General features: G+C 47.2%; 4 protein-coding genes across 5 annotated transcripts in view; 1 reads left to right on the forward strand and 3 right to left on the reverse strand.

Moving 5' to 3' along the window:
* The window catches only part of TFF1 (trefoil factor 1), a 4,469-nt gene extending 3,841 nt beyond the window's left edge, over positions 1-628 (reverse strand). Inside the window, exon 1 of the mRNA XM_013966484.2 lies at positions 469-628. Within this exon, the coding sequence (XP_013821938.1) occupies positions 469-544 (76 nt within the window). The 5' untranslated portion in view covers positions 545-628. The remainder of the gene's footprint in view (positions 1-468) is intronic.
* On the reverse strand, positions 29,762-51,836 carry TMPRSS3 (transmembrane protease, serine 3). Its single transcript, XM_018051696.1, has 13 exons — positions 51,793-51,836; positions 51,197-51,341; positions 45,839-45,949; positions 44,890-45,006; positions 44,386-44,509; positions 41,526-41,651; positions 40,134-40,177; positions 39,394-39,559; positions 38,528-38,697; positions 36,298-36,393; positions 35,083-35,225; positions 34,290-34,442; positions 29,762-31,211 (listed from the first exon to the last, which is right to left on the reverse strand). The coding sequence occupies exons 2-13, from the start codon at positions 51,288-51,290 to the stop codon at positions 31,194-31,196; spliced, it is 1,362 nt and encodes a 453-aa protein (XP_017907185.1). The 5' UTR covers positions 51,291-51,341; positions 51,793-51,836; the 3' UTR covers positions 29,762-31,193.
* Positions 65,178-105,067, forward strand: UBASH3A (ubiquitin associated and SH3 domain containing A). Its single transcript, XM_018051698.1, has 14 exons — positions 65,178-65,307; positions 67,478-67,531; positions 71,954-72,140; positions 74,600-74,798; positions 79,246-79,415; positions 80,884-81,092; positions 90,578-90,704; positions 94,386-94,485; positions 96,029-96,151; positions 97,174-97,266; positions 99,523-99,667; positions 100,281-100,387; positions 102,818-102,927; positions 104,376-105,067. Exons 1-14 carry the CDS (start codon positions 65,195-65,197, stop codon positions 104,511-104,513), a joined length of 1,875 nt encoding a protein of 624 aa, XP_017907187.1. The 5' UTR covers positions 65,178-65,194; the 3' UTR covers positions 104,514-105,067.
* Positions 128,544-142,983, reverse strand: RSPH1 (radial spoke head 1 homolog). Of its 2 annotated transcripts, XM_005675639.3 has the most exons (9): positions 142,718-142,983; positions 140,441-140,554; positions 140,233-140,338; positions 138,896-138,986; positions 138,281-138,416; positions 133,240-133,311; positions 130,640-130,799; positions 129,537-129,677; positions 128,544-128,751 (listed from the first exon to the last, which is right to left on the reverse strand). In XM_005675639.3, exons 1-9 carry the CDS (start codon positions 142,769-142,771, stop codon positions 128,699-128,701), a joined length of 927 nt encoding a protein of 308 aa, XP_005675696.1. In that variant the 5' UTR covers positions 142,772-142,983; the 3' UTR covers positions 128,544-128,698. The 2 variants fall into 2 exon arrangements, with proteins under 2 accessions (XP_005675696.1, XP_005675697.1); XM_005675640.3 differs by lacking the exon at positions 140,441-140,554.

Genomic DNA, 143,801 nt, shown 5'->3' on the forward strand with positions numbered 1-143,801 from the left:
CTGGGGTCGATCCCTGGGTTGGGAAGATCCTCTGGAGAAGGGAATGGCAATCCACTCCAGTATTCCTGCCTGGAGAATCCCACTGACAGAGGAGCCTGGCAGACTACAGTTCATGGTCTCACAAAGAGTCGGACTGAGTGACTAACACTACTACTGCTACAGGAGATAGTGGAGGACAGAGGAGCCCAGCGTGCTGCCGTCCATGGGGTCGCAAGAAGTTGGATGTGACTTAGTGACTGAACAACTAAATGCAGCCATCATTGCTTTCTTACCCCAGTTCCCAATGCTTCCATGGACCCCTCTGCCCTCCCACTGTCCTCTATGCCATCCAAAATCTCTCCAGGGCCTAGAACAGCTCCTGGCACAAAACAGCACTTGGCTCAAAAGTACATTATGAAGCCCTGACTGCTCCCAGAGGTGGGCCTCTGCCCAGCATGCACATTGCAGAGCAGGAAGGGGCTGTCTTACCAGTCTCGACCTGCGCCAGGCTGCTGACAGCCAGTGCGAAGACCAGCACCAACACGCAGATCACCTTGGGCTCCATAGCAGCCGTGACCTTCCTGCTCTGTCCAGAGGGGCCCGCGATCCAGGATGAGAGTGGGTCCTGGCCCTCGATCTTATACCGCAGGCTCTGTTTGCTTTCTACAGAGGGCCAGATAACGTTTGCCTAAGGAGGACCCCGAAACCTTTTATTCCAAGTAATCTCCGCTGATTAAAAGGTGTTTTCCAAATGCGGCCAAGCCAAACTGACAGGTTTGCTGATAGAGAATAATGCATTATCGTGCGGTCATCGTGGCTGAAGGATTGGAGGTTCAGAAAGTTCCTCTCTTATCCTGTGGGAGTCTCCCTGGTCATGACCTCGTCCAGCACCTGAGCTGTTCAGAGACCCTCCTGCTAAGCAAACAACATACTCACTGGAGGGTGATTCAGAGAGAGACGCCCACACCACGCCGGGCACAGGGTTAGCAGTGGCCATGGGCTTCCCCCATCATGGTCCTACTAAGTCAACAGCACACTTACTTGAGGGTGATGCACAGGGAGAGACGCACATACCATGCCAGACACAGGGTCAGCAATGGCCCTGGGCTTCCCCCACAGTGGTGCAGGGAAGGGCAGGGGACAGGTGAGCCCCCCCACCCGGCCTGGTGTGGTCCTTTTCAAGTGAGCGTGCAGCTGTTTTCAACGATTTTCAAGATTCATGTCTCATGGAACAGCTGAGCCTGGACAAGAAGAGCAGAAAATACTAGCAGCTGGACTTCAAACTTCTTTTCCCCATTTGTTTGTCTTGTCAGACTTTCCCCTGGGAAACTGGTGCATGCGCAAAGCACCCATAGGCTCTTTGACCTGGCCGTGTCCTGAGGGGCCCCTTTCCTGCTGGCATCCACATTGAAAACTCACATATGGTCAACCTCCTATTTACACTGTGGCATTGTAGGAGCATTTGTACTTATTTATCTTAATTAATTAAGGATAAATTACCTTATTTTTCTTCAAAATTATTTAAGATGATTTATCTTAAAAATCAGGCTTCTCTGGTGGCTCATTGGTAAAGAGTATGCCTGCCAGTGCAAGAGATGCAAATTCAATCCCTTCCTGGGTTTGGAAGATCCGCTGGAGGAAGAAATGGCAAACCATTCCAGTATTCTTGCCTGGGAAATCCCATGGACACAAGAGCCTGGCAGGCTACCGTCTGTTGCAAAAGTTGGACAAGACTTAGAGACTAAGCAGCAACAAATCTTAAGAACTAATTAGCCTAGAAGAAATAAAAAAGAGTCAATATATAATGAATAATGCAATAAATGAGATCAGAAACATTCTGGAGGCAACAAATAGTAGAATAGCGGAGGCAGAAGATAGGATTAGTGAAATAGAAGATAGAATGGTAGAAATAAATGAATCAGAGAGGAAACAAGAAAAATGAATTAAAAGAAATGAGAACAATCTCAGAGACCTCCAGGACAATATGAAACACTCCAACATTCGAATTATAGGAGTCCCAGAAGAAGAAGACAAAAAGAAAGACCATGAGAAAATCCTTGAGGAGATAATAGTTGAAAACTTCCCTAAAATGGGGAAGGAAATAATCACCCAAGTCCAAGAAACACGGAGAGTTCCAAATGGAATAAACCCAAGGAGAAACACCCCAAGACACATATTAATCAAATTAACAAAGGTCAAACACAAAGAACAAATATTAAAAGCAGCAAGGGAAAAAAAACAAATAACACACAAGGGGAATCCCATAAGGATAACAGCTGATCTTTCAATAGAAACTCTTCAGGCCAGGAGGGAATGGCAAGACATACTTAAAGTGATGAAAGAAAATAACCTACAGCCCAGATTACTGTACCCAGCAAGGATCTCATTCAAATATGAAGGAGAAATCAAAAGCTTTACAGACAAGCAAAAGCTGAGAGAATTCAGCACCATCAAACCAGCTCTCCAACAAATGCTAAAGGATATTCTCTAGATAGGAAACACAAAAAGGGTGTATAAACCCAAACCCAAAACAATAAAGTAAATGGTAACGGGATCATACTTATCAATAATTACCTTAAACGTAAATGGGTTGAATGCCCCAACCTAAAGGCAAAGACTGGCCGAATGGATACAAAAACAAGACCCCTCTATATGCTGCTTACAAGAGACCCGCCTCAAAACAAGGGGCACATACAGACTGAAAGTGAAGGGCTGGAAAAAGATATTCTACACAAATAGAGACCAAAAGAAAGCAGGAGTGGCAATACTCATATCCGATAAAATAGACTTTAAAACAAAGGCTGTGAAAAGCAACAAAGAAGGCCACTACATAATGATCAAAGGATCAATCCAAGAAGAAGATATAACAATTATAAATATATATGCACCCAACATAGGAGCACCGCAATATGTAAGACAAATGTTAACAAGTATGAAAGGGGAAATTAACAATAACACAATAATAGCAGGAGACTTTAACACCCCACTCACACCTATGGACAGATCAACTAAACAGAAAATTAACAAAGAAATGCAAACTTTAAATGATACAATACACCAGTTAGACCTAATTGATATCTATAGGACATTTCACCCCAAAACAATGAATTTCAACTTTTTCTCAAGTGCTCACGGAACCTTATTCAGGATAGATCACATCCTGGGCCATAAATCTAAACTTGATAAATTTTAAAAAATCGAAATCATTCCAAGCATCTTTTCTGACCATAATGCATTAAGATTAGATCTCAATTACAGGAGAAAAACTATTAAAAATTCCAACATATGGAGGCTGAATAGCACGCTTCTGAATAACCAACAAATCACAGAAAAAATCAAAAAAGAAATCAAAATATGCATAGAAACTAATGAAAATGAAAACACAACAACCCAAAACCTGTGGGACACTATAAAAGCAGTGCTAAGAGGAAAGTTCAAAGCAATACAGGCATACCTCAAGAAACAAGAAAAAAGTGAAATAAATAACCTAACTCTACACCTAAAGCAACTAGAAAAGGAAGAAATGGAGAACCCCAGAGTTAGCAGAAGGAAAGAAATCTTAAAAAGTTAGGGCAGAAATAAATGCAAAAGAAACAAAAGAGACCATAGCAAAAATCAACAAAGCCAAAAGCTGGTTCTTTGAAAGGATAAATAAAATTGACAAACCATTAGCCAGACTCATCAAGAAACAAAGAGAGAAAAATCAAATCAATAAAATTAAAAATGAAAATGGAGAGATCACAACAGACAACACAGAAATACAAAGGATCATAAGAGACTACTATCAGCAATTATATGCCAATAAAACAGACAACGTGGAAGAAATGGACAAATTCTTAGAAAAGTACAACTTTCCAAAACTGAACCAGGAAGAAATAGAAAATCTTAACAGACCCATCACAAGCACGGAAATTGAAACTGTAATCAGAAATCTTCCAGCAAACAAAAGCTTAGGTCCAGACGGCTTCACAGCTGAATTCCACCAAAAATTTTGAGAAGAGCTAACACCTATCCTACTCAAACTCTTCCAGAAAATTGCAGAGGAAGGTAAAATTCCAAACTCATTCTATGAGGCCGCCATCACCCTATTACCAAAACCTGACAAAGATGCTACAAAAAAAGAAAACTACAGGCCAATATCACTGATGAACATAGATGCAAAAATCCTCAACAAAATTCTAGCAATCAGAATCCAACAACACATTAAAAAGATCATACACCATGACCAAGTGGGCTTCATCCCAGGGATGCAAGGATTCTTCAATATCTGCAAATCAATCAATGTAATTCACCACATTAACAAATTGAAAAATAAAAACCATATGATTATCTCAATAGATGCAGAGAAGGCCTTTGACAAACTTCAACATCCATTTATGATAAAAACTCTTCATAAAGCAGGAATAGAAGAAACATACCTCAACATAATAAAAGTTATATATGACAAACCCACAGCAAACATTATCCTCAATGGTGAAAAATTGAAAGCATTTCCCCTAAAGTCAGGAACAAGACAAGGGTGCCCACTTTCACCGCTACTATTCAACATAGTTCTGGAAGTTTTGGCCACAGCAATCAGAGCAGAAAAATAAATAAAAGGAATCCAAATTGGAAAACAAGAAGTAAAACTCTCACTGTTTGCAGATGACATGATCCTCTACATAGAAAACCCTAAAGACTCCACCAGAAAATTACTAGAGCTAATCAATGAATATAGTAAAGTTGCAGGATATAAAATCAACACACAGAAATCCCTTGCATTCTTATATGCTAGTAATGAGAAAGTAGAAAAAGAAATTAAGGAAACAATTCCATTCATCATTGCAACGAAAAGAATCAAATACTTAGGAATATATCTACCTAAAGAAACTAAAGACCTATATATAGAAAACTATAAAACACTGATGAAAGAAATCAAAGAGGACACTAATAGATGGAGAGATATACCATGTTCATGGATCAGAAGAATCAATATAGTGAAAATGAGTATACTACCCAAAGCAGTGTACAAATTCAATGCAACCCCTATCAAGCTACCAGCGATATTTTTCACAGAACTAGAACAAATAATTTCAAGATTTGTATGGAAATACGAAAAACCTCGAATAGCCAAAGCATTCTTGAGAAAGAAGAATGGAACTGGAGGAATCAACTTGCCTGACTTCAGGCTCTACTACAAAGCAAACAGTATGGTATTGGCACAAAGACAGAAATATAGATCAATGGAACAAAATAGAAAGCCCAGAGATAAATCCACGCACATATGGACACCTTATCTTTGAAAAAGGAGGCAAGAATATACAATGGAGTAAAGACAATCTCTTTAACAAGTGGTGCTGGGAAAACTGGTCAACCACTTGTAAAAGAATGAAACTAGATCACTTTCTAACACCACACACAAAAATAAACTCAAAATGAATTACAGATCTAAATGTAAGACCAGAAACTATAAAACTCCTAGAGGAGAACATAGGCAAAACACTCTCCGACATAAATCACAGCAGGATCCTCTATGATCCACCCCCTAGAATTCTGGAAATACAAGCAAAAATACACAAATGGGATCTAATTAAAAGTAAAAGCTTCTGCACAACAAAGGAAAATATAAGCAAGGTGAAAAGACAGCCTTCTGAATGGGAGAAAATAATAGCAAATGAAGCAACTGACAAACAACTAATCTCAAAAATATACAAGCAACTTATGCAGCTCAATTCCAGAAAAATAAATGACCCAATCAAAAAATGGGCCAAAGAACTAAATAGACATTTTCCAAAGAAGACATACGGATGGCTAACAAACACATGAAAAGATGCTCAGCATCACTCATTATTAGAGAAATGCAAATCAAAACCACAATGAGGTACCACTTCACACCAGTCAGAATGGCTGCGATCCAAAAGTCTGCAAGCAATAAATGCTGGAGAGGGTGTGGAGAAAAGGGAACCCTCCTACACTGTTGGTGGGAATGCAAACTAGTACAGCCACTATGGAGAACAGTGTGGAGATTCCTTTAAAAATTGCAAATAGAACTGCCTTATGACCCAGCAATCCCACTGCTGGGCATACACACCAAGAAAACCAGAACTGAAAGAGACACGTGTACCCCAATGCTCATCGCAGCACTGTTTATAATAGCCAGGACATGGAAACAACCTAGATGTCCATCAGCAGATGAATGGATAAGAAATCTGTGGTACATATGGAGTATTACTCAGCCTTTAAAAAGAATACATTTGAATCAGTTCTAATGAGACAGATTAAACTGGAGCCGATTATACAGAGTAAAGTAAGCCAGAAAGAAAAACATCCATACAGTATACTAACACATATATATGGAATTTAGAAAGATGGCAGTGATGACCCTGTATGCGAGACAGCAAAAGAGACACAGATGTGTAGAGCAGACTTTTGGACTCTGAGAGAGAGGGAGAGGGTGGGATGATTTGGGAGGATGGCATTGAAACATGTATACTATCATGTAAGAAACGAATCGCCAGTCTATGTCCAATGCAGGATACAGGATGCTTGGGGCTGGTGCACAGGGATGACCCAGAGAGATGTTATAAGGAGGGAGGTGGGAGGGGGGATCATGTTTGGGAACGCATGTACACCCGTGGTGGATTCATGTCAATGTATGGCAAAACCAATACAGTACTGTAAAGTAAAATAAAGTAAAAATAAAAATTAAAAAAGAAAAAAAAGAATGATGAGCCATGTAGGAAAAAAAAACTAATTAATACATTTTTTTTGCTTTGTTCTTTCCTTTACAGTGGAGTCCTTTTCACAGCGAGGTTTGTGTATAAGAGCTGATGTGACACTGATGACATATCAGGCTCTCCCTTAAGTGGGAGACCCACATCTGGGAGGGGCTCCTTTGCTCGGGTCCTCCAGGTGTGGCCTCTTCGACTCTACACTCAAGGGGCCTCCTCTAGCCCCCGTGTCCCAGGTCCCTCCCCTGTGCTGGCCTTTCCTGCCCTGCAGCTCTCACTACCTTCTAAGGGACACAGGGATTTGCTTGTACCCTGGGCTTGTTATTTATCGATCCTCTCCCAGCCCTCCAGCAGAGCAGAAGGTCCGTGACATGCAGGGCTTCACCTACTTTGTGTGCTCAGGTGGACAAGCACCTGGGGTGCCTTATTCAATAAATATCTGTTTAGAATGAATGAATGAATATCGGAGAAATGTTTTCTCTTCATTGAAAGCGTAGGCTCTGGGGAAAAAGTCAGGCCTTGGAGAGAGACTGATTTTTCTTGGGTGACCTGGTAAGTTTGCCCTGGTGGTCCCTCTTGGAGAGGAGTAGAGTCAGAACCGGGGCAGCCACGTTCTGAGTAAGGCTCACCCCCAGCCCACCCCCCTGGCTCCGGCTGCCAATCCCAAGACAGGGTGTCCAGGAGAGGCTCAATGTGCAGGATACACGGCTGTGTGTTACTCACTCCTTGTGCATGTATGACTTTGACCTCCCATGTAGGTGGTATGGCTGGCAGAGCCCCTGTCACTCTCAGGCCATCTCAGACTTGCAGCAATGACTCCAAGACTCCTAGAAGACGAGGCTAAATAAGATCGCAGAATTATAGGAAAATTTATGGTTCTATTTTTCTTTTTTAATGACCATGAGTTGAAAAAGACAAGGCACTGAATTGAGTGTTGGTCTGCTAAGGGGTCGTGTCATCTTGTGTAAGTCCTCTGGGTTTCACTTTTCTTACTGGAAAATAAAGTGGATGGACCCCAAGGGAGCTGGAGCCTGATCTAACCTGCCATCCTCTCGTGCTAGGGTTCTGGGGTGGAGGATGCCCCTGATTTTGCATACCTAGCAGATCTTCCTGCTTTGGAGATAAAGTTCTCCATCTCTAGGCCCCCTCCGCCACTCCCACTGCCTGTGGTGTGACTTGGCCTGACTTGTCCCATCTCCTCACCCCCACACTGGTTCTGCTCAAGGGTCAGTGTCTGAGTTGGGAGAGCTGGGTGTCCTCTGTCTGCCCATCCCATCAGCTCTCTGAGCCCCTGGGGGGTGGCGCTGCATTGGCTGTGTCCTGCCCTCATGCCCTCTGGCTTCTGGCCACTGTGGTGGAGCCAGCAGGACATGGGTCCTTGGGAGGAAGTCAGCAGAGTCACCCTGGATGGGCCGTGATCCCAGGTCTACCTCCAGCCCCAGTGGGCAGTGTTCTCCACACAGTGGTCTTCTCCAGCCCCCCAAAACTGATCCCTCTCCTCACTCCTCTGGCAGAGAGGTTCACAAGCCCTAAAGAGTGGTCAGCACTGTCCATCTAACTTTCCTTTAATTTCTTGGATTGGGAGTGACAGGCTGGCTGATTGACACAGAAATTGCTACCAACAGTGACCCTCTTTCTTAACAGATCCTGAAAATGAGACCCAAGTTTGGCTCCCCAGGCAGGTCTCCAGGCACAGGTCACAAACCCATCAAAGGTGGTGCGGAGTGAAGGTAAGGCAGGGTACCTGAGGAGGTGAGGCAGGGGATGTGAACAGGGGGGCATCTGATTTCCCTGGTAACAGTCAAGTGATAAAGATGGGGTCAGTTGGCTTCTTCCAAGAGCTACACAACATTCAAGAAGGAAAGAAGAAATGAAGGGCTGAGAGTGTCCTCCTGGGAAGGGACAGTGGAAAGGCTTTCCTGGCTAAGCCCCCAGAGTGGCAGGGCAGTGAGGGTGGGGCTCAGGTCCAGCCCGGATACTGGGTTTACAGCACCAATTAGATGTCCATCATTTCCTGCTTCCTTACACCAAAGCCTTGACACTGGAGAGCAAAGAGTTAAACTCTAAACATGAGATTGGGATGCTTGGGCAGAAAGATGAGAATGATGATTTGGGATACTGAGCAAACGCCCTGACCCTTTCCCCCAGCAGAGATGTTCCCTCTACCCCCATCTGAGACTGAGCATCTTTCCTCTCCATAAACACTTCCACTGACCATTGCCCAACCACAGACCCCACCCCCGACCCCGCCACAGCTCACACAGGATGCAGCCGCAGGATGAGATCATCTCTACATCTCTGCATCACTTCCAGGCGCGTGAGGCTGTGATGCCTCATAGCCCAGACAGAGGTACAGCCTGTGTCCAGGAGAGTTGCAGTGGGGCATCAGCAGGACTCTGGAAGGACAGGGTGTGGGGTGGTGGACCATAGAGGATGAGGTGCCATGCTCAGCGGACTGGCATCATAACACTCCCCAAAATTTGGGAGAGATGTGCTGACCAAGCACACGACAGGCTGTGACCGTCCTCAGTTCAGTTCAGTCGCTCAGTCGTGTCCAGCTCTTTGCAATCCCACGGACTGTAGCATGGCATGCTTCCCTGTCTATCACCAGCTCCTGGACTTCGCTCAAACTCATGTCACTCATGTCCATAGAGTTGGTGATGTCATCCAACCATCTCAACCTCTGTTGTCCCCTTCTCCTCCTGCCTTCAATCTTTCCCAGAATCAGGGTCTTTTCCAATGAGTCAGTTCTTCACATCAGGTGGTCAAAGTATTGGAGTTTCAGCTTCAATATCAGTCCTTCCAATGAATATTCAGGACTGATTTCCTTTTAGGATTGACTGGTTGGGTCTTCCTGCAGTCCAAGGAACTCTCAAAAGTCTTCTCCAGCACCACAATTGGAAAGCATCAATTCTTCAGTGCTCAGCTTCCTTTATAATCCAACTCTCACATCCATATATGACCACTGGAAAAGCCATAGCTTTCACTAGACAGACCTTTGTCGGCAAAGTAATGTCTCTCCTTTTTAATATGCTGTCTAGGTTGGACATAGCTTTTCTTCCAAGGAGCAAGTGTCTTTTAATTTCATGGCTGAAGTCACCATCTGCAGCAATTTTGGAGCCCAAGAAAATAAGGTTTCTCACTGTTTCCCCATCTATTTGCCATGAAATGATGGGACTGGATTCCATGATCTTCATTTTTTGAGGGTTGAGTTTTAAGCCAACTTTTTCACTTTCATCAAGAGGATCTTTAGTTCCTCTTCACTTTCTGCCATAAGGGTGGTGTCATCTGCATATCTGAGGTTATTGCTATTTCTCCCAGCAATCTTGATTCCAGCTTGTGTTTCATCCAGCCCAGCATTTCTCATGATGTGCTCTGCATATTAGTTAAACAAGCAGGGTGACAATATACAGCCTTGATGTACTCCTTTCCCAATTTGAAACCAGTCAGTGACCATCCTGTTAGTGGGTAACCAAGTCCTGGGCTGAAAGTGGCCAGGAATCCATGCTGCAGAAATACTGGAGTCCCACTCCCCACCCCTCAAACAGGGCAACCTTGCTACTCAACGTGGTCTTGGGCTAGCAGAATCCCACGCTGGGATCTCAGCAGACATGCTCCCGCCCAAGCTTCCTGAGGTCAAATCTGCATTCTAGAAAGTTCCAGGCACTGCACAGGCACATTAGCTGTGGGAAGATCAGAGATGAAGCAGGTACAGGGGTCCCAGGCTCAGGGAGGTTTCACTATTGGATGGACCTATGGTGTGAACCCTTCTCAACCACCCTGGGGTCCAACAACCCTCAGGGAGGTTTCACTATTGGATGGACCTATGGTGTGAACCCTTCTCAACCACCCTGGGGTCCAACAACCCTCAACTCCACCCTCAACTATCCTCCCCAGGCTCCTGCTGATGCAGTACTGCAATCTTTGGGGTACACCTGTCGCTCAGGTGTTCATAATTGCCCTGAGGGGACACCAGCATCCTTCACAAGACCCATGGCTCCTTAGGGCTTTGTAGTCCAGAGTTGAGGTGGAATCCAGAGTCTCTCAACAAGAATAAAGGCCAGTTCCCCTTGAGGAAGAGCCTCACAGTAAGGCCACAGATGCAAGTGCTGAGCCTTCCCCAGAGTGATCTGAGCCATCCACTAGGCTCATTTGCTAGAGATAAATTATGTCCCCTCAAAAGATGCTGCAATCCTAACCCTTAGTACCCGTAAATGTGACAGTATTTGGAATTGACTTGCAGATAATCAAGTTGGGATGAATTCATTAGACAAAGTATTAAAAAGCAGAGGCATCACTTTGCCAACATAGGTCTGTATAGTCAAAGCTATGGTTTTTCCATTAGTCATGCACAGATATGAGAGTTGGAGCATAAAGAAGGCCAAGTGAGAAGAACTGATGCTTTTGAATTATGGTACTGGAGAAGACTCTTGAGAGTTCCTTGAACAGTAAGGAGATAAAATGAGTCAGTCCTAAAGGAAATTAACCCTGAATATTCATTGGAAGGACTGATACTGAAGCTGAAGCTCTAGTACTTTGGCCATCTGATGGGAAGAGCTGATTCATTCAAAAGACCCTGATGCTGCAAAAGATTGAGGGCAGGAAGAGAAGGGGATGACAGAGGATGAGATGGTTGGATGGCATCACTGACTCAATGGACATGAGTCTGAGCAAACTCAGGGAGATAGTGAAGGACGAGGAAGCCTGACATGCTGCAGTCCACGGGGTTGCAAGGAGTCGAACATGAGAGTGACTGAACAGCAACATAATCCATTATGACTGTGTTCTTATAAAAAGAGAACATTTAGACACAGATATACGCAGAGGGAAGGGGATGTAAAACATAGACAGTTAATACCATTTATGGCCAAGGAAATGCCTGAGGTTGACAGAAGCTGGGGGAGAACCAGGAACAACAGTCACCCTCAAAAAAGGAGCTGACCTCAGTGACAGCTTCATCTCAGACTTCTAGCCTCTAGAATGAGAGACAATAAGCTTCTGTTTTAAATTCAGTTTGTGGTACTTTATTACAGCAGTCTCAGCAACTAATACAACCAGGGTGACTATGTATTGGAGAAGGAAAAATAAGACTTTCTGAAGGTCATTAAATATTGGGTTTGAACTCACACCAATCCTCAGAGCCCAAACATCACGTGGTTCACCAAAGATGGAGCCAGTGGATTTCAGGTGCTGGTTGAGGTCTTGGCCCAAGTCTGTCTCACTGTGGGTCCAGCAATGTGACACAGGCATCCTCGGGGATCTCCGCAGGCCCAGAATTGATACATTTAGTAGGCACCTTGCCTTTCCGATTTTTGGAGAGGGTTATTATAGCAGAAGTCTCTCTCACCAAGACAGGGAATCAAAACCACTATCACAGTCCAGGAAAGAATTATAGAAATCAATGCCATTATCAAGCAACTGAAAAATTCAGGAGTGGTCACTGCACATGCCCTCTGAGTCCTGTGTTCAGCCAGTGCTCAAGCCAGGTGAGTTATGGAGAAGGACTATATAGCACACACTCCTTGTAAAGGGCCAGCCAGTGGATATTTGAGGCTTGAAAGTGAAAGTTGCTCAGTTGTGTCTAACTTTTAGCAACCCCATGGATTACACAGTCCATGGAATTCTCCAGGCCAGAATACTGGAGCTGGTGGCCTTTTCCTTCTCCAGGGGATCTTCCCAACCCAGGTCTCTTGCATTGTAGCCGGATTCTTTCCCAGCTGAGCCACAAGGGAAGCTCTGTTTGAGGCTTAGTGGGCCACATTTGGTCTCTGTCACATGTTCTTTTTTAAATTAATTTTTATTAGGGTATAGTTGCTCATATGCTCTTTGTTTTCATTACCCTTTAAACATGTAGAAACCATTCTCAGTTTGCAAGTTGTATAAAAACAGGCCACAGGCAGAGTTTGGCCCACAGAGTGATGTTTATCACGTGCCCTTTGTATAGAGTATCATACATTTAACTAAGTGTGACAATTTGCTATTGAGGTTCTGGACATGATATTGTTCCTGGAACAAATGCCCTGGTATTTGACATGCAGCTACTGACCTAGAAAATGTTTGATTTTCCCCCATTTCTTAGAAAAGATAATCAGAAGTACATTGCCTTTGCATGGTGGGAGCAGCAATATACTTCTGCTGTGTGAGCTTCGGTTATGCCAGGTCCCCTACTCTCTGATATAACTAACACATTCAGAGGAAACTTGAACATTATGCTAAACATCCTGCTGGCTCATTACATTGAAGATTACATTGATGACATGATGCTACGTTGATTGGATTTGGAAAATGGGAAGTTAGAGGCCTTGTTAAAACACACTTGCAGCAGAGATAGGAACTGGAAAGGTTCAGGGACTGTAAGCGAGGTGTTTAGGAGGTCTGGGGCAATTCTCTTAAAAGAAAAAGATAAATTTCTGCACTGTGTACCACTCATTCCCTCAAAATACTCATGGGGTTTTGAGGTAATATACATGACATTGGACATACTGTTCTGGCTTATTTTCCAGCTCACCAATAATTTTTCAGTTCTCAGTGGAGTTCAGAGTCATAGAGAGTTCTGTAGCAGTTGGTCCAGGCTGTAATTCAAGATGCCTTGCCACTGGGCCCAGAAGTTTCAATGGCTTGTGAAATATTCATGGCAGGCACAGATACTATATAACACCTTTGGGAAGTCCTACTAAGAGAAATGGGCTTCCCTGGTGGCTCAGTGGTAAAGAATTCACTTACAATGCAGGAGACACAGGAGACTTGGGTTCAGTCCTTGCATGAGGAAGATTCCCTTGGAGAAGAGCATCACAACCCACTCCAATACTCTTGCCTGGAGAATCCCATGTATAGAGGTCTGGTGCGCTACAGTCCATGGGGGTCACAAAGAGATGGACACAATGGAAGTAACTGAGCACACACGCACGCACCAGGGAAATAACCACATCCAGCTGGAGTGACAGCAGGTGAAAACAGGACATGAAATGGGAAGGAAGTTAAGACAACCCACTTTGACATCCTGACCAGCAACCAAAGCAGGTACTGTAGCAGCTATGTTTAATGAAAATGACAGAAAATGATAGTAAATATTCAACACATTTCTGGAAAGTTTAGGGGTTTCTAAGCCTTATAACCATCCCCATGGAAAAGAAATGCAAAAAAGCAAAATGGCTGTCTGGGGAGGCCTTACAAATAGCTGTGAAAAGAAGAGAAGCGAAAAGCAAAGGAGAAAAGGAAAGGTATAAGCATCTGAATGCAGAGTTCCAAAGAATAGCAAGAAGAGATAATAAAACCTTCCTCAGCAATCAGTGCAAAGAAATAGAGGAAAACAACAGAATGGGAAAGACTAGAGATCTCTTCAAGAAAATTAGAGACACCAAGGGAATGTTTCATGCAAAGATGGGCTCAATAAAGGACAGAAATGGTATGGACCTAACAGAAGCAGAAGATATTAAGAAGAGGTGGCAAGAATACACAGAAGAACTGTACAAAAGAGTTTCACGACCAAGATAATCATGATGGTATGATCACTCACCTAGAGCCAGACATCCTGGAATGGGAAGTCAAGTGGGCCTTAGAAAGCATCACTAAGAACAAAGGTAGTGGAGGTGATGGAATTCCAGTTGAGCTATTTCAAATCTTGAAAGATGATGCTGTGAAAGTGCTGCACTCAATGCGCCAGCAAATTTGGAAAACTCAGCAGTGGCCACAGGACTGGAAAAGGTCAATTTTCATTCCAATCCCAAAGAAAGGCAATGCTAAAGAATTATCAAACTACTGCACAATTGCACTCATCTCACATGTTAGTAAAGTAATACTCAAAAGTCTCCAAGCCAGACTTCAGCAATACGTGAACCATGAACTTCCAGGTGTTCAAGTTGGTTTTAGAAAAGGCAGAGGAACCAGAGATCAAATTGCCAACATCCACTGGATCATGGAAAAAGCAAGAGAGTTCCAGAAAAACATCTATTTCTGCTTTATTGACTATGCCAAAGCCTTTGACTGTGTGGATCACAATCAACTGTGGAAAACTCTGAAAGAGATGGGAATACCAGACCACCTGACCTGCCTCTTGAGAAATCTGTATGCAGGTCAGGAAGCAACAGTTAGAACTGGACATGGAACAACAGACTGGTTCCAAATAGGAAAAGGAGTGCGTTAAGGCTGTATATCGTCACCCTGCTTATTTAACTTGTATGCAGAGTACATCATGAGAAACGCTGGACTGGAAGAAGCATAAGCTAGAATCAAGATTGCTGGGAGAAATATCAATCACCTCAGATATGCAGATGACACCACTCTTATGGCAGAAAGTGAAGAGGAACTAAAAAGCCTCTTGATGAAAGTGAAAGTGGAGAGTGAAAAAGTTGGCTTAAAGCTCAACATTCAGAAAACAAAGATCATGACATCTGGTCCCATCACTTCATCGGAAATAGATGGGGAAACAGTGTCAGACTTTATTTTGGGGGGCTCTAAAATCACTGCAGATGGTGATTGCAGCCATGAAATTAAAAGATGCTTACTCCTTGGAAGAAATGTTATGGCCAACCTAGATAGCATATTCAAAAGCAGAGACATTACTTTGCCGACTAAGCTCCGTCTAGTCAAGGCTATGGTTTTTCCTGTGGTCGTGTATGGATGTGAGAGTTGGACTGTGAAGAAGGCTGAGCCCTGAAGAATTGATGCTTTTGAACTGTGGTGTTGGAGAAGACTCTTGAGAGTCCCTTGGACTGCAAGGAGATCCAACCAGTCCATTCTAAAGGAGATCAGCCCTGGGTGTTCTTTGGAAAGAATGATGCTAAAGCTGAAACTCTAATACTTTGGCCACCTCATGTGAAGAGTTGACTCATTGGAAAAGACTCTGATGCTGGGAGGGATTGGGGGCAGGAGGAGAAGGGGATGACAGAGGATGAGATGGCTGGATGACATCACTGACTCGATGGATGCGAGTCTGAGTGAACTCCAGGAGTTGGTGATGGACAGGGAGGCCTGGCGTGCTGTGATTCATGGGGTCGCAAAGAGTCGGACATGACTGAGCAACTGAACTGAACTGATCTGAAGCCTTATAACAATAAGATAAATAATCTAAATGTATATAAAAACATAGGTAGAGACCAATTTGACTATGTAAGATGTCTTGAACTTTGAGTATAAAACATTTTTAAATGTAAAATGTTTATAGTATATATGATAGACAAAGGTTTAGAAACTTATGAGGCTTAAAGCTCTTACACAGAACGATGTTTAAATCCTGGAATCTTCCCACAGTCAAAGAACCAGAGAATATTAACACAAAATTCTTAGAAGACAATAATGAAATGCCCCCTAATTACAGGAAAAGTGAGAAAGTTATTAACAATCACGGAAATAATTCGAAGCAACAATAACAATATTCAAACCAATCAAACAGTCAGATTTTGTTTTTTTAACCAGAAAATTCAATGCTGGTGAATGACATTCTGGTGGAATGAATACTTATATCCATAATAAGTGGAAATACAGCATCACCTCTGTGGAAATCAACATGGTGCTTTGTACTGAGACTTTGAGAAAGCATACACTCTCTGACTCAATAAATCTACTCTGGGGATGCCCTGAAGAAAGAATTCTAAGCACAGAAAAATCGATTTTTCCCCCAAGAAAAATCATTTTGCATGAAGATGTTCATCAAAGAAAAGCTTAGTAATAATTAAAAATTATAAATAACCCAAATTACCACAATAGAGAAATCACTAACGTGTTGGTTACAGCTGCAAGATAAAATATCATGCAACCATTACTATGGGGTGTGCTCAGTCATGTCCGACTCTTTGTGACCCCAAGGACTGCAGCACACCAGGCTCCTGTTTCCTCTACTATCTCCTGGAGTTTGCTTAAATTCATGTCCATTGAGTCGGTGATGCCATCCAACTGTCTCATCCTCTGTCGCTCCCTTCTCCTTTTGCCCTCAATCTTTCCTAGCAGCGGGGTCTTTTCTGATGAGTCAGCTGTTCACAACAGGTGGCCAAAGTATCGGAACCTCATCTTCAGCATCAGTCCTTCTAATGAATATTCAGGGTTGATTTCCTGAATTTGGAAATTAGTAATCATGGAATTAGTAATCATACACAGAATTTTCATCTTGCAGTGTTAAATGAGAAAAAATGAGATCACAAAGCTTTACAAGAGCTCAGTAGAAAAAAAGAGAAAAAGGAAGCTGTGCCAGTAGGCGTCCCTGTGAAAGGATGAGTTCCATTGCTCTCCTTGGATTCTGCCTTCCTGGTCATTGAACTGTTTCTGCAATGAGTATAATTAACTTTTATGATTGAAAAATACTATATTTAAAAAACAAAGTGTAATGATTTTGCCCTCCCCAAAAAGAGAAAAAGAGGGGAGTTTCCATGCCTCCCCAACTCACCAGTGAGTCAGTGAGTGAGTCTAAGTGCAGGTATTTGACATTGGGGACACTACCCACAGTCCATGCCCCACTGACCTGCTGGCCCCCACCTTCCCTAAAGTTAAACACAACTCTGGGGTTGGTGCGAACTGCCTGTAATCTCTTAGATTTCAGTAATCCCGCTGTACAAAGCTGCCCATGCCTGCTGCCGGAGTCCTAGACCCACCTGGCAAACTCCAGAAGCCTCTACACAATTCCCCTCCCCTCTCTGCCCCCTCACCCCCTGGGTCTCCCCCCACAGCCTCTGAGCCCAGGAGTAGCCCTCACCACCCTTCCTGTTCAGGAAGGTGGTCTCAAGACACAGCAATCTCTTTCAATGACCAAGGCTCCAAAAACCAACGACGTCCTAACCATGGCCTCTAAGTCAGGGAGCCCAGTACCTAATTCCTCACCCACAAGCCACCCTTCCCAGCCTCCCTGACTCTGCCAAGCAGCAGTTAAACCTTCCACACTCGTCTCGGCACCAGCCAGGTCTGTGCCTCCCAGGGAGTACTTCCGGATTCATCTGCCGCTTCCTCCCCTTGGTTCCAGGGAGCCTAGGGTGAGTGCAGGCCCAGTACATACACCCCCTGATCTGCACCTTAGTCCCCGCAGTGAGCACTGGGCCAGCCCCTCTGAGTGATGCTTATTCTGTTCTTTTTCCTGCCAGCAGGCTCTGGCTGGAGTCTCGCCTCCGTGGGCCTCGGTTTTGCTCCTCTCCTGACCAAGAGCGCTGACTGGTCCAGCCCAGTGACTCCAGCTCCTGTGGTCCACCCTGTTCCCTCCTGCATCCCATTCCCCAGACTCCCAGATGGAGCCCTTTGATATGATCCTTTGGTTGATTTCAATCCCTGTCTACCCCAGACAAAGATGTGTGGTTGTTATTTCAGGCATGAGGACTTGCCATTTGGCTGGAACTGGTGAAGAACTGTCTTCACTTCAGCAAACCTAGCAGCATATTAAAAAGTAGAGATGTTACTTTGCCAAAAAAGGTCCATATAGTCAAAGCTTTGGTTTTTCCAGTAGTTGTGTATGGGTGTGAGAGTTGGACCATAAAGAAGGCTGAGCGCCAAAGAATTGATGCTTTTGAACTGTGATGTTGGAGAAGTCTCTTGAGAGTCTCTTGGACTGCAAGAAGATCAAACCAGTCAATCCTAAAGGAAATCAACTCTGAATATTCTTTGAAAGGACTGATGCTGAAGCTGAAGCTCCAATACTTTGGCCACCTGATGCAAAGTGTCAACTGATTGGAAAAGACCCTGGTGCTTGGGAAAGACTGAAGGCAGGAGCAGAAGGGGATGACAGAAGATAAGATGTTTGGATGGCATCACTGATTCAGTGGACATGAGTTTGAGCAAGCTCTGGGAGATGGTGAAGACAGGGAAGCCTGATGTGCTGCAGTCCATGCAAAGAGTCGCACATGACTGAGTAACCGAACAACAGCGAAGAAAAGCACAGAACTACATGTAAACTGCCCTTAAGTAGAGCTGCCCAAGGATGGCAGTTACTGCCCCTGAAGCTGCTTCTGCGACACTATTTCACAAGCCCAAGATTATCCTGTGGTTTAGTGATCAGTCACAATTGATCAGTGTGGAGAGATTCATTTACTAGACCAAGGTTCTAGATTTGATCATCTCTAAAGTGGCTCAGGTGGTAAAGAACGCACCTATCAATGCAGGATACATAGAAGGCGCAGGTTCAATCCCTGGGTTGGGAAGATTCTCCTGGAGGAGGAAATGGCAACCCATTCCAGTATTCTTGCCGGGGAAATCCCATGGACGAAGGAGCCTGGTGGGCTACAGTCCATGAGTTCACAAAGAGTCAGACACAACCAGAAGATAACACACATGGGAGAACACAGGTCTAAATAATTCACAGGTTAAAAAATAAGTTTCAAAAGAAATTTAAACGTACATAGAGCTGAGTGAAAGTGAACACAATATATCAAAATTCATGTGTGTGTGTTCAGTCGTTCAGTTGTGTCCAACTCTTTGTGACCCCATGGACTGTAGCCCATCAGGCTCCTGTTTTCATGGAATTTCCCAGGCAAGAATACTGGAGTGGATTGTCCTTTCCTTCTCCAGGAGATCTTCCTGACCCAGAGTTTGAACCCGTGTCTCTTATGTCTCCTGCATTGACAGGCAGGTTCTTTACCACTAGCACCACCTGCTAAAGCAGAGCTGAGAGGGAAATTCATTGCATAGACTTATTAATATATAAGAAATGGGAAAAGTTTTTAAATCAAAAAATTAAGTTTCTTTTTTAACATATTAAAAACATTTTTTGACCATGCGGCTTGTAAGATTTTAGTTCCCCAACAAGCTATGCAACCCATGCCCCTTGCAGTGCCATGCAGAGTCCTAACCACTGACCTGCCAGGGAATTTCCAAAAAATTGTTTCTACCTCAACAAATTAGAAAAAAAAATTAGAGCCAAATATGTCCAAAGCAATGAGAAGGAAGAAAACAAGAAAGACAAGAGCAGAAATAGAAGAAATGGAAAAATAGGAAACAATAGAAAAAAACTAATGCGCTCAGAAGCTAGTTCTTCAGAAAAATAGGCAAAATTGACAAGTTTCATAGCTTCCCTGGTAGCTCAGGTGGTAAAGTGTCTGCCTACAATGCAGGAGACCCAGGTTCTATCCCTGGGTCAGAAAGATCTCCTGGAGAAGGAAATAGCAACCCACTCCAGTATTCATGCCTGCAAAGTCCCATGGACCAAGGAGCCGGGTGGGCTACAGTCCATGAGTTCACAGAGAGTCAAACACGACCAGGTGACTAACACACATGGGAGACCACATTTCTAAATGATTCACAGGTTAAAAAATAAGTCGCAAAGAGTCGGACATGACTGAGCGACTTCACTTCATAGCAAAGCTGACAAAAATTAAAAGCAAGAAGGCACAAGTAACATCAGAAATGAAACAAGGATATCACTACAGACCTTGCAGACATCTAAAGGATAATAAGGGAATTCTGTGAAAAATTTTACACTTATATATTTGACAACATGGAAGAAATGCATTAATTCGTCAAAAACCATGAACAACCAAAATTCAGTAAAGATGGACTAGACAATCTGAATAGCCCTATAAACATCAAAGAATTCTAATTTATAATATAAAACCTCTGAAAGAAGTTTCCACCCAGTTTTAAAAGAATAACAACAATCTTACATAATCTCTTTCAGAAAATAGAAAAAGGATAAATATTTCCCAGCTCATTTATGAGGCCAGTATTACCCTGATACCAAAACCAGTCAATGACAACACACACACAAAAGGAAACTAGGAACCAACGTCTCCTTTGAGTTTAGATGCAAAATTCCCCAACAAAATATTAGCAAACTTAATTCAGCAATATAAAAAAGAGCATTATATACTGTGGACAAATAGGGTTTATTCCAGGTATGCAGGGCTGGTTCAACATCAGGAAATAATCAGTGTCAAGGTAAAGAGGAAAAACCATGTAATCATAACAACGAACACAGAAAACAAATTGACAAAGTCTGACAGTCATTCATAACAAAACCTTTCAGCAAGTTCAAAATAGTAGGATATTACCTCAGCTTGGAAAATGGAATCTACACCTAGAGCTGAGGTCAACCTTGAAAAAGCCTGATGCTTTCCCCCTAAAACTGTAGCAAAGCAAAGCTATCTGCTCTCATCACTACTATTTAATATGTCCTAGATCTTCTAGCCTCTGAAATAAGGGAAGAAAAAGAAATAAAAAGAACACAGACGAGAAGGGAAGAAAAAAATCATTTGTAGATGGCATGGTTACATGTATGAAACCCCAAGGAAACTAAAAACAAACTCTTAGAAATAATAAGAAAGTTCAATGAAGTCATAGGATTCAGGATCAATATGCAAAGATCAAAGGTATTTCTACACCTCTCAGTTGTTCAATCACTAAACAGTGTCCAGCTCTTTAAAAACTCCATGGATGGCAGCATGCCAGGCTTCCCTGTCCTTCACCACCTCCTGGAGCTTGCTCAAACTCATGTCCATCGAGCCAGTGATGCCATCCAATCATCTCATCCTCTGTCATCCCCTTCTCCTCCTGCCCTCAATCTTCCCTGCCTTCAAAGTCTTTTCCAATGAGTCAGCTTTTTGCATCAGGTGGCCAAAGTATTGGAGCTTCAGTATCAGTCCTTCCAATGAATATTAAGGGTTGATTTCCTTTAGGATTGATTGGTTTGATCTCCAGTCCAAGATACTCTCAAGAGTCTTCTCCAGCACTGCTATTAGAAAGCATCAATTCTTCAGCTCTCAGCCTTCTTTATGGTCTAACTCTCAGTTAACATGCATAAACTAAAATTAATGTGATACTATTATAACCACTTAAAATAAAAGAACACTTAGGTATATGTTTAACAAAACACTTTACAGAACTGAATGCTAGAAATGACAACATTCTGATGAAAGAAATCAAAGAAAATCTAATAGATAGGTTGGAAGACTCACCATAGTCAAGATGTCAGTTCTCTCCAAATTAATCTATAGGTTTATGCAATTCCTATCAAAATCCCAGTAAGGCATTATAGGCATAGAGAAACTTACTTTAAAATTTATATGGAAAGGCACAAGCCCTTGAATAGCTAAAACAATCTTGAAAAAGAACACAGTGAGATGAATCATTCTACCTGATAATATGGCTTTCTATCTAGTGGCGGTAATTGAAACAGAGGGATAGATGAATAGAACAGGACAGGGGACCCAGAAATAGACCCACATAAATATGCCCAAATGATTTTTGACAAGGGAGTAAAAGCAATTCAGTGAAGGAAAGACAACCTTGTCAACAAATGGTGCTGGGCAAATGGACATCCACAGGGGGAAAAAAGTGAACTATGACTTAAATCCACATCTTATACAAAAATTTTACTCAAAATACAGCATAGAATCTATTGTAAAACATAAACATATAAATCTTTTGGAAGAAAATAAGTGAAAATCTTTGGGACCAAGAACTAGGCAAGAAGCTGATTAACTTCGTACCATGAACAAGACACATAAAAATGGTGATAAATGGACTGTGTAACCCATTCCCCAAATTTAAAACTTTTGCTCTCTGGATGTTTGTGAGAGGAGAATGAAAAGACAAGCTACAGACCGAGGGGAAATATTTGCAAGCTACACACCAAACAAAGGACTTGTATCTAGAAGGTATAAAGAACTCTCAGGACTCAGCAGTGGGGAAACAATCCAATTAGCAAATGGGCAAAACGGGAACAGACACTCCACCAAGAGGGTGCACAGATGGAAAACGACCACCCGAAAAGGTGTTGGACATCAGCCCTCTGGGAAACGCAAGTTAACTCCACGATGAAACACTGCCGCACACCTACCAGGACATCAATAAAACGCAGGCACAATAGCAAATGCTGTCGAGGCTTCAGAAAACCAGAACCCTTGTGTACTTCTGGGCTTGTCAAATGCTGGAGTCGCTCTGAGAAAGAGGGCAGCAGTTTTCTAAAAATCTAGTTATGTGACTGGAGGATCCCCCAGCAAGGGGAGGATCCCCCATCTATCTGAGAGAAATGGAAACTGTCTGCTTCCTCTATGGGACATTTGGAAATGACTGTATTTTGGAAACGAAGAACAGACTAGTGGTTGCCAGAGATTAGAGAATAGGTCTGGGGTCGGGGGTGGGGGTGGTAGATTCATGAGGGAATTATTAATAGGTGGGGTTTTTAAAAGGGCAGAGGGGGGATCCTCACAGCCTTGAAACTGTTCAGTGTCTGCACCGTGATGTTGGGTACACAGACCTACACAGGTTCGACAAGGTGAACAGAGCTGAGTACCCACAGCACGCACAGGCACACAGACGCACACCACATACACAGACACAGACACAGCCTGCAGACACACACCACCACACACACATACTCACTCCACATACACGCATGTGCACATAAAAACACATAAACAGACACACGACACATACAAACCAGAAATATACGCATGTACAAACACATACATGTACACACAGACACGCCGCACACACACACACAAACCACAAATACATACAAACATACACACATAAGCAGACACACCACCTGCACACACACATATGTTGTGGCAATTCGAGCATGGGTTGGAAAAGAACTTCTAGACACAGAGGGAGTGAGTTTATTAAGAGCAAAGAGCAGAGATAATGAGGGCGCTGCAAGCACACCAGGTCGACCGCCTGCTAGATCAGGCAGAGCCAACCCCTTTCGTGGATTAGCGGCCAATTTTTATTGGGGAAGGAAGTGACAACCCACTCCAGTGTTCTTGCCTGGAGAATCCCAGGGACGGGGGAGCCTGGTGGGCTGCTGTCTCTGGGGTCACACAGAGTCGGACACGACTGAAGTGACTTAGCAGCCAATTTTTATAGCCTCAAGACAAAGCAAATTCCTGCTAGAAGAGTAGGGTTTTATAGGGTGATTACCAGGGTGGACAGTTTTGCCTAATTTGAGGTCAGGAAGCTGGTTGTTAAGGATCGGGGGGTGTAGCCAGTGGTTACAATGGGGCTCAGCCAGTTCCAGGGATGACCTTGGTCATCTCTGTGGCGCTGGGATAGGATTCCATATTATACATACCACATATACACAGAGACACACAAAACACATGCCACATACAAACACACGCAGGAGTATAAGGAAGGCTGGACACATCCAAATATGGTCAATGCACTTGCTCACTGTCCACATCCTGCCTGAGATGGGGTCCTATAGGTTTGTAAAATGTCATCATGAGGGAAAATGGGGCCACATTCACAAGAGACCCCTCTCTGCCTTACTCCTCATGCCTGCACATGATGCTGGAATGATCTCAATAAAGATTTCAGTTAGAAAATATTAGCCTGATAAGAATAGTTTTGGGAGGGACTTCCCTGGAAGTCCAGTGATTAAGATTCTGCTTTCCAATGCAGGGAATGCTGGTTCCATCCCTGGTTGGAGAGCTAAGCTCCCACATGCCCTTTGGCCAAAAAATCAAAACCCCAAACAGAAGCAACATTGTAACAAATTTAATAAAGACTTAAAATGGTCCACATTTTAAAAAAGGGCTTCCCTGGTGGCTCAGCTGGTAAAGAATCTACCTGCACTGCGGGAGACCTGGGTTTGATCCCTGGGTTGGGAAGATCCCCTGGAGAAGGTAAAGGCCACCCACTCCAGTATTCTGGCCTGGAGAATTCCATGGACTGTATAGTCCATGGGGTCGCAGAGAGTCGGAAATGACTGAGCGACTTTCACCACATTAAAAAAAAAAAACAAACCCTTTAAAAAGAATGTTTCAGAAATCATGGTTCTGCGGCTTCATTAAACCAAACACAACTAAAATATCATTGTCACAGTTATTTTTGTCAGCAACGCTCTGTGTGGTTGGCCATGGGAAAGTAAACGGAAACACCAGCGCTCCACCCAGCCCCACACACGTGACTGCACTGGTAGATAAGGCCCCCCAGCACCCCCTACAAAGGCCCACGGGGGAACTCTTCCCTCAGCCTCAGGGAAGCTGGGGGCTGTGGGGGCTTCACGGCCGAAGGCCTGACTCAAGCCCTGGTTGAAGTGGGTGCAGACCCCCGAGTCCCCCCTGGGCCCTGCCATCTTCCAGCATCCCTTCTGGCTGGCTCTGACTGACAAGGGGCACCCCAGGGGTGGGGCGGGGAGCAGCTCTGGCCTGGCCGCCCTCTCACAAGCCAGGAGGAAGGTGAGATGTGGCGCCATGGCCATAGGCCCAGCAGGCTCCTCCCCGGGGTCTGGGAGAGAGTCTGGAATTTCCCAGTGATCAGGAGTGGAAGAGAGTGGCTGCACTCCCCAGAGCCCCACCTGGCGGCCAGGCCTGGGAAGTGCCCAGGTTTCCTTTCCAGGAGGCTCTCTGAGGGCGGGTGTGATAAACCAGCAGTCTGGACCCAGGACAGCACCCTGCTCTGTCCCTTCCCTTTCCTGGCCTTGTCCTCTGGGGCTGCGGGAAATGAGCACTAACTTCAGATACTGCGCTGGGAACCAGTGATGTTACACATTACATATAGTGTGCCAACCTGGGCCCCCCGCCCCCGGGTAATCCCCTGGGCTTGAGGAGAGAGCAAGGGGAATCGTGCAGAGGTGGGTCTGCAGCCACTTCAAGGGAGGGGGGGTCAGCAGAGGGCAAGGCACTTCAGGGGGAACACAGCAGACCCCAGCTCTTCCTGCAATCCTCCCCCACTGCTCTGACCCCAGCAAGGAAGCAAGGGCCAGTGGCCCTTCTAGTTTGCACCTAAGATGAAAAGGAAAGAAAGAGGGAAAACGGTAAAAAGATCCTGATAGAAAAAAGAAATCTGAAGTCCATTTCTTCAACTCTGAAAACGTGACATCAGAGCTCAGCGGATGGATTTTAAAGAGCACCAATATCGTTTCTTTTCATTCTTAGAGTAAATCCTCTATTTTGCCATTTCTTGCTGCTTGATAGTTTTTCTGTGAACTAGACTTGGAGTCATAACTTTTTACAGAATTATGATCATGCTATAGCACTCCATGATACAGCAGAGACATCTATGAGGATTGAGTCTTCACACAATGGGTGGTTACTGTGTACCTTTAAGGGGAGAGAAACGGATGGTTTTCTAAAGAGTCATAATTTTCAGTTATGAATGTAACGATTAGGTTGATTTTCACCTACTTTCACACGTATATGTCCTGGTTTATCACACAGGGGCATTCAGGCAGAGTCCGTAGAGGTGGCGTGTTTATTTCATGGTATCACTCAGTCCTCCGCTGGTGTCCTTGAGCAGCTTCTGGGTTCTGGGCTGGATGCTGAGATGTGCAGGTGAAGAAAACATAGCCTGAACTTCAGCCTAGATGAGAGGCAGGCTCAGAAACAAGTGAGTTTGTTGCTGTATAAATATGCTTCCATCTACGTGTGCGTGCATGCACACACACACACACACACACACACACACACACACACAGAGTGCTACAGGACCCCTGAAGAATGACCTCTCTCTACAGGTCAATGAGCTTTGGGGAAAATTCAGACCATTTAGGAACCCAGAAGAGGCACATGAACCAGAAGGCAGCGAGTCTCCAGAAGCTGCTCCCAGGCAGACAGACAGACAGCCCCATGGTTCTCGGTGTGGGGCTGGGCCAGGCACAGAGGACCTTGTATCCCACCTCACTGAGACACAGCAGGCCAGCCAGGCTTTCTTTCCCGCAATGAGGGAAAGATGAGTAAATTTGTATTTATTAATTGAGTAGAAGCCAATGTTGTTTAAGATCTCATAGCAGAAACTTGATCCTTCTTGGTCATCACCAGCACATCTGTTTGCTGGAGGCTGGGCCCTTGTAAAATGCATCTGCCAGTAAGCCAGAGCTTGGCTGCTACACACGTGCCCCAGTCCCACTGTCGTGCTTTGGAGACATTCTTGCTGAGGAGCCTTTGGACACAGACCAGTACAGCTGCATCTACACCTTGAGCTTCTTCCACCAGCAGTGGCTCCTGGACCGGGCAGCGGACCAGGATGACAGGGTGGAGAAAGCACAGCTAGGCCTTCCTGGAAGCTTCCTACACAATCCAGGTGGTCTCTCCAGGAGAGGAGCAGAGGAGATCAGCTCCAGCAGTTTCCTCGGCTCCTGGCAGAAGCCCTCCTATTTAGGAGAGGGAGGCAACTGACAGTTTTTGTGGCCGACTAGAGTATTCACGCTGTTGGCCACTTTTGTATACTGTTTGCAAGCTTTGCGTAGTATCATTTTTCTGCAGTTCTCAAGTGTGCTCTCATGCCACTGAGTTGTGTCCGACTCTTTGCAACCGCAGGGACTGTAGCCCGCCAGGCTCCTCTGTCCATGGGATTCTCCAGGGAAGAATACTGGAGTGGGTTGTCATTTCCTCCTCTAGGGGATCCTCCCGGCCCCGGGATGGAGCCTGTGTCTCTTACATCACCTGCATCAGCAGGTGGATTCTTTACCGCTAGAGCCGCCATGGCCATATTAAATACCAAGGTAATGAAAGAGAGGGAGAAAGAGAGACAGAGAGAGGAGCCATTTCTGGGGTACTGTCCTGGACATTTGGGGTCAGGTGGCTCCCTCATCCACTCAGGACCTGAATGTCCCACAGCTGCTTCTTCAGATCTGAGTCACCAGGGAAGACAGCCCACCCATCTATGAAGTGTTCCTCTGGCTGTGGTCGGGCTGCAGGTTAGAAGAGCCCAGCCTTCTCTCCTGGCTCCTGCTCTGGCTGGCTGTCAGGCACGAGGTGAGTGCTAAGCTCTTTCCATGGGAAAAAAGAACAAGATGGCAAACAGCTCCACCCATAAACCTCAAGCCAGCAAATATCTCCATTGGGACTAAACATTTCTAGGTAACAGAGAAGTTGGTTATGATTTTGAATCACTATTACATCTCAACTGAAGCTGAAACCCCAATACTTTGGTTACTTGATGTGAAGAACTGACTCATTGGAAAAACCCTGATGCTGGGAAAGATTGAAGGCAGGAAGAGAAGGGGGCGACAGTGGATGAGTTGGTTGGATGGCATTACCAACTCGACGGACACGAGTTTGGGCAAGCTCCAGGAGGTGGTGATGGACAGGGAAGCCTGGTGTGCTGCAGTCCATGGGGTCACGAAGAGTTGGACATGACGGAGCAACTGAATTGAGTTCAAGCTGGTGGTGCAAAGTCCCTCTGGACTTAGATGCCAAAGCATGCTTTACTTCCTGTAATGTACGCCAATGCCCCATGGATGGTCCTGGGAAAATATTGTCTGTTTCACAGCTTGCTTTCCTCACCTGCAGAGCGGGACTGTGAGTACCCCTGTGTCCTAAGGTTGGCGTAACCATGAAACAAGTCAGCACATGAAACAGACTTAGAATGGGGCCAGGACCCAGGACATGCCAAGGAACTGCCTGCCCTTAGTGTTACCCAAGACCTTTCGAAAGATGTAAGCCAGCAAATATTTCCCAACAAAATAGCAGAAAGAAACCACAATAGGCTTGAAGTACTTTTCTGGTGACCTCAAAGTCAGGTTTTCACAATCGAGATGGTCACATATGAAATCTTTCATCTTTTCACAACTTGGATCCTCAGTACTTGAGTTACCACTACTCTCTTTTATTTATTTATTTATTTTGGAGTACTACTTAATTTCTAACAGGGTGATTTTAATGACACTGAGCTTCCCAGGTGGCACTAGTGGAGGCACAGGATGAGAGAGTTGGGTAGTATCCCCAGCTCAATGGACATGAACCTGAACAAACTCCAGGAGACAGTGAAGGACAGGGAAGCCTGACATGCTGCAGTCTGTGGGGTCACAAAGAGCCGGATATGGCTTAGCAACGGAACAACAGCGACAAATTTTAGTGGAGATACATGGCTTTAGACCAAGAAATGCTCAAGTGCCATGATGCCATTATAGACTGAAATATGAAGAACTTGACGATTTCTCTTTCTTTTTTCTTATAGAACATTGTTTTTCATTGAAATATAGCAGATACAATATTAGTTTCAGGTGTACAACATAGTGATTCAGCATTTAAATATGTTATTAAGTTACTAAACAATCATTGCGGTAGGTCTAGTTACCATTTGTCCCCATATCAACCTGTTACTGTATTTTTGACTATATATATGTGCTGTGTATTACATCCCTGTTGCTTATTTATTTTATAACTGGTTTGTCCCCCTTAATCTCCTTCACCCATTTCACCCAGCCCTCAACCCCTTCCCCTCCGTCGACCACCCAAGTGTTCTCTGTATCTGATGGTCTTTTTCTGCTTCTTCATTTGCTTTGCTTTTTAGATTTCACATGTAGGTGAAATATTTCCTTGATTTTTTTGTATTTGTCTTTGTCTAATTTATTTCATTTAGTATGATATTCTCAAGATCCATCCACCTTGTCACAAATGGCAAGATTCTGGGGTTTTTTTTATGGCTGAATAATGTTCCATTGTATATGTATGCTCCATCTTCTTTATCCATTCATCTGCTGATGGACACTTCCATACCTTGGCTATTATAAACAAGGCTGCTATGAACACTGGGGTGCATGTATCTTTTCTGAGTAGTGTTTTTTTTTTTCAGACATATATCCAGAAGTGGAATTGCTAGATCAAACAGTAGCTCTATTTTTAGTTTTTTGAGGAACCTCCAGACTGTTTTTTATAGTGGCTGCACCAACTTACATTCCTACCAATGGTGCACAAGGATTCCACATTCTCACTGGCATTTGTTATTTGTGTTCTTTTTGATAATAGCCCTTCTGACAAGAGTGAGGTGATAACTCATTGTGGTTTCGATTTGCGTTTTCCTGGTGATTATTGATGTTGAACATCTTTTCATGTGTTTGTCAATGATCGGTATGTCCTCTTTCGAAAAAATGTCCATTCAGATCCTCTGCCCATCTTAAAAATTGGATTGTTTGCATTTTTTTGCTATTGAGTTGTATGAGTTCTTTGTATATTTTGATATTAAACCTCTATTGGTTATATCATTTGCAAATACCTTCTCCCATTCAGTAGGCAGCCTTTTCATTTTATTGATGCTTTCCTTAGCTGTGCAAAATGCTTTTTAGTAAGATTTATTTTTGCTTTTCTGAGGAGACATGTTAAAAAAATGATACTAATTTCAAAGAATTTACTGCCCATGTCTTCTACAAATTGTGTATTTTCAGGTTACATTTATGTCTTGAAGCCCTGAGGAGCTTGTTTTTGTGTGTGGTGTGAAAGTAGGTCACTTTCATTCTTTTGCATTAGCTGAAGAGATTGTTCATTCCCCCACTGTATATTCTTGCCTCCCTTTCGTAGATTAATTGCCCATATAAATGTGGGTTTACTTCAGGGCTCTCTATTCTTTTCCATTGATATGTACATTTTCATGCCAGTACCATACTGTTTTGAGGACTGAAACTTTGTATTTCATATCAGGAGAGTGATACCTCCAGCTTTGTTGCTCTTTCTCAAGATGCTTTTGTGAGCTACCATTGCTTTCAAAGAGAGCTGGGCAGAAACACTCAAAATAAAAACGGTCTTATCACTTTCTGACATGCAGAGAGATCTGTGCAGGAACTCTGATGCAGTGAAGTGCATCCTAGCAGTTTGCCTGAGCTCCCCCTCATATCTTCCTCCACCCTCCTCTAAGACATGGCCCAGGAGGCTCCCTGGAGCTGGCCCTTCCCCAGGCACCTGGACCCATCTCTGATCTCCTTGGAACTCACCCGTCTTTCCCACTGTTGCCTCAGGGCAAAGCATCAGATTCCTATTCTAACAAAGTCACTTGTGGTAAAGCACCACTGGACAACGATTACTTACCAAGGAATCTTCCTCTGTTATGCGTGTGTTATGGGGACTTCAGAGGATGGCTGGGTACCAGGCGGGGCCTCTAAACTGCAGCCATGCAGGAGATTGAACTGGCCCATATGGAGAGGTAGAGAAACCCTAGTGTCTTAATGACATGAGACTGTCTAGTTGGCCTTCGGTAACAATGTATGGGAATTAGGTGGTCCTGACTTATTCCTTTCTTTTCTAACTCTGCTTCTGACTACTCTGATGTAATAGGGGATGATTCTGATCTCCCAGTAAATCCATTCCAACAGATCAAAGGAATTGAGCCTCTTGAATTAAGCTTATATGAGCAATCAAGATTCATTGAATAAACTCCGAGTGATGAACTTGCTGTGAAAGTCTATGTCCTTCGGAAGCAAGAGACAATGATACATCGAGGACCAAAGACTACAAAACTATAATCACCTACAAGTCCCCACGTGTCAGAGGAGATCCTGGTACAAAAAATCGGTTTGGTTCTGGTACCTGCATAAAACATGTGGACAGCTGTGTCTACGCTGACAGCACTCCTGTAGGTCCTGGCTGCGTATCTTTGCTGAGGGGCTTTGCAAGGGAGGAAACCAGATAGAAAAGTGAAAAAAGGTAGCACTTTGGAGGTGTTCCTGCTTCTGTTCTTGGGAAGATGAGAAAGGAGGTTCAAGATCGTTTTGTTCTGATGCCCCTCTGGCTTGTCAGAGATGATAGAAGAAAATTGTTCTCGATGTGGAGGGATGAAAAGATGCTCCTTCATTCGGCTCTGCTGTTAGAATCCATGGAAAGACGGGAATGTCTCCATCTTGGCAGGAACTCATGGTGGTAACTTGCCTCTAACTTGTCAAGTTTTCAGGTCCCTCTAGAAATGAAAACGTACGTATTACATTTTTCATCACGTCAAGTCATCTCTCCAATATTAAGATAAAGCATGATGTGAATGCTTGCCCAGTCATGTCTGACTCTTTTCAATCCCATGAACTGTAGCCTCCCAGGGTCCTTGGGATTTCCCAGGAAAAAATGTCACAGTGGGTTACCATTTCCTCTTCCAGGGGATCTTCCCCACCCACAGGCTGAACACACATCTCTTTGTGTCTCCTGCATTGCAGAGGATTCTTTACTGCTTGAGCTACTGGGGAAGTCCAAGATCAAGTGAGTACCAGCATTTTGCCCTGAGGAGGGCGTCAGCAGTTCACAATTAATGGGGACAAAATTGGTCTCTGTTCCATGTGGACCCCAGGTAAGTGTGAAATAGTTTGCCTGCCCTGTGCACCTCCAACCAGTCATTCCCCACCTTCTCCATCTCCAACCTGAGACTTTTCCACCGTTTCCAGCTCTTAGCATCAGTGTTCCTGTGTCCTGCTCTGAGCTGTGACAATGATTCGAGCTCCCAGTAGGAAGAGAAAACTAGTGGATGAAAAATGACGCAGTAACCTTTAGCATCAGAGAAAAAAGATGGGCTGATTCCCCTCGAGGTATGTGAGCTACTGGAAGGCCCTCCCATAGATGTTCAAAAGAAACAACTAAAACGGCAGGCCTGCTGGGAACCTCTCGTGGAGGGAAGCCTCTTCTGGGTTGCCCCCTGAGACATTTGAGGGGACGTGACCCACGGAGGCCTTCACGGGCCAGGGCAGCCCTGGTTGATATGCTCCCCAGGCCTCAGCGGAGCCATCCAGCTGCCCCGAAGAGCCTGCTCCTCCAGTTCTGGGAGGAAGGGGAGCCCTTTCTAACCATCCCACTTCCCCCAGCACGCCATGGAGCCTCCTGCATCTGAACCACCAGACGCCTGATGAGAACCTCTGGAACAGGTCCTGTGACCCTCAGTGCTAGCAAGCAGCTGAGGGAGGTGCTCTGCACCCCAGGGTGGAACTCATCACCGTGCTGTGCAGTGGGTTTGGGGCTAGGCTCTCGGAGCTGGTCAGACTCAGGCTCTGCCCCTCATTAGCCTGGGTGGGGGCTTATGAGGGTCCCATCACCTCTAATATGGGGGTGGTCCCAGGGCCCAACAGCCAGGGCAGTGCCGGGGGACACAGGCTGAGATATGAGGGCACCTCCCTTCAGAAGCTCCCACAGTGATTTTGGAATCCTGTGCCTGACCTGCACTCCACCCAGCTCAGGACTGAGCCGGGCTTCTTCAACCTGCCGCTGCAACAAGCCTCGTCACACAGACCCTCTCACCCCGCGAGCACCCTCATGGGGGTGCACCTCTGAGTCTCCCTGGGTGAACAGGAAGAGTCCTCCACCCCACCTTTGTCCACTTGGCTCTCAGCCCACGTGACCCGTCCGCTCCCCACCCACATGTCCCTCCTCCCCCACCCCCCACGTGGCTCTCAACCCCTTTAGTCTTGTTCACAGGCCGTCTGCAGCCACTGCAGTGAGGAGGCTGCGCTTTCAAATGTCTGTTTTCTGAGGGAGTGATGAGTTTGGGCTGAATTTTGTGCTGAAGAACACCACATGGCCCTCAGCACTGGGCCAGGCAGCCAGCTAACAGCCAAAGGGCCCCAGCAGTTTCCCCCGCAGCCTGTCTGCTGCCTCACCCTGCAGTGGGCTGATAGCACCCAGCTACGCAACAGCAGGGCTGGAATTCTAACCAGGCCCAGGCCCAGGGCCTCAGCCCTGCCCTCCTGATTTAAGGCAAATATTCAAGGAAGAAGGAGTGGAAATTGACATCAAGGCACTTGAGCAGTTTGGTGCCCGTCTTAGCCAGCTGCTTTAAATGAAAAGAAAGTGAAGGTCACTCAGTCATGTCTGACTGAGACCCCATGGGCTATACAGTCCATGGAATTGTCCAGGACAGAATACTGGAGTGCGTAGCCTTTCCCTTCTCCAGGAGATCTTCCCAACCCAGAAATTGAACCAGGGTCTCCTGCATTGAGGGTGGATTCTTTATCAGCTGAGCTACCAGGGAGCATTTTAAAAGGTCTTGATCCCCCAGGACAGAAAGTAGATTACTGGCCGCCAGAAGATGAGATCCTGGCAACATGGAGTGACTGCTTCATGGAGTCTCATTTCCAGGAAATGAAAACGTTCTGGGTACAGGTCAGACAGCAGCGACACAACATCCTGAACGGGCTGAAAGCTGCCAGATTTGCACGTTAGGATGGTCAGCTTCACATTGCGTATATTTTGCCTCAATCAACGACGATAAAACACCCCAACAAAACCAAAAACCCAAAGTGCTTTAAAAGTGGTCCAAGGCCTGACATGGGGCTCAGCCTAGTGATCGAGTAAGTAAACATTCGCTGCATGCCCGTAGGGTGGAAGGCAGGCTGTTGAGGCTCCTGCTCCTGGGGAGGGTGTCACCCCATGTTCACTAAGCCATCGGTCGGACCTGGAGTCAGCTGGGCACTTTCTGTCCCTGGATGCTCTGTTCTTCCTCCCGCCATCTCCAGGGCTCTTCCAGCCCACGCTGGTCCTACCAAGCCAACCTCACTGACCCGTCTCCCTCCTCCCACCCCCACTGCAGGGAGGCCCCCAAGGCACAGAGCCACCCAGGCCCCTCCTGATGCCAGACGCTCCATCCCACCCTGGTTCCCCCAAAGTCAAACTCCCCAGTGGGCACTGAGGGCTTCCAGTCCAGACCTCTCCTACCTGTCTCCATGCCCGCACACGCCCACCTGCCTGATCTCCACCCCCAGGGCTGGTCCTCAGTCGCCCCTCCTCTTTCCCCATTTGGCAGAAGTACATGGTCCTCCACGTCCCTGCCACACTCACCTTGTGTGTGACCAGCCCACCAGGCCCACCCTGCCAGGGCCTTGCTGGTGGGGTTAGCCATGCCTAGTTCACACCCAGGAGCACAAAGTCACTGCTTAACAAATGAATAATGAATTAGTCACTTCCTGGCTCCAGATAGCAGGACTGGGGGCCCACAGAAAGGATGCTAGAGCTAGAATGATAGGCACCAACATGAGCTGCAGGGGTCGTGGGGGCTGCAACCCACCTCCATCTGCTCGTGAATCCAGTCCAGGAAGGAAGTGATGCGTGTGTAGACTCCAGGCTTGTTCACCTCGGCACAGCCGATGCCAAAGCTGGTGGCTCCCACCAGCTTCCACACCCTCCGCTCCTGACACACCAGGGGACCCCCGCTGTCTCCCTGGATGGCAAGGAAAGAGCAAAGGGCAAGGGCACGGAACAGACATTGCCACCCTGCGTCCCCCGTCCTGGTGACAGGACCCTGCTTCACCGTATCACAAAATACAGCGTGTGGACAGAGCTGCATCCACCACATCCCCCACTGCCCTTCTGGAACTGACTTGCCCTCCTGAGGGTGGGGTCCTCGTCCTTCAGGGATGGTCCCCCTCCAGTTGTCTCCCTGCCAGGGCTCAGTGTCCTGAACCCACAAAGTCAAGGCAGCATGGGGAGCAGAGGGGTGCTTTCAGAGGGAGGATCTGCCTGGCCAGGGGCTTCAGCTGAACCAGGCAGTGTTGGAGTCTCGTCCACTGTGCCTGTGCAGGCTAGATTCACTGGTTTCCCCTGCCCTCTGCCCTTTTGGACCCCCTGGAAACTCCGAGACCCTCCTTGCCACCTCCGCCCAGCACTCAGGCAGAGGGGAGCGTTGAGTAAACACGGGCCCGGCCAGACAGGAAAGGGAGCGATATCTTAAGCAAACTTCTTCCCACACCCTGTAAATTTGCTTTTCAGTCGGTCATAGGGACACGCTGACGGTAGTCTGTCCTGAGGGCTGGGTCGCCCTGCCCACGGCGTGGCCCCCAGACGTCACTGGGTGCCCCTACCTGGCAGCTGTCCACACCGCCTTTCAGGTAGCCAGCGCAGAGCATGGACGGGGAGATGATGCCACCGTACACATCCCTGTGGTTGCAGACCTTGTTGGAGATGAGAGGCACGGCCGCGTGGTTGAGGACCGGGGAGGCATCACCTGGGTCAGAGCAAGGGGATGGGGGCTCTGTGCGGTGAGGGGGCCCCACCGGGAGCTCAGATGACTGCCTGGGGGTGGGGTGGCCTGAAGGTAGACAGCCTTAGAGCTCTGTCCCCTAGTGAGTGGGCTGGGGGAAATCCTGCTTCATCCCAGGGCCACTCATTTCCCTAAGTCACCAGTGTGGGAGGATGGGGCAACTATAGCCAGCAGGCGCCCCTTCCCTGAGGGCCCTTCCTAGACCAAGCACTCGACCAACACCAGCCCATTTAGTTCCCTGAACCCAGGTAACAGAAGGAAACAGGCTCGTGAAGGTCCCACACACAGCCTTAGGGTAGAGCCTGGGCATGGTCAGCAGAAACGTGTCCTCCAGGCCCCAACCCTCGGAACCTGGGGCCCTGTCACCTTCCATGGCAGAAGGGCCTTTGTGGATGTGATAAGACCTTGAGATGGGGACGCCTGCGTGGGTGGACCTTAAATGTAATCCCAAGGGTCCTTCAAAAGGCTAGAGAAAGAGATGTGATGACGGAAGCAGAGGTCAGAGAGGAGAGAGAGATTGGGGGACACTCTGCTGCGAGGGGGGAGGAGAAGCAGGAGCAAGAGACGCGGGGGCTCCAGAGCCTGGAAAGAGGGGCACAGATCTTCCCCCAGAGCCTCAGGGAGGATGGCAGCCCCCACGCTGACACATTGATTTACAGCTTCCGACAGCCATAACTGTGAGGTGGTCCACGAGTGTTGCTTTAAGCCTCTAAGTCTGGGGTCATGAGTTGCAGCAGCGACCAGAAAGTAACAACATATCTGCGGTGGTCCAGCCTCACCCCCCTCACCCAGAGGGATGGACCCCCTCTAACTCCACCTGTTTGTAGACTGTGACCTTCACGTCTTATGGGCTCACTGCAGGGCACACCCCGCCTCCCACTCCTCTCAGGTCTCAGCGTCCAGCTGAGGGTTTGTGCTCCCCCCTGACCATGACATGTCAGGGGGACGTTACACTGGGACACCAGAGGGGAGCAGGCACCGGGACCTCTTGGTTCTGGGCACACTGGAAGCAGAATCTTGATCTCAGACCACTGACCTCCATCCTCTGTGGCCCCCCAGCCTGATGTCCAGCACAGTTTCCCATCAGGAAAGTTCTCTTCAGAGTTGGGCAAACAGACTGGTTGTGTCATCTCTGTTTGGAGAGGAAACAAGAGAGCTTAGGCCATGGAAGCTGCCATCTGAGAAAGCCACCACTTGGTGTCTGCCTCTCGGGGCTAGCGGTTGGGGTGTCTCCCAGAGAAAGTCCAGGTCCCTGGACATTTGCTCAGACTAGGGACCTCTCCCCGACCAGAGCCCTAAAACAACCCTAGACCATGGCAACATGAGTGAGTCTAGACCATAGGTCAACCATAGACCATGGCAACATGAGTGAGTCTAGACCAGAAGTCAGCATATTTTCTGTAAAGAGGAAAATAGTATATATTTTAAGCTTTGTAAGCCATGTGGCCTCCATTTCAACCCTTATCTCTGCCACTGTAGCGTGAAAGCAGCCACAGGCAGTGGTGAACAGGGTGGGCTGTGTGCCAATAAAACTTTACTTAAAAGGAGGCAGAAGGTCTAACTCGACCCATGGGCCCTAGTCTGCCTACTCCTGGTCTAGACTGGGGGCACACTGCTTTATGGAACATCACTCTGTGAATCTTCCCATCCCTCCTAACACATCTGGAGGCAATGAGCCTGCCTGTCCATGTGGGCTGTATCACATAAGCCCTCCACCAGAAGCTGTCACAGGGCCTTCACATGGCTACATTCTGAAATATGAACTAAGCTTTCCAGGTAGGACAAAACTGGAAAGGTGGAGAAAGGACAAGGGCATTCATTTTTAGCTTTATCAAAGTGCAACTGTTGGCATCTCATTTTTTACAACCAAGGATCATTAATCATAATTAGCAAAGGAACACCACCATTACAACTTCTCTTTGTTTTTCTAGAAATATTTGTCTCAGAGAGTGACGCATAGAGAATTCCGTGTGCTGTGTGATAAATGCATTGATGACTCTACCAGCTCCAACCTGCTGTTGGTCCTGAGCCAGCTTTCTGCTCCAGCAAGGGCCGTGTTTGTTATACTCTACCTGATCTCCAAGCTGCTCTCGTCCTTGGGAAGAAGAAGGGGGCTTTTACTGATTTAGGCGGAGGCTCATGTGCTCTGTCATAACGGCAAGCAGCTGGAGAATTCTGTCCTGTGTGACTTTTCTGGTGTTTTTGAAAACTCCAATCATTAGGACTTGACATTTCCATGGGTAAACAGAGCTGCTGGACTCAGCAGCTGGTTGTGAGAGAATATTTCTGAGTATTTCCAGGAGTTGGAGATGCCCAGTTTATCTTCCAGCTTATAAAGAAAGGGCCACAGAGAAGATCCCACCCCAGCCAGCTGGCCAGCCTGAGAGGCCTTCTCTTCCTCAGCCAAGGTCAAGATACCAGGCATCTGGGTGGCACTGGCAGGGCACCTCACCAGAATAAGCACCAAACAAGGAAAAGCTCTTTGTCCCCAGGGACCTAAGACCCTCTTCTACCACCCACAGGTACCAGGTAGCCTCCTCTGGGGAAACCCCTTTAATCTCCAAGAGGCATTAACTGAAAAAGAGTAGTTCAGGTGAGACCTCAGTGGCCCCAGGAAAACCAAGTTGGCCAAATTAGAACCACAAAGACTCTGAAGTCAAATAGCCATCAGAACCACAACCCACTAAAGTAGACCAAGAGCTGCACAGGAAACTTGAACAGGGTGACTGTCTGTTAAAACTGAAGATGTCTGTCTCCTAACACGCTGGCCCAAATGTCCAGGATGTGACTGAAAATTTCTCCTCATACCAAGAACCAGGAAAATCACAACTTTAATGCAAAGAGACAATCAGCTAAGAACAATCAACACTGAAATGAATCTAGACATAGGACTAGACATTGGAATTACCTAGTGGAGAAGGCAATGGCACCCCACTCCAGTACTCTTGCCTAGAAAGTCCCATGGATGGAGGAGCCTGGTAGGCTGCAGTCCATGGGGTCGCTAAGAGTCGGGCACAACTGAGCGACGTCACTTTCATGCATTGGAGAAGGAAATGGAAACCCACTCCAGTGTTCTTGCCTGGAGAATCCCAGAGACAGTGGGCCCCCATCTATGGGGTCGCACAGAGACGGACACGACTGAAGCGACTTAGCAGTAGCCGCAGCAGTGGAAATTGTAAGGCAGCCTTCATCAACATGCTTCAACGAGCAATTCAAATTCTCGTGAAACAAATGATAGCAGGAAAATAACAGATCCCCGGACGTACCATTGAAAGTGACAGGCCCAGCCAGCTTCATGAGGGCGATGTCATTGCCCAATCTCTTCGGCTTGTACTTGCTGTGGTAGATGATTTTTTCCACAAGATGCGAGGGGGCGGGACTGTCTAGCAGGGAAACAAGGCCCACCTGGATGGTCCAGGACTTGGGGAGGTAAAGACTGAAATGAGAGAGTCCCAAGCACTTTCACCCACAGATCACAAGTCTCCCGAGAGCCAGTGCTAAGGAGATGGCAGCAGATGCCCCCACAAGCCCTGCAGAAGCTCAGATCCACCCATGCGTCCCCTAGACAGGCCTTGATCTCTGCACCTCTGGGCATTTGAGAAATGAACTCACCTTTCCATAATGGCCCACTCTCCATCAGAAATCGAAATAGAGGCAGATGGAAATAACATGGACACTTGCTACTGTGTTTGGAAGTATTTTCTGTGGTTTTCTTCCACGCCAAACCCCCTAACGGAGATTGCTCTGGGGAGCCCCCACCCACCCTGCACCATCCCTCTCTCTCTCAGTCACTACATGGTCCATGGGAATGAGCTACAAGGAGGTCTAGGAGATTTGCATTGCTGGGTTTCCTATACTTGAGAGTTTCCTTCCCCTCTTTCTATCTTTTCTGTAAGAGCTGAAGGTCCTTAAAATGATCCTCGGGTCACCAATCCCACCTAGCTGATGGAGCCGGATCCACAGTGAGAAGGGTCTGTGGACCTTACCTTGTGACAATACGGTCCGTTTTCATGCTTTCTTGACCCACCTTACTGCTGACCACCCAAATCAGCCTTGTCCCCATGTAGCCTGTACTGGACGGGGGTCTGTGGGAGATGAGGATGCCCCCCACCAGGAGGTCAGGAGAACTCACTCATAAACACAGTGGGCAGCAGTGACAACCCACAGGGGGGTGATGATGGACCCTCCGCACAAGTGGTAGCCCTGGAACTGCAGGCTGGCCTGCCAGGGCCACTGCGCCAGCGAGGATGAGTTTCCACCCACGATTCGGGGGCTGGAGCCGGTCCTCAGACCACAGGCTGCAGAGGGAGAGGGAACGGTGGGGCGGGTGCCTCGGGGGAGGAGAGAGGGCAGGTCACCTGAGACAGGGGATGGGCAGGGTGCTGTGGGGTGCAGTGGGCACAGCCCGTTAGAGCAAAGAGCTGGGAGCTAGCATCAATCTCCGCATGACACTCATGTCCCCAGGATGGTGATAGCACTCCAGGGGCTGGGGAGCCTCATGAATGCAGGGGCTGACTTCTTCAGCTCCAGCTCCTGCAACAAGAGCCCCCTGCCAGGAACAAGGGGCTCCTGCCCAGGCTGGGGCTGAGCGGTTGGACTGAGCAGGCTGTGCCCACTTTCTGGTCAGGGGAGGGGAACCGTGAGTCAGGCTGTTGCAGCCACCACGGAATCACAGAGCTCTGTGCACTGTGGTCCTGTCTGCTGCTGAGCAGTCTCTCCAGGCTGCCTCCCCTGACCCGGCAGGTGGGGTCACTGAGCTCCCACCTGGCACCCAGGAGGAAGGGCCTGGTGGCAGAGTGGTCCAAGCAGAGGGGACAGGAGCCTGTGAGCCAGGGCTTCCCTCTGTTTCTTCTGCAGTCCTGCCGCTCTCACCTGAGCACTTCAAGGTAACCACGTGGCCCGAGGTACATCCCTCCCTAAAATGGAAAAAGAGTGTGTTTAATGAAACATCCCAGGCCTCAAAGAGTCAGGTACCACTGAAGCGTCTTAGCACTCACACACCCGAGGCCTGGGAACCAAACACTTTTTACTTAAATCTTGAGCTAAAAATAAATAAATAAATAAATAAACTCTATTCCCCCACTCTTGAATGCAGATTTCAATTTTTAGTCTATTAAAAAACAACCAAGTCATTAACAACCAGTGACCACAGTGAAGTATGGTGTATATGTGAACACTGTTGAGTATTTCTAGGCTTTGTATAGCTAACGATAAGAGACGTATAAAGAGCTATATTAGATAAACGTATACTGGTATCATTTGCTTGTCCATTTTACCTTGATGTCCTTCACTGGCCCCTGCGGGACACAGAATGTCCATCAGATGGCGTGACAGACTCCCCTGGCACCAAGTCCTTGCAGCCCGGGACACACGCACATCAGACAGGAAAACCCACCCTGCGAACCCTCTGTAAATTCCTGCCTCTAGAGCCCAGTCCTGTCATTCGATCATGCAAGAAAAAGCTAATGTCACCAGCCCAGGGTTTTAGGACCCAAGTAATGAACTGTCCCTGCAAACTACATGGGGGTCCAGGGGGGCGATTGTCAACTCCACGACGGCAGGCTGAAGACTATTGTTTCCTGGAGTAAAGGGTATACTCCTCTTGGGGTTTGGTCCAAGAAATCAGGAAGAGTATGGAATGTGGGTTCAGAAAGCCTGTGGTACCTCCTTGCATCAGGCAGGTGACCCCTCTAAGCTTCAGGCACCTGTCATTTATGGATACCTCATTTCACCTTCCTTAGAAGATCTCCTGGAGAAAGAAATGGCTACCCTCCCCAGTATTCTAGCCTGAGAAATCCCATGGACCGAGGAACCTGGCAGGCTGCAGTCCATGGGGTTGCAAGGAGTCAGACACGACTGAGCGACTGACTGACTGACTGACAAGTTATTTGGGGAAATATCTAATACAAATAGTACTTTGTAAATAAAGAAAGTTAAGTTTCTTTCTTAATTCCTTTCTTTCTAATATTTTCCCCTCCTTCCTTTCCTCTCTTCTTTTCCCCAGACACATCTGCAACGCCCACTATCTGCCCAGGCAGTACCGCACTTATCTGCATCAGGTGACCACTTCAACATCCTTCCTCCGTTTCTCTGCTGGGCTGTATCTGCCTGGTTTGGTGTTAAGTTCCTGTACTCCAGCCTGGTGTGTCCACCCTATCTAACCAAACTGGCCAAGCCCTCAACTTGCGCTTGGAGAACACAACCTCATGCTCAAACTCAGTGCATGACTAGACAGAGTGGACCCAGCACCATCTGGTCACTAACCTCACGTACACCGAGTGGTGTAAAGCGGTCACTTTGTCATCTGGCAAGAGGTGATTGATGGACACGAAGTCCTCTCGAAACTGCTCTTCGAGCGAGTCCACTCTGAGGGTGTCTGAACTCACGTAGCTGCAAACACATTGGAAATGCAGACCGGACCTGAGAAATTCACTCTGTGCCCCAAATCAACCTGGGCTCAAGTCATAGTGTCAGAGGTATCACACTGTGTAGGGGGGAGCATGCTCCCAAACCGTCAGTGGCTTCCTTCTGCCAACCTAGCAAAGCATTTCAGACCTGGAAGAGTCTGGGACAGCCCCCTCCCTGAAGCCCATTCACCCACCCTTGGCTCCAGGCACATGGGAGAGAGAACTGCTTCCTGATGTAGCTAGGTGGACCCCCGCCTTGATGCTGCCTAAAGCAAGTCCCAGAGGGGACAGAACATGCAGCTCAGTGGGGTGTTTTCAGGTGGGCACCAAAATGGGGTTGCTGAGAAACCCAGGTAGGAATGGAAGATTTTCCCAGGCTGCCCAGAGCTGGTGGGGCTCCTGTTACAGAAAGATGAGCAGTAGACAGAGCGCTTTGTGGGGCTCCAGGACAAGTCAATGTTTGAAGGGCCAATGGAGAATGATGAAGAGGACATGATTTTCTTCAGATCAGGTGTTGGAAGAGTTATGACATAGCAGGACGTGGAACAAGCAAAAGACAAAGTCGCTGACTTGCTTCACTCTCGAACTCACCAACTTATCACACAGGATTTCATCAGGTCACTGTAAATGCAGAGGGGCGGGGCAGGCATGGGATACAAAGTGCAGCCGGATTTGGTTTGGAGGAAAATGTAATCAAGGCTGTGGCACTGACCCTCCCAGCCTCCCCAGGTATTGCTCAACCCGCTGATATGGCAGGTGCCAGGTGAAAGACCCACTTGTCACCGAGATGGAGGTCCCAGTGTAGGTGGGCTGGGCTACAGGCGGGGCAGTAGGGATGATGCAAAGGGATCCCAAAGGCTGCTACTGGAATCCCACAAATCGCCAGTCTCAGTGGTAACAATAGCCATGACCTCGGACTTACAGGGTATCCCTGTGGTCCAGGCTGGCTTTGAAGCACTAAGACCCTTGAACCTCACAGCGGCCCTCTAAAGCGGGTACTGTTATTCGCCTTAATTTTGAGGCCCAGTCACATGGCAGGGCTGCATGTGCGCTGGGATTTGGACCCAGGCAGTCTGAGCTGTCAGTCCATCTTCTCTTTTTATCACAGACCTCTGACACGGGATCAAAGGAGGGCTTTCAAGAGAGACGTAGAATAAACAAGAATGGATACAGAATACATCTTAGAACTGGAGCAAGAGATAGGGAAGCAAACAGCAAGCTTAGAGGGAAGAAGAACGGACACCCTTGAGGTGACAGCCCAGAAACTTGGATCCACTGGACTTACCCTCTGAGGGAGCAGGGCATGACAGTCCTGGCAGATGGGGAGGGGTGAGCAAAGGAATGAGGGCTGCCAGGAAGTGCTGGAGCCAGGGAGGGGGGTCACTGGGCCCTTCTGCTTGATGGAGAGGAGGTCAAGGATTCCAGATGGAGAAGTATTCCAAGAGGGAGAGGCAGGGGAGGCAGAAGGGAAGAGGAAGGGACGCCCCCTAGTGAGGCCAAGAAACCACCTACCCGGGAGCAGAAATGTCCAAGGGAAGCTTTCAGCTGAGAGCCATGGTGGTGGGTGTGTGTCTGTGTAATTGGTGCGAGTGTGTGTGTGTGTGTGCATGTGTGTGTGTGTCTGAGATACGGTGTTGCGTGATGTGGTATATGTATGGTGTGTAGTGTGTGAGTATGGTGTGTTTGCAGGCTGTGTGTGTGTGGTGTGTGTGGTGTGTGTAGTGTGTGAGTAAGAATTGCATGGTGTGTTTGCAGTGTGTATGTATGTATGTGTGTGTGTGTGGTGTGCAAGCTTCCTCCAAGTCTATGAGGAGTCGAGCCTACATCATTTGTCACTTCTGAGGGCAATTGCAGGAGTGATTTGCTGTTGTCATCAGCCTAGAAGTGCAGCTGATTCCTGAATTCAGGTCATTGCTGGAGAAGAGGAGGCGGGTCTCAGGGATACAGGCTGGAGGGCAGGTTTCACCGGTTTTGGAGGAAGGAGCTAAGAATACCATACTTCACATTTTGCAAGTCCAGGGTCCCTGGATTCAGAGCACTGAGGTTTTGATGCCCATTTCCTTGGGTATTAACAGGGATGCCCACGTTCTGTGAGTAGTGTGAGCACTCAGATCCCGCATGCTTTTAATCCTGAGAATCCAGAGCAAAGGGGAGCAAGAGAGATGTCCTGGGCAGCTGCTTGGGAGTCTAAAGGAAGAAGCCAGGAAAGGAGAGGGGCTGCATCAGGGCCAAAGTATGTCACCCCAGTGCGAAAAGTCACATGGGCAACACAGAGAGCTGAAATGCAGAGATTTTACTGCAAGCGTTCTTTTTCCTATTTAGTGCTAAACAACTGTTTTAAATGATTAGACTTTCATTAAATTACTGGCTTTTCAAACTTGACTCTCTGGGGTTCCTTGGGAAGTGGGACCAAGCAGGGTGGTGGCTGGAAGCTTCCCTGCAACTGTGGTCAGAGGAACCGGGGGTTCGGTCTCCAGCTCTGAAGCTCTTTACTGAATGCTTGCATCTAGGGTCCTGGCCTGAGATGCCCCCCAAACACGCCATGTCCCTTAGTGTGTCAGGACCTTGGATTGCGCACGCACCAGTGATGTCAGACATCGTGAGATTGCCAACATCGTGATGTTGAGGAGCCCGTGGGTGCCCAGATAAACAGCAGCTGTCTGCCCACGTCGTGACCACTGCTTGTGTCCTGCCTACCACTGGACGCTCTGAATTACCTTGGAAACCCCAGCTGGGAGCAGGCAACAGTCGCATGGTGACTCTTCCAGTCCTCGGCGCACATGGTCCTCCAGGTGGCAGCCGTGAACACCTGGAGCACGGCGTTCTGGCCGCTCACACGGACTGGCCAGCACACAGGAAGACAGGTGGTTAGTGCCCTGAAGGGCCCTGAGACCCGGCAGAGTTTCTCTGAAGCCAGCCCAGACCCTCCTGTGCTGAGTCTGACCTTCCCCTGACCAGCATCCCACCCCCACAGGGCAGCCACAGTTCTTATCATCTGGACCTGAGTCTCTTCCAATTGCTTATGGAGTACCCCCAGATTAATTTAAGGTCCATATAAGGCCCTCCCTTAACACCCAGCCCAGAGTTTCCTGGGGTGAATGCCAGTTGAGTCCCAGGTCTTGAGAATGGCATTGCATTGGACCCATTTCACAGATGAGGAAGGTCAAGGCAGAATTTTACTGAAGGCCTCCTGCTTCTGCAGTGAAAAGGCATGACTTTACCACAGCGGTACTCATCCTCCCCGTCTCTGCAGTCTGACACCCCGTCGCATCGAGCCGTCAGCTCAATACACTTAAAAGACGACCGGCACTTGTACTTCCCGGAGCAGTCAAAGTGGACTGAGGAAAGGAGAGGGGGTGTCAAGGACGGCCTGCTTCAGTGCGCCCCACGGACAACCGTGCACCTGCCATGCAGCCTTGAACTTGCTCCAGAGTCATAAAAGCTGCACTGAAACTGCAGCCCTGCCAGCAACCTGTTCCCCTCGGCCCAGTTTCTAGTCTGGATTCCAGAGGGTGGGGCAGCTGCACCCCACTGTGTCTCCCTAAGTGGCCTCAAGCCACAACTCAAGATGAATGTAGGCTCTGGACACTCAAGGTCAACAGAGAAAGTACGTGGCTGTGGCTGACTGGCTGAGCCAGTTGAGTGAGGACCCTGGCCTCCAGTCTACCTCCTGTCATCTCTGACCCTGGGTGAGAAATGAGGGAACTGTGGACCCCAATGGCGAGCACGTGGAGACTTAAACTGATCTGAGAGCTCCTTATTTGAGGAGTAAATGAGAAGTTGTTCCCTATCAGAGACCATTCAAGTGATTCACTTTCTCAAAAGCTGCTTGCACCTTATTTGAAACCTGGCTTGGCCTGGAATGAATGGCCTCCTTGTCTCCTCCACTGGCTCCCACCCTCTCCTGCCAGTGGGTTCAGTTTCATCAGCTGCCTTTGGACACATCTATCAAGGCAGGCTCCTTAGTGACAAAGCCTCCAGCCTGGCCAAAGGCTCTGACTGGGGCCCTCCAGAGTCCTGCAGGCAAATAAAACTCAAATCAGTAAACCCAGAGAGTGTTTGCCTCAGTAATTAAGGCTGTGCAGTGGCCCTGGGAGGAAAGGGGACCTTGTGAGAGTCTAAATGCTTAACAAGTATTTGAGAAGCTACTAAATAATGGATGGTACTCACTGCCTAGACCGATGGCCAGTGCTAATATCAACGCAATTATCCCAATGACAATGATGGGAAAGAACTTCAATGGCAGCAGAGACAGGATCTGGGCAGCCACTGCGTCGGCATCTAGAAACCAAAAAGTGGGGAGGGAAGAGCAAAAGGCCATGAAACCACAAATCTGAATGAAAGAAAACAAAATTTAGCTATTCCTTCACCTGTCCTCAATGCAGCGAATGTTCCAGCCAAAGAAAGCTGACGCAGAGAAGTGACTGCCTACCAGGGGCACATTCTCTAAAATTTGAGCCCTACACTCCCTGACTCCAACCCAGTTCTATTCATCCTCCATTTGGGGCTGCTGTGATGGGTTTAACTGCGTCCCCCTGACATGCTGACGTGTTTATGTTCAAACCCTCATAACTCAGAATATCATCTTATTTGGAAATAGAGTCTTTACAGAGATGATCCAATTAAAACAAGGTCATCAATATGGGCTTTAATCGAAAATGACTGGCATCCTTATAAACAGGGGAAATTCAGACACAGACCCATACACGAAGAGGGAGGATAATGTGAAAAGACACGGGCAGAACGCCTTGTGAAGATGAAAGCAGAGACTGGAATGCATGATTATCAGCAACCCCCATAATCTAAGAGGCAAGGAAGGATTTCCCTGCAGGTGTTGGGGGGAGCAATGCCCTGTCATCACCTTGGTTTCAGACTTCTAACCTCCAAATGAGGAGGTGATAGATTTCTGCTATTTTAAGCCATAGAGTCTGTGGTGTTGGTGGCCCTAGGAAATGAATACAGAAGGGAGGTAGGACCCCAATTCCAAGGATGTTTTCCTACAGAAGAGGGCAACATGCAAAATCCAAACAGGGTGCTCTCAGGAGAGGAAGAGCTGGGACTTTGAAGAGGGTCACCAGATGGCATGCAGGTCATTCTCCACCAGTCATGGGTGCAGACACCGATGGCCTTCATTCCAGATCATCTCTTGGAGAGTCTCCCTGACTGTGCTTGGAAACTCACAACTTGAAGTGAAGAGAGTGAAAGTGTTTGTTGCTCAGTCCTGTCCAACTGTCTGTGACCTCATGGACTGTAGCCCACCAGGCTCCTCTGTCCATGGGATTCTCCAGGCAGGAATATTGGAGTGGGTAGCCATTCCCTTCTCCAAGGGATCTTCCCAACCTAAGGGATCAAACTCACGTCTCCTGCATTGCAGATTCTTTACCATCTGAGCCACCTGGGGAAGCCCCCACTGGCAATAAAGACTGTGGTTATAAAATGATCAATAGCATTCCAAGTTGCCCAAAAGAGAAGAGAATTGGGGAACAAAAATGAGGAGGGGTGAGGAAATAATAGGAAAGGAGAAAAGAAAAGGGCACGGGCAAGGTCTGGGGAGAGAAGAATGAAGGGACAAGAGAAGCACACTAGGCTTAGTGCCAAGGGTGCAGAGCAGGGTGGAGGGACCATTGGCACGGCCCTTGTTTAGCCTTGAATGGAGGAGCAGGTGGCTTGTTCCAGGCTGCACTCTCAGCACCCAGAACAACAGTGGCCACACTGCAGTCCTCAATAAATGTTAGTAGATTGAAGGGAAGGAGGGATGGGCAGATGGATGGATGGATGGATGGACGGATGGATTGTTTCGGGATAATGAAAGTGGTTTTATCTCAGGGTCAGAGACCAGTTCTTTCCAGGATGATCAATTCACTGTCAGCAAAGCAGACTCCTTCCTTCTACCTTCCCTGCCCCAGGAAGCCTGTCCCAAACCAGTCAGTCTCCCCACTGAGATGCCCACTCTCCAGTCTCACTTACAACTCAGCGGGAGCCCTGAATGGCCGCTCATCCTTCTAACTGTTCTGTAGCTAAGAAGGAGATTTAGGAAGTAAGCCCCAACTGTAGATTCAAGAGCAAGTCGTTCAGTCGTGTTCAACTCTTTGCGACCCCGTGGACTATACAGTCCATGGAATTCTCCAGGCCAGAATACTGGAATGGGTAGCCTTTCTCTTCTCCAGGATCTTCCCAACCCAGGGATCGAACCCAGGTTGGCCACGTTGCAGGTGGATTCTTTACCAGATGAGCCACAAGGAAGCCCAAGGATACTGGAGTGGGTAGCCTATCCCTTCCCCAGGGTATCTTCCAAACCCAGGAATCAAACCAGGGTCTCCTGCATTGCAGGTGGATTCTTTACCAACTAAGCTATCAGGGGAACTCCAAAGAAAGTGAAAGTTGCTCAGTGCTGTCTGACTCTTTGTGATCCCATGGACTAGTTCTTGAGGCCAGATTACTGGAGTGGGTAGCTTTTTCCCTTCTCCAGCAGATCTTCCCAATCTAGGAATCGACCCGGGGTCTCCTGCATTGCAGGCGGATTCTTTACCAACTGAGCTATCAGGGAAGCCCCTGCAGATTCAAAGATTGTCCCCATCTGTAGATCCAAAGATTCTCCTTCAGCTAAAACCTTTGTATCAGCTCACGTTTGCCCCTTTACAGCTCCTCAGCCGCATGCCCTGTGGCCCCGTCCTGGCCCCACCCCCTCCTCCTTGAGCTGTCTTTGAGGGCAAGCTTGGAATAAAAAGCAAAAGGCATAGTATCTCTCCAAAGAAGGAATGCAAATGATAAACAAGCACAAAAGAACCTTCAATCTCTTCAGAAACAGAAAAAAAACGCATATTAGACATAATTGCATATCAACTTTGCAGTGTATTATTATTAGTATTACTCCTACTGAAGTCCAAGTGAAAAGGAACAGGTCTCCACTTAACAGTCAACAGGAGTATAATTTGTGTAAACTTTTTGAAAGTCAAACTGGAAATATGTATTGGTAAAGAATCCACCTGCAATGCGGCCAGCCTGGGTTCAATCCCTGGATTGGGAAGATCCCTGGAGAAGGGAAAGGCTACCCACTCCAGTATTCTGGCCTGGAAAATTCCATGGACTGTATAGTTCATGGGGTCACAAAGAGTCAGACACGACTAAGTGACTTTCACTTCACATTAAAAAGCTTAAAAATGGATAGAATATTTGACCTATTAATTTCACTTCTAGGAATTTATTCTAAAAAGTCATCAGAGATGTACACAAATCTCTACAAATAAGTACACTTAAAGGAATGACCTTGATAATATTGATACATGGGCACATGAAAACAGCCTGCTGCTGCTGCTAAGTCACTTCAGTCGTATCCGACCCTGTGCGACCCCATAGACAGCAGCCCACCAGGCTCCCCCGTCCCTGGGATTCCCCAGGCAAGAACACTGGAGTGGGTTGCCATTTCCTTCTCCAATGCATTAAAGTGAAAAGTGAAAGTGAGGTCGCTCAGTCATGTCCGACCCTCAGAGACCCCATGGTGCCCCCAAAAAAGTAGCTGGTGAAATAGCAAATTGTATAGAAATGCTTAAAATGATAAAGAAGAGGACTCGGCAAACTTTTTTGTGAAGGACCTGATATAAATGTTTTCAACTTTATGGGCCATATCGGTCCCTTTCACCATTACTCAACTCTATAGCTATACGTGACAGAAGCCAGACAAAATGTGAATAAATGGATGTCTGTGTTCCAATAAACCTTAATTTATAAAAACAGACGATGGGCCAGATTTGGGCCAGATTTGGCCCAGGCGCCATTGTTTGACAACCCTAAAAGGCTATTAATTACTTAATGCCATGGAAAGATGAACATGATATTTTTAAGTTTCAAAAAAGCTTCAAAATTGTACAGATTGCATAGGCAGGCCTCATTTGATCACTCTCTGCCAGCCAATATTGCAGTTTTCATAAATTGAAGGCTTCATAAATTGAACACTGTGTAGTCAGATAATGGCTAACATTATTTAGAAATAAGTTAACTGTTTAATTAAGCTAAAACTCAAGTTTTAACTAGGTATTATGTACATTGTTTTATACATAATGCTGTTGTACACCGAATAGACTACAGTATAGAAAAAGTTTGACTTTTACATGTATGGGGAAACCAAAAAATTAATATGACTCAATTACAATATTTGCTTAATTGGTGAATTAAGTGGTCTGGAACCAAACCCAAAATGTCTCTGGGTTCTCCCTTTATATGTCAGTTTCAAAGGGAGATACAGATATGTTGATAGGATAGGAAAAAGGCAAGAAAACCTATAAAATGCTATAGCGTTATCTCTGAGTAAGAGTATAAAATTGTGGGTCATTTCAAAAAATCTTTTTTATTAACTCCATTTCCTAAATTTCTATCATGAACAAGGCATTGACTTATTTAAAAAGAAAAGTTTTTAAAAGTTTTTACTCTTTCCTGAAACTAGGAATTAATCATGGAGAAATTTTCAAAAATTAGCAGAAAAGAATATGTATACTGCTATTGGTATTCATATGATATATATATTATAAAGTATTACCAACAATTATATGTCAAATTATGCCAAATGGCCATGTAGATTATACATCTACTTGATGCAAAGTTGTAATTTTATTTAAAAAAGGGGGCGGCATGTTTATAAAACCAAGAAAACACACGAACAATACATGTCTCTCTCTGCACTGTAGATGAGCATGTATTTATAGACAAGGACACCGAGAAAATAAAGAAGATATAAAACCCAGCTAAATGTTGGTGGTCAGGTGATTGCAGGGCACTTTTTTCTTTCATTTGCACTGGTGCTAATTTTTGAAAAGTGTTTGTAAATTGTGTATCTTTTGCCTTACTTCACACCTCTTCTCCCACCTCACATTTGTTTACATCAATTGTCCAAGTGGTTTAAAAGGAATCATATGACAGCCCCCCACACCGTGCTTTCTGGAACATGTCGCTCAGTCTTCCTGACCACATCCGGGGCCAGGAGCCGCAGCTTCCTGTGACGAGTTCTGATAGGTCCTTACCAACAGGATCCTAACCAGGTATTAAGGAGCCCACCATTTGTCCAAGCCTTTATGACCCACTTACAAAACCAACTTCCCTTCCTTTAGTTGCTAGAAGCAACTCCGTTACCTGCTGCTGAATTTTAATCTAGGCATCTGATACTTTCAGGGGATCCAGCTTATTTTAAGTTTTCTGGAGGGGCTGGTGACCACTGATTGTCAAGACTTCCTGGAGAACTCAGAGATTTCCTGGCCAGGATCTGACCCCTAACTCCCCAGGAGAAATTGGAGCCTCAATTTCTGAAAACTTTCATCCAGAAAAATATCACTTGTCTCCAGGGAGTTGTTCAAAGAGGCCTGAACAAAGTGATGGCCTTTTTAATGCCCCTCCCGCTGGGATTCTGCAAACCCGAGGATGTGGCCTATAGATGTGAGGACCCCTGGGGAGATATTTCTACAGGGGACCTTCAGCCACATGGATCATCCATATCTGGAGGGTAAGGTGGGGGCAGACATCACACCTGGTCCCGCTTACCTGGTGCAACAGGACTTATTTTCAAATCGTCAAGGCCGAAAAGTGATCTGAAGGAGAAGGGGGCTTCAGCGGCAGGCGGGTCGTTCTCCCCCATTGTGACTATTTCAGGACCTCGATGGCTGGGCTCCACCTCCACCTCCACCTCCTTCTCGGGAAAGAGCAGAGAGTGCTTGCTTCTCTATTTAGAGTATTCACATCAAAAGAATCTTTGTTGAGAGAAATCTTTGAAATCTGACAATTCACATAAAACGCACTTGGTCCCGATAAATCAAAACTATTTGTCCGGGGAGAATGCATCTTTTTTTTTTTTTCCTGAGCCCCAGCAGATAACAGAGAAACGTCGAGAGAGAGCGAAAAACTATGAACGTAATTCTTCCAAACATGATTTTCCCAGTTTGCTCAACCAATTTTCAGCTCAATTGAAGAGCACATCGTTAGAGATATGCCTGTTTATCATTTAGAAGTCAGTGTGCCATTATTTTTCAGAAGATAAATTACTTTCAAATACTTTCCTCCTCTCTTTTGTCCCCCATAAACTTGAACTTTTGCCTGCACAGGTGATAACACGTACCGTAATCATACGTTTTGATACTTACATTATGTCCGTGTCCCTAAAATGCAGACAGCACCAGGGAAGGGACGGTCATCCCCGGTATTTGGAGCTTCCCATAAACACAACCCTTTCCTGGCTCACACAGGCTTGACCTAATTAAGGATGGGAGTATCCTTGGCCTCTGGGTGCCCAGTCCCTACCTTCCCTCGCAAAGGGAGGAGTGGCTGGGCACTGACCACAGGCTTGCACCAAAGCTACACTGGGGCTTTGTTCCCTGCAAGAGAATTCCACTTGTCACGATGTTGAACAGGTGAGAAACCTTTGGAAGTCATTTCCAGTAACTCAAAGAAGGATGGAGGGGGCAAGGAAGGGGCGTAATGTTCCCAACAAAATTCCAGCTTACTCTCCCAGGACTCAGGCACGAGTTCCCCAGGAAGCTGCTTCTGCAAAGAGCTAAAACCTAGAACATTCCAACAGTCGTATAAACATAGATATGTAGATCACCCATTGTTATTTTCTGTTTACTTGTAACATTTGAAACTCAAAAGGGAACTATCAAGCCACTTAAACTCTGTCTTCATGACATTTCTCGAAGTTATGAGAAAATCTAAGCAAGAGTTACACGTTAAAAACGTTTATTTCATCTTCACTGCAAGAGAAGCTTCAAACTGTATCTTAGGAAACTAATCAATTCACACTCAGCATTTTTTACTTTGATGCTGTTGATACATGCTGCTTGCCATCAGCTTACGGCAAATTCCACAGCGCAACTTTAGAACAAGCATAAGAATGAACAGCAAAATGCTTTCTGAAACAGGGAACCTAGGTAAGCAAGTCCCTTCCCAACAGGCCATGACTGGGAGGTTTCCACTGAGAAATGTTGAGAAGTCAACTTTTAGAATCATCTTCTCTCCACCCACCCACTTCACTCACCATTTCTGGAGCCGCCATCCTTCAAAACAGAAATAGCTTCCTTTTTCATTATAAATGCAAGCGTGATGATAAGCAGGCCGCCAACAGCTTAGTCCAACCAGGAAATATTTCCACCGAGTCACTCAGCCTTGTCGACTCAATCATCGCAGCAAATGGCAAGATCACGGGCCTCTGTGTAACCCTACCTGGCAGCAACTATCAGGTAGCCACTGGGGGTTGACTGCAGAGACCAGGAGGGGAAAGTGTGGCTCGCCTTTAATTAGTAAGTGAGCAACCTTTTCAGACACTTTTCATCCGAGAGGCTTTGGGTCACAGGCACCCCTTTTATTTAAAAGAACTGAGAGGTCCTGCCCGATGCTGAGCAAGCTCACCCAGGGGGCAGGGAGACGCTTTGGTGGGAGCTTCTAGCCCCCTGCATGCCTGAGCCTAGATTTAGGCTTGCAGCCACTCTGCAGACAAAAGACAGGGGACCTGCAGTCAGCACTGTGCGGACACTTTCTGGCTCCGTCTGCAGGGGCCTCTGCCTCCCAAGAGGCTCCCGCACACAATACAGCTCAACTATGTGTAACCACAGAGCCCTGCTGCTGTGCGCCGGGGACTAGGAGCCCCTTTGGAAGGCTGGGGAGAATGTGAACTAGATGGAAATCAGGCATTCATTGATTCACGGGCCATCTGCCATGGGCCAGCCATCTAGACGCAGAGCAGATGGCAAAGGGTCAAAGTTTCAGGTGAAGATGAATACTGGGAAGAGATGGGGCTGGGAGAGGCTTAGAGAATCGTGGGACAGGGTGGTGGAGTAAGGCCTCCAGGAAGAAGTGACGTTTTAGCAGAGCGCTTGATGACGTGATGAAGTGGGTCTTATGAGCTTGATACCAACCAGGATTCTTGACCTCCTTAATAAATAGAAATAGATAAGAGGCCAGATGAGAAATTCAGGCAAGGCTTTATCAGAGCTCCTATGGCCCCAGGAAGGAGCAAAAACAAGGAAGAGTTTCCCTTGATTGCTCCTCGAGGAGGCTTGAGCTGGTTCCTTACGCAGGTTGAAGGTGGGAGTGGGTCCAGTGGTCAGGCCAGAGGGGTGGCTTAGGTGGTTTGCCCACTCCTTGGGTCATGATGAAGGCAGGGGCATGGGCAGTACCCTGCCTTGGCTCCCAGCTCTTCAGAAGTGGCAGTTGGGTGGTTTTGTTTTGGTCTTGTATTTTTTGTATATTGTCCAGAATTTGTCCCCATTGTGCATGCTTGCGGTTGGTTTTAGTCCCTTACACTTTGTATTTTGTTGCTTAAGGAGATGTTTGTCCAGGAGCAAGCACTGCAGTAACCGTCTCAGATCCCAGCAAAGAGGGGCTCTCTAAGCAGGGGAACATCAATGCCAAAAGCCCAGTGGAGGGAGTGAGCTAGTGGTGCTGGAGAAACTCAGTAAATCCTCTGTGCCTGGAGAGGCTAATAGGCAGGTAAGGACCTGGGCCCCTGGAAGGACTCTGGTTTGGCATCTGTGTGAGGGACAGGCTGGAGGAGCTGAGCAGGGTCAGGTGGGGATCTACCCATGTGTGTAGGGTCAGGGCTGGGTGTGCAGAGGCAGGAGGAGGCTACTGAAAACCTGGGCCCCTGCAGCCATGACCAGGCGCTGGTGGCGCAGGTGGAGATCAGGGCTGGATTTGATATCATTTTTATTTGTTTATGCATATATTTGTGGCTGTACTGGGTCTTCGTTGCCACACAGGTCTTTCCTCTAGCTGTGGCGAGGGGAGACTGTTCTTCATTGTGGTGTGTGGGGTTCGTGTTGCAGCAGCTTGGGCTTCAGGAGTTGTGGCATGTGGGCTCAAAAGTTGCAGTTATCAGGCTTTAAAGCGCAGGATCATAGATGCAGCTCACTTTCATTCTTTCTTAACTATCATCTCCAGTCCCTGAAGGGATGAAATGGAAAGTGAAAGTGTTAGTCAATCGTGTCTGATTCTGTCCCACCCCATGGACTGTAGCCCTCTAGACTCTTCTGTCCATGGAATTCTCCAGGCAAGAATACTGGAGTAAGTTGCATTCCCTTCACCAGGGGATCTTCCTGACCCTGGGACCAAACCCGGGCCTCCTGCATTGCAGGCAGATTCTTCACCATCTGAGCCACAAGGGAAGCCTCCTTGAAGGAATATTTGCTCTTAAAGACAATGATAGGAAACTTAGAACTTTATCCTTTCTTTGCTTTTACCCAGATGTCACGGGCACTGCTCCCAAGTGCAGTTCAATCCTTGGAGGACAGAGTCCAGAATGTACTTCTAGGTGTCCAGCACAATGATGAGTGTATGATGGGGCTCCATGTATACGAGCTGATTATAAACAAAGGTGGATGACCAATACTGAATAGACATGCAGGAAACAAAAGCAATCCCAAGGTCATGTTAACATGTGTTCACATGTTGGCATGTGTGTCAGATGAGGTCAAAGATTGAGACAATTCACCAAGGGAGTATTAGGAAAAGAACCCATGGAGGTAGCTGAACTTCTACCACCATGAAGTCACCTTTCAGAAAGGTAATTTACAATTCAATTTCATCAAGCTCAAGATAAATGTTAGGAAAATAGAAATCAGCATACCCAGGCCTGGCATCTGGTATTCACCAAGCCGATGTCTTCAGAGGTCTTGGTTTGGAGGTGTGAGAAGGGCCATCCTCCCCTGAGGGCGCCCCCCAGGCTCTGTGAAGCTGTGGCAACCACCTGCAGACAGCTGGATTTACAGGTGTGGTCGGTTTTCACCTTGATTCCTTTGGTGAGTGAAGGGAGGGGTCAGTAACAGTAGAGACCGTCAGTCAGGAAGTATCAGTTTTCTCACTGTTGGCCTTTGAAGATAGCTTTTCGTTCTAAGAAAAGTGAGTTAACCTCGATAAGGCATTTCCTGGTATACGGAAGTAAGGTTTTTTTTTTTAATAAAAAAGATACATATATATTTTAGTGTTATAATCATCATTGCTCTAAAAGTGGTTCACCTTTAGAAGAGAAAAATATGTTTGAGTAGAAGCTGTATTTTAGAGTCCAAAGCTGCCTTTTTCCCTTTGGGTAGCAAGCTTTGTCTCTTTTCAGATGTTCAAATGTAAGATTTGCAATTCATTTGATTTTGAAATGATTTCATCTTTTGATGTCCTCAAGGGAAGAAGATAATACTTTAAAATATAATTCTTACATTTCACACTTAAAGGTGAAATACAAAAGCCTTCTCCCCTGAGGTGGAGAACAATATAAGGAGATTCACAACATAGATATATATCATACGTATTCAATATTTGATGTCCGAGCCAGGGCAATAAAACCAGAAGGAGAGGGTGGGAAGGAGGAGGAAGAAAGAATAAGGAAAAAAGAAAAAAAAGATGAAAGAAGAGAAGAAAAAAGAAAGGAATGGAAGGAAAGAAAGAGAAAAGGAAAGAAGTAAGCAAGGGATGGAGAATTTTTAAAAGAAAATATGTACTGGTTAATAAAAAGAAATAAAGATATTATTGATTGATAGAAAAAATTATTTTGCACATAGAATATCTTTAAAATTCTAAAGATAAACTATTAGAATTAACAAATTAGTCAAGCAAGACTGGTGAATATAATTTAAATATAAAATAATGTGAAACCAATAGTATTTTGATCTCTGAGCAACAGAATCAGAACATGAAATTTCAAGAAGATATAATTTACAGCACATCAATAATAATCAACTATCTAAGAATAATAGAATCAGTACTGCAAAATATGAAAATTAATAGAGGGAAACCAAGGCAATGGCAACCCACTCCAGTACTCTTGCCTGGAAAATCCCATGGACAGAGAAGGCTGGTCGGCTACACTCCATGGGGTCGCAAAGAGTCGGACACGACTGAGCGGCTTCACTTCACTTCACTTCACTTCATTAAAATGGAATTGGGAGGCCAGAAGGGGGCGCTCTCGCAGACATATAGGTAGAAATGCCAATTACAGGACGAACTGTCAATAACAGAGACCCCAATAGAAGAATCAAGAGGAAAGAATTACCAGTAATGAGGCCCCAGCAGGAAAAGAGGCACATTGCATCTTCTCCAAGGAATTGACCAATCCGGTAACTCAGCCAATGAGAAACCATCATCACCATGCACTCTCACTTTTCTCCAAAAGACTTAGTTCAAAATAAGCCCTCCCAACCTCCTCTTTTTTAGCTATAAAGTAATGTCACTGCAGATGGTGATTGCAGCCATGAAATTAAGAGACACTTACTCCTTGGAAGGAAAGTTATGACCAACCTAGATAGCATATTCAAAAGCAGAGGCATTACTTTGTCAACAAAGGTCCGTCTAGTCAAGGCTATGGTTTTTCCTGTGGTCATGTATGGATGTGAGAGTTGGACTGTGAAGAAAGATGAGCGCCGAAGAATTGATGCTTTTGAACTGTGGTGTTGGAGAAAACTCTTGAGAGTCCCTTGGACTGCAAGGAGAGCCAACCAGTCCATTCTAAAGGAGATCAGTCCTGGGTGTTCTTTGGAAGGACTGATGCTAAAGTTGAAACTCCAGTAATTTGGCCACCTCATATGAAGAGCTGACTCATTGGAAAAGACTCTGATGCTGGGAGGGATTGGGGGCAGGAGGAGAAGGGGACGACAGAGGATGAGATGGCTGGATGGCATCACCGACTCGATGGACATGAGTTTGGGTAAACTTCGGGAGTTGGTGACGGACAGGGAGGCCTGGCATGCTGCAATTCATGGGGTCGCAAAGAGTCGGACATGACTGAATGACTGAACTGAACTGAATTTTCCTCTCCTTTATTTACGGGACTTCTCCATGATTTTTACTTTGATTTGCTTGTCCCAAATTGCAATTCTTTGTTATTCTTAAATGAACCTATTTTTGCTGGTAAAATAAGTGACTTGTATTTTTTTAAGATCAACAATCTGGACACAAAAATTATATAACAATTGGAAGTGCCTGGAACTTGGGCAGCTCGCATAAGATGGTCAAATTCCTTGAAAAACAATATGAGTAAACAGAAGAAGACTAGTCCTATACTACTTAAATAAATTAAACCTACAGTTTAAAGTGAAAGTGAAAGCGCTAGTCACTCTGTGTTCAACTCTTTGCAACCCCATGGACAGCAGCCTGCCAAGCTCCTCTGTCCATGGAGATTCTCCAGGCAAGAATATTGGAGTAGGTTGCCATGCCCCCCTCCAGGGGATCTTCCCCACCCAGGGATCGAACTCAGGTCTCCTACATTGCAGGCAGATAGTTTACCATTTGAGCCACTTCACCCAAAAGAAAATTCTAGGCTCTGATGAGTTCAGTGATCAATTTTTTCAAATATTTAAGAAAGAAACTATATCAACCTTACAAAACTCAAGAACTTGAAAAGAGATAGCACCTACCAACTCATTTATGAGAGCAGAATAACGCTGACACTTAGGGTGACCAACTGACCCCTCATCTTCCTGGGACCAGGGGGGTTTCCAAGGACGGGAACTTTCCATGCTAAGACCAAGAAATTCACAGGTCAGTCAGAATGAGGTGATCACTCTACTGACAAAACCTGGCAAGGAAATTATAAGAAAACAACTGGCCAAGCTAATTTACAATTACTGATGCAAAAATTTTAAGCAAAGCATTAACAAATTGATTCTAGCAATCCAGGTGGTGCTCGTGTTAGAGAACCTGAGAACCCATATAGGAGACATAAGAGAAACCGGTTTGGTCCCTGGGTCAGGAAGATTCCCTGGAGGAGGAAATGGCCAGCCACTCCAGTATTCTTGCTGGAAGAATCCCATGGAAATAGGAGCCTGGCGGGCTAGTCCATGGAGCCACAAAGAGTCGGACACAACTGAGCATGCGCACACCAATATATACAAAGGGTAACATACTATGGCTAAGGGGGTTTTATCTTTTTTTATTTTATTTTTTAAAATAAGATCATTTTAACATTCAAGAGTCCATTGGTATCAGACTCTCTGAAGCCAGATTTTCTTCATATACATCAACCAAAACAACAAATATTGACGCTGATTTGAATGCAGAAGCAGAAGTGAGAATTCAGGTGTCTTCTAATGTTACGTTGGATATTAAAGAGATTTGCAAAAATGTAAAACATGCCAATCTTATCAGTAATTTTTGTTTTGTAAAATATAGATTTCTGTCACCAAAATATGATATTTACATTAACATATAATGGTTTATTATTGCTGTTTTAAAGTGGATTAATAAAATTATTTTAATTTGTCAGTTTTTTTAAAAGTCAGTTGGTATAATTATCGAATAAAGAAGGAAAACAATATGATCACCTCAACAGATGCAGAAAAATCATAAGATAAAATTTAATATCTATTAATGACATTTTAACACATTTCAGTAAACCAGGAGTGAAAAGAAATTTCTTTTATTTGATAATGACTGCCTACCAAAAAGCCACTTTTATGGAGGTCTTTGCCCCACAATATGGCAAGAAAAGGAAATAAAGTTCATAAATATTAAATAAATGAATTTTATAAATATTAAAAAGTGAGGGGGAAACTGTCCTTATTTGAGGATCACATAATTGTGTACATAGAAAATTCAAGAGACTCTACAAATATTAGAATTAATAAGTGATGTCATGTCAGTACATAAAATAAGTGATGTGATGTCAGTACATAAAAATGAATCATGTTTTTATACACAGGCAACAAACAAATGTAAGTAGAAATCATTTTTAAACAATAGTACCAAAAACAAACAACATGGAGGAATGAACTTAATGACAGAAGTACAAAGCCCTGAAAACTACAAAGCATTACTAAGAGAAATTAAATAGAGAGATATACCATATTTATGGAATGAAAGACTCAGTATTGTTGAAATTGACCTACAGAGTCAGCAAAATCTCAAACAAAATCCCAGCAGGATTTGTTTTTTGTTTTTTCTGATGGAAATTGGCATACTGCTTTTTATTGTCCTTTGGATTCGTTGTCTTTCCTTTTTTAAAATCAGTTTTATTGAGGTTTAGCTTACGCACTATAGAATGCATCCATCCTAAGTGTTAGTTCAGTTATTCTAAGTGTTTAGTTCACACCTATGTGCCGGTATAGTCACCACCAAATCAGGAAACAGAACATTTCCATTACCTTGCAAAGCCCCTAGATATACTAGTTTCGGTCAACCACTTAATCTGCTTTCTGTTTCTATAGATTAGTTTTATCATTTTTAGGATTTCATTTAAATAAAATCATATAGCGTGATTTTGTCGCTGGCTTTTTTAGCCAACATAATGTTCTTTTAAATTCATCCATGATATGGCATAAATCTACAGTGTGTTCCTTATTACAGATAAACGTTATCTCATTGATTGAATATACCATAATTTGTGTATCCATTCACCAGTTGATGGACATTTGAATTTTTTCCAGTTTGGGTCTCCTGAGAATAAAACCGTCATGAAGGTTCATGTAAAGTTTTAGTGTGGACATACATCTTTATTTCTCCCTGGAAGATTGCTAGGAATGACTTGGTCATATAGCAAATGTATGTTTAACTATAAGAAACTCAAATGTCAAAATGTTGGACAATTTTGCATTCCCACCAACACCATACAAGAGTTCCAATTATTCCACAGCCTTGCCAATACTTGGCACTGTCTGTCTTTTCAAATTTAGCTCTCCTAGGAGGTGTATTTGGGCTTCCCTGGTGGCTCAGATGGTAAAGAATCTGCTTGTAATGTGGGAGACCTGGGTTCAGCCCCTGTTTTGGGAAGATCCCTTGGAGGAGGGCGTGGCAACCCACCCCAGTATTCTTGCCTGGAAAACCACCATGGACAGAGGAGCCCGGCAGACTATAGTCCATACGGATGCAAAGAGTCAGACATAACTGAGTGACTAAGCACAGCACCGTAAGTGTATCCGGCATCACATTGTGGTTTTAATTTACATTTCCCTGATGACTAATGATGTTGAATAGCTTTCACGTCCTCAGGAGCCATTTCTGTATCTTCTTTAGTTAAGTGTTCATTTAGATCTTCTGCCTATTTTTAAACTGGATTGTTTCTTTTCTTATTATTGAGAAAATTATATATATATACAAAGAGTGGGACACAACTGAATGACTAACACTACCATACCCACAGTAGATACATATACAATTATATTATATTATATTCTGGATTTAAGTCTTTGTCAGGTGTGTATCCCTGGGTCAGGAAGATCCCCTGGAGAAGGAAATGGTAACCCACTCCAGTATTCTTGCCTGGAGAATCCCAAGGACGGAGAAGCCTAGTAGGCTACAGTCCATGGGGTCGCAAAGAGTCGGACACGACTGAGCGACTTCACCTTCGCCTTCACCTTCAGATGTGTATATGATGATATCTTATCCCTGTCTGTTCATGGCCTTTTTATTTTCCTTATGATGTCTTTTAAAGAGTAAATGTTTTCAATTTTGAAGCCAAATTTATCAATTTTCTACTTGTATGATTCATGCTTTTTATGTACTAAGAAAACTTGGCAATCTCCAACATAGGAAAGATTTCTTGTTTCTTTTAGAAGTTCCACAGTTTTAGCTTTTACATTTAGGTCCATCATACATTTTGAGTTAATTTGGGGACACGATGTGAAGACAGTGTTGAGAGTCATACTTTCTCCATACTGATATGCAGTTCACAGCACTGTTTGTTGAAAGCATTATCTTTCCCCCTGTGAATTACATTGGCTTCCCTGGAGGCTTAGACAGTAAAAAAAATTCAGATTCAATCCTTGGGTCAGGAAGATCCCCTGGAGAAGGGAATGGCAACCCACTCCAGCATTCTTGCCTGGAGAATCCCATGGACAGAGGAGCCTGGAAGGCTACAGTCCATGGGGTCACAAAGCTTTGGACACCACTGAGTGACCAACACTTTATGAATTACATTGGCCCCTTTGTTGAGAACCAGTTTGGCAACATATGAGAGTCTTTCTGCACCTTCCAATGGCTCACGACAGCAACTTGACTTTTCAATTTATATGAAAAATCAAGGGGTGTCGAGGAGCAAGACAACCTTGAAGGAGGAGACAAAATCAGAGGGCTCAGTACTACAGTAATTAAAATAGTGTAACGTGGACACAAAATTGATCAAATAATAAAACATAATAGAGTCAGAAATGGGCTGATACATATTCAATCAACTGACTTACAGTAAACATTCTACTGCAATTCACTGGGCAAAGGATAGTCCTTTCAATAAATAAAAACCGGGGGAAATAAATGAACTTTCACCTCTGTCTTCCAACATATATAAAATTAATTCAAATGGATAGTAGAGCTTAATGTGAATTGTAAACTTGGTAAAGTGCCAAGAAGAAAACATAGGAGACTATCCACATCCATATTGTATTAACAGTGATTTCTTCAACAGGATGTAGAAAATCCTAACAATGAGAGAAAAGATTGCTAAATTAATCAAATGTTGTTCCACCCAAAGACATTACTAAGAGATTTTAAAAAGCAGACCAGAGCTTGGAAGAAGTTATTGCATGTGCTCAGTTGCTTCAGTCGTGTCCAACTCTTTGAGACGCCTCTGACCATGGGGATTCTCCAGGCAAGAATACTAGAGTGAGTTGCCATGCTCTCAACCAAGGGATCTTACCGACCCAGAGACCGAACGTAAGTCTTCTGCTTCTCCCTCATTGCAGGAGGAGTCTTTACCCACTGAGCTGGAAGCCCAGAAAAAGTTGTTCAGTTCAGTTCAGTTGCTCAGTCATGTCTGACTCTTTGTGACCCCATGGACTGCAGCACGTCAGGCTTCCCTGTCCTTCACCATCTCCTGAAGTTTGCTCAAATTCATGTCCACTGAGTCAGTGATACCATCCAACCATCTCATCCTCTGTTATCCCCTTCTCCTCCTGCCTTCAATCTTTCCCAGCATCAGGGTCTTTTCTAATGAGTTGGTTCTTCACATCAGGTGGCCAAAGTATTGGAGCTTCAGCTTCAGCATCAGTCCTTCCAGTGAATATTCAGGACTAATTTCCTTTAGGATAGACTGGTTTGATCTCCTTGCAGTCCAAGGGACTCTCAAGAGACTTCTCTAAAACCACAGTCCAAAAGCATCAATTCTTTAGCGCTCAGCCTTCTTTATGGTCCAACTCTCACATCCACACATGACTACTGGAAAATCCATAGCTTTGACTAGACACTTCTTTGTTGGCAAAGTAATATTTCTGCTTTTTAATATGCTGTCTAGGTTGGTCATAGCTTTTCTCCCAAGGAGCAAGCGTCTTTTAATTTCTTGGCTGCAGTCACCATCTGCAGTGAATTTGGAGCCCAAGAAAATAAAGTCTGTCACTGTTTCCATTGTTTCCCCATCTATTTGCCATGAAGTGATGGGACCAGACATCATGATCTTCATTTTTGAATGTTGAGTTTTAAGCCAGCATTTTCACTCTCCTCTTTTGCCTTCATCAAGAGGCTTTTTAGTTCCTCTTCACTTTCTGCCATAAGGGTGGTGTCATCTGCATATCTGAGGTGATTGATATTTCTCCTGGCAATCTTGATGCCAGTTTGTGCTTCATCCAGCCCAGCATTTCACATGATGTACTCTGCATATAAGTTAAACAAGCAGGGTGATAATATACAGCCTTGGCGTACTTCTTTCCCAATTTGGAACCAGTCTGTTGTTCCATGTCCAGTTCTAACTGTTGCTTCTTGACTTGCATACAGGTTTTTTGGAAGGCAGGTAAGGTGGTCCAGTATTGCCATCTCTCTAAGGGTTTTCCACAATTTGTTGTGATCCACAGAGTCAAAGACTTTAGCATAGTCAATGAGGCAGAAGTAGATGCTTTGTACATGTATACACTGCTATGTATAAAATTGATAACTAATGAACACAGGGAACTCTACTCGGTGCTCTGTGTTGACCTAAATGGGAAGGGAATCCAAAAAAGAGGGGATATACGTCGACGTATAGATGATTCACTTCTCTGTACCACAGAAACACAGCATTATAAACAATTATACTCCAATAAAAAATCTTTTACAAATGATAAAACACTAAAAATTAATTAATTAAAAATAAAATAATAAATAAAGTCATCCAACAAAAGATTCGTCTCCAGAGTTTCCACAAATGGATAAGAAAGCCCAAACAACCCACTTTAAAAATGGCGGACCGCTCGAAGAGGCCCTTCCCCTAAGAGGAAATCCAAATGGCCAGTAACCCGTCTCAAGGTGCTCAGTGTCATCGCCCTTTGGGGAAATGCAAATATAGAACCACAGTGAGATACCACGACACACCCCCAGATTGGCTGCAAGGCTGATAACATCAAGTGTGGGCAGGAACTTCAATCCACTGCTGCTGAGGGGGCGAGCTGGTACGACTGCAGAGTGAAATTGCTTGGCAGTGTCTGATGAAGGATGAACAAGTCCTGTGATCGCACAATCCCACCCTGAGACAGGTGCCTAACAGAAATGCGTGCGTCGGGTACTCAAAGAAATATACCAAGAATGTCTAAAGCAGCAAAATTGAAAGGCACCCAAATATACATCAGCTGAGAACCAGCGAAATCAAGCATGGTGCATTTATCTGCTGGAACACAACACAGTGAAATATACAGCAATACAGTGAAATGTGGTTGCTCTCAACATGGATAAATTTCATGCTCGTGATTTTGGGCAAAAGGAACAGGCATAGAAGAGAACATACCATACGGTTCTGTTTATGTCAGGTTCAAAGATGAGCAAAATTAATATAAAAGTGAGAGCAACAGCTACGGGAAAGGAGGAGGAAACTAGGAGGCTGGGCAAGGGGCGCTGGGGCCGGGGGGCTTCCAAGGTTCTGCTGATGTTTAGAACAGAGGATCTCAACTCTGGCACTGCTAACATCTTGAGCTGGACCCTTCTTTGCTGCAGCGTTCCTGGCCTCCCTGCACTAGGCACAGTTAGCAAACACTCCCTCCTCTGATTGTGACAATCAAAATGTCTCCCAACAATGCCAGTGGTCCCTGGGAATAGGGACCTGGGAAGAGGTCCCAGGTCAAGGACCTCTGTTTTGCTGCTGGTCCTGGAGGATTAGGGGGTGTCAGTTCACTATGAGCTCTACACGTAGGATTCATCAGCTTTTCTGCATGCGTGTTAAACTTTATATTTTTACAGGAAAAAGAAGTCAATGAACAACTAAAAGAGCCAAAAATTTCAGAACTATGAGGGACAACAGATACAGTGTAGTTTAATGTCTTCTACAGATAGGGAAACTAAGATCCAGGTGGCTCAGGGTTCTGCCGCCAGTGGGACCCAGTAAAGAACCCCACCCCGGATTCCCCTCCCCCAGCCTCCCTTCCCACCCATACCAGGCAGACTTCTCCCAGCCTAAGTCAGAACCAAGCCGATCCCATGACCTCCTGACCCCAAACCCCACTGTGGAAGGGGCTTGGTGGACCCTGCACCCACACTCTGCAAAGAGAACTCTGAAAAGCAGTATCTCATGCAAACAGGATATTAGCTTTGTCAGAAAGATCAGAAAGGGCTTGAGGTTTTCTTCTTAGCCTCAGCCTCTCAGCTTTATCTGCTCGCTTCAGTCTACAGCAGGAAGCGATGGCAGCGGGCGAGACCCAGCTCTATGCCAAGGTCTTCAACAAACTCAAGGGCCGAAGCACCCCCTCCCTCCTGGACCCCCTCCTGGGCATGGGCTTCCCGGCGCACACCGCGTGAGTACCGCCCGGCCTGGCCCGGCTCCCCGGACTCCAAGCTGACCCTGCTGCGGTCACAGAACTGCGGGCGGCTCAGAGCCCTGACTTCCTGTCAAGGGGTGTACCCTGCAGGCCCGGGATTCATCTCAAAATGAGGCCTTTTCTGCTTTTATAAACGACGCGCGCTTTGCCTTTTAAAGACAGACTTTGCTGTCTGGTGATGGTGGGATCCTGAGGTTTGTGAAATTGGAACCAGGGTTTGGAGACGCCTGGCTGACCCTCTCTATGGGCAGTTTGGATAATCACAGATGGCTTTTGAGACTTTTGAAAGCCCCTAAGTCGGTCAGGGGCGGTCTCTGATTCTGGGACCTGTTGAAATACACAGGAATGTTACTTCTAAATGCAGAGAAACCCCTTGTGGGTAAGGATTCTTGACTGTGTGATAATGATAATGGTTAAGGAAGCCCCCAAGCAGGGAGGATGTGATCTTAGAAGGGTCACACAGAGACGACTCCACCCTGAGTATCCCCACCCGAGAGGGAAGGTGAAGGTGTTAGTCAGCTAGGTGATGTCAACTCTTTTGCAACACCATGGACTATAGCCTGCCAGGCTCCTCTGTCCATGGAATTCTCCAGGTAAGAATACTGGAGTGGGTTGCCATGCCCTCCTCCAGGGAAGGATCCCCCCAGAATGATGAGCTTTGAGCCTGGCAGTGGTGGCAGCTTCCACGTTGTTCTTAGATCTGGTCCTTTTCGTGCCCATATTCACGTGGGAAATACATCAGAAGTCCCCTTAGGTGACTGTGGATGGGGAGGGGGCAATCTCACCTTAAACAGATAACAAACCCCCGCCCAACTGCAAGGAATGAATGAGGCTGGACCCCTCTTCTCCCCAACCCAAATCAGGACTTTGTTGTCACGTGGCATTCACAGTAAACCGGGAGTCTGTGAGACAGGAACTGGATCAGGCATGCGTGGCTGCCTGCCATAGGCTGGACGCCATCCTGGGCACCGTCCATCAGGTGCAGATGAGGACACAGAGGCACGAAAGGGAAGGTAGAGGAGGGGCAGGGCTGGAACCGCAGTCCCGGTGCCTGTAAAATTCACTCTTCATTATGTGACTGAAGTTGCCGTTAGACACACACTTAAAATTCCTTCCTATTTAAGGACTTTCCTGACGGTCCAGTGGTTAAGGCGCCATACTTTCAATGCAAGGGATGTGGGTTCAGTTCCTGGTTGGGGAGCTAAGATCTCATATGCCACAAGGCGTGACCAAATTAAGCCCAATTCCTTCCAGTTTAAACATTAGCTATGTGTTGGTGTTGGAGAGACATGTTTGAAATGTCTCCCTGGAGGGAGCACCCCAGTAAGTCTCCTGCTAACCTCTCCAGGTGGCCTCAGCCTCACCAGCATCCTCTGAAATAGCCCCCCTGGGCAGTGGCCATCTCAGATTCCTGGTGATATCCAGGCTAAATTTGAGGATGAATTGCCTTCATCAAACTCCATTCTGTCTAGTTGGGCCCCTTCGGTTAAAACTCAATTCACTGTACATACATCCCAGTTTCAAGGATGAGTAAGACACGGTTAAGCCCAGGGAGCTCGCAGATGGTTGGACAGGCAGGCGGACACGAGTCCATTGAGATGAGTGGCAAGGTGGCCATGGGTGTGGTGGGAAAGCACAGGAGAGCTGCACGCGCACCCTCCTTGAGCACTTTAGGGAGGGCTTCCTGGAGGAAGAACACCTGAGCCAAGCCTGGAAGACCCTGTGCCATTTCCCCCAGGGCATGTGGTCAGGGAGGCACGTGTACAAGCCAGGGCCGTGGCCCTGCCTGGCTGCCTTGAAGATCTGAGAGTGCATGGGGGAGGATCAGTGAGGTGGGATTCAGGCAGGGGTGAACCTCAGGACATGAACCCTTGGTCTCCATGCCAGGGATTGGGGGTGGGGGCCAGGGAAGGGAAATCATGGGTGGGAGTGGAGAGATGCAAGCAGTCTGTGTTTCCAAAACCACTGTGATGCTGCACAGAGGGTGGAGGTCTGGGCACTGCATCACGCTCTGAGGTCTAACCATCCAGCTCCCTGGGGTCCCTCCTGAAGATCCGATGTATTGTGGAGACACCCCCCAACCCCGACCTTTTCCAAAGAATGAAAGTTAGCGTTCTGAGAGCTCCTTGCGCTCTGCCTCCCACAGGCTCAAGGCATTGGCAGCCACTGGAAGGAAGACGGCAGAGGAGGCGTCAAACTGGTGAGTGGGGGGCCTGCAGGTTGTAGGGTCTCTGCAGGGGAGCTGGGAGGTCCCCAGGATCCCCTGGGTGGGCGGGCACCTCCATGCAGCCCACGGTGCCCAGAGAAAGCAGTAAAAAGCCCCCAGCTAGAACAGAAAACAAAAGAGAGAAAACTCTGAACAACATTTTCTTAAGATTTCTTAAAATTCTGATATGATCCCAATGTGACTATCAATGAAGAGAAACATTCATGTGGTTTGTTGTTGAATAAATAAGAAAGAGACATTTTTGCTGATGTGAAATCGAGGTCGCCACTCTTTCCACTTCTGATGGAGTGAGAACTGGCAGGTGGTGGTGAGAGCCCCCAGGCCTTGGCACGTTGCACCTTAAGGGTGCCAGGTGCAGGGGAGCTCTGGGTTCCAGGCGGCCCTGCCAGCCTCTAGCTCTACGGCTTTGCCAGCCTCCCACTGCCACGAGCCTTGCTTTTCTGCCCCAGGAATCAAAGAGGTCGCCCTGTTCTCTAAAACTCGGGCCCGCCCGCATGCGCCGTGATGCCATCATTCTGTCCCACGGTGGGAAATCCCCTCGAGCTCCACCCTGGAATAGCTGCAGAAAAGCAAACAGAAAGCCCAGGTCCCACTGGCTAGGGGGCTGTTCCCAGAGCAGGATGTGGAACACTGGGGGCTCAGCATGTCCTCAGCGGGAACACCCTCCTCCTCCAAAAACTCTGGGCCAAAGGAAAAAATGTAACCCCTGTAGGGGAAAAAAAGAAACACCCCCTAGGACCCTCTGGACTAGGCTGACTTTATTTTATTTTATTTGAATTGCCTATTTTCTTTTCTTTTTTTAATTTATTTTAATTGGAGGCTAATTACTATATAATATTGTGGTGGTTTTTGCCATACATTGACATGAATCAGCCATGGGTGTACATGTGTTCCCCATCATGAACCCCCCTCCCAACTCCCTCCCCATCCCATCCCTCAGGGTCATCCCAGTGCACCAGCCCTGAGCACCCTGTTTCATGCATCAAACCGGGACTGGCAATCTGTTTCACATATGATAATATACATGTTTCAATGCTATTCTCTCAGATCATCCCACCCTCACCTTCTCCCACAGAGTCCAAAAATCTGTTCTATACATCTGTGTCTCTTTTGCTGTCTCACATATAGGGGCATTGTTACCATCTTTCTAAATTCCATATATACTCATTAATATACCATGTTGGTGTTTTTCCAACTTCGATCAGTATAATAGGCTCCAGTTTCATCCACCTCACTAGAACTGATTCAAATACCTTCTTTTCAATAGCTGAGTAATATTCCATTATGTATATACAGCTTTTTTATCCATTCATCTGCTAATGGACATCTAGGTTGCTTCCATGTCCTGGCTATTGTAAATAAACAGTGCTGCGATGAACACTGGGGTACACGTGTCTCTTTCAATTCTGGTTTCCTTGGTGTGTATACCCAGCAGTGGGATTGCTGGGTTGTATGGCAGTTCTGTTTCCAGTTTTTTAAGGAATCTCCATACTGTTCTCCATAGTGGCTGTATTAGTTTGCATTCCCATCAATGGTGTAAAAGTGTTCCTTTTTCTCCGCACCCTCTCCAGCATTTATTGTTTGTAGACTTTTTGATAGTAGCCATTATGACCAGTGTGAGATGGTACCTCATTGTGGTTTTGATTTGCATTTCTCTGATAACGAGTGATGTTGAGCATCTTTTCATGTGCTTGTTAGCCATCTGTATGTCTTCTTTGGAGAACTGTCTATTTAGTTCTTTGGCCCATTTTTTGATTGGGTCATTTATTTTTCTGGAATTGAGTTGCAGGAGTCACTTGTATATTTTTGAGATTAATTCTTTGTCAGTTGCTCCGTTTGCTATTATTTTCTCCCATTCTGAAGGCTGTCTTTTCACCTTGCTTATAGTTTCCTTCATTGTACAAAAGCTTTTAAGTTTAATTATGTCCCATTTGTTTATTTTTGCTTTTATTTCATTACTCTGGGAGGTGGGTCATAGAGGATCCTGCTATGATTTACATCTGAAAGTATTTTGCCTATGTTTTCCTCTAGGAGTTTTACAGTTTCTGGTCTTACATTTAGATCTTTAATCCATTTTGAATTTATTTTAAAGTCAGTGGCCAAATTGGAATTAAAAAATAAATGTACTGCTGTGAGAGTCGTGGTTGGTCCCTGCTGGTGGTGACTCAGCCAGACACACCAGCAGACCCGCCAAGGATCAGGGAGACTGTGGGTGCCCTGGACTCTGCAAGAGTGGCCCAACCTCACTGGTAATCAGAGGGGTGCAAATTAGGATGCTGTTAACAACAAAAGGTAGCTTCAAGCTGTGGTGAGGATGAGGGTATGGTGGTCTCTCTCTCACTTTCTTGGTTGCAATTTGGGGTGAATATCAACACTGAAAATGTGGGTAGATGCTGCCTGGCATTTCATGTCTTAGTACTTTCCTTGAAGAAACACAAAGAGCCTAAAAAGAATATGCAGGGGAATTCCCTGGTGGTTGGTCCAGTGGTTAAGATTCTGCGTCCAAAGCAGTGGTTGCAGGTTCCATCCCTGGTCAGGAAACTAGGATCCCACATGCCCCAGAGAGCAGCCAAAAAAAATAAAATAAAGAATGTGAAAAGATCTTAATCACAGTGCTATGAAGGTTTAAAAGAAGAAAACAATTTAAATGCCCATCAGTGGCATGGATGGATGACGTACGGACTGTTTTATAGCCCTTAGAAGGTTCACTCTGACACACTTAACCAGATGTATGTGTATCAACAGGGAGAGATTACAAAAACATATTGCTGAGTAAAAAATGCGAGTTGTAGTATAATTTGAACAATAGCTTTTGATTTAAATAATACACACAAGTGCTATCTATGTACCTGTTACCTAAATGTCTATGAGGAAACAAAGCAGATTGAGAGTTGAGATTTCCTCTCCTAGATCTGGTAAGTGAGCTCTGATAAAGGGAGCAGAGCTTCCTCCTTGGTGTTTTTTAATTGTTAAGAAGAAGGTATTTGTGTGTATCTCATGTCTTCTCCAGTGGTTGTACCCTGATTTCTAAATTTAATGTTATATCACAAGCACTCCTCTGAGCCATCGAAAATTATTTGAATCTGTCATTTCCAGTGACTACATGAAAAAGTTATTATTACTTTTCGAGTCTTTTCCTTCTTTCCTGTTATAAATAATGGTATAATAAATATTTTATACATGCAGAGTTATCTACACTTTTTGCCTTGAATACATTTTTGGAAAGGATTTAGTTAGTTTAGTTAGTTTAGTTTAGTTAGTTTAGTTTTGGAAAGGATTTAGTTCAAATGGAAGGGGTATTTTAATGCCCTTGATACATCTTGACAAGTTGCTTTAGGTAAAGTTTGTAAAAATTCATCCTTCAGTCTCTGGGCACCTTTGACAAAATGAAGCTTAGCTTTTATCCTCTGAAAGGCATTCTGGTAATTTTACAAGTGAGAAAAGTGGTATCTCATGGTTGCCTCAGTTTCATTCATTTTTTATTATTGGTGAGAGTGAACCTGACTTGGGGGCTGTATGTCATCTTTCATAGTATTTTAAACAACTTTCTGGGACTTCCCTGGTGGTCCAGTGGTTAAGAATCCACCTTGCAACGGAGTGGATGCACTAAGATCACACATGCCTAGAAGCGGCTCAGCCCACGTGCCGCAAATACTGACGCCTACACACCGCATTGAAAGACCCCACATGCTGCAACTAAAGCTTGCAGCAGCCAAATAAAACTAAATAGCTTTCTGAACTGAAAGAAAATAGACTAGCTACCTAAGTTCTGTCTAGGTCTTTGGGGCTTTGATGTTTATACTTAATTTGAAGATTGAGATAAAATTACAATGCAGGTTTTTCCCAGAAAACTGCAACCCTAAGGAGACACCTGACCCAGAGGGACCACTAGAAAGCCAGGTTTTGAGTATTTTGGTCACCTTCTCACCTTGTCTTGGTTGATAGCCTGGGACTCAGACTAGCCAGGGTCTGAGACCTGGATTCCCAGGTGGCGCTAGTGGTAAAGAAACTGCCCGCCAATGCAGGAGACATAAGAGACACAGCTTCTATCCCTGGGTCGGGAAGACCCACTGGAGAAGGAAAGGGCAACCCACTCCAGTACTCTTGCCTGGAGAATCCCATGCACAGAGGAACTTGGCGGGCTACAGTCCTTGAGGTTGCAAAGTCAGACACAACTGAAGTGACATAGCACAGCACAGAGACCTGGGTGGATGCCCAGCTCCTCTGTGATCACACTCAGCCCTGTGCTCGGTGAGTCTGCCTGGGCACAGACACCCTGGTGCTCTACACACGGCCGGCTGTTCTGAGTCATCGTCGGCACTGCCCTCTGCCTTCCCTGGGAAAAGACTCATTTGGCCACAGTGCCAGATGACAGGGTCCCTTCCTCTCTTGCAGGCTACACTGCCATTGCAATGACCCTTCTCTGGACGACCCCATCCCCCAGGAGTATGCCCTGTTCCTCTGCCCCATGGGTCCCCTGCTGGACAAGCTTCAAGAGTTCTGGAGAGAGAGCAGGCGGCAGTGCGCCAAGAACAGAGCCCACGAGGTCTTCCCTCATATAACGCTCTGTGACTTCTTCACGGTGAGTTGGCCCAAGGCACATTTAATTCTTCTTAACATAGCGGCTGAGTCATTTCCTGCAATAACTAGGTGGTGATGGCGCAAAACTAAGGGGTTTGTTTTCATAGAGTGGTCCACAGCAGTGATGTTTGCGTGAGATAGCCTTTACTTCCTCATCTTCATCTGGTCAACTCCTATTCATCCTTCAGAACCCAACTCATATATCCTCTCCCTTTTCAAGTTTTCCGCACCTCCCCAGGCAGGCTTCCCTGATGGTTCAGTGGTAAAGAATCCACCTGCAATGTAGGAGAAGCAGGTTTGATCCCTGGGTCGGGAAGATCCCCTGGAGAAGGAAATAGAAACCCATTCCAGTATTCTTGCCTAGAAAATCCCATGGACAGAAGAGTCGGATGGGCTACTGTCCACGGGGTTGTAAAAGAATCAATGACTAAGCAGCAGCAGCTCTCCAGCTGGAAGCATTGTGCGCTCTGTGCTCCCACCATCCCTTTGTTCTCTAACTAGTGGCTCTTCCCCTGTTGCATGGCAATGTGTCTGATGCAACTTGGCATCCCTCACTGGACTGAAATCCTCAAGGGAGGGAGGAGACTTTGCTCACTATTGTGCCCACAGAGACTAGCAAGTGCCTCAGCCTGAGTGGGGGCTTCACAAACCTGTGATGGGTCAATTAATGAACAGATTGGCCAGCCACAGATGCAGGACTTCTTCCTGTCCTGGGGACCAGCTCTCTGACTCAGAAGAGGTCAGAGAGGCCATTCTACAGGCTTCCTGGGAAGGTGAGTAGTACCTGGACTGCTCAAAGACAAGAGCGAAGCACGAGAATGAGAGGAGGGAAAGATACCACTGGAGCTCCTGACAAGAAAAACGTAGAGAGGGCACACTCCGCACCATCCTGGCTCTGCTGTCAGCAAACTCTCAGCGTCCCACTGGGGCCCAAGGAGTCCTTTGTTACAGGCTCCTCTGCATTACACAGAAAGGGAGCTGCAAACCTGTGCAGGATGGTTTCCAGAAGATGCCCAGGAGAAGCAGTGCCTCCCAGAGCCTCTGATAAACACCCTTATTTGCCATGGGGTGAGGAGAGATTCCCAGGTTTTGAATCCAGAAGAGTCCCAGGTAAGCTGGGTGAGTTGGTCACCCTGCTGGGACATCACTAGCATTTGTGATGCCAGCGACTGTGTTCCTTTATGGCTTGTCCTGGGACTCATCAGGGAAAGGAGTGGCAACTAAGCAAGCCCTGAACATGACCTTAGAAATGGATGTGCCTGGTCATGACCACCGGGAAGCTGACCTGGGGCTCCAGCTCCTCCTCACAGCCCACTGAGGCATGGGCACACGTGCACACACACACGCATCACACACACAGTTCCCTTCTCCCAAGAGAGCTGCCCCGCTTTCCCCCACCCTGCCCTAGAGGCTGAGGGTCCTTTTCTGGCAGAAGAGTGTAACAGGAATTCACTCTTTGTCTGATTTTAAGAACATACAGCCACCAAATGGTGGCGTCAACTACAGCTCTGTGTATAACGTGGCTCCATGCTCCAAGGTGACATGCTTGAGGCCAAGAAATACATGTGAAGAGATGTTCATCCACGTGGCGGTTATGAGTTGAGTGCCCTGTGGGTATATCCCATGCCTTCCAGGTCTGCAAAGGCTGCAAAGATATGGCAGGGGTGAATTTAGTGAGCTCCTGGTTAGTGGGGAGCTGTGGGTGTGTGTTAACAATGATAAGGTTCACAGCTCAGAAAGCAAGGGAGGCTATGGGAAACCCAGGGGGAGCCTGCTGCTGGGGAGAGGAGGGATCAGCCAGCTCCCCATGGGGGTCGCTGTGTTGGGGTTCACTGGGGTGCCCCATGGCCTCATGGAGTCTTCCTCACTGAGCCAGGAGCTGTGTGGCCAGAGAGTGGGTGTGTGGGTGACAGTGGGGATTGATGGGGAGCTTATAAGCCAAGACCACATCTGAGGAGACCCATGTAGACAAGGATGGTTCGATCACTGGCCAAGTGAGAGGCCTGCTGCCCAGTCTGAAGGCCAGCAGCCAAGGAATAGGCTACAACCCTCCTCAGTAGGTTACGTTCTGATCAGCGCACCCCAGGGCTGCCTCAGTGGAGCCTACAGGAACCCCCAGAAGCCAACAATGCAGTGCTGAGCATAGCTGTGCTCCATGGGAGTGGGACAGGGGCTCAGGATGCAGTATGGGGGGTGCTGGGTCAACTCGAGAAGGAGCGAAGGACGAAGTTCAAGGGACCCAGGGTTTCCTGCCTGGGCACTTAGAGGCTATTCCATTCCAATAAGAGCTTGACCTGAATTGCCTAAGGAACTGGGGACCAGATACATCATCCCAAACACCGGGACCAGGCAAATTGTGTTACAGTGTCGTGAGCAGAAAGGAGGATCCCACAGTTCTCAGGCTCTGCCTGGTTCTCATCAGTTAAGGTAACAGGTGACCGTCCTGTCTCTGTCCCTCAGTGCGAGGACCAGAAGGTGGAGTATCTATACGAGGCACTGAAGAGAGCCGGGGACAGGACCCTGCACGCATTCCCCTCAGCCTTGCCTCTGGTTCTCCACTCTTCCATCAGCTACCTGGGCTTCTTTGTGAACGACAGCCCCGCAGACATCATCCGGGAATTTGCTGTGATGTTCGCCACAGAAGCCTCCATCTTGGCAGGTAGGCAGCCCTGGGCGGTGGTGCGCACAGAGCCCTGGTTTACAGAAGGGAGTCCCTTTGCACCTGGGGCTGGGTTCACCACACTCGGATGCTGGGTGGAGCCCAGGGCAGCAGGAGTGAGGCTGTTCCCCAGTGCAGTGATGGTCAGCCTGAGGGCTAGTCTGATGGCAGGACACGGGGGTGTCTGCACCATCACCAGGCCACTTCCCCCCGACCTGGCCCTTTACGGGCAACAACTATGACTTAGCCTTAGCCTTAGCCTGAGGCTTAACAATTACCTAGAACCTCCATGAAATCCCAGAATGTCCTTCAGAAACCTGAGTAAAGTAAGTTAGACAGAGAAAGACAAACACCATATGATACTGCTGATCTGTGGAATCTGAGAAAAAAAAAAAAAGGCACAAATGACCATATTTACAAAGCAGAAATAGAGTCACAGATGTAGAAAACAAACCTATGGTTACCAAGAAGGGGAAGGGATGAACTGGGTAATGGGGATTGACATATACACACTGCTCCATATAAAATAGATAACTAGTAAGAACCTGCTGTATAGTATGGGACTTCCCATGTGACTCAGTGGTTAGCAGGAGATGCAGGCTCAATCCCAAGGTTGGGGAGATTCCCTGGAGGTAGAAAAGGCAACCCACTCCAGTGTTCTTGCCTGGGAAATCCCATGGGCGGAGGAGCCTGATGTGCTAAAGTCCATGGAGTTACTATAAGAGTTGGACACAACTCAGCGACTAAACAAGTGTAGCACCGGGAACCTACTCGATACTCTATAATGACCTATATGGGAAAAGAATCTGAAAAGAATGGATACATGTACCTGCATAACTGACTGACTTTGGACTTTCCAACCAGTCCACCCTAAAGGAAATCAGTCCTGAGTATTCACTGGAAGGACTGATGCCGAAGCTGAAACGCCAATAACTTTGGCGACCTGATGTGAAGAACTGACTCATTGGAAAAGACCCTGATGCTGGGAAAGATTGAAGGCAGGAGGAGAAGGGGACGACAGAGGATGAGACGGTTGGATGGCATCACCGACTCAACGGACATGAGTTTGAGCAAACTTTGGGAGATGATGAAAGACAGGGAAGCCTGGCGTGCTGCAGTCCTTGGAGTCGCAGAGAGTTGGACACGATGGAGCAACTGAACTGAACTGAACTGATATGCCAAAAAATTTTAATTTTTAAGAAAAGTGAGCAAATAGAAAGACTCCGAGCAAGCAGAGGGCTCTTCTCTAAGTGAGAATAGACTTGTTGCATTGATGACGTTTTTCCAAACACTCAGCTGCTGGGAAATGGCCCCAGGGGGTCATTGTGCAGCGATGTGATGATGGGGATTGTAGGCTGGCGTGCCTCCCCCAGCCCCACATCCCACCTGGGACACCTGTCCTCAAGGGGCCAGTGCTGTGTGTAAAACACAAGTCCTAGTTGATTTCTTGAAATTTTTTAGGTATGAGCATAGTCAAGCCTCCTTGGCCTCTTGGTAGGGGGATGGAGTCTAGGTGCATTACCTAGACTGACTTTGAGAATCAGCCAAATTCCCTTTTCTCAACCAGCAGCCCTGGTCTGGGGACTGGGGCTCCAGCTGGGGTTTAGTGGGAAGCATTCTGGACTTGAGCTCAGGTGTGAATTTTCCCTCATTCCTGGTTGGTGATGTGACCCTGAATCATGTCTTCTGACCCTTGAGTCATCTTTCTTTTCGAATGACTGGGCCCACCCTTCAAAGAGTGCAACCTGTCTGGGAACGTCCTCGTGGTCCTGGAACACAGAGGTGCTCAGCACTGCTGTGTTTGCTGTGTCTGAGACTCAGACAGACCATGGCGCCCTGATGGGAGGACCCCCCTCTGCCCTCAAGACGGGTATGAATTTCGATCCTGGCCACATGAATGGTTTCATCAATCCCAGATTTCCACCCAGAGGCTGGCTTGGCAAGTCTGAGATCACGTGTTCTAGATAGATATAAACTTAGCCATGCCTTGAGGAGCACGCAGTTGCTCAGTGTCTGACCCTTTGCAACCCCACGGACTGTAGTCCACCTGACTTCGGCATCCATGGGATTTTCTAGACAAGAATACTGGAGCGAGTTGCCATTTGTGAGGAGCGGTCTCCTTTATGTAAACCTGAGTTCAGATGACGACTCTGGTGTCCCCTTGTCTCTAAAAGGATGACGTGGCTCTTACCAGGCTGCAATGTGTCAGCTGCCAGCCTTCACACAGAACCAGTGCCTCACTTACTTCCACAGCCCCCTGCTCCCGACTAGAAGTGACTCCCAATGCCCACTCATTTTAACAGTGGAGTGACCAAGGGCCGTGAAGGGCTGTGACCCGCCCGAGGTCACTATCTTGAGTTGAAAAGTGTCCCCTAGAATTCACATCTCCCAAAACCTCCAAAAAGGACTTTCTTTGGAAATAGGGTCTTTGTAGATGTAAGTAGTTGAGGTCACACTAGTGTAGGACAGGCCCTAAATCCAGTGACCAGTGTCCTTGTGAGACGAGAAAACACAGGGACACAGAAGAGAGGCCAGGCATTGAAGTGAGGCGGCAATGAACCAAGGAGCTGGAGGAAACAAGGGGACACCCTCCCTGAGAGCCTTCAGAGGGGGTGGCCCTCGACACCTTGGTTTTGGATTTCCAGCTCCAGAACCATGAGAACAAATCTCCATTGTTTTAAGCCTCCCAGTGTGTGGTCATTTGTGACATCAGCCCAGGAAACCGACAGAGTCCTCAAGCACCCAGTGAGTGTTAAAGCTGGCCCTGGAGTCCAGCCCTCTCCTGCTCCACCTGGGTCTCCTGCTGACTGGCCCCACATCCTGCGAGAGCTGGTTTTGACCCCCTGTCCATCACCCAACCCTGAGCTGGTTCTGCTCTGCTCTCCATGGCCGCTGCCCCGGGCCTGACCCTAATGGGTCGGGAGGGGTCAGTCACAGCTCCAGGAGGCCTCGCTGGCATGTGTGTCCCTGCCCAGGGCACAGTCCTCAGGGGCATGGGCCATGGAGAGAAGATACACAAGTGCCCATTCAGAAGGCCAGTGACTCAGTGATCTCTCGGATGACTACCATGCCTGGCCCTTCCCAGGCCGTGCTGACTCACCCGCGGCAAGACAGCCCTCCCCGCCACAGCTGGAACACCTGAGAAAAGGAATTTCCCTGCCGCCCACACATTCTCTTATTTCAGGCACGTCAACCCCCGCTACTTGCGGCATGGAGACCTCAGCGGTTTCTCTTTTGCTACCAAAGGCTCAGACAGAGGATAAAGACGTTGGTGGGGCCGCCAAGTCTGGGCTCCAGGAAGTGCGTCATTGACGTTGCTTGGTTGAGGACAGGTCCTTGTGTGCCGCTCAGTGTGGCCCGTGGGTAACTAATATCCGGGCTTCTCAGGAGGCACTAGTGGTTAGGAACCCGCCTGCCAATGCAGGAGTCGTAAGAGACGCAGGTTCGATCCCTGGGTTGGGAAGATCCCCTGGAGGAGGGCATGGCAACCCACTCCAGTGTTCTTGCCTGGAGAATCCCCTGGACAGAGGAGCTACAGTCCACAGGGTCGTACACAGTCGACAAGACTGAAGCAGCTGAGCATGCGAGCATGCATGCAACTCATATCCACTGCAAGTCTCTGGGGGACCTTACAGTTAAGAGGCTGGTGTCCCGGGCCAGCCCAGCAATCCTCACCTTCAGGTTGTCGCTGTTGAAACTGAAGCTGAGTCAGACCAAGACGCTCCCAAAGGTCACCTGCCAAATGGGGCAGGTGGATCTAAAGTCAGGTCTATCTGCTTCCCAAGTCTGTGTGGTTCCACTGATCACCGCCTCCCCAGAACAGAGCTGCTTTGTGACCTGGCTGAAATCAGATCCTGGCTGCTTCAGGGACACCACCACCCACTGACCTGAGGGCCTTGGAATGAGGACCAGGAGAGCTGGGGCCCAGGATACAGAGATCACTCAAAAAGGCCAGCGCCTGGCCACTCCAAAGTCTTCCTGCTTCACAAAGCCAGCTGGATATGAGAGGTGCTGGGGTGTCTTCTTCCAGAGACTTGGCAACAGAACAAAAGGCCACCAAGTAACATGTGCATCCCAGGGGACGAGGGAGATTTGAATCAATTGTTGGAGCAATTAGCTTGCAAATTGATAGACACCCCCCCCCCAGGCATGTCCCCCTAAACCTGTGTCTCTGCTGTCTCTGCTCACCTGCTTCCTGGTCAGATGTGCACGCTCCCAGCCATCTCCGTCACAAACTGACCTCCATGCAGCGGCCCATCTGGGCCGAGTCCTCGCCTTGTCGGGGAAGCACTGGTGCAGGGGCAGGGGTGGGGATGGGCAGAGATAGGAAGACCCTGTGTAAAGGAATTTGCACCGCCACCCTGGTCACGTAACCGCCCTGGACGGGGAGCCCTGGGCATGTGGTGCAGCCATCTAGGTCAAGGTGCCCGTGTGCCTCCTTTCACAGACTGCACGGTGAAGCCTTGCACCAAGCAGCTGCATCTCACCCTGGCCCACAAGTTCTACCCTCACCACCAGAGGACGCTGGAGCAGCTGGCCAGAGCCATCAACCCCGGCCACAGCTGCCAGTGGACAGCCGCGCTCTACTCCCGGGACATGCGCTTCGTACACTACCAGGTGGGTGAGCCCAGGCAGGTGGCTGGACTGGGCCCCCTAGCCTGGGATCCGGTGAGCGGCTGCCTGCCTGACACAGCCCTGACCCCAAGAGCCCTTGGCTGGAGGTATCTCAGTAGAAGGAAGAATTTGAATCCCTTCTTGAAAATCATTTTGTTGCCTGCGTTTTGGAATTAACATTCTTTAGTTTATGAGTTGCAGACATCCAGAAATTTGGAAGGGAAAGAAGGAACATTTCTGGTATTAAAAGTGGACTGTTGCAAAGATTTATGAATACATTATGTTGGCTATTAATTTGTTTAAATAGTGACTTGAGTGAAGGCTCAGTCCAGGACTCCCTCCCTGCATGACTGGTATTAAAAATGGACTGTTGCAAAGATTTATGAATGCATTATGTTGCTTATTAATTTGTTTAAATGATGCCTCAGTGATTTAGTGACGCCTCAGTCCAGGACTTCCTCCCTGTGGAATTGATTGGTTTAGAAGGTTTTGTTATACTCCTTTTCAGACCCATGGAACAAGTATGAATCCACTGTGTTCCTTCACGTGGGAGAAGCTGTAAATAACCTCACTCCAATGGGGGCGAGTGTGACATCTGGTTATGCTTTGAGATTTTTCATATAAGAAATAAGTAAACAGAGATAGATAGGTAAGTAGGTAGACAGATAAATAGATAGGTATAGATAGATAATTGATACAGGATAGACAGGTAGGCAATGGCAGCCCACTCCAGTACTCTTGCCTGGCAAATCCCATGGACGGAGGAGCCTGGTAGGCTGCAGTCCCTGGGGTCACTAGGAGTCGGACACGACTGAGTGACTTCACTTTCACTGTTCACTTTCATGCATTGGAGAAGGAAATGGCAACCCACTCCAGTGTTCTTGCCTGGAGAATCCCAGGGACAGGGGAGCCTGGTAGGCTGCCGTCTATGGGGTCGCACAGAGTTGGACACGACTGAAGTGACTTAGCAGCAGCATCAGACAGGTAGGTAGATGTTTAGTAGATGATGAATAGATAGATAATAGATACAGAAATATAGATGATAGGTAGATGATTGGTAGATGTTAGATAGATGATAGATGGGTGGCCCTAATGGTAAAGAATTGCCTGCCAATGCAGGAGATTCAGGTTTGATCCCTGGGTCAGGAAGATTCCCCCAGAGAAGGAAATGGCTACCCACTTTTGTATTCTTGCCTGGAGAATCCCGTGAAAAGAGCCTGGCAAGCTACCACCCACAGGGTCACAGAGAGTGGGACATGACTGAGTGAGCACAAATACAGATACCTTGGTAGATAGATGAGAGAGACAGAGACATGACAGGTGGATACCAATACCCATTTCTAAGTCTCTCCAAAGAAGTCTGTGCATCCTTTGTTCACATTCCACTATCATCAGCCAAAGGCTTGGGTGTGTCCTAGAGACACAGAACCCGCCCTTACTCGAGACCTGAAGACTCCCTCCTCCTTTCCAGACCCTGCGGGTCCTGTTCCAGTACAAACCCCAGAATGTGGATGAGTTGACGCTCAGCCCCGGGGACTACATCTTTGTGGACCCCACGCAGCAGGAGGAAGCCAGCGAGGGCTGGGTGATCGGGATCTCGCAGCGGACGGGCTGCCGGGGCTTCCTGCCGGAGAACTACACAGAGCGAGCCAGCGAGTGTGACACCTGGGTGAGACACAGGTGAGTGCCGCCCCCGCCCCACAGCCCACACATCTCTCCTGCAGTCAGAGAGTGTCTGTCTGGAAAGAGTGTTCACAGCGCTTGTATGCTTCTAGATCATTCCACCATCGATGAAATGGCCTGCTCCGGGCTGGCAGCATTATCCCTGTAGGTATCTGGTAAATGTCTTGACCGATTCATGGCTTTTCACTGAAAACATTCAGAAGACATCAGTTACTCTATAAAACTTTTCTGAGACCATAATCCCCAAAGGACTACAAAATACACTTCCTTATTCTGAGCCTGAAAAATTATGGAAGCATGCAAGTACTGTGGAAGAGATAATTAAATTGAAAATAAGCATCTGAACTCAACTATGATACACCCATACAATAGAATACTTGAGGTTTTTAAAAATGATCACAAAGAGGTATTTATGCACTGATATAAAAAAATACAAGGTAAATTGCAGAAGAATGTGTATAGGGTAGTACTTACTGTGGGGAACAGATGAATTAAAACATGATCATCTGTACTCACATATGTTTATGCAAAGGCAAAACGATAGGATACTGAAAGAGGAACTCCCCAGGTGAGTAGGTGCCCAATATGCTACTGGAGATCAGTGGAGAAATAACTCCAGAAAGAATGAAGGGATGGAGCCAAAGCAAAAACAATACCCGGTTGTGGATGTGACTGGTGATAGAAGCAAGGTCCGATGCTGTAAAGAGAAATATTGCATAGGAACCTGGAATGTCAGGTCCATAAATCAAGGCAAATTGGAAGTGGTCAAATAAGAGATGACAAGAGTGAACTTCGACATTCTAGGAATCAGCAAACTAAAATGGACTGGGATGAGTGAATTTAACTCAGATGACTATTATATCTACTACTGTGGGCAGGAATCCCTTAGAAGAAATGGAGTAGCCATCATGGTCAACAAAAGAGTCCGAAATGCAGTACTTGGATGCAATCTCAAAAATGGCAGAATGATCTCTGTCTCCAAAGCAAACCATTCAATATCACAGTAATCCAAGTCTATGCCCCAACCAGTAATGCTGAAGAAGCTGAAGTTGAATGGTTCTATGAAGACCTATAAGACCTTTTAGAACTAACACCCCCAAAAAGATGTCCTTTTCATTATAGGGGACTGGAATGCAAAAGTAGGAAGTTAAGAAACACCTGGGGTAACAGGCAAATTTGGCCTTGGAATACGGAATGAAGCAGGGCAAAGGCTAACAGAGTTTTGCCAAGAAAACACACGGTCATAGCAAACACCCTCTTCCAACAACACAGGAGAAGACTCTACACATGGACATCACCAGATGGTCAACACCAAAATCAGATTGATTATATTCTTTGCAGCCAAAGATAGAGAAACTCTATACAGTCAACAAAAACAAAACCAGGAGCTGACTGTGGCTTAGATCATGAACTTATTGCCAAATTCAGGCTTAAACTGAAGAAAGTAGGGAAAATCACTAGACCATTCAGGTATGACCTAAATCAAATCCCTTATGATTATACAGTGGAAGTGAGAAATAGATTTAAGGGACTAGATCTGATAGATATAGTGCCTGATGAACTATGGAATGAGGTTCGTGACATTGTATAGGAGACAGGGATCAAGACCATCCTTGTGGAAAAGAAATGCAAAAAAGCAAAATGGCTGTCTGGGGAGGCCTTACAAATAGCTGTGAAAAGAAGAGAAGTAAAAATTTGCAAAGGAGAAAAGAAAAGATATAAGCATCTGAATGCAGAGTTCCAAAGAATAGCAAGGAGAGATAAGAAAGCCTTCCTCAGCAATCAATGCAAAGAAATAGAGGAAAACAACAGAATGGGAAAGACTAGAGATCTCTTCAAGAAAATTAGAGATATCAAGGGAACATTTCATGCAAAGATGGGCTCGATAAAGGACAGAAATGGTATGGACCTAATAGAAGCAGAAGATATTAAGAAGAGGTGGCGAGAATACACAGAAGAACTGTACAAAAAAGATCTTCATTACCCAGATAATCACGATGGTGTGTTCACTCACCTAGCGCCAGACATCCTGGAATGTGAAGTCAAGTGGGCCTTAGAAAGCATCACTAAGAACAAAGCTAGTGGAGGTGATGGAATTCCAGTTGAGCTATTTCAAATCCTGAAAGATGATGCTGTGAAAGTGCTGCACTCAATATGCCAGCAAATTTGGAAAACTCAGCAGTGGCCACACGACTGGAAAAGGTCAGTTTTCATTCCAATCCCAAAGAACTGAGCAATGCCAAAGAATGCTCAAGTACCACACAATTGCACTCATCTCACATGCTAGTAAAGTAATTCTCCAAGCCAGGCTTCAGCAATACGTGAACCGTGAACTTCCAGATGTTCAAGCTGGTTTTAGAAAAAGCAGAGGAACCAGAGATCAAATTGCCAACATCAGCTGGATCATTGAAAACAGAAGAGAGTTTCAGAAAAACATCTATTTCTGCTTTATTGACTATGCCAAAGCCTTTGACTATGTGGATCACAATAAACTGTGGAAAATTCTGAAAGAGATGGGAATACCAGACCACCTGACCTGCCTCTTGAGAAACCTATATGCAGGTCAGGAAGCAACAGTTAGAACTGGACATGGAACAACAGGCTGGTTCCAAATAGGAAAAGGAGTACGTCAAGGCTGTATATTGTCACCCTGCTTATTTCACTTATATGCAGAGTACATCATGAGAAACGCTGGACTGGATGAAACACAAGCTGGAATCAAGATTGCCAGGAGAAATATCAATAAACTCAGATATACAGACACCATCCTTATGGCAGAAAGTGAAGAGGAACTAAAAAGCCTCTTGATGCAAGTGAAAGAGGAGAGTGAAAAAGTTGGCTTAAAGCTCAACATTCAGAAAATGAAGATCATGGCATCTGGTCCCATCACTTCATGGGAAATAGATGAGGAAACAGTGGAAACTGTCAGACTTTATTTTGGGGGGCTCCAAAATCACTGCAGAGGGTGATTGCAGCCATGAAATTAAAAGACGCTTGCTCCTTGGAAGAAAAGTTATGACCAACCTAGATAGCATATTCAAAAGCAGAGACATTACTTTGCCAACAAATGTCCATCTAGTCAAGGCTATGGTTTTTCCAGTGGTCATGTATGAATGTGAGAATTGGACTATGATGAAAACTGAATGCCAAATAATTGATGCTTTTGAACTGTGGTGTTGGAGAAGACTCTTGAGAGTCCCTTGGACTGCAAGGAGATCCAACCAGTCCATCCTAAAGGAGATCAGTCCTGGGTGTTCATTGGAAGGAATGATGCTAAAGCTGAAACTTCAATACTTTGGCCACCTCATGTGAAGAGTTGACTCATTGGAAAAGACTCTGATGCTAGGAGGGATTGGGGGCAGGAGGAGAAGGGGACGACCAAGGATGAGATGGCTGGATGGCATCACCGACTCGATGGACATGAGTTTGAGTGAACTCCGGGAGTTGATGATGGACAGGGAAGGCTGGCGTGCTACTATTCATGGGGTCGCAAAGAGTCGGACATGACTGAGTGACTGAACTGAACTGACCTCAACTGATGCCTAAAAGATCCCTGGAAGGGAAAAACCTCTAGAAACTTCCAACAGAGCTACCCTGCAGGGTTGAAGGTGGAGTTGGGAGAATGGTCTTTTATGTCTCTACAACTGCATAATTTTTAAAATTTTTGAAACTTAGAAATGCATTGCTTCTTCAAAATGTAAGTAATCAATTTTAAGTTTAAAGAAAAAAATATAAAGAAGTTGGGTCAAAGGGAGAGAAGTCAGACAAGCCTGGGGCCAACTTTGTACCCACCATGCAAGCTGTGGGACTCAGGCTCCAAGCCCTCCCACACCCAACAGGACACAACTTCCACAAAACCATCACAGTCATACCGGGCACAAGGACACCAGTCATTCCAGAGAAGCACAATTTTTTGTATGTGGCTAAGGCCATGGGTCCAGTAGCCAGAACAAAATCACAGCACGTTGGTACCACGAGGGACTGCAGAGATAACTGGCTACATCATCCTCTCTGAGAGGTGAGAATACTTGGGCCCAGGGAGCTGGAGGGGCCAATTCATCATGCAACTAAGGAACCACTTGGTTCCTCGTAGAACCAGTTCAGCCAGTCCATTTAAGGAGTAACAGGCAGAAGATGCTGCTTCCACCCTAACTGACCATCTGAGGTCCAGGAGGCATGGGCTTCCGTCTGGCTCCTGTCTTTAGCAAGTCTTCCAGTCCCTGCTCAGGACAAAAGAGCTTCACTGGCACCAGGCAACTGGCAAGCTGGATGTTGCTAGAACTCTGCTGCAAAGACTCTATAGAAAATGAGTTTATGGTTGTTACATTTTTCATCTTACAGTTAATCTGTCAGTCACCTGCCACCAAAACAACCATTCCAGCTTTTAGGCTGGACATTTCTGGGACTACTCCTTCTAGAAGCAAGTTTCCTTTAGAAGTGAATAAGTATTAATAAGAATCACAGCAAAAGAAGAGAAAACTGAGTGTTGAGCTGAGCTGTGGGTATCTGATGACCGTGTTTTGGAAGCTCCCCATTCATGCTGGGGAAGACACATGGCAAACAGTGGCCTCTGATCATGGCTCAGAAAGGCAGAGACCCAGCTCTGCTGTCAGACTCAGGTGTCCTGGCTACGTATTTTAAAACGGCCAAAAGTGTACTTTATTAAACGTTCAGAGCTTTTTAATCAGAAACCGGCCCCAGAATGTCAGGACACACCGTTAATTGCTTAAGCAGAAATTAAGAAATAGCAGTTCAGTGACACTGTCCCAAGGCTACCTTGGCCACGGGCAGACACATTGTTGTTCAGACAGTGGATAAATATCTTGGAAAGTGTCAGCACAGAATTCACACTTGGCACCTGCAACCCAAGCAGGAAAAGTTTTCCTGCACCAGTGGCCCATCTCCAATACGACAATTCAGTCTTTGTGCCAACAGTTCAGTGTCTCTGGATTCACTTGGCCACAAAATGACCATTACTTTGTCCATTACTTTGAAGAAAAAGATCAGATGGAGTTCATACATGAATCACAGCAGTTCTCAACCCTCCGTGGAAAAGGAGGATGTAGTGTAACTGTCAAACAAGGAGCTGGGAATATTAGAGCTCAGAGAACACATCCTCTCTGAGCCAGGATGAGAGTCCCAACCTGGAAGCAATACACGCCCGTAAGTTTCCAAAACCACAGAGCAAGTTGGTGGCAAGTAGCTCAGAAGTTATAAAGGTGTTGTCATGAGCTGCACTGGGTCCCCAAAATTCATATGTTGACATCCTAATCCCCCACGTCTCACAATGTGACTATATTTGGAGATGAGTCTTTAAAGTGGTGAAAAAGTGAAGTCGCTCAGTTGTGTCCGACTCTCTGTGGCCCCAGGGACTGTAGCCTACCAAGCTCCTCCGTCCATGGGATTTTCCAGGCAAGAGTACTGGAATGGGTTGCCATTTCCTTCTCCAGGGGATCTTCCAGACCCAGGGATCGAATCTGGGTTTCCTACATTGTAGGCAGACGCTTTACCGTCTGAGTCACCAGGGAAATTCTTTAAAGAGGTGATTGAGGTAAAAGGCGATCTCAAGGATGAGCCCTGATCCGTCTGACTGGTGTCCTTATATGAAGAGTAAGAGATAAGGACACAAACAGACACGGAGAAGGATGCTCACACCTGGACACAGGGAGATGGCCATCCACACACCCAGGAGACAGGCCTCGGGGGGCCAGCCTCGACCACACCTCAGCCTTGGGCTCTCAACCTCCAGACTGTGGTTCCTCACTCTGGCATCTCTGGAAGACACGCTGGGACACAGTCCACACAACCCACAAATGGCAGCTTTGCCCCTGGTAAAAGTCAGGGAGAATTTAAACGCATCTATCTCTATGGTGTAAGTTAAGCATTAAGTAGATTTCTGAGGTTTAAGAGAAAAACAGAAATATCGAAATGCTACGTTCTTTCCTTTTTCCTCTCATTGCCAACATCCCCGTCATAATCTAGGTTGTATTTCATTTGACAGACTAGCAAAAAAAATTCAATTTTTCTCTCTGACTATAAACGTCACAGATGTTATTTATAGATAATGCCGCTTCACTACCTGCCCTGTGGGCCACAAGCAGGGTGTGTAGCGGTCGGCGGCGGGGGGGGCCCACCTCACCCTCAGGAAGGGGAAACCAATCAGCGTTTCCTGTATCAATGTGAGGCTCTACAAATACTGAGAGCGTGTTCGCTTGAAGGGGGAAACGTCAATGGTCTGAGTACGTGGATCGTGTTCTCATCTGCTTACCACCAGCTAAAGCCCTAAATGCTGTAAGAATACGAGCCAAGTAAATCTATTTAACCTGAACCCCTCCCGTAGGATTTACCGCTCGAGACAGGAGAAATAACACAGAAACAGAAGGTACAACTCACAGACGACTTCAGAAATGCTTTCACTACGCTGAAACCCCACGTGGGCACTGAGTGTATGGCGGTGAGGATGAAAGAAGGGTGACCAAGCCCATGGGCCCCTGAGATGCAGAAGAAATGGCCCCACTCCCAGCTCAGGACCCGGTGAGGGTCTCGGGATGCAGGCCTGGGAGCCATCAGCCTCACAAGAACTAGAGGGCTTGGGGCCTCTCTGAGAGAGAAAGGAAACCATTTACCAATAGGCTGAATAAGTAGAAACACACCAGGTTCACGATGGAGCAAGATGAATCCTGTCAGAGTCATTTCCAAGTTTAGTGAAGTACCTTCTAGGGCAATCCCAACGGGGTCATTTGTTGGAACTTCACTGAATGTGTGAAAAATTTATCTGGGAGAATAAACAGGAGAGAAGAGCTGAGAACACTTTGGGAAACAAAAGTGATGAGAAGAGACATCTACCTTACCAGATATTAAAAGCATGTTATAGATCTATGATACGGTACTGATGAGGGAGAGAGAACAGATGGCAGAGCAGGAGGCCTGGTATATTAGGGGTTCCTATCTGATGGGTGCATCAGAAACAGGAGAATAGATGGGTATAAAATAGGTGGTATTCTGTATGATCATATAGCACACACCAAGTCGAGTTAAACAGAAAATGAAAATTATTTTTAAATATAAGGCAAAAAAAAAATAGAAGGAAGTTTAAATGATGGTATTTCTGATTTCTGGACTGGGTAGAGTTTGAAAACAGAGAAGCCATGGAACATGTCTTAAGTGAGATGTAACAGAGCCAAGTCTCTAGGGGTCGTCAGAGCCGGGGACGCTCGGTCTGGGATCAGACGGTGAAGAAGCAACCTGTGATGCAAAAGTTCAACCCCTGAGTCAGTAAGATTTCCTGGAGGAGGAAATGGCACCCCACTCCAGTACTCTTGCCTGAAGAATCCCAGGGACAGAGGAGCCTGGCGTGCTGCAGTCCACGGGGTCGCTAAGAGTCGGCACCACTGAATGACCAAGCACAGCACTGCCTCTTTGGAGCAGTCTCTCAGAGCTATCTAAGGTGCTGTCTCCTGGGCTGCAGACTCCATCTTTAATAATGATTATTAAATGCTTACATTGTAAGCCTTCTCTATGTTAAAATCATAAACAAAACTACAATTTAAACAGCAAGGTGATAATGCTTTTCAGAAAGTAAATAGTAATAAAGACGATGCTCCCTTACCACTCACTCACGTGAGAGGACTGTCAGCCTCCTTCTCGCCCACCATGAATCCCAGACACTCTGCTCACCAGCTGCCTGGTGACTGACTTTTTCATCTAGTCCACAGGCCACCTACTGCATTCTTCACTCCTATCCGCTACGAGAGGTGAACATTGGGAGAATGTCCCCAACTCTGGTCACCTGCAGCCTCTGGGCCACTTACCCTTCTCCCCTCCTCACACTGTGGTGCTTGGGCCCAGCTCCTAGCTGAGGGTGCCCATTCGTAGTGTGTTTTATTGCACACCTCCTGGGCATCCTGCATCCTCCAAGGGCATTGTACCAGCATCATCTGTCCTCATGCGACCCTCCCCAGTGGCTCCCACCAGCAGACAAAGATGCTGTCATCTTAAAATCAAGCACAAGTTCTCTTTTTACCCTGTTTTCCTCTCCAGCTACTGTTCATTTCTTTGCTCTGAATGTCTATGTCTTTTGCTTGACCCTGTTTGAAACTTGCCCACATGCTATAAAGCAGCCTACAGGCCCCATGAGTGTAACTGGTATAACTAGTTATATACTTATACTCCAGTATAACTAGTCCTCCCCTCACAATCACCAGGACCCAGGTTCAGGTCCAGTAAGAAAGGGAACCGAGAGATGACTGTGGGTCATTCTTGTGTGTGTGCACACTCAGTTGCTTCAGTCTTGTCCAACTTTGTGTCACCCCATGGACGGTAGCCCGCCAGGCTCCTCTGTCCATGGGATTTCCAAGGCACGAATACTGGAGTGGATTGCCCTGCCCTGCTCCAGGGGATCTTCCTGACCCAGGGACCAAACCCATGTCTCTTGCATCTCCTACTTTAGCAGGCAGGTTCTTTACCACCAGCGCCACCTGGCAAGCCCAGATCATTCTTACATACAGTTTGAAAAGATGACCTTCCCTTTATAGGCTGAGTTTCCCCTGGGGGAACCTGGCAGTTTCTTGTCATTGGAGGATTTCCACGGCCATTGGCTCTTAGTTCCTCTTTCACGCTGCTCCTCTGGCCCCTACCCTGTCCTCTACCTCGGCACCACCACCCGCTGGCCTTCTGGGCTTCTCACAGCTCTTGTGTGCCCTTGGTGGTCCTCAGAGCTCCCAAGCAACTGCCCACCCAGGGCAGCTTTCTTGATCCCCTGGGCAAGCAGCCGCCTCCACCCTGTCTGCAACTGCTTGGGTACTGAGTTTGCCCACCTGCCCACTTGTGCATGGGTGCCTTTTCTGGGTGCCTTTTCTATGGCACTGATGTGTCTGTTCCCCTCCCTTAGCCCTGCATCCCCACCACGAGCGTCTTCATGCCTTTGGAAGCTGAATCTACGAGGACAATGCCCTGGTTGCCCAGTGACAAGGCAGCACAGACGGGGCAGCTTAAACAGGCGTCCCTCCTCTCACAGTCCCGGAGGCTGGAAGGCCAAGCTCAAGCTCCCGAGGCCTCTCTGCTGGGTGTACAGATGGTCGTCTCCTCTCTGTGTCCCCACAGGGTCCTCCCTCTGTGTCCTGATTTCTTCTCAGAAGGACTCGGGCAGGTTGAATGAGCACCCACCCTGGTGACCTCATGTCAACTTCATCCGCTCTTTAAAGGACCTACCTCCAGACAGAGTCCCATTTGGAGGTCCTGAGCATCAGGACTAGACATCTGGGGACACACAGTGAGTCCACGGCAGGTGGTGATGGGGAAGATAAACCAGTACCAGCCCTCTGGATGCCATGCATTTGGGCACAGAGCGGTTTTGAACCATTGTTTTGTTTTACCCTCAAAATGACCCCATCCACCCATCTGGCCTCCTGCGTTCTCAGTCACATTATGACCAGGTACCTCCCAGTGTCCACGTGACATGACATCCCTTTCCTCTCCCACAGGACGTACACCTTCAGTGCAGCCCCTGACCTGAGCTCCAGAAAGGACGGTGAGCTCAGCAGCAGACGGGACGGGGAGCCCAACCCGCCATCCTCGTCCAGGAGCCTCAGCAGCCTGCAGTCCCTACAGGTGACGGGGCCCTCGATGTCAAACGAGCCACGCAGCCGTGCCCTGGGTCAGCTCTGGGGAGACTCGGCCCCCCAGGAGCAGCTTTCATTCAAACACTGCTTCCCGGAGCTCAGGCCTGGGTGGGCCAGGAAAGGGCACATCCTTCTGCTACCACACACTCACATATACACATACACACACTCACATACACACACATATACACACGCATATACACATATCCCTCTGCTCTGTCCACCCCGGAGAAGAGGGTGACCCCCCACACACATACACATATACACGTATACACACTCACATATACACATACACACACATATACACATACACACATATACACACACACACTACATACACACATATACACACACACTACATACACATATACACACATATACACACTCACACATACACATACACACACTCACATATACATATATACACACATATACACGCATACACACATATACACATACACACATACACACATATACACACATACACACATACACACTACATACACATATATACACATACACACTCACATATACTCATACACACACTCACATATACACACACATACATACACATATACACATACACACACTACACACACATATACACACACATATACACATACACACTACACACACACATACACACATATATACACATACACATATACACATACACACACATACACGTATACACACACTCACATATACACATACACACACACAGGGCTGTGAACCTGTCCACTGTCCACAGTGTCCACATACAGCTCTTGTCCAAAGCTCGGTGCTCGCGACCAAAGCTCAGTCACTCACGGGGCCAGGACACATGGTGGGGAAGGGGCAGCGACCCAGCCCTCCCAGTTTGCCATGCTCTCTCCTTAACTCTGCCATCAGCCAGCTGACCTCTGCCCCAAGAACCCACCAGCCCCTAGAGGCTGCCTCTAGGTCAGACAAGAGCTGATCTCAGGGCAGGGGACACCAGAACAGCATGAGGGCATCACGGTGACCTCTAGCCGGGTCCTCAGGGGACAACGGCCCAGGAAGAGGAGCCACTGACTGGGGGCCAGAGGCCTGCCAGCCCCAGGCAGACACAGATGGGCACCACCCCCTGCCTGCCTCAGTCTTACTGGGGAGGGGGAGAACTGGCCTGGACTAGGGCTGGGGGCCCCCTGAGGCCGAGCGCCCTCTTTTCAGATTGAACAAGGAGAGGAGCTAGGTGGAAAAGCTCAGACTCAGGGTCAGCCTCTTTGTGGACGTGCTGGTGTTTAGTGGGTGAGGCCTTGACACCAGCCCTTGTGAATGGAACCCTCCTCTGGTCTGGGACCACTTCATCCACGTTGTGAGAAAGGAAAACTGGCTACAGGTGTGCTAAAACAATCATGTAGTGGGCTGAACAACGGCCCCAAAGAAGTGAGGTCTCAATTCCTGCTGCCTGTGAAAGTTACAAGGAAACGTGTGTCTGCCTGTGGAGCTGAGATGAGGATCTCAGTGGAGAGGTTGTTCTGGATTATCCCGTGATTCTAAACCGAATCACCAAAGGCAGGAGTGTGGTGTGCGCAGAAGAGGAGACGCAGCACCCAGGGAGAAGCCATGTGTCCAGGAGGCACAGCCTGGAGCTACACACCGAGGCGGCCATGTGCCAAGGATGCTGGGGCTGCCGGGAGCTCAAAGAGGCAGGAAGGACCCTCTCCTAGAGTTTCTGAGGAAAACTGGCCCTGTGATACCTTCATTTTGAGCCTTCAGAACCAGAAGGGAACAAGCTACTTTTGTTTTCAGCCCCTGAAGTGGGTGCTATAACATCCCCGGTGATCTCAGCCCGAACATCCCTGGGGACCTTGAGTCATGCGTCCTCCGTGGAGTCCCCCCAGCCCACCTCCTGCACCATCAGCTCTGCTTCCCCACCCCATCCTCTGTCATCTGTGGCTCAACTTTCCATGCTTGTCCTCAGCCCCAGTGAGACCCCCTAAGTGGGGCACCTGTGGACGACACCTTGTGGCCCAGAATCAGGCACAGGTGCTCCGGATGCTGACGGCACAAGTCGCAGGAGACCACGGGCCAGTGCTGATGTGGAATTTCCCATCCTGCTCTGGAACTTCTGTTCAGTCGCTCAGTCATGCTCAACTCTTTGTGACCCCATGGACTGTAGCCCGCCAGCTTCCTCTGTTCTTGAGATTCTTCAAGTGGGTTGCCATGCCCTCCTCCAGGGGATCCTCCCAACCCAGGGATCAAACTCATGTCTCTCTATATCTCTTGCATTGGCAAGTGGGCTCTTTACCACAAGTGCCACCTGGGAAGCCCCTCTTGCCTGGTTACTCAGAGCTAAACATATACCCTGACACCAAGCAAAGAACCATCTTTAACATGCCAACACCTGGGTGGTCCTGGAGGGCCCCTCGGAAGAGGGCAAGTGCCAGCAACAGAGGAGACTAGGATGGATGGATGGATAAATGATAGATAGATAATAGATACATAGAAGATGCATAGACAGATACATTAGATACAGATGGTCCCCAACTTATAAGGTTCAAATACAATCTTTTGACTTTACGATGATGTAAAAGCAAATTCATTCAATAGAATTTTAAATACTTGAATTCTGCTCTTTTCCAAGACTAGTGATGGGTAGTCCAGTCCTCTCTCTGGTGTTTGGCAGTGGCAGCACAGCCCCATTAGCCCTTGATCACTAGAGTGAAATACTAATACACTGATAACCATGCTGTACCTCGACAGCCGTTCCGTTTTTCACTTTCAGTAGTGTATCCAGCAAGTCACAGGAGATGTTCACAATTATAAAATATGCTTTGTGATAGATGAGTTTGCCCAGCTGTCACCTAATGTAGGTGTTTGAGCACGGTTAAGGTAGACTGGGCTGAGCTAGATGTTCGGTAGTTTCGATACATTAAATGCATTTCTGACTTAAGACATTTTCAACTTATGATGGTTTTATTGGAATGTAACCCATCACAAGTTGCAAAAAGATCTGTACTTATCTACATATCATATATATACATCTATCATATCATGTAATATATATTTTATACTATTATGTTAATACTATAGATTATGGATTTCCCTGGGGGCTCAGAAGGTAAAGAATCTCCCTGCAATGAGGGAGAACCAAGTTCAATCCCTGGGTCAGAAAGTGTTTCATTCCAGCAGCCTGAAGGGACAAGACCAGGGTAGGTACTTGGAAGAAGAGGGAAGGTGGAAAACCAATGTGCTGAGGGGTGGACCATTCATTCCACTTTCTCTCCATCTCCTGTGTGCACTCTAGTGCCCAGAACATTAAAGGCTGCAAGAAATTACAGATGATTCCTACTCCCATCTCATTGTAAAGGCCCAACAGGCTTCCCAGGTGGCACTAGTGGTAAAGAACCCGCCTGCCGATGCAGGAGACACAAGAGACATGGGTTCAGTCCCTGGGTTGGGAAGATCCCCTGGAGGAGGGCATGGCAGTCAACTCCAGTATTCTTGCCTGGAGAATCCCGTGGACAGAGGAGCCTGGCAGGCTACAGTCCACAGGGTTGCAAAGAGTCGGACACGACTGAAGCGACTGAGTACAGCACAGCATAGCTTTTGAACAAGGACAGGAGGGATGCCTTGGAGTGGGAGCCAGGGACAAGTCTCAGGACGCAGTGGTAAACCTCAGGCGCCTCTCCTCCCCCCATCCCAGGCCACGATAGTGAGGAGAAGCGTCCTGGTGGTGCGCCATGGGGAGAGGGTGGACCAGATCTTCGGGAAGTCCTGGCTGCAGCAGTGTACAACACCCGATGGTAAGTACAGTCCTGGCAGGATCCAAACGGAGGAATTAGAGCTAACACAGATCGCGTCTCAGTATTCTTAGTCAGAGCCCTGGGGCACCATTCTTTACTCAGACTGAACTCCCATCAGAGCCTAACCTCCTCCCAGATCCTCGGCTTCTTTGGAGCCCTGCCCTCTGCCTCACAAAGTGACCACAGATGAAGCATCAGTGAGGGCAAAAGACCTCAATAGAATAGGTTCACATCTGGGGAGTCATAGATGCTCTTGAGAATATGATAAAAGTGACGGACCTTCTCTTTGAATGGAAAACAATTACCACCTTCCGTGCAGACTCAGCTAACACTTTGGCATTTAATAAAAGCCTTTAAGGCTTCCAGTTCCAACAAGTCTCTGTCAATGGAAATTCTGGGGAGGTGGCTTCTAGAAAAATCTTGCATGGAACCTAAAAAGACAAGGCATGGTAAACAGCCGCTACCTCTCTCTGATTGGTAAACTGTTGGGAGGCTGGGCTGGTGTGTTCACGCACCAGTGACTGACCGGCCACATGATGTACATAGAGCAGATCTCAGGAGAGGAATTTGACTGCTAGAATCTGTTGTGGCCAGGACGTCTTGGGGACATGTGAGAGGATGTGAGGGCTTGGTGCGTTCCAGAGTCCTCTGTGGGGATCACAGATAATCTGAGAATGAGATCAGACCTAACCCTACTGTTTACTCTGAGCCAGGCTCTGGGCTCCAGGCCATCTTCTTACTGACTCATTCAAACAACTATATCGTCAGCCACATTTTACAGATAAGGGGAGTCAGTCAGCTGCCCCTAATACACAACTAGTCACTGGTGGTGCCAGGATGTGCACCAGACCGTCCAAGCATAGAGTTCAAGGTCAAACTCAAGGTGAACCAAAGTGCTCTGAGCCTCTGAATGGATTGGGGTGGAGGCGGGGCAGTCCCAGTGAATCCCCCTGACGTCCACTCCCCCCTGAAAAGTGAAAGTGAACATGAAGTTGCTCAGTCCTGTCGGACTCTTTGCAACCCCGTGGACTGTAGCCCACCAGGCTCCTCTTCCCGTGGAATTCTCCAGCCTGAAGCAACTGACTAATAATACACAATGCAGGACCCGCTCCTGCCATTTGTATTCCGGCCCACAGGCAATGTGACACCTTAAAGCCATGGAGATGGGTTGAATTGCACCTAATTAATTAATGCCAATTTGAGATTCGTATTGAGTTAAGCTAAGTCAGTCATGGAGATGCTTGTTCTTAATCAGGGCAGTTGCACGAGTGTATCTTTGGGAGGGGTTTTGAGAGGATGAAGAAGGTCTGATGGTGCCTGCAGATGAAACACGGGTTTTCTGAGTTTGAGGAAATGTGTGCTGAGTAGAGTAGAATTTCCTCCTGAAATTCAATCTACATCACAGGGTGCATTCAAGAAAAAACACCGTTGACAACAGTTTAATTACTGTGCTTCAAATGTGGGTCTTGATCTTAAGCATTTAGTGGGGCAGGTATGACCTAACTTAATGGAATTGAACAATTGGTGCTTATTTATGCTGTAGGAAGATATTACCGGCCAGACCTGAACTTCCCTCGCAGCCTGCCCAAACGGAGCCGCGGCATCAAAGACTTTGAAAATGATCCTCCATTATCGTCTTGTGGAATTTTCCAGTGCAGGATGGCAGGTATGCTTGAGGCTCAACCTAGGAGGAATGGGGCTTCTCAGGTGGCTCGGTGGTAAAGAATCTGCCTGCCAAGGCAGGAAATGAAGGGTTCAATCCCTGGATTGGGAAGATCCCTTAGAGAAGGAAATGGCAACCCACTCCAGCATTCTTGCAGGCAGAATCCTATGGACAGAGGAACCTGGCGGGCTACAGTCCATGGGGTTGCAAGAGTCAGACATAATTTAGCAATTAAACAGCAATAACCAAGAGAATAGTAACTGATTCTAGCAGTGATTATCAGTCACTTGCACTGAGCCCTTGCCACGTGTTTTGAGGGCAGTAATAGCATTATCCTCACTCTGCTGATGAAGAAACTGAGGCCCAGAGAGGTTAAGTATTTGCCCAAGATCACATAGCAAACCAAGATCACACAGCAACCCAAGATCACACAGCAACCCAAGATCACACAGCAAGTAGGAAGCTCAGAGACTTGACCCAGGAATGGATTGGTGGGGAAGTCAGGAGGAATGAAAGGGACAAAAAGAACAAGAGAGAAAAGGAAAAAAAAAAAAAATCGGTGACCACTGTGTACACTAAGGATGTTATTATAAAAATTGAAAGATACATCCTGTCTTTGATTTTATTTCAAAATCTGTCCCTTTGGGCTTTTGTTTTGTCTGAAGTTCTGGTTTCACATGATTGACCTTGTGGAAGAGAAGAGGCCATTGAGCTCATCTGGTCTGCATTCTATGAATTAAGAAACTCAAATCTAGAATCGGAAAGGTTCATGGGCTCCTCAAGTCGCACACTGGTTAACTGGAGGAACACACTAAAACCAGCTCCTCCCTGGGCGCATGCTAGCTGACCTTAATCACAGTTTCCACCCACTCATCAGGCACAATTGTACGGGGTGCGTACACTGGGGGTGGGATCATGGAGCTACAAAAAGCTTTCCTGCCACAGGTAGTAAGCTGCCCTCCGAAGTTGCCCCCTTGGGCGGCTACAGTGATAAAGAGGGGACATTTCCCACTGCTGTTTTCCAGGGGAAGCTCTGCTGGACAGTGGCATCAGGATCACCTCGGTCTTCAGCTCCCCCGCCCTCCGTTGTGTGCAGACGGCCAAACATATACTGGGAGGTCAGTGAGAACTCCAGCGACCTTCTCACGTGGCTGTGACCTCATGGTTCTTCTCTGGGGGGAGAGGGCAGTGAGCAGAGGTGCAAAGAGAGTGGATGGCTGTGAATGACAGTCTAAATTTACAAGACAGTTGTGAACCCTGAGAACTGTGAGGAGGCACTAAGCCTGTTAGTATTTCTGGTAGGTCAAGATTTTAATTTGCCTTTGACCAACTTATGCATGTGTTTTTTAAAAAACCTGGGGGTGAGTTTCTTCCCAGAGAACTGGGAACTGCTCTGGTCCCTTCTAAAGTACATTTAAACCAGTTCTAATGAGGTGGATGAAACTGGAGCCCATTAACAGAGTGAAGTAAGCCAGAAAGAAAAACACCAATATAGTATACTAACACATATATGTGGAATTTAGAAAGATGGTAATGATAAGCCTATATACGAGACAGCAAAAGAGACACAGATATAAAGAACAGACTTCTGGACTCTGGGAGAAGGCGAGGATGGGATGATCTGAGAGAAAAGCACTGAAACATGTGTATTATCATATGTGAAACAGATCACCGGTCCAGGTTCAATGCATGAGACAGGGTGCTCAGCGCTGGTGCACTGGGATGACCCAGAGGGATGGGATGAGGAGGGAGGTGGGAGGGGGGTTTCAGGATGGGGAACACATGTACTCCCATGGCTGATTCATATCAATGAATGTCGAAAACCACTACAATATTGTAAAGTTATTAGCCTCCAATTAAAATAAATAATTTTTTTTTTAAAAGTCTAAAATGCAGGCCTCCCAGAAGCAAGGGGAGGGGCTCCTAGGAGCTGTTCAGTGCTGTCAAAGCCTGCTGTATGTTAGGAAGCCAGCGGCAGACCCTTCCATATGAGTGTCTACCTACAGGAAGAAGCAAGTCCCTGCCAGAGGGGCGGCTGCCCTGGAGGCCCCAGTTCAACCCCCACCCCAAATGGGGAAGAGGGCATGAGACCTGGGTCACCCTAGGAGCATGGCAGCGATGGGACCAAGAACAGAGTGCATGGACACAGGGGCGGGAGTGAGCAGGGGGCTTGCCTCCATGTTCTCAGAGACACAGAAGTCAGGTCACCAGGTGAGCACAAGGCAGGAGGCACTGAAGTTGGGACACGCCAATCAGGAAGGGGACTGGGACGGAAACGTGGAAGTACAGGGTGACCACGTGAGACCACGGGCACGGCCCAATGTCAAGACCCATCAGCTGGGCTGGGGCAGGTGTGGGCAGGGAGGAGCCAGGCTAACCGCGGACAAGTCTAAGAAGTGAACACAATAAAACAGGGAAGGGCAAGAGATGCTGAGAGTGTACAAAGGAGGGCCAAGGAGACAGAGCTGAGATTTTAAGCTGCCTAAGAGGGGAGTTAGAGGCTGGGGAAGGTGAATGATTTGAAGAAAAGAGTGGGCTCCATGGACCAAAATCCCAGGAGGCAATAGGAGGGCTGGAGTCAGATACGAGAGGGAGGAAGCTGCAGAGAAAGGAGGGTTGGCTGGACACAGAGGAGAGAGAGGTTGGCGCTGAGCTTAGAAGAGCGGTGGAAAGGATGTCACTGGAGGAGGAATTACCGAAGGTGTGAAAAAAAAATCAGTTTATGGAATATGTTTTTCTATAGCAAAAATATGTACTATTTTTGGCAAAACAGATCATGACTTCCATTTCCAGTTTTCTAATTTACAATAGAAAGTGGAGCTTTTTTATTGTCTCATTAAAAAATAATCCTAGGGAAGGGTGAGTTGGGAGAGTTAGAATATTCTAGAAGATGACTCCCATCCACCCTCTGCTTTGGCTCGGTCTGGGCTAAGTGTTTACCAGGATGGCGCTTCTGTGTGACTAACAGGCTCCCCGGTTGTTCGTCTTTTCCGAGGATCAGTGGACCGGCCAAATCCTCGTGGGTGCGCTCCTTCTTAACCTGAGAATGAGCCCAGGGGCCGTGTGCAGTGGGACATGCAAGGGTAGGATGAGCACCAGGGTGCTGTTGGTGTCTCCCAGATCCCAGGAGACTCTGGTCCTTCCTGATGGACAGAGGGTCATCCTGTTAGCCTCCAACTGCCCAGTGGCTCTTGTCTGAGAACTAGCATGACTGTGCATCATCACAGGACAATATTCACCAAGTGAAATAAAATCACATTCCGCCCCCCCCCCCCGCCCCGCAAAGGGTTGATTTACACCTAGAAACAGACTTATTTACAGAAAGCCAAAATAAACCCTGAAGATGATAAATACTTGTGTTCTGTTGAATTCAGAGTTCAAACTGGAGAAAAAAGTTAAGATAAGAGTGGAACCTGGCATCTTTGAATGGACCAAATGGGAGGCCGGCAAAACCACCCCCACCTTCATGACCCTGGAAGAGATGAAGGAGGCGGATTTCAACGTCAGCCTGGATTACAGGTGAGCCGCCTCATGATGTCTGCAACTAGGCTTCCTCCTTCTTGTTAAAGATGAAGATGAAGGTATAATTCACGAGGAACCACTGCAGTGGGGCGTGGCAGAAGAAGAGAGATGGGACTCCTCTCCAAATACAAGACCCAGTGGGGACTTTTCAACCAGGAGAGGGGTGGGATAGGCAGTTCATATAAGAATAGGGCGATTCTTGCAGACCTTAAATGATCCTTACTGCAGACAGGTGGGGGACAGACATGTCTGGAGGTAGAGGGGGAGTCGAGTTTGCTCAGGTATCCAGGGTGGTCAGATACAGGGGGTGAGGGGTTCTGACTGAACTCGGTCCGCAAGGTTGGACGTGAAGCCTACAGGTCAGGCCCACTGAGAAGAAGGTCAGGGAGCCCAGCTAGCATCTGTCAGCCAGAGAACCGCCCGTAGCTGGCTCTGCCATCACAAGCCTGTGTGACAATGCAGGCTGCAGCCCCCAACACCAGCCCTTTGCTGGTTTTGGGCACAAAACTGGAGGCTCACTGCTGACCGTGAGCCCTAGCTAGAGGCAGAGCCATCTCGCTCCTTCTGGTGACACATGGGCCAGAATGGCAGCTCCCCTCTCCTCCTCCAGGCCCGCCTTCCCCCTCGCCTCTCTCCTGCCGGCTGAGAGCTATGATGATTACGTGCACAGGTGTGCAGTGAGCATGGAACAGATCGTCAGCACCTGCCCACAGGATGGTAAGTGCCCCAGCAACCTTGGTACCAGCAGCGGGGGCCGGGGTCCCCTACCTCTGAGTTGGAAATGGCTGATTTTGAACTTAGGAATGCCCTGACCTCCCCTCCAGTTTCCCCACTTCCAGAATGCTAGACACTGCCTCTGTAGAGACACATGCCCCCCAAACCTGGGGCCCCCAATTCTGGAACCAATGGGGCCCAGGATAGCAGGGTCAACACAGACCACCCATGCCTACTTCCCAGGAAACAAAAGTAGAAGCTAAGAACCAACTACCAAATGTTGGGTCATGACTAAATGACAATTCAAACAAAACATCTGTTTAAGCTGATGGCTGAGACCATTCGAGAAATTTAAATATCGAAGATGAATATGGAGATATTAAAAAAAAAACCACTGTTAATTTTGTTAGTGGGGTAATGGTATGGCAGTTGTGTAAAAATGAGAAGTCCTCATTTGGAGATGCAAACCGTGGTACATCCTGCAAAGTAACGTGATGTTTGGGCTATGCTTTAAAAACTGCATTAAGTGTCCATCATCCAATCAACAAATTAAGATGTGGTACGTATGTACAATGGAATACACTCGGCCATAAAGAGGGTGAAATTTTGACATCTGTGACAACGTGGATGGACTTGGAGGGCATTTTGCTAAGTGAAATAAGTCAGACCGAGAAAGACAAACACGACACTTGTATGTGGAATCTGAAAATTCAACAAACTAGTGAATATAACACAAAAAGAAGCAGACGCAGAGATACAGAGAATGAATGAGTGGTGGGAGAATGAACCAGTGGGGAGAGGGAAGTATGGAGGGGCAAGATGGAAGAGGGGAGTAGGAGATACAGACTGCTGCTGCTGCTAAGTCACTTCAGTTGTGTCCGACTCTGTGCGACCCCATAGATGGAAGCCCACCAGGCTCCTCCGTCCCTGGGATTCTCCAGGCAAGAACACTGGAGTGGGTTGCCATTTCCTTCTCCAATGCATGAAAGTGAAAAGTGAAAGTAAGTCGCTCAGTCAAGTTTGACTCTTAGCGACCCCATGGACTGCAGCCTACCAGGCTCCTCCATCCATGGGATTTTCCAGGCAAGAGTACTGGAGTGGGGTGCCATTGCCTTCTCCAAGGAGATACAAACTACTAGGTATAAAATGAACTGCAAGGATCTACTGTGCAATACAGGGAAAATAGCCAATATTTTACAGTAACTGTGGATGGAGTATAACTTTTAACATTGCAAATCACTATATTGGATGCCTTATATAATATTGTACATCAACTATACTTCAGTAAAAATAAAAATACCTCGCGGGGAAGGATGTCAGGTAACAGACAGATGATACCAGATGGGCAGAACATCAACAAATGTTGGAGCTCCCTGATGAGGACACGGGGATTCATCAGACCTGCCTTTGGGGTATATATGAAAATGTCCATGGTGAAGCATGAAAAGCCAACCCTATAAGATTTAAGTTAGCAAGTGTGAACATCAGCTATGTGTCTGGCATCAAATAGAACATCATGGGAAAATCTCAGTGAAGAAGACGCATAATCTACCCTCAATGGATTTGAATGTTGTTAGAGGAAAGGGGCAGATATGTCTAGAATAGCGGGAATGTTACGGGCTTCACCTGTGACTCAGTGGTAAAGAGCCTGCCTGCAGTGCAGGAGATGCAAGAGGTGGCCTCCAAAGTCACGGTGCCATTGCAACCCCTTGGACTGTAGCCCGCCAGGCTCCTCTGTCCATGGGATTCTCCACGCAAGAATACTGGAGTGGGCTGCTTGCCTTCCTCCAGGGGAATCTTCCTGACCCAGGGGCTGAACTCTTGTCTCTAGTGTGTCCTGCATTGCAGGTGGTTCTTTACCACTATGCCACATGTGAAGTCCTCACAGTCACGTTAGAGCAACCCGAATGGATCACTCTGTGGGCCAGGACTTTCCAAGGAAGCTCGGGTTCCAGTTTCCTCCTCAGGTGGTGCAGTGGGTACAGCCCCAGGGTCTCCCTGACTCCACAGCAAGTCTAACTCCCCAGCCTGGCTTCATCCCAGCCTTGGCTGCCCATACATGTTGCCCTGGACTCTGGAGGTCCTTCCATAAAGTGAGAGTTCTCTGTGGTCCATTGTGATGACCAGCTGATCAGGCTCAAGTTCACAGGCCTGGATGACACAGCTCAGAGCATGGCGCTGTCTCATCCCAGAAGCTCGAGGGCAGGTATGTCTGTGCCGGCCCCGTGTGAGGATGCGACAGGCTCAGAAGACCTTACATGCAAACCAGAGGTCAGTTGCCAGTGTTATTAACCTGTTATCAACCACGCCTGCCTCCACCCGGGGTTGCCAAGGCCTCAGGGCACCACAAGTGTATTCCACCCGACCACTCTGAAGCCCTGATAAGGGGCATCCTCTGTGCCTGCCCTGACTCGGGGTGCTTTCCTCCCACAGTGGGTGTCATCCTGGTTGTGGGCCATGGCTCGGCGCTGGACACCTGTACTCGACCGCTGCTCGGGCTGCCGCCCCGGGACTGCACAGACTTCGCCCAGCTCGTGAGAAAGGTACGTGCCCCCTCTTTTCTCTTGGAGCCACGGAAGCAGGCAGCCTGAGGATGCGGGTCCCCACACCCCCTTCTCAGAACAGAGACAAATGTCCTGAACAACCCAGGGCAGCAGGAACCACCCCTCCTTGTCCCCTGAGAAGGTGTCCACTGGCTCTTGTGCAGAGGGTGGCCTCAGGCAGGGGACTGTCAGAGGATGTTTGTCATCTTTATCATCATGGCAGCTTTGGCCATTTGCTGCCAAGTTAATATAAACAACAAGACAGAGGACTTTTATAATCAGGTCATATGATAAGTCCTTACCACTCTAGTAGTCGAGCACATGGTCCACTTGGCGAGGGTAGGTGCGGGGGTTGAGCAAATTAAGAAAGAAGAGAAAGAGCAGTTACTGGGCTGGCTTGCTCTGGGGATGGGGTGGGTGAGTGGGGAGGCTGGAGACAGGCAGGAAGTAGCCCCTCCCTCTAGCCTTTGGAGTCATCAAGCCGTGGAACATAGGAGCTTGTTGAAGCTGTCAGAGTGCCCGGTGCTGGGCCGGGATCAGCTGTTGATGTCCAGTCATGAACTCTCTGGACCCCATGGACTGCAGCACACCAGGCTTCCCTGCTCTTCACTGTCTCTGGGAGTTTGCTCAGATTCTTTTCCGTTGAGTCGGTGATGCCATCGAACCATCTCATCTGCTGTCATCCCCTTCTCCTCCTGCCCTCAACACATACTGAAAAATCAAGTGGGTGATGGATGTATAGAGAAGGATAACAGGTGGACCAACCTGTGGAGCATCACCCAGCAAAGCAGAGATGGCTTTCCTCCCATTGGCGAGATGAAGGAGGCAGGCAAACTCAGGACTCAGCCCTCCCCATTCCCTGCCCCAGAGCCCTACTCAGGGACAGACTTGCCCTCTGCCCTTGTCCTTTCATCAGGTTAATCAGTTGATTGACCAACAACCTTGAGGCTGGGAGTGCAGCAGTGCAGATAACACCTGTGATGAGCAATAGGTCCCTGAGCTGGTCACGGCACCATTGCTGGCCACAGCTTGTTTGCTGCAGGTGTGGGCAGCAAGGTGTCCCTGAGCCCCCAAGTGGCCTGGGGACTGCAGAAGAGTAGACCCCTGGCCTGGCCTGGCCCAGCCAGCACCTTTCTTTGCTGTGCAAAGCCCTTGGGTCTCTGAGCCCCTCCCTGCACTGCCAGGAAAAAATACAGTCCTCCGTCACCCTGAGATGCCATGGCACCCCCAGTTGTGACATTCAATGAGGTCTGCAGACACTTCCCACTGCTGTGGGAGGGGCAGGGAGTCCCCCTGGGGGCCGCTGTGTTGGATGTTGGTGCCAAGTTCAAGGTCACAGTGCTAGCATGGATGTATCGTGCCAGGCTTCAAGGCTGTTGGCTTGAGAACAAGTCTAAAATCGATCGACCTGGTATGGAATACTAATAACTGATTTAACTCTGCTCCAGATCCCGTCTCTGGGTATGTGCTTCTGCGAAGAAAACAAAGAGGAAGGAAAATGGGAGTTGGTGAACCCGCCTGTGAAGACACTGACTCACGGCTCCAACTCTGCGTTTAACTGGAGGAACTGGATCCAGGGCAACTAAAGCCACCTCTGTGTTTGCATGACTCACATTGGAGAGAAGGGACTCCGCAGAGGCCGTGAGACACTGCTATCTAGAAGGGATGCTGGTCTCCCCGAAGCAATCCATAGAAGCACAAAATGCACTTTCAGACACCCGAGTGTTGGCCATCTGCCAACCGCCACCCTGCGAGCTAGGTTGTGGGGACACCATCTTGTACCCTGTGCATTGGCCGTGCCACTTGGTGGGGGATGAGGACCCGTGACTCTGGTTCCAGGATTTAAAGACCCACCCCAAGCCTACCCCAGGGAAAATTCCACTTTATATGTTTTTGTCAAGTTTCCAGCTATTTTTCCTTTTTCTGTTTCAATCACTTTTGGGCTGTTTCCACACAGGCTGAAAAAGGTAAAATATTGAATAAAATGGTGCAAGGAAACCACCTACCAGATCAAAACCAGGAACCAAGCTTGGTGTCCACAGACCAGGTATCTGTGACCTGCTGCTGCTATAATGAGTAAGCCCACGGTGGTGATTAGAGACCCAAGTTTTAAACACATACACGTTTACTCTTTTGCAGCCCAGCAGGCCAGCAGTTCTGAAATGGGCCAGAGGAGTACTCTTCTTCCACAGCCCTCAGGGAGAGTCTGATTCTCTGTTTCTCTGGCCTTCAGAGGTGCCCACACTCCGGCCCCTGGCACCTTCCTCCATCCTCAAAGGCAGCGGTGGCGCCCCTTCAGATCCCCTGCTCCTCTACCTACACAGCCACGTCACCTTCTGCTGCTGGCTCTCCCATCTCCCTTTTGTGAATTCCCTCAGATTATACTGAACCCAGCCAACAATGGGAATAACTCCCCATCTCAAGATCCTTAACTTAATTCCACCTGTAAAGTCCCCTTCGCCATACCATGTGACACAGCCGCGGGCCCAGGGACCAGGGACCAGGGCGCGCACCTCTCAGGGGCCGCACGTCAGCCCATTACCTCCCAGTCCTCTCAGGGGCCACCATTCAGTCCATCACCCCCGAGTCCCTCAAGGGCGGCCCTTCAGCCCATCACCGCCCAGTCCTCTCAGGGGCCGCCCTTCAGCCCATCACCCCCTAATCCTCTCAGGGGCACCCTTCAGCCATCACCCCCAGTCCTCTCAGGGGCCGCCCTTCAGCCCATCACCCCCTAATCCTCTCAGGGGCACCCTTCAGCCATCGCCCCCAGTCCTCTCAGGGGCCGCCCTTCAACCCATCACCCCCTAATCCTCTCAGGGGCCACCTTCAGCCCATCACCCCACAGTCCTCTCAGGGGCCGCCCTTCAGCCCATCACCCCACAGTCCTCTCAGGCACCACCTTTCCGTCCATTGCCCCCAGTCCTCTCAGGGGCCGCCCTTCAGCCCATCACCCCCCAGTCCTCTCAGGGGCCGCCCTTCAGCCCATCACCCCCCAGTCCCTCAGGGGCCGCCCTTCAGTCCAATACACCCCAGTCCCTCCGAGGCCACCCTTTAGCCCATCACCCCACAGTCCTCTCAGGCGCCACCTTTCCGTCCATTGCCCCCAGTCCTCTCAGGGCCCGCCCTTCAGCCCATCACCCCACAGTCCTCTCAGGGGCCACCTTTCCGTCCATTGCCCCCAGTCCTCTCAGGGCCCGCCCTTCAGCCCATCACCCCACAGTCCTCTCAGGGGCCACCTTTCCATCCATTGCTCCCAGTCCTCTCAGGGGCCGCCCTTCAGCCCATCACCCCACAGTCCTCTCAGGGGCACACTTCAGCCCATCACTCCCAGTCCTCTCAGGGGCTGCCCTTCAGCCCATCAGCCCCCAGTCCTCTCAGGGGCCGCCCTTCAGCCCATCACCCCACAGTCCCTCAAGGGCCGCCTTCAGCCCATCACCCCACAGTCCTCTCAGGGGCCGCCCTTCAGCCCATCACCCCACAGTCCCTCAAGGGCTGCCTTCAGCCCATCAGCCTACAGTCCTCTCAGGGGCACCCTTCAGCCATCGCCCCCAGTCCTCTCAGGGGCACACTTCAGCCCATCACTCCCAGTCCTCTCAGGGGCACCATTCAGCCCATCACTCCCAGTCCTCTCAGGGGCTGCCCTTCAGCCCATCACCCCCCAGTCCTCTCAGGGGCCGCCCTTCAGCCCATCACCCCACAGTCCCTCAAGGGCCGCCTTCACCCAATCACCCCACAGTCCTCTCAGGGGCCGCCCTTCAGCCCATCACCCCACAGTCCCTCAAGGGCCGCCTTCACCCAATCACCCCACAGTCCTCTCAGGGGCCGCCCTTCAGCCCATCACCCCCCAGTCCTCTCAGGGGCCGCCCTTCAGCCCATCACCCCACAGTCCCTCAACGGCTGCCTTCAGCCCATCACCCCACAGTCCTCTCAGGGGCACCCTTCAGCCCATCACCCCCTAATCCTCTCAGGGGCCGCCCTTCAGCCCATCACCCCACAGTCCCTCAGGGGCCGCCCTTCAATCCAATACACCCCAGTCCCTCCGAGGTCACCCTTTAGCCCATCACCCCACAGTCCTCTCAGGGACCACCTTTCAGTCATTGCCCCCAGTCCTCTCAAGGCCTGCCCTTCAGCCCATCACCCCACAGTCCTTCAGGGCCCACCCTTCAGCCCATCACCCCCCAGTCTCTCAGGGGCCGCCCTTCAGCCCATCACCCCACAGTCCTCTCAGGCGCCACCTTTCAGTCCATTGCCCCCAGTCCTCTCAGGGGCCGCCCTTCAGCCCATCACCCCACAGTCCTCTCAGGGGCACACTTCAGCCCATCACTCCCAGTCTTCTCAGGGGCTGCCCTTCAGCCCATCGCCCCCAGTCCTCTCAGGGGCCGCCCTTCAGCCCATCACCCCACAGTCCTTCAGGGCCCACCCTTCAGCCCATCACCCCCCAGTCTCTCAGGGGCCGCCCTTCAGCCCATCGCCCCCAGTCCTCTCAGGGGCCACCTTTTCGTCCATTGCTCCCAGTCCTCTCAGGGGCCGCCCTTCAGCCCATCACCCCACAGTCCTCTCAGGGGCACACTTCAGCCCATCACTCCCAGTCTTCTCAGGGGCTGCCCTTCAGCCCATCACCCCCCAGTCCTCTCAGGGGCCGCCCTTCAGCCCATCACCCCACAGTCCTCTCAGGGGCAGCCCTTCAGCCCATCACCCCCCAGTCCCTCAGGGGCCGCCCTTCAGCCCATCACCCCACAGTCCTCTCAGGGGCCACCTTTCCGTCCATTGCTCCCAGTCCCTCAGGGGCCGCCCTTCAGCCCATCAGCCCCAGTCCTCCCAAGTACATTGGGCTATTTATACAGAGGCCAGGGTGGAAGGGGTTATGACATCCCCTTGGTGCAGGGCTTACTCAGTTTCTCTTTTTCTCCATTTTGATCAAGTGGAGCTGGGAGAATGGCTTTGAAAAATGGAGGGGGTGTGTCCCGCCCTGACTATCAGGAGAGAGAAACCAGAGAGGACCCCCACCCAGGCACAGTGAAGCCTCCAGGGATGGTGCATCCAAGGGTGTCTGACTTTGTACAAGCTGGTCCAGGCAGTCAATGGAGGGGGCACTCAGCTGCGTCCTCTTACCCCATCCTTGCCCAAGAAGAAGAAATAGCCCTCAGAGTGCTCAGAGGGAGGGTGTGGTCATGCTGAGACATGCTGCCCGACCCCAACACCTTTGTTCTTTTCTGGATACACCAGTGCCCCACTGACGTTCCTAATCATGATGGTGAATAAAAATGTCACAAGTCAAGCTCATGGGATTTACACAGTCGCCACTTCTTTGGGGTGGTCCCCAAGACATCTGGGTTCACCCTCTGCAGAGTGAGGCTTCTGGGTCTCATGGCCTGAGTGATGAAGGAGGCAGACCACCACCTCCTCCTCACTGGACTACCTGTGGGGGTCTACACCAGACAACAAGATGGGTCTGAACCTCAGAGCTTGAGGTCAAGTATGCAAGAAGCACAGTTCTCTTTATATCCTATAACGCTGGTTGACAAGACCTCCTTCTGCGACAAAGGTAGAAAAGCCCTCTTCTGTCATTCTTGACTTCTAGAATGACCCTCAAGTGGGAGGTGGGAGGAGTGGGTGGGAGAAGGCTGGAGAACAGAACTATGCTGGGGAGGGGCACGGAGTGTGATGCCTTTGGAAGCTTTTCATTATTTGGCATAAGTTTTTTGTGAACTAATAAGCCAAAAAAAAAAAAAGAAAGAAAAAATTTCTGAGCACTTTCTTCTTTCCTTTGGCCCTGCTGGTCCTCAGGGTTCACAAGCCTCATTTGACTCCCTGCTGATATCATCTGGAAACAGACATCCTGTTCCCACAAGCTCCCACCTCCAACCCTCCCCTCACATCATCTCTTTGATGTCCTCACCTATAGACAGGAACAAAACTGGAAAGGAACCCTCCAACGTGGTTTACTCACATCCCCGACTCAGCAAACACTGTCTATGAAACTGGGGGCACGATGACTGGGATTCTTCCCAGCTGAGCTTTCTCAGAAGGGAGGAGGTTGAAACCGGAGGAGGAGCTGGCCTAGGGCTGGGTTGCCGAGGAGCCGGGGATCTTGAACTCGTACCCGTGATGGAGAAGCACTGAGCCGCAGATTCTGGGGCCACAAGTCCCTGCTAAAATGCCAAGTTTCTCTGAGAAGAAAGACCTGTCACGTTCCACTGAAGCCAGTCTTATTTTAGAGCCAAATATGAGAAGCTTCAGCTACGAGTCGTGTTGCTGAATCCTGTCTTCCCTTCCCAAAATTTGTTAAGATGAAGTCCTAACCACAGCACTTCAGAATAGGACTTTTTTTTTTTTTTTTTTGGACAGGCCTTTAAAGAGGTGATAAAAGTGAAATGCACTCATTGGGGTGGGCCCTAACCCAAGATGACTGATGTCCTTATAAGAAGAGGAAATGAGGACCCTGACACACACAGGATGACCATGTGAGGACACGGAGCAGATGGCCATCCCTATGCCCAAGAGAGAGGCCTCAGGAGAACCAGCCCCACCCACACCTCCGCCTTGGATTCCCAGCCTCCAGAGTGTAAGACTGTAATTAGCAACTATTTTTTGAGCTGCCCAGCCTATGGCACTTTTTCAAGGCAGCCCCAGGACACTAATACAGAGCGTGAAAAACACTGATGCAAATGCCAAAAACAGATGTTTCTGAAGGGCTGGACCAGCCAGAGGCATGCAGCTCCGCACAAGGAAGATAATAAAAGTCACACCAACCGAACCCATTTAATGGATCCATATTCATGCATGACCTATTCTGACTCTTTCTGTACCTATTTTCAAAGAGCAAACACAAAAATCTGACTCCCTGTGGGCAGCTCTTGCAAGGAATAAAGGCAAGAACCCAGGCCACACAAAGATCCTCTCACGCTGGCCTTGGGGAAGAATGAGGTCTGGGGACGTTGTGCCAACACCCTGAGCTCCTCTCCTCCCACCCCATGTATTTCCCAGAGTCCCCAAGGGAGCACGGGTGCTTGAGGAGGGGTCTGTGGGACACTGCCCTTCTCAGCCCCCAAGTTCATGAGCCTCTGGTGTCTTTGCCAACCTGCCACCTAGAGGAGGACCAGGCACCCACCTAGGTCACAGCCAGTGCTCCCAGAACCTCTTTGCACAGAGACAAATTGGGGTTCTCACCTTCTCCCAGGCCCTTTATTGCTTGGACTCAGGGGCTCACAAAGGTCTACAAACAGCTCTAACTGCTCCTCCCACTGCATCCATATCAGCACAAGGAGCCATGGAAGATGAAGTGGGAACAGAAACATCCTTCCCACCCATGCACGGGCAGAGCCCCTGCTCCTTCCAGGCAACAGTCACATGGAAAGCCAATTGTCAGTATTTGCGGATGCCTGGACCACAAGCCTGGAACCCCATGAAATAGACTGAAATCCTCACACCCCAAGAAGCGAATTCAGCAACGTGGCTGAGTTCAAGGGTGAATTCAGATGGCAATAGCTTTTCTTTATGGCCACATCCTTAGGAGCTACAATGTAGGCAATGTCCTGTTTGCATGGCCATGACAGCACAACGTAAATGCCTTAGGAATACACTTACAGGACTGGTGAACACAGCTTATCCCTGAGGGACACAGAGGAGCCTGGGGTGGCTCCCACACAGAAAGGAAGACTCAACATCCACAAAGATGTGTCTCCTCAATGAACCCACAGAGGGATCACAGTCAACTGAAAACTGTAAAAGTGACTTTTGAGGGAGATAAGTGGAGCTGAAAGTTCATGTGGAAAAACAAACATCCCAGGAACAATGAACAAATTCCAAAGAGAGTGATGGGGGGAGGAAGGGAAGTAACCCCAAGAGATAGTAAACACGCTATAGAGCTACTGTAGTTAAAACAGTATGGCAGACATGCTGGATTTCAGGCAGAGAGAGCAGAAGTATAAATAGAATACAGGGGTTTATGTTTGTTAAACTGGGTGATGAGACGACTGGGGGTAATTGGATGGTTAAGTCAGTGATGTTGAGACAATGGGGTCACCATCTGGGGAAAGGAAAGGTGGGGTCATCCCTCACTCATCGCAAAAAAAAAAAAAAATCAAAGATTTAAATGTAAAAAGTGAAATTATAGAAGTACTAGAAGACACCATGTGAGAATTTTTATTTTAAGTATTTCAGAGTATGAGGAAAGCCTTTGGAAAACCATGACACAGAAATCTGGAACTGTAAAAGGAAAAAGAGATAAATTCAACTAAAACATTTTTCAAATCTGCTTTAAAAGGCACCTTCAACAAAGTTTAAAAGTACAAGCTGGAAAAGCCATCCGCTGCTCCCTACCTGCAGCCCCCTCCTCCTGGGTGCTCTCCTGCTGTCCAACCCTCCCAGCCTCTGCCTTCTGTACCGCAGGGACCCCCGTGCCCTGAGCCATGCTCTGCCTTGCTCTGCTGTTTGCTGTCACTTGTTTGTGTAGACATCACTTGTTTCAGAGGGTGCAGTAGTGACTGGGTGCCAACTTCATTGTAAGCCAAGGACCTGGGCACAGAGCAGCACCCAGCCACCTCTGAGAGAGTGATGCATCTGCCAACCTGCTCCATTCACATGGTCCAGGGTTTCCCAGTCTTGGCTCTACTTATACTGGGGAGGGTCTATGGTTTGCTGTGGGGGAGGTGCCCTGCACCTTGAGGGACATTCAACAGCGTCCTTGGTCTAGACCCAGTAAGATGCCAGAAGCACCCCTCCTCCCTATTATAATAACCAAAAAGTGTGTGTGTGTGTGTGTGTCTGTGTGTGCTTAGTTGCTCAGTCATGTCTGACTCTTTTGCAACTTCAAGGACTGTAGCCTTCCAGGCTCCTCTTTCCATGGGATTCTCCAGGCAAGAATACTGGAGTGGGTACCCATTCTCTTCTCCTGGGGACCTTCCCAACCCAGGGACTGAACTCAGGCCTCCTGTATTGCAAGCAGGTTCTTTTTATCATCTAAGCCACCAGGGAAGCCCCCACAATGTCTCTAGACATTGCCAAACATACCTGGGAGCAAAAGAGCCCTGGTTGAGAACCACTGATGCATTCCTTTGGCAGAGATGCTGAATACCCTGGTCCTGGGTGATGACATATCAAGGCACTCAGGCTCCCCAGGACCCACACAGGTATGCCAGCAGAACCCCTGCTGGGTACACGTGGTACCCCACCCACTGGTAAGGGTACTATGGAGACAGAAGTCAGAATGAATAGGACCCTTCTTGAGCAGAGCAGCTTGTGATGATGCAAAGCGCAAGAGGTGCCCGTGAACAGATGTGTGAGTGGCAGGGATTAGCTGCTCTGACAGGCGCCTGGGACCAGCATGGATAAGCTCTGTCCAGTGGCCAGAGCTTTCTGTCCTGGTGGCCAGTCCTGGTGACAGCCCAGCCTTGCTTCTAATGTTTTAGTGTGTTTGACTGAGTCTTCCAACCAAATTCTAGATCTTTAAAGTCTGTTTGTTTGTTTCTTTGTTAATTTTTAACTTTGTATTGGAGTATGGTTGATTTACAATGCTGTGGTAGTCTCAGGTGTATAGCAAAGTGATTCAATTATATATATATAATATATCTCCATTCTTTTTCGGATTTTTTTCCCACATGGGTTACCAGAGTATTGAGTTCTCTGTGCTATACAATGTGTCCTTGTTGATTACCTATCTTAAATATAGTAGTGAAGTGAAAGTGAAAGTGAAGTCACTCAGTAGTGTCCGACTCTTTGTGACCCCATGGACTGTAGCCCACCAGGCTCTTCCATCCATGGGATTCTCCAGGCAAGGATACTGGAGTGGGTGTATGTTAGTCCCAACCTCATGATTTATCCCTCTCCACCATCTTACCCCTCTAATAAACATAAGCTTGTTTCCTGAGTCTGTATCTGTTTTGTAAGTAAGTTCATTTGCTCGCATTTTTAGATTCCACATAAAAGCAATACCATATGAAAGTCTGCCATGAACACCCAAAGGCTGTAGAGTCCTTGGAACCAGCACATGATCCTAAATCAGAGTAATCTCCTCAGTTCCTCCCTACACTCCCCTCTCCCCAAGTCCCAAGGGCCAGCAGAGAGTGTGGATGCACAAAGATTAACAGAATTGCTTGAAATAGGTTCCATAATGAAGGCGACGTTAATTATTCAACGTGTACAAACATCACCTCCAGCATTGTGTATAAACATTTCCTCCAGCAGAGGAAATGTATGGGGTTCAAGGGATCTAGGTGTGAGCTCCAATTCTGTCTTTACTCATGAGATTGAAGACACAATCTCCGCGTGCCCTGGGCTCACCATTGTGACACCGGCAACATCCCTCACTGTTCTGGAGGAAGCCTCATTCTCTTACCGGTGGGGGGGGTGGGGGGGGTGGGGAGGGGGACCGATCAGGAGTGTCTCTGATGTTTGTTAATTTCCGTGGGGCAAATACTCCTCTCACCTTGGTTGATTCTGAGCCACCACCAGTGTTGTAACAGTTGATTTACAAAGTGCCTGAGAATTTCAAAACCCACTCTCTTGATCCGGTGTGAACTGGCTGAGCGCACCAATGCTCCGTTGGCTTAGTGGGAGGGGCTTTGACCGGCTTGTGGGCACTATCACAAGTGCATCAGGCTGGTGCCCACTTCCTGCAGAGGAAAACCAGTCTCTCTCACAAAATGGGGAGAGGCAGGAGGAAGGGGCCAGATCAGAAGAGACCGTGGCCCTGGGCTGGGAAGAAAGACTCAGAAGAGCTGGGCCTGGGGTTCAGAGTGAAATGCTAGCCTCCAAGGTTCTCTCTTTTGGGTTCCCAGTCCAGTTGGCGACTCTGGCGCCTGCACCCTGCCTGGAAGGAGCCCCTCCCCTTGCCTGTACCCAGCCACCCCATTCAACTGGATGCCGCCTGCTTCCACGCCCACCCCCCCACCCCGACCTGCTGCCTCCCCCACACAGGAAACGGACACACTTCCTCCGAGGCAAGACAAAGCCAAATCCTCCACACGCTGAGTGAACTCTGGGAGGTGGAGGCGTCAAACTACCAACTGAACTTGACTTTTAGAGAGTTTGCAAGTTTTACAAGGCTGCTCCATCACAAAGGGTAATAGCAAGCCAGCTGTGTCTAAAGGTCTTTGCAAGTGTCTGCAGAAAATTCCCAGAATCCTTAGCTTCTCATTCCTGTCTGGTTCCAAGGAAATGCCATTTCCAGCTGTTGGGTACCATTTTATTCTAAGACTTCAGCCTCCCAAAATGCTAGAAACCAAACATACACACACATACAGTCTTCTCAATGAAGTAAAGATGTCCTGGAAGAAATCATTCCCCAAATGAATGATCTGGAAATCTCAGATTTCTCCTTCTCCCTCCAAAAATGTCTCTTTCAACTCAAAACTCATTATCTTTCACGCTGTTCCATTCACAATAAGATGAGGATCTGTCAGTGCAATAGGCCAAATACTGCAATTTCCAAAGAAACTATAGCGCAAAAGTGAAAAAATCCCCAAAGAGAGGTGCTCTAAATGAGCCATAGGTAAGCTCTCCCCTAGAACCCTTCCTGGAAAGAGAGTCCAGCTTATTTTAGCAGCTGATTCTGGAAAACATGTTTTACTACCTTCAGTGGTCCTTGAACAAATTGTGCTCTTCTTGGTCTGGGTGCTAACAGAAGGGCAGACACTGTACCCTGGCTCACATCATCATTATTAAAAAACGGGGATCTCAGAGCTTATAATCTGGGGAAACACAACCAGTCTTTGAGGAAAGCAAGAAACTCTGAATAAGCCATCTAACCTCTTGCTTCTCAAAATCGTGGTAGGATGGACGTCACCTGGGAGCTTGATGGAAATGCAGAGTCTGCATCAAAAGTGAATGAGTCCTAAAGGTAACTTGTTATGGGACTTGCTTTCTCACCATGAGCAAAAATATATGAAGTAGAATTTTTTCAGATGTTGGACAAGCAGCAGTGTGAGACTGTGATGGTTGAACAGGAAAACAAACAAACAAACAAAAATGAAATGAGCCCTAATATCATTGCAGCTTTCTACCTAGAAGTAATTTCTAAACCAGAATGCAGTGAGGGAAATACAAACAAAATCTAGCGATCTTCCGCAGTTGAGTGATGGATGAAGCAGAGAAATGGTAGGACAAGGAACACAAAAGGAGGGAGACACAGAGAAAGAGGTCTAGAATCTACATGGAGGTTCCCTTGAGTCTCTGGCTGAATTCCCATCTGAGCAAGAGTAGAGAGAAATTCCACCAAGTCGGGCAATGAATGACCACTGAACCATAAGCAAAATACTTCTCAGAGGTTACATGTGTGTGAAACACTTAAGTTCCACCAGTCAGCATGCAGAGGTCCTCACCGAATATGTAAGGCATTCAGTAGGGGCCAAAAAAACTTACATGTTAGTGACAAACCTAGATAGGGTATTAAAAAGCAGAGACATCACTTTGCCAGCAAAGTCCATCTAGTCAAAGCTATGGTTTTTCCAGTCATCATATGTGGATGTGACAGTTGGACCATAAAGAAGACTGAGAGCTGAAGAATTGATGCTTTTGAATTGTGGTGCTGGAGAAGACTCTTGAGGGTCCCTTGGACTTCAGGGAAACCAAACCAGTCAATCCTAAAGGAAATCAATCTGAATATGTATCAGAAAGATTGATGCTAAAGCTGAAGCTCCAGTACTTTGGCCACCTGGTGTGAATAGCTGACTCATTGGAAAAGACCCTGATGCTGGGAAAGACTGAGGGCAGGAGAAGAAGAAGATGACAGAGGATGAGATGGTTGAATAGCATTACTGACTCAATGGACATGAGTTTGAGCCAACTCTGGGAGACAGTGAAGGACAGGGGAGCCTGGCATGCTGTGGTCCATGGGGTTGCACAGAGCCAGATACAACTTAGCAAATCAGCAACAACAACAACAATAAATCAGGATACCACCCAATAATTTGAACAGGAACATTTAACATAAAAAATTGTGAACTATAACAGGGGAGTAAGTATAAAAATTGAAAGAGAATACTAAAAAACAACTTAAAGCTGAGGGACAATATCCAAGAATGGACAACTGTGGGAGGAGGGCTTCCTCCCTGTGGCTGGGGTTCAGACCTCATTGGAGACAGTATTTGCAAGTCACTGGGTGCAAAGAACTTTGCTAGACTGTGCAATCCAGAGTTGGTTCACAGCAACCATGGAAACAGGAAACACCCTGCAGGTACAGATTGACCAAAGCTGGTGAGCCAGTGTGTGGAGAGGAATGGGACATTGGAAGTCCACTTCCCAACAGAGTGGCGTGAAGCCTGGTGTCCATGTCTGAAGGGCCATATCCAGGTGGTGATCAGACTGTGTTCAGCATTTAAAAAAAAAAAAAAAAAGACAACATATCAGAATCAGAAATAGAAGCTCTTTCCTCCTGAAATTTCCCTCCAGCACCCTCTGCTGACAAAACTTAATATTGTGCTTTTTGAAGAGGAAGAAGAGTCATATCCTACTCTTTCCAATCCCATGAACTGAAAGGCTGCCAGGCTCCTCTGTCCATGTAGTTTTCCAGGCAAGACTACTGGGGTAGGTAGCCAATCCCTTCTCCAGGGGATCTTCCCAACCCAGGGGTCAAACTCAGGTCTCTTGCATTGCAGGTGGATTCTTTACCATCTGAGTCACCTGGGAAGTCCCACTGAAGACGAGACAGGCTTAAAGCTTCATTACTGTGGCACAGGAGAATCACCAGTGGAGCAGGAGCTGAGAGGCAAACAACTGATAAATGGCATGAGTCACATCTTAGCAGTGGGACAAATACAGAGTAAAAGGACACTTCAGACCTTCTCCAAACAAATATAAAACCAAAACACCAAGCCAGTCTTCAAATATCTTAACTGTGAGACAGAAAAAAACTCCAACAGTCTTCAATGAAGTACAATAAAATCCAGAGCTCAGTATCAAACTGATAATGTCAGACATGTAATCGAAAATTACTAGACAGCAGCCTTTGGTCAAGATGGAATTAGAGGGATTGGCTTTCCTTCTTGCTAGAAATGGAAATATATACATAACGTAATGGTTATTGAGCTCTTTTACACCAGGCAACAGAGGACAATGAACTCTGGGAGAGAGAAACAAACAAGGTAGGCCATACAATTGCCTGTCTTACTGCCTGGGGACAGAGGGTCAGATAACAGTACAGAGAGGGAGAGCCTAGGCAAGCCCAGCAGGCTGCCTGAGTAGATGAGATGGGGTGAGAGGTTGTAGTGACAAAACAGCAGGAATTCACCAGTACCAGACAAGAAAGTTGCACAGAGAGAACTGCAGGGACGTGTGGATGGTAAACTTCAATTATTCAGCAGTGCACTTATTCACTTCTTTGGCTGTTTCAAGTCTTAGGTGCGGCACATGGGCTCATTATTGCATCAGTATACCAAACTTCATCGTGGCACACAATCTCAGGAGTTGTGGCGCACAGGCTCTCTAGTTGTGGCGCACAGGCTTAGTTCCTCTGCAGCATGTGGGATCCCAGTATTCTGACCAAGGATAGAATCCACATCCACTGCACTAGAAGGTGGATTCTTAACCACTGGACTACCAGGGAAGTCCCCAACACACTTACTTAAATCAAGTATCTTGAGATGAAAACTACAATTTTAAAACTGAGGCTTAAAAACACACTGGATCGAATTAATGGTCAATTAGACATTGCAAAAGAAAAGATTGGTAAATATGACCACATAACAATAAAAACCAACCAAATAAAAACAGAGAAAAATGACTGACAACAAAATAGAACACTAGTAAATTGTAAGAAAATCTTGAGCGGGCCAGTGCCTGAAGAATTGGAGTTCTTGAAAGGGAAAGGGGAAAAAATATTTTTGAAAAGCAATGGCTGAAATGTTTCTAAGTCTGATGAGAAGTACAAACCCACAGCGAAGAATTTCAACAAACTCCAAGCACAAGAAATATAATGAAAATTACATGAGAAAAAATATAATCAAATTGTTCAGAACCAGGAATAAATAGAAATCTTAAAAGCAAAAAGAGTAAAATTATACAAAACATACAGAGGCACAAATTTAAGAATGACTGCAGACTTTGTGTCTGAAATAATACAAGTATGAGGAATGTGGACAAGGATCTATAAGTATTGAAGGAAAACCTGTCAACATAAGGTTCTATACCAAGTGAAAACATGCATCAAAAAAAAAAGTGAAATAAAAACTTTTTCAAATATGAAAAGCTAAAGAAGTTTATCACCAGCAAAGCCACATAATAAAAAATACAAAGAAAATTCTTTATCAGAAGGAAATGATGCCAGATGGAAATCTGAATGTATACCCAAAAAATAAAGAATATCTACCATGGTAATTGGATGGATAAGTACATAATATTTATTCTTATTGTTATTTTTGAGACGATGGGCTAGAGAGACAAAAATAATAACAATGTAGGATAGGGTTTGTAATACCTGATGAATTAAAATACAGGGCAACAATAGACTGGAAACGAATGGAAGGATTATATTGTAGGATTCTTATACAACATAGGAACTTGTATCCTATCACTTGAAGGCAGACTGTGAGTATTTAAATATGTGTACTATAGATCCTAAAACAATTGCTAAAAGACAAGAGAAAAAATCATATCTAATAATCTAAGAGATAAAGGAACCATAAAAGTAATCCAAAAGAAGACAAAAAAGGAGGGAAAAGGCAATAACAGTTGGCTTTAAACCTAACCATATCAATAATATCAATAAATAATACCAATGAATATCAATAGTCTAAACATACCAATTAATGTAGTTCCCTGGTGGTCCAGTGGTTACGACTGGGCACTTTCACTGAAGTTGTCTGGGTTCATTCTCTAGTTGGGGAACTAGGATTCCCCTGAGCCACAAGGCATGGTCAAAAGAAATAAATAAACATACCAGGGCTTCCTCGGTGACTCAGTGGTAAATAATCTGCCTGACAATACAGGAGACACAGGTTCAATCCCTGGTCTGGGAAGATCCCATGCTGCAGAGCAACTAAGTCCTTTCACCACAACTCAGTGCTCTAGAGCTTGGGAAATACAACTGTTGAAACCCTCATGCCCAAGAGCCCATTTCTGCAACAAGAGAAGCTACCACAGTGAGAAGCCGTTGAGTTGCAACTAAAGAGTAGGCCCCACTATCTGCAACTAGAGAAGGCCCACAAGCAATGAAGACCAGAACAGTCATAAATAAATAAAATTATTTTTTTAAAAAAAGACATACCAATTAAAGGGGCTTCTCTGGTGGCTCAGATGGTAAAGAATCTCACTGCAATGCAGGAGAGCCAAGTTCAATCCTCCTGGGATCCAGGAAGATTCCCTGGAGGAGGGCATGGCAACCCTCTCCAGTATTCTTGCCTGGAGAATTCCATGAAGAGAGGAGCCTCAAGGGCTACTGTCCATGAGATTGCAATGAGTTGGACATGATTGAAATGACTTAGCATGCTTGCACACACCAATTAAAAAGCATAGATAAACAAATAAGATAAATAATCAAGACCTAACTATATGCTACATACATGAAATATCTTTTGTATGTATTTTTTAACTTATTCTAAACAGAAGAATAGAGAAAGAAATACCATGCTTGCTCCATTCAGAGTAAAGCTGGAATGGCTATTTTAATATTAAACATTTCAGAACAGTAGAGTTATTAACAGAACCCTAGGGTTCAATCCCTGGATTGGGAAGATCCCCTGAAGAAGGAAATGGCAACCCACTCCTGTATTCTTGGGTGGGAAATCCCATGGACACAGGAGCCTGGCGGGCTACAGTCCCTGGGGTCACAAAGAGTCGGATACAACTTAGTGACTAAATAACAAGAGCAACAACCCCTTGGCCACCACCCACCCCTTACTCCCCAGCCCCACTTGCACACACTTCCCTACAGTGGGCACTTTAGAGTTATTCAGACACGTGTACTCCTCACTGTGATGGGATATGGATGGGACATGAGCTACCCATCCTGTGCGTACTTCAAGCAATATTTTGATCACAGTCCATTCTGCAAATCATGGTCATGGAAAAAGCAAATAAAAGAATCCCTTGAGTAGAGTGGCTTATAATTTTATTTCAGTAGTTGGTTTTATTGTGGTGATAAACCTAAAATAGCTCACTTACAATACATTTTATGACTTTATATAGCTTGTGACTTCATAATTTTGTGACACTTATGAAAAATATATTTATATTAAACTTGCAAAAGGCAATACAATCCAGTAATTTAGTGTAAGTTGTTTCACATACTTTAATCCAAATTCTAGAATATTGTTTTCAGATAAATTTATTTTATTCAGCAGATATATTCTGGATCACTGGTGTATAAAAGGAATGTGAGTGGACTTAATCACACAGCTTCAGTAATGACTGTTCATCATGGTACATAACCATAGTACCTACATTTTCATATTCAATCCTCAAGGCAACTCTTTGAGATATACAGCGAAAAAAAAAAAAAAGTAACATGCAGCGATCATGATGCCAGCTGGCTGCAAGGCTGGTGTCTGAATTCTGGTGCTTGGGACGCATCTGCCTTCGTCCTGACCACCATGACTCTGAGCCGTGTTATAAGTGCCCTAAGACAGAGGTTCTCAAAGTGTGGTCCCTGCATTAGGAGAAGCACACTGACTGATACTGCTCACCCTGCCCAGGCACCACAGTAACCATTTGCATGAGTCATTTTATGACAGGCAGTACGGGTAAGGAATGTGGAATTAATAAGCCACCACCAACCGGAAGAACTGGGGAAAGGTCAAAAGGAGACACCTCATGTCCCACCACCTCCCAGAATCCTCCTCACTGGCATCCGCCTTGGCTGAGCAATGCAGGCACCACCAGGAAGCACCCTGGGTCAGAATGATTGGCCAGAGACAACTGGAAACTAATGCCATCACCATAAAACCCGAGCGTAGGGAAAGAGCAAATTAGCCAAGATGGCATGGTCAGGCTCTCTCGTCCCGTGGCCTCTCACTCTTGCCCCCGTTTTGTAAATAATGATTATGTAACAGCAGAGATCCCTATATCCCTGGGAATGCGTGTCACAAGGTACCCGCTTGGTCACAGCTGCCTTGTGCTGTATGCCTGTGTGAGCTCTACCTAGAAAGCAGGGGCGATTGCTGCTGCGTCACAGCTGTGTCTGTTGGGTCAGCCACGGGAGGAGAGAAGATAGCACGTCTGCTGTGATGACTGCTGCGTCAGTCAGGAGAGAATAAATGTGTCTGCAGTTCCTATGGCTCCTCGAGTCTCCTTCCAGCCTCTTAGATCACACCTTGCCTACCCTGGGTTCAGCAAACAGTGTGAACCCCAAGACGGTCGGCACTGTGAACAGGATCAGCGATACACCGAGACTGTGAGCCACGTGGCAGAGCAGTCCTGGGTTCCCTTACCCTACTGCTCTCCACCTGGATGCCCCTTCCCAATAGAGTCTCTGGCTTCATCAGCATGTGTGTCTCTTCAGACAATTCATTTCTGAAGGTTAGACAAGAGCCCCCTTTCGGGCCCTGGCAGGGGTCCCCCTTCCTGCAACACCTGGACCAACAGCACCTGCATCCCCTGAGAACTTGTGACAAACAAACACACTGGGGCCCACCGCAGACTCAGTGAATCAGAAATTTGGGTGGAGAAGGGTAATCTGTTTTCACAACCCTCCAGGAGATTCCAGTACACACTGAAGTTTGAGAACCACTGCAGTGAGGGAACTTAGCTTTGTAAAAGAATCCCATTGCAAGTCCATTAGGAAGGCTGGCCCTTTGAGGTTGGTGATCAGGTGTTCATGTCCCATTCTGCCCAGGACCCACCCACCACTTCTCACACCCCCAGCCCTAGAAGAGAACTGAGGCCAGCAGGTCAGATTTGCTCAAAGGCAAGACACTATATGACAAGAAAATGGTCTCATGACGTGACATATATATGCATACATATACATATGTATTCATCGTGTACATCATGTATTTACATATGTGCATATTTGTTCCTTCTTACAATTTTGATGAAGAAATAACAAGGTCTTCACTACACGGAAATTCAAAAATGCACACACCACCTTGCAGTCTGAGGCTGTGCACTGCAATGACCCCTCTCCCCAGAGAAGCTCCTGGGACCCCACCCACCCTTCATGGGGGTTCCTGGGAGTTTGAGGATACTCCCAAGAGCTCAGTAAAGACTAACCAGTAAGTTCTTCCTGCCAAAATTCAGTTGTGGGAAAATAAATTACTGCATACTTACCCGGATTACAATAATTGTAATCCGGGTAGTTACAATTACAATATTGCAATTGTTAAAGCAGTGTTTGATGAGCCTGCAGGAGGCCAGCTTTGTTTTCACAGGACCAGCATCAACACGTGGTCTTGGCGAGAGGCCCCCTGGGGACTGCCCGCAGGCCGGGGGGAAGGGTGCACAGATTTTTGCTCCAGGATGGGACTCCCAGGGACCCAACGGAAGTGGGGCTGCTTGGGTGGAGTCTTAAGCAAACCACTTATTCCTTTTTTTCTTTAAGTCTCAGCAAAAGAAGACCCTGAATTTAGGGAAGCTAGCTTCCCTGGTGGCTCAGAGGTTAAAGCGTCTGCCTCCAATGTAGGAAACCCGGGTTCAATCCCTGGGTCAGGAAGATCCCCTGGAGAAGGAAATGGCAACCCACTCCAGTATTCTTGCCTGGAGACTCCCATGGACAGAGGAGCTTGGTAGGCTACAGTCCACGAGGTCACAAAGAGTCGGACAGGACTGAGTGACTTCACTTTCACTTTCTTTCAGAGACATAGACCGCATTTCAACTAATGGTCATTTTCTTATCTTCCTGCAGCTGTCTGAGGAAGAAGACAGAAAGACAGACGACCAAGTGGAACGCAACCGGCAGCAAGGAGCCTGAAGCACGCATGCGCAACGCTGCTTCGGGCCTGCCTGGGTAGGTGGGACGGCGCCTGCGCTGTGGGGCTCCTAAAACAACTCTTGCCCAAACCTGCAAGGTTGACTGTTGCGTGTGCACGTGGTGCCAGAGTCTGTGCTGAGGGCTGGGTTCGCAGGTGCAGAGCTGGATGTCTCTGACCTGCGTGGACCCCGCTGGAAGCTCCACTCGCCTTCTCCTCCCCCCAAGCCTCGCTTCTCCACTCCTGTGTGTCCCTCCCTTAGGGAAGCCAACCTCTGTTCTGAAAGCCTTTCAGCACTTGCTGGGGGCAGGTGGCTTTGCAATCTGATGCCTGTTCTGCCCAGGACCCACCCACCGCCTCTCACACCCCCCAGACCTAGAAGAGAGCTGAGGCCCGCAGAGCCCAGGGGATAAAGCATAGGGCACCCCCGCATACACACTGGAGCGGGGGCGGGAGATGGCACCCCCAGGGAGAGGATCACAGGTCCACCTGGTGCCACCAGCAGAGCCTGGGGGGCCACGTGGACGTGGAGTCGGACTACTGCACCAAGTGGATGGAAAAACACCTAGATTTGGCTGGAATGTTTACAGGGTCTCTCATCTGGGGTTTACATTTGGCTCAAGCCCTGAGAGGGTGTTTAATAATCTACCAGGTTGACTCACGGAAGCCTGAACATGGGTGGTTTAGAATTAATGAGGTAAAACTGCTTGAAATCCCTGGCCTGCTGTGCAGAACAGAGGCCAAAGGCTCAGGGAAATAGAACTGTGGAAATGGGTCTGCTGTTCGCAGCTGACTCAGCCAGCCCCTAATTGCAGCCCTCTCCCCAGAGGCCAGATGGCAAAAAAAAAAAAAAAAAAAAAAAGCATCCTTAAGGAGCTGCGGGAGTCTGTCCTCTCCAAGCTGGAAGTGAAGTTGGGGCTGAATTCCCCATCTTGGTGGGAATAATGGGGCCCCCATGAAGAGAGCAGTGCCCAATCACCAGGGAGGAGGCCCGGGGACAGCAGGGCAACCATGTTGCTGGCTCCTTGCTCACAGGGTCCCTAGACCTGCCGAAAAGAGATGCCTGCCTGCTAAGTCCTGCTCAGCAGATGAAGGCTTGGAAATCCCAGGACTGCAGCCCAGTTCCTGGCCCTCAGTCAGTTCCCTGCACCCCTCAGGATGGTCCTTTGTTAGGTGTGCCCTCCAATGATCCTGTTTTGAAAGAGCCATCTGTTTCTTTCTGGGATCCTGATCTCAGAGGGCTGTGCACTCATGGCCTTTCATCTCAGTGGGGCTGATGGTCATTCCAAAAGCAATTATTTAAAAATTCATCAGGAAGTTCTCCTGACCACAAAGACAGTCCAACTGAAATGGAAACCAAAATTCAAGTAAGGAGTGAAAAAAATGGGTTTTGATTTAGACTCTGGCTTGATAAACTAAAAATTATGAACATGGGTTAGTCTTATCTGGTTTTTACCTAAAGGTAAATTAGGCAAAACTGCATTTCTCCTCAAATTCTTGGAATAAGGAATAAGCCAAACTGAGCGATGGCAGTGGGGCTCTCATAATGGTTCTGGCAAAATTTTTGAGAGCATCACATCATTGTAGATCCTGTGACTGACCAACAGAGTACGTGCACCAAGGTGATCCTTTTCGCAGAAATATTTGGCCTGTGATTTTTCCCAAGAGCTCTTCATTCTCCTTTGAATTAAGCTGCTGTGTTTTGAAGGCCTTATGTCTCCTTTGTCAGTGGTCTCCCGTGCATGCTAAGTCGCTTCAGTCATGTCTGACTCTTTGCAACCCCATGGACTGTAGTCTGCCAGGCTCCTCTGTCCGTGGACTTCTCCAGGCAAGAATACTGGAGTGGGTTGCCATGCCCTCTTCCAGGCGGTCTTATACCCAATTGTAATTCAGTCTAACTTTGCCAGCACCTCTCCCAGTAGTTTTGTTTGTGATTTGAGCAGTCCTCCAACCTTAATCGATTCCATGAAATCTTATGTCTTTTGCAAGACTGGAATTTTCACTTCGGCATCTGTTGGCAGTAGGCTTGTATTGTATTGCAGAAAATTTGACAGTCAGAAAAACTGACTGCCAGAAGTGTGGGCATGATGGTCAAAGACGGAAAGGTGCCAGCACTGCCCAGGGCTCAGTGTTGAGTGAGGAAGCCTTCTTTTGGTGGCCAGTGCACTGGCTAACACGGTCAAGGAAGCCAGACTGCTCTTGCTTCACTGTGTAACAAGAGATCCTAGCAACAAGCACCCCACTCCAAGCCCCACCTCCAGCACACTGCCTGGCAGGCAGCTGGCTCTCAGGAAATACTTGCTGGATGAATGAATTGAAAATTATGGGAAAGGCATAAAGAAAAACAAAAGAGGGCTAGGAGACAGGACATCAAGGAGGGGTCTAGAAGAAAGCAGGTCAAAGGAGGCCTTTGTGAAGAGGTGGAAGGTAAAGATGAAATAGCAGAAAATATATAAATTGGTCTCTGTTCCAGGCACAGGATTTTTCTTGGTGATAAAATAACTAGGAGCATCATTGTTCTAATGTTTGGTCCTTGACCCCAGTTCTTGACACAGAGCTCCTAAATCCCTTGGAATTTCCTGGGTGATGGGAGGGTCTTTTCTTCCAATGAGATGACTCTGGGTGGCTCCTGAATGGGAGCTGATCTTATCAGAAAGACCAGCCAGGATGAGAAGCTTGGAGTTTTCAGCCCCTGCTCCCCGCAGTTCTCCAGAGATGGGATGGGGGCTGGAAATGGAGTTAATGATGGATGGTGTGTATATGAGGAAGCCTCCATAAAATTCCAACAGGATGAGGTTTGAGGCTCTTCCAGTTGGCTCTTCTGGAGCGTGATGCACCCCAATTCCATGGGTTCAGAAGCTCCTGTGCTCAGGAGCCTTGTACCTGTTCCTCTGGGTGTTAATCTGCTTCTCTTATCTCGTCCTTTAATAAACTGGTAAATGTGCTTCCCTGAGTCCTGTGAGCGGTTCTTGAAAGTTATTGCATCCAGAAGGGAGGTGGGTCATGGATACCTCTGATTTGTAGCAACGTCATACAGAAGTTGTGGGTCAGCTGGGGACCCACTCCTGGCCTTCAGCATCTGCTGGAGGGCCAGGCAGTCTCATGGGACTGAGTCCTTCCCCTGTGGGGTCAGATGCTGCCTCTGGTGGGAGATAATGACTTTGGCCCAGGGCAATGGTGGCCAAGCAGAGCGACTGGATGCCAAACAGCACTCCTCTGATCTGAAGAGCCAGAGGACCAAGTTCAGGGCTACCACAACTGCTGGAAGGTGAGCAGAGACTCCAGGAGCAGAAAAAGCCAGAAAGGAGGAGCCTCAAATTCTGTGGATACGTCTGCCCAGATTAGATCCATCAGAATTTCGAACTTCTTCTCATCAAGGATGGTCAGGAAAACAAAGAAGCAAGCATGAAAGAAAACATGTCTGATGGAGGGTTAAATCCAAAGAGATAAGAACTTTTAAAAATCAAAAAAAGTGAGACAAGCCAATTTAAAAAACTGGGAAAATATTGAACAAACATTTAACAAAGAGCAACGTGTAAATATCCAATAAACCCATGAATAAATGCTCAGTGTCTCAGATGGGGGCAGAGTTTTATTAAAGTGAGAAAGCTTCTGACATAGACACCAGAAGGGGGATGGAGAGTGCCCCGCTTGCTGCTAGTCTTAGCAAGGGAGCTATATACATTTTAATTGCTGATTAACAGTAAGTCAAAAGAATGTCTCAAGATTGTAAAGATCTTACCAGACCTACTCCCACAACTTACATTTTAAGATAAGGGAATAAGAACTAATGATAGAAAGATCTTACCAGACCCGCTCCCATAATATACATTATAAGATGACAGGATTATTCAGAAGGGTCTTAAGAAGGAAAAACATGTCCTCAAGCAAGATGCTATACTGACTAAAACAAAGCAATAAAGGAAAAAACCTTTGTCCTTTTCTCCTCCTTGAGAACTCCAGACCCCTATCTCCTCCTCAAGAGCCCCAGACCCCTTTTCTCCTCTCAAGGGCCCCAGACCTCTTCCTCCTTGAGGGCCCCAGACTCCTTCTCAACCTACCTGAGAATTAGCTCTCTCATAACCTTCCAGGCGCCTCTGTCTATGGGATTCTCCAGGCAAGGATATTGGAGTGGGTTGCCATTTCCTCCTCCAGGGGATGGATCTTCCTGACCCAGGGATCGAACCCAAGACTCTTGCATTTCCTGCACTGGCAGGTGGATTCTTTACCACTGCGCCACCCAGGAAGCCCTTTTAGTTGTTTAAAGCCACCTAGTTTGTGTAATTTGTACAGCATAATTCTTAAGGGTCCTAGGATTTTCAGAATGATAAATGAGCAAGGGCTTCGACTTCAAGTTACCAGCTGCATTAGCCTCTAATGAGAGAAGCAGCCTGTCCTCTGCAGATTTGCAGTCAGGCATTGACTTCTCTCTAGTATGAAAGTCCTAGAAGGCATCTTCTTCCCATGTAGGCTGTGCTGTCTACACTGAACAACGGAAGCCACCTTTGTTAACTACTTAGCTAGACCTTCTGAATAAGTTGCTTCAGTTTCCACATCAGCACTTAATGCTTCACCTTGTATTTTTATGTTATGGAGGTGGCATCTTCCTTAAACCTCATGAACCAACCTCTGCTAGCTTCACACTGTTCTTCTGCAGCTTCCTATGTCCTTTGGCCTTCACAGAGTTGGAGAGAGTTAGGGTCTGGCTCTAGAGTAGGCTTTGGCTTATTGCTGACATGGAGACAGTTCTAGTGGTCCTGAATATTCACTAGAAGGACTGATGCTGAAGCTGAAGCTCCAGTACTTTGGCCACTTGATGTGAAGAACCAACTCATTAGAAAAGTCCCTGATGCTGGGAAAGATTGAAGGCAGGAGAAGGGGATGACAGAGGATGAGATGGTTGGATGGCATCACCGACTCGATGGACATGAGTTTGAGCAAGCTCCGGGAGTTGGTGATGGACAGGGAAGCCTGACGTGCTACAGTCCATGTGGTCACAAAGAGTCGGACATGACTGAGCAACTAAACTGAATAATAATACAATGCCTACAAAATGCAATAAAGCAAAACACATTAAAACAAAGTGTGCCTGTTACTCAAGGAATTCGAATGTGACCTAAGTGTCAGCCCCTGCCCACCAGGAGCCCAGAAGAGTGGACACACAAGCAAAGCCGCACCTGTGGGCACCCCTGCCCTTCAGCCTTCTGTGGGGACTGCCAGTCAGGAACCCCAAAGCCCACACTGAGATGCTGAACGGATGCACAGAACAGATGGGAGCTGCTGGTTTCTTTCTGACCTGAGCCTGACGTATTTATTGCATTGTGTTTTATGAGCATTGCACACAAGAATTCTTTATTTTCTAGGTGTTTTTCTGGCTGGCTTGAGGGAAATTTGAAAGAGAAATCTCCATATATAGTCACTCTACCAACTCAGCCAAAATCCATTTCCATTAGCCATCTTCACCGCAGACACAGTGGTAGGATATTTTTCTTTATCCTAGGAAAAATCAGCACTAAAAATAAAATCATGGCAGGACTTCCCTGGCAGTTCATTGGTGAAGACCACCTCCCAGTGCAGGAGGTGTGGGCTTGATCCCTGGTCAGAGAGCGATCACATGCCTCACAGTCAAAACACCAAAAACATAAAAGAGAAATAATACGGTAACAAATTCAATCAAAACTTTTAAAAATGGTCCACATTTAAAGAAAATAATCTCTTAAAAAATCATGGCAAAATAACTTGGTAACTTTTAAAGAACTTGAGAATCTGAAGCAGAGGCTATTTCATAAACAAAGGAAAATAAATTTATTTGCAATCATAAAACATTTTAACAAACAACTAAGTAAGAAAGATTAGTGATACATCAGTAATTACTACCCTGGTGTCAGAGCATCTTTCTGATCCATCGCCTACCATCCTGGCTTTGCTTCATCTTATTCTAGCAGTTCTGACTGTCTGCCTTCCTCTTCTTCAAAACTAACGTTTCCTGAGAAGAAAAAGGACACGTGAGTGTATTAACCTTATTTCTATTTAAAAACTGTTGATTTGCTTGCAGATCTTTTGTAATAAATATTAAACACGTTATCAGGCAAAGTCATGGAATGTTAACTTTTCTCTTAGACAGACTTATATAGTTTTTGCTTTGGTACCAGTAATAAAGTAGGCAAAAATATTTTCAGAGTAAATGCTAAGACAAGAATATGCATGTCAGTGAGAGTAAGGTTCATTGTTATCTTTTGCCTATGTGCACTGATCAGTAATGAAATTGATGGACTATAATTTATAAACAACACTGTTGAAACTCTGATCTCTATAGAGGCTGTAATCCACACTTCCCACCCTCCTTCCCCACCCCCATAATAGTGTTTATGTGAATTAATGATGAAAAATTAAATGTTGAAAGGGTTTACATTTTGAAGGTGTATGCTATATATTTCTACACAGAGCATTATTACAAAGTGTGATAAAGGTGAAAACCATGTCATAAAACGAAGCCACATCATTATCTACAGGGAAACCCAAGTCATGCGGTGTTTGGTGAAATGGAGACTAGCAAGGACAGAGTCAGAGAAAACACGTGTCACACAGCTGTCCTTATGCAGGACAGCTAAGAAGGAGTGACATTCCCAGAGTGGATCCCCCAAGACATCCCATCCCCAGGCCTGACCCAAGGATGGCCTCCAGCAAAGGCAGAGAAAGCGCTGTGTCCACTCCGGGGTGCTAGTGCCTCGTCCCCTCCTGCCCTCCTCGGTCACCGAAGTACAGGCTCACCCTGGTCTAAGCTGTCATATTGGAATTCCTCTCGGTCTTCTCTACTGGCGTCTCCCTCCTCCTCTCCAGGCCGCGTCGACTCTAACTCTCCCTCTGACACATCGGTCAGAGGCTGGACCTCCTCCGCCATCTCGCCCCCACCTGAGATGGACAAAAGGAAACGGTAACAGCAGGCGCCTTTCAGCACCCACTGCTGCCTCCTGCTGACAGCAGCGCCTACCTCTCCATCGGGGACCACCCCCAACTCAGAGTCTCAGCTCCACCCAGGCCTGACACCAGGTCCCCGTCCCCATCACAGTGACGGGTTTAAGGATGGGCATCCTTTGTCTGATAATCTGATTCCCAAGGGTTTTTTGTTTTAAATGTACAGTACATATCCCAGGGGTTTTGATGAGCATATGGAGAAAGAAGCTCTCTGTTTTCCAGGGTTCTTGAGCAGATTGGGTGATGATATGATAAAGTCACTGAGCTTTGGTCTCCAAAGGAAAGGGGGTACCACCAAGTAGAGCCAGTACATGGGAAAGTGGAGACCAGAGAGAAGACGCCTGATCCAGCCAGACCTGAGGTCGTCCTACCCGACTGCTCCAGTGGGATGAACCAATGAACCAGTAGCAGTATTATTCCACTTAGGCCAGTTGGAGTTGATTTCAAGCCCTTAGGGTTTCTTTGGTGGCTCAGATGGTAAAGAATCTGCCAGCAATGCAGGAGACCCTGGATCAGGAAGATCTCCTGGAGAAGGGCCTGGCAATTCACTTCAGTGTTCTTGCCTGCAGAATCCCATGGACAGAGGAGCCTGGTGGGCTACAGTTCATGGGGGTCACAAAGAGTTGGACACGACTGAGCGACTAACACTTTCAATCACTTGCAACAGAAGGTCTCCTGCCCAGTGTAACCTTTGATCCTCCACAGCCCCCTGAGGACTTGCCAGGAAGTCCCCTGTGATGGTCACAGGGAAGTACTGTCCTTCAGGAAGGACCTGCCACTCCAGTTGCAGTCGGAGCCTTGCCTAGGTCATGCCCACAGCCAGTCACAAGCCAAGGATAAGCACTCAGATCCTGCTCCCCAGAGAGCCCCATTCCACTCACCCCCCTGGACCTCCATACCCTCAGCTCCTGGGGCCTCCTCCTGGCCTGGTCTGTCTGCAGCGGGCTGCTCCTGGGGGAGGGTTGGGGTCCACAAGGCCAGCTCTGTGATTTTGGTGGCTTTCCATTTTGGAATGACAGTTATCAGTGTCTCCTCCTCCTCCTCCTCTTCTCCTCTTTCCTAAGTTAAAAAATGTAAATTTACCAACATGCGTGGGATGTTTACAGTGCAGGTAGATGGGACAGGTTTTGAAAGGTGCTTTAACATTTCTATAACAGGATTCAGTGATCAGAGTAATTGCCAGTGTCAATGGTATAATTCGAGAGCTGAAAATGGAGCTTAAAACAACAGGGATGAGACATCAAAGTGGGATCAATACAGCTCCTGCACTCATTTCGGTGACAGTGCAAGAGGTTTTCAGACTAAGGTTTCCAGTTAAATGGCCAGAACTAATGACTCTTTGCAACCATTCAGCTACATTTCAGCTCTAAGATTCTTCAAACATAACAAACACTGAAAGCAAGTAGGACCCCGTGGGGCTCCTGGGCATGGAAATCTTTCTGTGTCCCCCATTTCTTGTTTGTAGGAAACAGACTCCAGCCTTTATGACTTTCCCTGAGTTCCCAAGGGCAGGTTCAGGCACTTGCTAACCAGGAAAGGGAAGGGATGCAGAGACGAGGGAGGAGCAGCCAAGAAACAACAGAGCAGCCGTGGGGCAGGGTCCCGATTCTGCTTCAAGAGACACACGGAACTGTATCTTTGAGCTCTTCTGCAGAATTGAAACCCTAACAAGCGGAAGATGTCAACTACCTGATGAAACATTCTTCATTCTGGAGAGAAGGTCACAGTTGGATAACCTGGAGAACCACAGAACTCATCAGGAGAACACCTGAGGCCAGGTTAAAGGACTGCAGGCCCTGCACACACCCCACCCTTGTCAAAAGCCTGCCCTTGAACCACTGTTATAAAACTCACCAAATCCACGCCCCCGCCCTCCCCCCCGACCTTGGGACACGCTATGGAAGGCCTTAGCTCGCTATATCTTCCTTTGCCTGGCAAACCAGTAAAGTTAGTCTCTTCACCAAAACCCTGTCTCTGAGATTCAATTCTACATGAGTGGACAGAGGTCAAAATTCAGCATCAGCATCACTGTAAGCAAAAATCTAAAAACACCCAAAGATATCCACGTAAGGACGTGCGAGGGCATGGACTCTTAAGTTCTAGTCTCAAGGATTATGGAGAGAAAAAATAAAACACAGTCAAAGTGGACAAAGTCCATCAGTTCTAAACGTGGAATAGCTTAGTGGTTGTAGTTCAGTTGCCGAATCACGTCCAACTCTTCGCAACCCTATGGACCGCACCACGCCAGGCCTCCCTGTCCCTCATCATCATAATGTATAATTCCAACAGTGGTTAACAGCCACATATGTCAGTGTTGCCAAGCATATTGGTCTACTTCTCAGATTTGTACCCATCACAAAATTCCAAAGATTTGAACATCAGTCCTATAAATATGGAAAACTTCACTGTCACAACCATGATAATATCTAACACAGAGTGACAGATCCCTGCCTAATACTTCCACTGAGTCACTCAGAAGTAAACTGCACTCCTTGGTTTAAAAATTTCTGAGATTTGTCCCCCAGGAAGGGTGACACCAGGACTCTAGGACAGTGGCGCTCAGACTTCAGTTGTACCACAATCCCCTGAGAGGCTGTTAACGTACAGATCGCTGGCCAGCCCCAGGGTTTCTGATTCAGGAGGTCTGGGGTGAGGTCCAGTAACCTGAATGTGGAACAGACTGCCAGGTGTCGCCAAAGCTGCAGGCCCAGGGACTGCACTGCAGAACTACCGTCTAGGGGATGTCTGCTGTCTCATCACTCGTAGGTGCTCACGTGCTCTCCCCTCATGATTCAGGCCCTCCTTCTTCCAGCTGCTGGAGGGTGGGTGGCCGGTCACTCATAGCAAAGTCCTCCCACGAACTGCCCCTGGCCAAAGGAAGCCGCACAGCCCAGGTTTCATGCCCACCCCGTACATGGGCAGCCCACAGCCAGTGACTGGTCCACATGGGAGTCTAAGGTACCTGGCCTCTCTTCAGAACACTTTTAGAAATTATTTTATTTCTTTTTGGCTGTGCTGGGTCCTCATTGCTGCTCTTTCTCTAGTTGTGGTGAGTGGGGGCTACTCTTCCTTGGGGTGCACAGGCTTCTCCTTGTGGACACTTCTCTTGTTGCAGAGCACCAGCTCTAGGGCATGCAGGTGGCCCGAGTTGTGGCTCCTGGATTTGGGAGCAAAGGCTCAATAGTTGGGGCACATGGGCTTAGTTGCTCTGGGGCTTGTGAAATCTTCCCATGTCAGGGATTGAACCCTTGTCTCCCGTACTGGCAGGCAGATTCTTTACCACTGGGCCACCAGGGAAGCCCTGTTCAGGACATTTTGAAGGGTTATCCCACTTCAGAGCTCCCACAGGGTCCCATCACAACCCAACTTTCCCTTCTGCCCGACTCCGTTTCCTATACTGCCTCAGGGCAATTGATCCCAACACAGATCTACAGGGTCAGCCTCATTGAACAGTTTATTTCCCTGAGAATGTAGAAAAGACACAGACTCTGCAACTTACCACGTCAGTCAAGCGATACTCCCCGTGCTGTTCACATCCAATATCAAACACGTACTTTCCAGGGCCAACAGGCTATGAGCAAAGAGAAACCAACTTCATTCTCGAGTGTCAACACCCGGCGGAAAGTACAAAGTGTGTAAATGTGTACACAAAGTACATAAAGTATAAATGTGACCTTCATAAACTCTACCCAATATCATGGAACTGGGGGAAATCCAATACAAATTAAAGATAGCTTTGTAAACGAACAGCTAATGGAATGCAAAGTGTAGGTCCCCCTACACTTGTTTTAAAAAAAAAACAACTACATTTTATTTCTTGACAAAAGTATTTATAACAGAAATTTTACTTAGTCAACACCCACAGTCAAACTAGCTAGAAAAGGAATACTAATAAATAATTTTAAAATATTTATGGAAATATAGTTGATTTAAAAAGCAGAGACATTACTTTGCCAACAAAGGTCCATCTAGTCAAAACTATGGTTTTCCCAGTAGTCATGTATGGATGTGAAAGTTGGACAATAAAGAGAGCTGAGCCCTGAAGAATTGATGCTTTTGAACTGTGGTATTGGAGAAGACTCTTGCGAATCCCTTGGACAGCGAGGAGATTAGACCAGGCAATCCTAAAGGAAATTCGTCCTAAATATTCATTGGAAGGACTGATGCTGAAGCTAAAGCTCCAATAATTTGGCTACCTGGTGCGAAGAACTGACTCACTGGAAAAGACCCAGATGCTGGGAAAGGTTGAAGGCAGGAGGAGGAGGGGACAACAGAGGATGAGATGGTTGGATGGCATCACCGACTCAATGGACATGAGTCTGAGCAAGTTCCAGGAGTTGGTGATGGACAGGGAAGCCTGGCATGCTGCAGTCCATGGGGTCACAGAGTCAGACACGGCTGAGTGACTGAACTGAACTGAGAGTATGAACATATTTAGAGATACTCTTCCATAACATCAGTAGTCAGCATGGTATGCTATTTCATCAAGGAATCATCATCTGTTTTACTCACTGTTGTTAATATTTGTTATGCTGATACTTTGACAAAAAACACTATGTAAACATATTCGGAGCTAAATCTTTAGGTACAGTCTTGATAATTTCCTCAAAGTAAATTTATAGAAATTGAATTTCTGGACAAAAGTATGTATAGGTAGATAGGTAGATAATCTGATAGATAGATTTTATCAGAATGAGCCTCTAGTAACTTTTACTCCCACAACAGCACTTAAGATCCCTTTGTCCTCAAACCCCTATTTTTTCCTGGGCATTAACATTTGTTCTATCTTTACATTCTTATATGTAAAAAACATAGGATCTCAGCATTTTAAGTCACATCTTTTACATTATTAGCAAGGCTTAATTTTTTTCAACATTTTTGAAATTTAAATCATGTTGATTGACATAAGTGGTTTACATATTACATGTTACAAATATCCCAACCCCACTTGTCCTTTAGGTTTTAAATGTTCTTTATGGTGTTTTTCTAATCTATATGGGATTATGTTTGTCAAGTGGGATCTTTTGGTTTTTCCTTTATATTTCTGTTTAGAAAGTCCATCTTTCTCAAAAAAGAAAAAAAAATGCCTATTTTTCTGTCTGTGATTTTCTGTTTACATTTAAATATTTATTTATTCTAGCAAGTATGGTTGGCCAAAACATGTGCTTGGATTTTCCATGACATCATATGGAAAACCCCAAATGAAATTTTTGGTCAACCCAGTATCTTCACCTAAATGCTGAAGGACAAATTCTGGTTTTATTTTTCTCCCAAATTGTTATCTAGCTGTCCCAGCACCATTTCTTGATTTCTCCCCACCATTTCTTTCAACTGGAAATGACATCGTTTCAAGTGCTAAATTATTGTATATGCTTGAATCTGTCTACTCTGGGACCTAAGTCACTAACTACGTATATCTCTAACCTAGCAGCACACTGTCTTCGTTATTGAAGCTTTATACTATATTTCACAACTTCCCAGCAAGCATGTGAACAGGTAAGTCTCTGAAGGAAGAAAGTCAAACTAGCAGGAGAAGTATTTGAAGATGCTGGGCCTCACCAGTAACCAGTGAACTGCACACTAAAACTATGAGATAACATTTTTTACCCAATTAGGTTTGAAAAAAAAATTAAAGACTAATAAAATCCAATGTTGGTGAGAAAATGTGATGAAGAGACTCCCATATTCTGTTGATCAGAGTTTAACTGGCTCAGCTTTTCAGGACAATTGGCAGTATCTGGCATCATTTAAAACATCAACAGTTTGAAAAAAATATCAAATCTAGGAACATAGGCTCCAACAGTAGACTGCTGGCATTTGAATCCTAGCTCCATCACATAACAGAACAACTTTGGGTGCCTCAGTTTAACCTGTCTTTGTTTTTTGTATCCTCATACGTAAATGGGTACACTTTTATTTTAAATTATATGAGTTAATACATGTAAAATACTTAGAGCAGTGCCTGGCACATAGTAATTACTCAAAAAATGATGCAATATTATTAAAGGAGAATGAAACTAAGTTATATACAACATTTACTGCATCTAATCATCAATAAATCACCAGCATCTATAAGAAAAAAAATATCAATACTTGTAGATTCCCCAATTCCAGTAGCTAACCAACATAAAAACTTCCAAATGTTCACAAAGATAGAAGATGTTTCTCTGGGTATATTTTTGTGTCCTGAAATCCTGAAAGAGATGGGAATATCAGACCACCTGACCTGCCTCTTGAGAAATCTGTATGCAGGCCAGGAAGCAACAATTAGAACTGGACATGGAACAACAGACTGGTTCCAAATAGGAAAAGGAGTATGTCAAGGCTGTATATTGTCACCTTGCTTATTTAACTTATAGGCAGAGTACATCATGAGAAACGCTGGGCTGGAAGAAACACAAGCTGGAATCAAGATTGCCAGGAGAAATATCAATAACCTCAGATATGCAGATGATACCACCCTTATGGCAGAAACTGAAGAGGAGCTAAAAAGCCTCTTGATGAAAGTAAAAGAGGAGAGTGAAAAAGTTGGCTTAAAGCTCAACATTCAGAAAACGAAGATCATGGCATCCGGTCCCATCACTCCATGGGAAATAGATGGGGAAACAGTGAAAACAGTGGCAGACTTTATTTCTTGGGGCTCCAAAATCACTGCAGATGGTGACTGCAGCCATGAAATTAAAAGACGCTTACTCCTTGGAAGAAAAGTTATGGCCAACCTAGATAGCATATTCAAAAGCAGAGACATTACTATGCCAACTAAGGTCCACCTAGTCAAGCCTATAGTTTTTCCAGTAGTCATGTATGGATGTGAGAGTTGGACTGTGAAGAAGGCTGAGTGCCGAAGAATTGATGCTTTTGAACTGTGGTGTTGGAGAAGACTCTTGAGAGTCCCTTGGACAGCAAGGAGATCCAACCAGTCCATTCTGAAGGAGATCAGCCCTGGGATTTCTTTGGAAGGAATGATGCTAAAGCTGAAACTCCAGTACTTTGGCCACCTCATGTGAAGAGTTGACTCATTGGAAAAGACTTTGATGCTGGGAGGGGTTGGGGGCAGGAGAAGGGGACGACAGAGGATGAGATGGCTGGATGGCATCACTGACTTGATGGATGCGAGTCTGAGTGAACTCCGGGAGTTGGTGATGGACAGGGAGGCCTGGCGTGCTGTGATTCATGGGGTTGCAAAGAGTCGGACACGACTGAGCAACTGAACTGAACTGAACTGAACAGAGTGGTCCTATTTGTGTAGTTAAAATCCCCACACTGTACTTCTGTATGAGCTGTCTGTGTAAATCTGTACCTCCAGGCCGCTTGAGGTGGGTGGGAGGAGTCCAGGGGCAGAGAGTTTTACAAGTGGAACATCCTGGTGTGTTACCTGTGCAACTTTGAATCTTTTACTAACTGGCAGAACAAAGTCTCACTTTCATTCTCATTCCTCAAGTTGGTTTAGGTTCACCATATTCACTGATTCCTCCCAACCAACTTGTGTTAAATTCTCTTTCCTCTACCCACCTCCCTGTGCCAAAGAAATATCCCAGGAGAATTTTGCAAAAATGACATATTCAGTGGAGAAGGAAATGGCAACCCACTCTAGTATTGCTGCCTGGGAAATTCCATGGACAGGGGAGCCTGGCAGGCTATAGTCCATGGGATCACAAAGGTCAGACACAACTGAATGACTAAAACAGCAAACATGTTTAATATATAGATTTCAGGAAAAGCTGCCTGCGCTACAGAGACTACAAGTAGAATCTGTAATAGGGGCGTGAATTATATGGGAATGAAAGCTGGAATCTGGGGCAACTTTATTAAATCAGTTGGATGTTCCCTATGTTAACATCTAACACCTTTCATTTGCTCCAGAAACTCTCTTTTGTGTGGAAAGTGTCTGTTCAACCCCTGATCAAAGCTACAGCAAATGCAGGGTGGTAGGTAGGTTCCAAATGATTCAGGGTTTCTCTGTATCCCACGAGGGCTCGGGAAATAGGACAAGCAAGGCCACAGAATCCTCCAAACAGAGATGATCCATCGTGGGTACTGTGAACTGGAAACCTCCAGGCCCAAGGCCAGGAGCAGCCCTCCAATCCCACTGCAGCCTGGAGTGGGTGGGCTGGCGCAGAGCTCAAGGGAGGAACTCATGGGGTCTTCCTTCCCAGGCTCAGGCTGCGGGCCTCTCAGGAGAAAGAAAGTCAAAACATCACATGCCCAACTGCTCAGTCATTTGAACAAGTAGGTATTTCACATCCAATTTACTCATGAGACCAAGGTCAACACGACCCAATGCTATCAGGATTCCCACTGCTGGGAGGCGGTGTGAATGTTACTGAGACGCAGAGACCAGCCAAGCCTCCCCCGCGCCCACGCTGTCCTCTGTGGGTAGCAGAGAGGCTCAGCTCTGTCTCCCTGTCTGGAGTGGGTGTAGGGTTTGCCTGGGTTTGTCCTCTTTCCTGCTCACACACAGTCACAAGCAGGGCGGGGGGTGGGGCACGGAGGCTGCTGCTTTGCACGGGGGTGGCAAATGTCACTGCCCATTGACTTACGTTTTTGTTCAAGAACTTGCCCTGGTACCTGTGGTTCAGGTGGATGAGCTCAGCTGCGCCCTCCTGTTGGCCATTCACCCAGGCACCCACGTACTTGCTGCCCGTCTCTGCATAGAAGTAGGTACCCTGCCCGTGCCTGGTGAAGACGAAGAGCACAACACACTTGGTTCTGCTGCAGTGAAAACTCTTCCAGGTTTATGGGACAGAAATTTAAATCCAGGGGGGCTTAGGCTGATGTGGCTCACAAGCAAAATGGCTTCTATATCTGGGCTCATTCAAAACACATCCTGCTCACAGTCCAGGCATGGCTGGGCACCCCTGCTGGGCAGCAGCAACCTCCTGCCCATCAGCTGGTTGGCTCAGGCAAGGGCCACGGCTCCCGGGAGCTGTGGTTCAGCCCCAGCAGGTTGTCCTGTGCCCTCCATGGCCTGGGCCCCTTGGGCCTGTTTCCTGGGGAATGCACCTGACCAGCAGGGCATTGCCCACAGGCTCGCCCTAAAGCTATGAACTGCAGGGCCACGCTGCCCAGTGGGCTCCGGTCATGATTCTGTTGCTTAGTCATGGTCATGCGCTCACGACGTGAACCGAGCTGTGGGTCCGAGAAGGGAATCAAACCTTTGGTGGGCAAACCATTCTCCGGTGTAGGTATCGTTGTTGACGTAGTAGTACACGCCGTGGCCATGCCGAAGGTCATCTGCCCACTCCCCTGGAGGGACCACACAGACATGTGTGTATGTACATATATATCTCCACATATGCACGTATTTTATCTTGTCATACGTAATAACATATACAAATAGAAATGTTGTTCAAATTAGATTAACATCTACACTGAAATCAAAGTGACCACAATGAGATTAGGCTCGTAAGGATTTGAAAGAATTAAATTAAATCCTAAATCAAATTGCTTTGAGCTGATTTAAAAAGCAGACGGAGCTATGTCTGGAGCCTGTTTTCTAAGATTCATGAAACAAAACAAAAGAGAAATCCCATCTCTAGTAGGAAGATCAGCGACACTCTCCACTATGGTCTCGGGTTCCAGCAGAAGTCTCGAGGCAGCCTCGGCTCTGGTTTCACGTGGCCAGCAGGCAGGCTGCTCCAGTCTGCCCCCATTGTCCCTCACCTGCATTTACTGAACAAGTACCATCGGTTAGCCCTGGTTCTGAGCATCTCACCTGTGTGAATCCATCTGGTCCTCACACTGAAGAGAAGGAGGCAGAAACAAGGCGGAATGAGATCCCTGGATAAGGTCACACCTATTGTCACCCCAGCTCCAGGGCTGGGCTCACAGACCTTTTTGGAAATCTGATGAAAACTAGACAATTTCTGCCCAGAAAAGCAGCCCAGAGTCTAACCTTTGCACACGGTTTGCGAAGCTCACCACCCACTCCTGCCTGTCGGAACTGCCTTCATCTGTTGTTGGGATTGACTTCCCTGGTGGCTCAGACAGTAAAGAGTCTGCCTACAATGTGAGAGACCCAGTTTCAATCCTTGGGTGGGGAAGATCCCCTGGAGAAGGAAGTGGCAACCCACTCCGGTACCCTTGCCTGGAAAATCCCACGGACAGAGGAGCCTGGTAGGCTACAGTCCATGGGGTCGCAAAAAGTTGGACACAACTGAGCAACTTCACTTTCACTTTTCACTTGTCATCACACAGGTGACACTGGTGGGTGGAGCAACAGTGAGGTTCATGTTAGGGGGCAAGAATCTTCCTGAGACGTAACTCTGCCATGTAACACAGAGGTTACAGCTACGGCAGAGGTAAGAACACCTCCCAGAGCAGAAGCCCTCAGTGAAAGAATCATCATCTAAAAAAACAACTCCAAGGAGAAGAAAACCACCAAGTACCAACAGCCTGGGTCCACCCTACTACCCCGGGTCTACCCTCACCCCACAGCTTCCCTACACCCTACCCCCCCAGCAAGAAGGTTTGCTTCGTGGTAACACTTCACCTTCATATCTCGATCCATCTGGGTAGATGAACGTGCCTTGGCCGTGCTTTTTGTTTCTAACATATTCTCCGATGTACCGAGCACCATTTTTAAATTTGTAGATCCCCTGAAACACAGTGATGATATAATTTATATCACTCCTGAATTTAATGATTGCTAATAGAGCATTAAATCGGGAAAACCACCCACTCAAGTCACCGATTCTGACCTGGCCATGTCTTTTACCATGCTCATAGTTCCCTTCATATACGTCCCCATTGGGCAGTCTCGCTTTCCCGTGTCCGTGCCGTTCCCCTGCCTCATTCCGTTCCCCTTCATACTCCTGGACAGAAGATAATCACAGCTACTCTTTATTAAGCACTAACCATGTGCTAAGCATTTCATAAATTCAACAGCATTCCACTGAATTCTCCCAACCCTTGACCTTGTCTTACAGGTGAGGTAGGCTCCAGGCCTGGGTGACACGGAGCATCAGCCCAAGCTCACACAGCTGGTACCTGTCCATGGTGGACTTTCACTCTTTCCCTCCACTTTATTATGATAATCCTTTACACTGTAAACAAAACCAGCCACTTGGGGGAAAATGCAAGATAGTCCAAGTTGTGTTCTTTACAAGGACATGTTGGAAGTATTAATAGCATTTGCAGGTGGAGCAGGTCCTGAACCCACCTTCCTCCAATAATCCATAATTTAAAATACAAATCATCCCTGGGTGTCCATGGCCTGAAGACAGCTTTGACCTTGAGGAAAGCTCTGATGTCAGGAGAGGAACAGGGGGAGCTGAGGAATGAACCAGGCTCAATGGTCAGCTTGAGTTTCCAAACTCAATTCAGTTTAACTTATTTTTAAACTCAAGAGACTTAAAGTTCAAACACTCATAACCCAATAGGGAAATAATTACATATCTACCTTTATAGTGGGCTTCCCTGGTGACTCAGATGGTAAAGAATCTGCCTGCAATGCAGGAGACCTGGGTTCAATCCCTGAGTTGGGAAGATGCTCTGGAGAAGAGAATAGCAACCCACTCCAGTATTCTTGCCTGAAGAATTCCATGGACAAAGGAACCTGGAGAGCTATAGTCCATGAGGTTGCAAAGAATTGGACACAACTGAGCGACTAACACACACATACACACACACACATCTTTAAAGTAAATCGATAAAAAACAATACTAGCTTCTCATTTCCCTATTGTCTTTATCCTTCATAAAAGACATGTTTCTCAAGCACCTAATTACATGGGTGTATTGGAGAAGGAAATGGCAACCCACTCCAGTGTTCTTGCCTGGAGAATCCCAGGGACAGGGAAGCCTGGTGGGCTGCTGTCTATGGGGTCATACAAAGTCGGACACGACTGAAGCGACAGCAGCAACAGCAGCGTGTAAATAATAAACAATGAAATGGCAAGGACACAGAGCATGATCTGACCTGGACTTGGATCTGGATAGACAGTAGCACAAATTCAGACACATTGGCACACCACTCCAGCACTCTTGCCTGGAAAATCCCATGGGCGGAGGAGCCTGGTAGGCTGCAGTCCATGGGGTCGCGGAGGGTCAGACACAACTGAGCGACTTCACTTTCACTTTTCACTTTCATGCATTGGAGAAGGAAATGGCAACCCATTCCAGTGCTCTTGCCTGGAGAATCCCAGGGGCGGGGGAGCTGCCATCCATGGGGTCACACAGAGTCGGACAGGACTGAAGTGACTTAGCAGCAGCAGCAGCAGCAGATACATTAAATCAAGGGCTTCAGGAAAAAAACGTTTTTGCAGTTTTTGTGCTTTTCTAGCACTGTTTGGCTCAGAAATTCATGCTCAGAATATAAGGCAAACTTTTATAACCTTACAAATTTGTTTCAGGGTTAGTCTAAATCAAAATGTATAAAAGACTCCCCTTCCTTCGCCAGAGACTCCTAATTATACCCAAAACGAGCCGCAAGGTTGGCACCTTTCTCAGTCCCTTGAACAACAAGATCAAACCAGTCAATCTTAAGGGAAATCAATCCTGAATATTCATTGGAAGGACTGATGCTGAAGTTGAAACTTCAGGATTTGGGTCATCTGATGTGAACAGCATTGGAAAAGTCCCTGATGATGGGAAAGATTGAGGGCAGAAGGAGAAGAGGGCATTGTGGAAGGGTCGGAGGAGTCCAGCTTGGGATGACCAGCCATTCAAGGAAACTGCCTCCATGGAGGGTAACAGCAGGACGCTTTCAAAGCCTTCTATTTGGAAATCTTTGCCTTTAACGGGAGGAGGAATGGTGGAGGGGGGAGCGAGAAGGGATGTGGTAAGCAGACGTCATAACGTTTCACCTTTCAGAGCCAACTTGCAGGACGCAGCGCCCGCTGTGGCCAGCATGGTCCTTGTCCTTGGCTGGGCCTCCCGGAGGGACTGTGGCGGGCCTCCAGGCCGCCCCACTCTCTGAACCCGGTTTCCAAGGGTCCACGCAACCCTGGGAGCTCCTCCCTTACCCGGAACTCTCACCCCAAGATCATTCTCTCCCTCCTCTTCCAACTCCTCCGAGCCCAGGTCCGACATGGCTTCGCCCCAGTCTGGATGCCCGCTGCCGCCTGCGCGTTTCTAGTCGGTAGGTACCAGCTGCCTGCACCACCGCGTCCGTCGTCGCCATGGAGACGCGGCCAGGCTCTCTCCCTCCCAGCCCTGGCCGAGAAGCTGGGAGGCAGGGGAGGAGTAACCGTTAACCTTCGGGTGCTGTCATAGCAATGGGACGCAACCGCCGGTTGCCTTCCGGGAAGAGAGAGGGGTGGGGCCTGGGACGGGACGGCTTGGGAAGGAGCCAATGCCTGCCTTCAGGTGCTGTCATAACAACGTAAGGAGAGCCTCGGCCAATCGTCACCCAAGGAGGAGGGAGGGGGCGGGCCTGAGGCGTATTGGGTACCCACCTGCTCTCTTACCTGGACACCCCCTTTAACCAGCGGCTGGGTGATGCTGAAACTAGAAGGGGTGGAGGAAGCTCATAAGGCCAGCTCTGGAAAGGGCCTTGCCCCTCCTAGAGGTGGACACTGACTCTTCTCAGCCCTGGCCCTTGGTTCCTTGGGTCTCTCCATAGGCCCTGCCTGCCCCTCATTACCTTTCTGGGCTCTTCTGACCCTTCCATGTTGGCGGTCCACAGAGATGCGTTCTTTGATATCTTTTCTTGTGTTTGTAAGCATCTTCTCCTGACTCAAGGAGTCAGCTCCAACTCATTAGCAGATACAAGTCTACCCTGATGCCAGTCAGGGTTTGACAGCCCTCCTCCATCCCAGATGTGAGACCAGTCTCCTGGGAGTTCCCAGTGGAGCTTGCTCCCTCACACACACGCACGCACATTCACACTCATTCCCACTCTTAAATGGGCCTCTCTTAAGCTTCCCTCCAGTTATCTGACACTCGGTCTGCCCAGGACCCCTCATGATCTCCTTCCCAGTTCCTCTTGTCACCACCCTGATCCAGGCCTTCTTCCTCCCCTTGTTAACTCTGACAATAGGCTCTGGTTCAGCCTGTTTGTCTCCAGACTTAGGCACTCTTAACCACTTCACCCTCCTCCTCTACTCGGAAACCCACGTGC

Source organism: Capra hircus, chromosome 1 (genome assembly GCF_001704415.2).
Source record: "Capra hircus breed San Clemente chromosome 1, ASM170441v1, whole genome shotgun sequence".
NCBI lineage: Eukaryota > Metazoa > Chordata > Mammalia > Artiodactyla > Bovidae > Capra > Capra hircus.

Excerpts from the sequence above, each read along its gene's own strand:
- UBASH3A (XM_018051698.1), top strand. The coding sequence starts at position 65,195 with ATGGCAGCGGGCGAGACCCAGCTCTATGCCAAGGTCTTCAACAAACTC. Across the intron at positions 74,799-79,245 it reads AGAAGCCTCCATCTTGGCAG|ACTGCACGGTGAAGCCTTGC; the intron begins GTAGGCAGCCCT and ends CTCCTTTCACAG. Across the intron at positions 81,093-90,577 it reads GACACCTGGGTGAGACACAG|GACGTACACCTTCAGTGCAG; the intron begins GTGAGTGCCGCC and ends CCTCTCCCACAG.
- TMPRSS3 (XM_018051696.1), bottom strand. The coding sequence starts at position 51,290 with ATGGGGGAGAACGACCCGCCTGCCGCTGAAGCCCCCTTCTCCTTCAGA. Across the intron at positions 39,560-40,133 it reads GGTTACCTTGAAGTGCTCAG|CCTGTGGTCTGAGGACCGGC; the intron begins GTGAGAGCGGCA and ends CTCCCTCTGCAG. Across the intron at positions 35,226-36,297 it reads GGGGGCCACAGAGGATGGAG|GTGATGCCTCCCCGGTCCTC; the intron begins GTCAGTGGTCTG and ends GCTCTGACCCAG.
- RSPH1 (XM_005675639.3), bottom strand. The coding sequence starts at position 142,771 with ATGTCGGACCTGGGCTCGGAGGAGTTGGAAGAGGAGGGAGAGAATGAT. Across the intron at positions 130,800-133,239 it reads AGTATCGCTTGACTGACGTG|GAAAGAGGAGAAGAGGAGGA; the intron begins GTAAGTTGCAGA and ends TTTTTAACTTAG. Across the intron at positions 129,678-130,639 it reads GGAGGCCCCAGGAGCTGAGG|GTGGGGGCGAGATGGCGGAG; the intron begins GTATGGAGGTCC and ends TGTCCATCTCAG.